This window comes from Cupressus sempervirens, chromosome 8 (genome assembly GCF_028749045.1).
Source record: "Cupressus sempervirens isolate cs-2001-9-10 chromosome 8, ASM2874904v1, whole genome shotgun sequence".
Taxonomy (NCBI): Eukaryota; Viridiplantae; Streptophyta; class Pinopsida; order Cupressales; family Cupressaceae; genus Cupressus; species Cupressus sempervirens.
The window spans coordinates 80,985,443-81,129,621 of record NC_143125.1 but is presented as its reverse complement, the minus strand read 5'-3'; the positions used below and the strand labels follow the sequence as shown (position 1 = coordinate 81,129,621).

At 35.3% G+C, this 144,179-nt stretch overlaps 1 protein-coding gene across 1 annotated transcript; it reads left to right on the top strand.

Annotated features, from left to right (window-relative positions):
• Positions 1–45,258: 45,258 nt before the first annotated feature.
• Positions 45,259–131,362, top strand: LOC149541724 (glycerol kinase). The gene is made up of 5 exons (XM_089796846.1): positions 45,259–45,550; positions 82,893–83,139; positions 107,708–108,411; positions 112,957–113,157; positions 131,056–131,362. The coding sequence occupies exons 1-5, from the start codon at positions 45,497–45,499 to the stop codon at positions 131,098–131,100; spliced, it is 1,251 nt and encodes a 416-aa protein (XP_089652972.1). The 5' UTR covers positions 45,259–45,496; the 3' UTR covers positions 131,101–131,362.
• The last annotated feature ends 12,817 nt before the right edge of the window (positions 131,363–144,179 follow it).

The window sequence follows — 144,179 nt, the reverse complement described above, 5'->3', positions numbered from 1 at the left end:
TTCATATGTATATTTGTGATCTATGAATTTTCCCAATGGACTAGGCACTGATCAGCTACAGGGTCATTACTTTCTCACTGCTGCATATTTGAGGGTTGTTGAAATCAACATCAAAAATCAAATGCTTTTCCCCTTTCATGTTGAAGAGCTATCATAGAATGCCCTCACTCAGCTTATGAGGTTCATAGATCTGCATCTAGCTATCGTAGGTCTGTGTTATTTCATGAGTTCTTAGGAGAAATAAGGGTTTTATCTGCTTTGAATAGATTCAGTGTATGCTTTGATAACTGGTACCATATTAAGAATCTGTAGGTCCACCCACCTAGGTTTTGCAGAGCCTGAAGAAGAAGAAGGGTCATGCCTTATAGTTGGCCTGGTGTCTGAATGGATGTGTTGATAATGGGAGTTAGCTGCCCGTAGATGTGTTTTGTTCTCATCAGGGTAATTGAAAATCGATAAAATTTTCAAACACCAACAAAATGGCGACTTTGCTAGGGATATAAGATGGCAATCCATTTTGTTGAAAGAACAGGAGCCTCTGATGTGAAACAGATTGGATATATCATATCAATAGCAAGATGTGTTCCTTTTCCTTGCTAAAGTTTCATGTTCCCTAGTTAAGCTTTATTCATTATCAGTAGTATGTTGAAACTAGATGAAAATTGTGTTCTATGACTATCATAGGTCTATCTTCAATCAGTCCAGATTGCAAATACTGTCGAGAAAGTTTCAGAGTCAAGAATTCGTTTATAAAGTGTAAATTCTTTTCAAGATAATAATGATCTAGATAATAATGATCTGCAAGTTCTCCTACATTGAAAGTTTGGTTCAGATTTGTCAAGTGACAAATTATGTTTTATTTCTCACAAAGAGTGAGTGGCGACTCTCAAATCTCTGTACTAGTTTGTTCCTAGTTGATTTCATTGCAAAATTTTGAAGGATTTTCAGTTGTATGGGCAGATCTGATACTGTTGATAGATCTTGGAAAAGAAGTTTTAAATTCTTGATAAGTTTTTAGGTGTTGTTTGCAATCTGTTGTTATAAGAAATTGAAATATAAAAAGTGAATCACAGCAATGGTTATTTCATTCCTCTTGCAAAGAGGTGGCGGCTCTACAAAGTTTGATCAGTGGTGTAAAGAATTTCAGTCTTGCACTTGTGCCAAATCAGCAGATCGAAGTTTGCACCAACACTTAAGGTATGTTGATTTTCATGTTTTCTTTTCATGGAAGTCAAACGTTAAAAACATGGTTGCCTCTATTTAGTGGTTTTTACCACTAGGATAAAGAGGTAGAAATTTCATTCTCAAAATGGATTCAGATTGTAGATCTGATAATACTCTGTCAAGCTATGAAGAGGTACATGAAAATTTGTTTATGTTGTATGGAAAGCTTCATAGTCAAGTCATTTCTTCTATCTGAAAGAATGTGGGAAGTGTAGATGACTTAGATGCAGTTCAGATTTACATGCAATTCAAGTTGGAAATCTTAGAGCTTCCCATTTCAGTAAGACCCAGTGAATTATCATGGGCTTTTGTGTTTTTATTAGTCTTCATGCCTGATTCAGTACATTGGATAGCGAAAGCAAGATTTGAAAACATCAAATACTTTGAGAGAGTATTTAGAGAATGTGAAGGCTATTTAGAAAAGAATGGTTATTGTATTGTCGAAATTGAAAATGTTGATAGTCATAGTGAAAGTGATGAGTCCTATGACAATATGTTTGAGAATGAAAAGGGTAATAATAGTAATCTTGAAATATCTTCCTGCAATGAAGTTGAATGTAGCGACGCATCTAATGTCCAGATGTGGTGCAAGGAAGAGGATATATATTGTGAAAGTACTACTAGTTGTTCAGATTGTATGACTAATGGTGTCACTGTTATAAGTTCTTTAGATTATCTGAGAAATAATTGCAATCAAGATGAAGAAGTTTGTGAAAAAGATCTGTTGAATACAAATGAGGTCTCAGCCTTGTTGCAACATGAGTTTGAAAGGTATACATCAATGTGTGATTCAACTTCGCCTTTATTAGTGCGTGCATCTTGTAAGGATGATGTAAGGTATGATGTATACCCCTATGTTTGTTCTCCTGCATATCAACATTGTTATTCTTTTGAAGACTTTCAGCATAAGCATGAAGATTTGTTTGAAGAAATGAAGACCAGTAGAGATGTATTTACTACTGTCATGAGTGATGTTAAATGAGATCTATGTTATAGAGATGATAACGAGAGGTTGTTGATGTCTTTTGATTCTGATTTAACATTTAATGAAGAAATTCCTATGATTGATGTTACTAATGATGATGAGAGATCAGTTGGTTTTTTATCTGATCCAGATGGAGTATGTGACAGTAATCTGCAGTTACTTGAGATGAGATTTGATGATTCATGCAATAAAGTGAATACCGACAATGGTACACATGAATCTATAGTTAAATCTTCTCTACAGGTTGGTGAGTCTTATGCTAGTGAGTTTGACGCATTCACAAGTATCTCTAGCAATTTCTTTGATAAGAATATTGATGCCAGTAGAGTTCCTGCTGATGAGAATTTTAATGAAGATTCTTTTCATATGTCTGATGAACCTTTGTTTGAAGACTATGGTGATAATTTTTCAGTAAGTTTCAGATCTAATTCGATATGTGATGACATGATACATGAAGTTGATTTAGATCCATTGTATTTTTTGGAGCCGGAGGCACAAGGTGAGTTGCAAGTTTTTGGTGTTTGCAATTTGGTGAATGATGTAGAATATCAAGCTTTTGTGTTTCTGGTGGAAGGAATCTATGACTCAATCAGTAGTGATCAGTTTCATTTTCAGTCTGATGTAAGTTATTATGATCATGCTGATTCATATTTTCATAGTGAGCAAGGTGTAGAAAGTTTGTCTGATTTTTATATGCATTATGAAGATGATGATAGCAGTTTTGTTTTGCCTAACGAAGTAATTGAAAGTGTTGATATGATGGGTGAAACAAATAAGGATGGGAGTTTCAGTTTGCCTCAGGAAAATGTAAATGAAAATAAGGTGTATGACAGAGGTAAAGAGTTCTGAAACTTTTCGGTGGCTTGGGGCCATCCCTTATACATAGTAGAGTAGTTTCCATGTTTTCAATAAAGTTGTTCGAGAGGAAGTTTTGTTGTTCAGGTGTGTGGTCTGCTTCTCCCAGAAATCTAAAATCTTGCCATGCCTGCAAGGGGCATGCATCCCCAGACAGAGCCACTGTTGGGACTAAAAATTGCATGGTCAATTTTGAGAACCATTGAAAAAATCAAGCCCTTAAATGCTTTTAAATGAGATTGTACTTGGTTGTCAATCTGAGGCCTAAGAGGTGTTTAATGTTTCTAACACCTTTCATTTAGTGCGTCTATGTGTTCTATGAAGTTAAAATGACATTTCGAACCATTCTGCGAAGTCTCATTTTGAGCTAGTGTCAAAATTTGCAATTTTGCCCAAGTGTCAAATAGCGATCAGAGGCCCAGTTTGAATTTGAATATCTTTTACCCAGGAATGTGTCATGGCTCACCACTTTGGGGATGTTTAGTATGCATATCAAAGAACCTATATTTCAATTTTTAAGTCATTTTGAATCCATTTGACTAAGTTTTTCACCCTCCAAAGTTGGTCATTTACTATTTTGTGCATTTGACTAGTTGTTCACAATTCTGGGAAGCCCTGTTCGACCAATCATATCTTTGACCCAGTTGACCCAAATGAAAAATTCTTTTTGTATTGTGTTCCAGGGGTCAGATACTTCATATGTTCCAATTTTGAGATCATGACGAATCCATTTGATCAATTTGCTAACATGATTAAAAACCCAGTTTATATTATTTTGTTACGGCTAAGGTATCCTCATTGATTCGTACCCCTGTTCGGCACATTATAACTTTGATCCTGTGATTGGTAAGCCTAAGTGAATTGTACCATTGTGTTGTGTCCTGAAAATCCTTGAACTATGCCAGTTCTTAAGTCATGATGAATCCTTCTGCATACTTTCACATGTCCGTACATTTGCTAAAAATTACTTTTTGACACATTTATCAGTTAAAATTTCCAAGTGCCTGTTTTTGAAAATTCACCAAATGTGCCCTGTGATTTGTCATAAGCCCAAAACATGGAATTATATTCTCTCCATGGTAAAGAACTTATATCCTAGTTTTTAGAACCCCAAGCGATCAATAACCTAGTTTAAAGTGTCAAACCCGAGCCCAGTTTATGTTTTTTAACACTGTTTGCCTGCAAGATATTTAAAGTATGGATGTTCGGCAATTAAAATCTTTTGATTGGGAATTCGTCATGGGCTGAAAATTTGCAGTATGGTAAAGCATGTAGGATTGAACACTCATTCCGACTTTCATGGCCTGGTTACTTGATTCAGATAATTTTTAAGGCCAGCTAGCAAGCCTCCTGACACAATTTTCACAGTGGTGTGGAAATGATTGAAATAGGTTTTCAGTGATGATTCAGCGATCAAGTTTGATTCTGGACAGTTCGTGGATGCCAATTACTGATTCAGTTACTCAGAGTCTTGACATTAATAGCCTCACCAATGCTGCCTATAGAAGTGATTGAAATAGTCTTCTACTATTTGGTTTTAAAGTTGAATTCATTTTAAAATATATTGGCATTTAGGCAAACCACTACGTTTGAGAATTATACGTTTCTTTTAAATATAAGAATCACATATTTATGATACATCCTCAAATGTTGTTTGTCTAAAGTTTTTTTTAATTTTTTTTATTTTAAAAGAAGGTAAATTTGAAGATCAAAATAGGAGCATTTTTATGCATGAGAGAGTGCCCAGGCAAAGGAAAAAACTTTATATATATCTACACACGGCAGGGGCAGTCTATGGCAGATTTGTGTTTCTTCATGGTAGAGGAGGAGAACATCCACGTTTTTGGAGAAAGGAACAACTTTATGACAAAGGAAATCTCTCATGTTTAAATGTTGGTGTCCATGTTTTGACACATGAGGAAGAATGCAAGCTACAACAAGGGGAAAGTGTGCAAGTCTACCATGGTGTGAACCTCCAGGCAAAAAGGAATAAACCACAGCTTGCAACATTTTAAGCAAAGATTCACATAGTGTAGATATTTGCAGAACAAACTCACCGTGATGGAATGAAGATGGTATTTTCAAGGTTAATAGCATTGATAACAGCCCATGTTTTTGATAATGAATGGGTTCTCTAACAGGAAGCTCACATTTTTGTGAGGAGGGGGTTACATTTTTAAATAAAGGCAGGAAGTGGCATTAAAAGAGGGAATCTACCAGTAAAGGAAAGAAGCCACTGCAAGAGTTTTTGAGGCTCACATTTTCTCCAGAGAATTCCACGTTCAAGAGCAAAAGAACCACATTGTAAAGAGCATATCATGGCATAAAAGGAACAACCTACAGTCAGTGCTAGTGAGCAGTGTTTTTAAAAGGAAAAGGTTCATGCATCCAAAGAAATCTACAGTCAGCACCAATGTCAACGCAATGGAAATAAAGAAAGAGAAATAGTAAACAAAAATCCAGCGCCCACTAAGCAAAGGGATCAACATATTGAAAGAAATTGCAGTCAAATTTTTCAAAGGAAGACGACACAGGCAGTAAGGAAGAGTCCGCATTTTTTTTTTAAGAACATACCACCAATCAGTTGAAGAGTAGGCATCACATTCAAGAGAAGCCTGTGCCCAAACAAGAAGAAAACCCACTGTGTGAGAAGGCAGGGCAGCAAAGATGTGAACCAGTCACATGCGTTAAAGAGGGATTATCATGAAAACGTTATATCCCACATGTGCCGTGGGGAAGAATTTTTAATTTTTTAAATACAACACAACACAACATTTAATATGAAGTTAAGATTGGGGCTTTTATAAGCCACTCCAGCATGTAAGATAGGCCCGTGGTCGGCTAGCTAGCGGGTACATCATAAGAAATTTTGAACGAATGCACGCAGAACAAGAGAATGACGTTAGCAAGTGGACATAGTCAGAAAACTAAAAATCTAGCACCTCACTACTTCACTAGCTGAGAAATTTCAAAAAGTTCGGCTAGCGACATGGTGAGGTTGCCAAAAAATTCCAAAAATCTGACGAGATTCAAAGTCTAACGTGGGTCTCACATACAATGCCATCAACGAATGATGAAAGGACAAGTGGCAGCAATAGAATGACTGGGCGATGATGTGGTGGGAAAACCTCAGAGTTCACCAGATGTTGACATGTGGATGATCTGACGGTTCTCACTAACTCGCCAAGCGGAAGATGCACGAGATTTAGCATAGCGAGTTAGCGAGAAGGTGACACATGGCAGGTGGTGCAAATCAGGTAGGCCAGTTAGCAAGTGACACGTGGCACCAGTCAAACCAAGGTTGACCACAGATTAAAAGGGTCAAGGAAATATTGCAGAATTAAAAAATAATAATATTTTATTATTTTTGTTAAAGTGCACATCAAGTTTTTTGAATTTTCAAAAAGGAATTTTCTTTCTAAAGTTTTGACTTTAGAAAATTTTAATTTTTTCAAAAATTAAAATTTCAAAGATGTGCAAACATGTTTTTTTATAGCAGAGGAGTCATTTTCAAAACGACTTTTAGTGGGTTTCTGAGATGCAAAATAGGCAATGTTATATATCCCCGGAATCAGGAGAAGACGAACTTTTCGATTTCGGAGTCAATTTTTGCACAGGTATCAGTTTGTTTGAGCTACAAGAGGATTTTTATCAGATACCTGAATTGCAATTATTTTTAGACCAATAAGTTTAGTTGTGATTTTTGGCAAGTTAATAGCTTGAATATGTGTAAAAGACAAGGAGTATTCAATTGGGGGCATTTCTGAGTCAGTTAGATGAAGTTTTATTAGCATTTTGATGCAAATCAGATATTTAGCAAATAAGGGATTTCATCATTCAGCTGGGGATTTTTTCAAAGCAGTTGCAATGTAATGATGAAACATAAAATCAAATCATATGGAAGAAAGAGGTTGGAGAGAGTCTTTTCTGTTGCAAGAGATGAAATTCTAAGGGGACACATGTCGATTGTAGGTTCAATCCAGGAATTCATCTTCATCCTATATTATTCTTTCTTTCTTCCATTATGGAAGTTCCAATTTTTTGTGACTGTGAGACCACTGTTGGTAGAGAATTTGCAGTCATTCTGTGAGACCATTCCTTTGGATCTAGAACTGTGATTCCACCTCCATTCTTCAGCAATTTCTCTCATGTGAACAACAGTAGAAAGATAAATACAGATAGTTCAGATCTGTTAGGTTGTTTTCATGTCTTTCATTTCATGCATATGATTGTATATTTTTAAGGAAATAATGCAAAGAGTAGCAAATGATTAAGTTTCAGTTGAATCTTGTCTCCATCCTCATTGAATTTCAATATTTTACGATCTCTGAACAAAGAATTTAGGTCATAGTTGCAATCCCCTAAGACTGTATGTTGTTTCATTGTTGCTGATAGTTTAAGGAATTGTGTAAATGCTTCATAGAAATCAACAGGGTTGCAGATTTATTGAGGAGGATATCAGGTGAGAACGAGATTTTAAACTGAACATAGATGTCTATTTACAAGTTAAATAGATACATCTATATCTGAAGATACACACATGTCTCAGATATTCATATGTATGTTTGTGATCCATGAATTTGCCCAATGGACTAGGCACTGATTAGCTACAGGGTCATTACTTTCTCACTGCTGCATATCTGAGGGTTGTTGAAATCAACATAAAAAATCAAATGCTTTTTCCCTTTCATGTTGAAGAGCTATCATAGAATGCCCTCACTCAGCTTATGAGGTTCATAGATCTGCATCTAGCTATTGTAGGTCTGTGTTATTTCATGAGTTCTTAGGAGAAATAGGGGTTTTATCTGCTTTGAATAGATTCAGTGTATGCTTTGATAACTGGTACCATATTAAGAATCTGTAGGTCCACCCGCCTAGGTTTTGCAAAGCCTGAAGAAGAAGAAGGGTCATGCCTTATAGTTGGCCTAGTGTCTGAATGGATGTGTTGATAATGGGAGTTAGCTGCCCCTAGATGTGTTCTATTTTCATCAGGGTAATTGAAAATCGATAGCATTTTCAAACACCAACAATCACAAACTATCATTAGGGGCACACTTCACCCCTACTGATCCTATTTTTTCCCTGATGATCCATTTCGCCTGTGAAGATCTAGTTTGCCCTTGACAAATTACTAAACAATTATTGGGTTTTGTTAATAGTGCAATTTTTAGTCTAGATCATGGGAATCAACCCTTTTAGAGGTTGTTTGACAACCCATTTTTAGGTTTTTATATCACAAGATATTTAATCTTCCTCTCTTTCATTTCTATGTACTTCATGATTTTATCATATCTTTGTATCTCTTCTCTATATTGCACATCTTCTTGCTTAAACACTCCATAGGTGGAGGTGAGAGGGAAATAAATCCAAGTTATTCATCCCTTTTGTATTAGGTTTTTACATTGATTCCATTTTACCCCTTCACAATGATAAATTCACATGCATTTATGCACACTTCCTAGATTTCACTATTCAATTTTCCTTAGGCACTCGATGAGCCCCGATTTTGGCATAGTTGGGCTTATAGATAGGATATTTTTCATATACTTTCAAGAACCTTTTATGTTATTAAATAAACTCTAAGTATTGATTATGGGCAATATATGGACTTTCATAATTAGTATTATATGCTAATATAAATATATCTTTTTGTTATGTCATGGTTGAATACTTATTATTTTAATGATAGTATAAATGTGTTTTGAAGTCATGTTTCTAAGTATTTTCTGTAGCCATTATTGTTATGAGTCCTACAACCACTATGATAAATATTGCTTTAACTATATTTAATGTTGAATAAATGTGTGGATGAAATAATGTGTGAGGTTTTATGTCTAGCTACTTGCGGTTGCAAGATTATTAGTTGGACCATGTAGCTACCAAAAGATGAGGAGAAGATACAGCTATCATTTAAAGATTATTGTAGGACAGTATCAAAGAAGGATTCTTAAAAAATGAATAAGAAATCAATTGATAGAATGACTGCCACTTGGTGAGATGCATTAAATCTTCTAGGAAAGACTTTTAGTTCTCCATAGATCCAATAAAAAACCTCTTTTATGGTCCATCAATCTAGGATGATGGATCATTAACTCCTCCAAATTTATCTAACTTTTTCTCCTTCTCGTATTAATCATTCCCCATTGTAAAGAGATAAAATTTTAATAAATGTCTCCATGTTCATTGGGAGTAGTTAGTTAGTTAGTTAGGATTTTATGAATAAAAAGGGTCATGTTAGTTCTTAGAATGACAAAGATGATATATTAATATGTATTATATTTATAGTTAGGTTCATGAGCAACCTAATGTATTGTTCGATTCTTTATCAGTAAAGTTGTGAATCTTTTCTCGTAATTATGCTATGTTAATCTGGACACTACCTAAGGGGGGCCACTTAGGGAGTTATCTCTTTCCATTTGTAGTAAGTAGGTTCACTGTCAATATATTCAGTTATGCTTTATGTACTATTTTCATAAGAAACTTGGTGTGGCTATTTCTACAACCGATAGAAACATAGATTTATTTGTTATTCCTACAACCACTAGGAACAACATAACATTTGTTCAGCTGAGTGTAGGTTTTATTTCTAGCAATAAAAGTTATATTAATTTCATTCCCAATATTTATATTTCAGTATGATAGACCTAGCTGGTAGGAACTATGTATGAAAGAGGAAATTAGTGCACATACCATGCTGACCCATTTCAAGTTCAACATCCATGGGTTGATGATTAAATGATGTCTTAGGTTGTAATTTGACTACCAGTTGAGATATCCAATCCTTGAGTAAAGGAATATCTATTCATAAGTCATAACCATATCTTGGGCACTATATTTTTTATGTGGTTTTCAGGGATGGTGTCAAAATAAGACCATCTCTTAGACATAATAGTTGTAATTTCTATTTCCATATTAAAAATAACATTTAGAATTCCTCTAATAATATTATGTTTACTTTTACTGCATGCATATAAGAAGGGACCACATTAGGAGATTCATTCCATAAAATAACTCCTTCAAAATAGAAGAAATTCTTAGACCTAAGATAGAAATTCCCCAAGAAGAAGAACAATCATTGGAAAATCCATTTTCTCATGCCTAAGAATAATTGCCTTCACCCCCATATGACAATATAATTTGAAGAATATCCTTGCTTTTGTACTTCCAAATTTTATGGCTTCGTTATTGAAGATCCAGATACCTTCCTCTTTGAGTTCAACTTTCTTTGTTGGAGATATGATTATATCATGGATACTCTTAAACTTAATTTGTTTCCATCAACTTTGAAGGAACTAGCTCTAAGGTGGTTCACAGTATTAGGAGCTAATACTATAGAAACTTTGGATTCTTTAAAGGACTTGTTCTTAGAAAAATATTAAGATTATTATCAAGGAAGTCATATAAAAGGGGATGACATCTTTAAGATATCTCAATGAGAAGATGAAAATCTGGAAGACTGTGTCTCACAATTTTTTTTTAGTATCCAAAATAATACGCAACATGAGCTAAATGAAGAATCACAAAAAAATCTCTTCTTCAAAGCCCTTGATGATGCCTATGTGGAAGCTCTAGATCTTATGGTAGGAGGTGACATTTCTCAAGGTAGTTGGAACAATATTAAAAAAATAAATTCTCAACTACTCAAGAGAAATAATGAAGAAAGGAAGAGGATCTAGGTCTTCTCTCAACAAAGAAAGTAGTTATGGAGTATAAAAATGGAGTTTTCCAATCTCTTATTAGACTTCAAACAAAAGAAGAAATAAGAGGACATAGAAGAAATGTTAGCTACGTATTTATCACACTACAAACAAAAGAAGAGGGATTGTTGGTGCAAGTCGGTAGCTAACATAGAGACCCAACCAATGCCCATAGAGTTCAAAGCTATGGATGAGAATGGCGAGGTGCTCTACGTTGCTACACTCAAGCCATGGGCCCACCATCAAGGTATGCCTTAGGACCCACTTCAAAATTCTGGTTCTTACAATAGTAATCAATGGAAAAACCAATATTCCTAGAATTATGGTCCCCAAGCTCAAAATTGGAAAAACCCTTGGTCTAAATAGAAGCAATGGAATAATGCTTGGCCTAACTAGTGTCAACTACCTTGGAATAACCAATGGAACTAGTAGAAACTATTGGAAGCATGAATGCCGATGATATTCCTATGGGGGAGTATTGTAGAAACATGATTAGATCATTATCATGATGATATGTTACATTCATGATTGTGTTTTTCATTGATGTCAACATAGTAGTTTTCTGTCGTATCTAATAGAAGAACAATGGTAAAAATCAAGTTGGTATGAATAGATCATTGAGTACTTTCAATAGTGAGGTTAAAGGGAGATTATACTATGTGTCTTGTATATGTAGCTAACCTCGAAAGCATAAGATATTAAGTTTGGAAGAATTTATGCAAGTTTTGGTGAAGACTATTTTGAGATAGAGTTTATAGAGGCATGTTTTGGTAAACTTGTTATATCTCTTAGTGATCTGTAAATAGATCTAGACTAATTGCAGTATTGAATGCTTAAATAAAATCAAATTAGTGGAAGTCTTAATACATTTATACATAAATGAAATTAAGCATCAAAAACTCAAAAACTTGAGGTGAAATAAACATAATTGAGAAAGAGAAGAAGATAGGAAGTGCAAACAAAGTTTGATTTTGGAGTTCAGCACAAACGTGACTACGTCTCTAGGTCAGCTCCAATAGAGTACGACCAATCCGATTAATCTGCAGAAATCAATTACAATTAAGTACCAAGACCATTTCTTCTAGCACTTTGATAGCATAGCAATTCTCTAAAGTATGAAAATAGCTCCACAAATCTCATAGAAAAATCTCCCTATTCCTTTGAAAAAAAACTTCACCAAGATTGCCCCCCTTCCAAGTCTCCTACCCCCTCTTTTATACAAAAAATTAGCCAAAATAAGGCTATAACAAAAAAGTATAAAAATGGGGCCTTTAACTGATTACATTTCGAAAATACCTTTTAGCCATTTTTAACCATGACAACTTTAGGGTAACAAATTAACAAATTAACCTTAATTTGATAAGGTTAGGCGGGTTCGGTTAAACTTTAAATATCACATCTCGCCTTTATATTTTCAGGTGTTAAAATAACGCAATGGCAATTTTTATTTTAGGTTGGCCGTCGGTCGGGGGTTCCAGACCCGCCAGTGGCCTCCTTTATGTGGACTTTTGGCATTAGTAAAGTTAAATACAATTTTGTGCACTTAAATTTTAAATGTCATTTGTGGTGCAATGGCCATCACCTTAGTTTTGGGAGTTATAGGTTAGGTCACTGGTTCAAACCTCATTACAACACTTTTTTTTATAAAAAAATTCCTTTGCCAACCAATTTCAGCTGTCACGTCAGCATGATGATGTCATGCTGATGTCATCAGGGACCCTTTTTCCTCAACAAATTCAAACTGTAGTAACTTTCACATACGAACTCCAATTTTGACAAAACGAACACTGCTAGAAAGCTCTTGACAAGATCTTTGATTTGAAATCCATCGTTGACCACTTTTGAGATGGTCTGATTTCACCTCTTATCTAGCCCTCTGGTTTGCTTGTTGACCAGAAATTTGACTGAGTGTAACTTCTAGATTCAGAATTCATTTTTATCCATTCAAGTTGTGTTGGAATCAGGATGCCAAGATCTTTCTGATGGTGCAGATTCTAGAGAGAAATGAGACACTTCAATTTTCATTGAAAATATCCACCAGATCACTTAGCAGAGATGTTATTTTGAGAAGCCAAAGTTAAAGATGTAAAGAAGGCATGTTGGTGATGATGTGGCTAAGCTCGCTCATCATAATGTTACATGTATAGAAAGTTATTCAAGTTGCAAGGTGAAAGATTAATGTTATCACTGAGTGTAACATGTTCTTAAAATGGTCCTATAATAATTAATTGAGAAGGTGTAATAGTCATCTCAGGGAATTGTTTTATGGATTCAGTATAAAGGAAGGACATTTTCCTTTATGATGTGAAGGAGAAATGCAAATGATTGTAAGCAACACAAAGAGTAGAATGTGAAGATAAGTAAAGTAGAGTGGAAGTGAAGGGAACTTCATTGCTGAGGTTTTATTGTGTGTTCCAAAGTTAGATACTTGGATCTGAGGTTTGTGATCTAGTCCACAAGGTCTAATAGTGATTGGTCTAATTGACAGGACAAAGGAAAGAAGTTAAAGTACAATACATACAATTATTGTGCGAGGAATAGTTGAGAGATTAGTTGGACAATGAGTTTAGTGGTCTTGCCTGAGAAGCTATTTGGACAGTGGGTCCTTCTATCTTCTACAACTCCTAAAAGGGTTGACACAACTTCTAACGGGGTTTGAATCTTCTAATTCTAACAAGGATTTAAAGTCTCCTAATAGGGACTCATATATACTAAATTTTGTAATAGACTCTTAACAAGGTCCATCCTATAACAAGGAATATTTATATTAGTATATTATCTTGTTGGCATCATTCCCACCAGGGTTTTCCCTCTAAACAAGGGTTTCCCTAGTTAACATATCTGGTGTAATTGTTTATGTGCATCTTGTTATGGTTGTTGTTTACTTTGGTTGAATGGATAAGATTGTTTAAGGTTGATAAATGTTTTAATTATTGGATAACTAGTTCACCCCTAACTCTCAGTTATCTTGGTGGACTATTGTTTCTAACAGCAACAAAATTCTAACTAATGGTAGACCCCACAAAAAAAGTAGTGGCAACCCCCACAAGGAAACTAACCAATGGAGTGGAAACTAGTAATGGAATAACTAGCCTTAGCAATAGTTAATTACGTTGCCTCATGTGACTAACTAGGGTAATAATCCAAAGCAAACTCAAATACCTACCCAAGCCACCCCTAATCTAAATAATCAAGCCCAATAGTAGCAAGCCTATTCTATGGATCCTACCCAACAACTAGCCTATGCTATTAAATTGAGTAACATCAACTTAAGGTCTAGAACTATACTACCTGCACCTACTACCTATAATCATAGAAATTCCAACTGAAGAGAATGATCCAATCAATAGTAGTAAGCCAAACCTAGCTCAAAAGTTTATCCAAAGTCCTCCTATAACCTCTGCTTCCAACACAAATTCATGACCTTTCTCACAAATGTTGGTAGGTGAAGTTGTGCAACAAACTGATAACCTTGCTACTGATCTTATGGATCAGCTAAAATAAATGTGTGTGAAAATACCTATGTTCAATATATAAAGGATGTCCCCATTTAGGAAAATCTATTAAGGAAGCATGTCTCAAAAAGCCAGTAAGGTAAAAGAAGGACCTACAAACAATTCACGTCCTAAGAAGCTTAGCATCTAATTTGATGCTTGAGAAGCTTACCATCCCAAAATATTCTAATCCTAGTAGTCCTATTGTAGAGATACCAATGAAAGGAGTCAAGATTAGTAATTATCTAGTAGATCTTGGTGCAACCATTAATGTCATGACCAAAGATCTCATGAATCAACAAGGTAATGTTGAGCTAAGAACTACATCTATAGTCCTATAATTGGTCAATAACTCTACTATAAAGTCTATTAGAATGGATGAAGATATTTTAGCTACCTTGGATTGATGGGAATACTCTGCTGATTTTATAATCTTATCGCCTAAAGCTACCTTGGTAGGGTATCCAATAATTCTAGGACAACCTTGGATACTTACAAAAGATGCTTACATAGGTTGCAAGTTTGTAAAAATGACAAATCTCAGATGGAAAAAATTTCAAGAAGCTGAATTTTTATGCACTAGCCCAACCTCAACTTGAATCAAGAGATATAGTATGGTCTAAATTGGGTGATTATGAAGAATAAATGGAGGTAAACTATGCTTCTAATCTGATGATGATTACAAGAGAAACATTCATTGAAAAGAAAGAGGAAGATGAAGTATTGTCTAATGTGCTTCAAAATAACTATGCTATAGACACTCCTCTATGTGGACATAATCCATTCTCTTTACATACCATTCTTCCTTCATACACATAATTCCATTATCCTATAGCCTTTGATTGCTTACATACTCTACTTCTTCATGAAGTAGAGATGCCCTTTCTATGTGAATTCTCTATGCTTGAACTCATGTTGTCAGTAGAGGTTGATAAAGGTAAAACATTGAACATCAACAATAAACTCATTATTTAGGAGCAAGAGTCTTAGTGAAAATGATTCTTGTCCATAAAACAACCTTGGCTTGGGATTACAGTGACATGAAAGGACTAGACTCAATGTTGTATGCCCATAGAATATTTTTCAATAGTGAATCCAAGCCAGCTAGGTAGCCTCAAAGGAGGGTTAATCCAGTATTAAGGGAGATAGTCAAAGAGGGGTTACATAAGCTAACTCATGCTGGTTTTATTTATCCTGTAGCAGATAACCAATGGGTTTCCCCATTGGTTATTGTACCAAAGAAAGGGGGTAAGTTGAAAGTATTTGTAGATTATAGGGAACTCGATGAAACATCTAAGAAGGATAATTTTCTTTTTCCATTTATTGATTAGGTTCCATATACTATGTCAAGCAAGAAGTATTTCTCCTTTCTTGAGGGATTTGGTGGCTATAATCAAATAAAAATAGCACCATAGAACCAGGAAAAGACCACATATACATCCCCTTTGGGTACATTTTCTTACTTAGTCTTACCCTTTGGTCTTTTCAATGCTCCAACACCTTCCAAAGATTTATTCTAAGTATTTTTGTAGATATTTCTCATGACTACATGAAGATTTATATTTATGACTTCATTGTCTATGGTTATACATTTGAAGAAGCTAAGGATAATCTAGCCAGTATTGCAAAGGCATGAGGACTATAATCTCTCTCGTAAAAGTGAAAAGTGTTTTATGATGATGTAAGAGGGCATTTTACTAGGTCATTATATCTCTATTGTAGGAAACAAGTGGATCCATCTAAAATTGAGGTGATTTCGAGTTTACCCTCTCTTGCCACACAAAAAGAACTTTGAACCTTCTTAGGTCATGCTAGTTATTACATAAGGTTCATCAAGGACTTCAATCAAGTTGCATCACCTTTTTATAGTCTGCTAAAAAAGAATGAGGCCTTTAAATGGGCACCAGCACACAATAAATCCTTCCTTGATATCAAAGTTTCCCTTGTCAATGCACTAGTGTTAAAAGGAATAGATTGGTTATTGCCCTTCACATTCACATTGATGCTTCAGATTATGTTGTTGAAGCTATTTTGGGATAGAAAAATGGTTTGACTCAACATGCTATCTACTATGTGAGTAAAAACCTTAAAGGAGCTTAATTGAATTATACTATCACAGAATAGGAGATGCTAGTAGTCATATACACGCTTAACTAGTTTAGACACTATAGTAGTAGGCATCCTATTTTTGTTCATACTGATCATGTAACCATTCATTACTTGATGAATAAAAGCTCAATCACAAGCATGTCAGCAAGATGGTTGTTTTCAATGCAAGAATTTGATATAACAATAGTGGATAAGCCCGGTAAGGCCAATGTAGTTTCAATTTTTTTTTCCATATTTAAAGACAAGGAGATCTTGTAGCCATTGAGGATGCCTTTCATGATGAACACTTGTTTTCTATAAAGGTTATACAACCATGGTATGCATATATTGCCAATCACTTGATTATAGGAAAGTTTCCTTCTCACTTCTCACCAAAAGAAAGGGGACTACTTGTGAATAAGAGTTTTTTATTTTTTAGGGATTGTAAATTTTAAGTTCTATACTAGACCAGATCAAATCACGTGGAGGTGTGTCATAGAGGAAGAAACTTATGATATCTTTCATGCATGTTACAATGAACCCTATGGTGGCCATTTTGTTGCCAAACATACAAATTTGATGATTCTAAACACTGGTTACTATTAGAAAACATTGCATAAGGATACACTAAACTATACTAGGCATTGTGATTGATTTCAAAGGATGGGGCAACCTACTAGATTTGATGAGATTCCCTTATTTACATAAGTTATTGTCACACCTTTTAATAAGTGGGGTCTAGACTTTATTAGTCCTATTGAACCAACATCAAACGATAAGTCCTACATTATAGTTTGTATTGACTATGTAACAAAATGGGTTGAAGCAAGGCCCATGAAACATGTTAGGGACAATAAAGTAGCATAATTTCTTTATGAAGAAATATTTACTAGGTTTGGTGTCCCTAGGGAAACAATCACAAATCAAGGAGCCCAATTTACTTCCACATTAATCATAGCCTTAGTCAACGAATATAACATAAGACATAGGAAGTATACACCCTACCATCCTCAAGCTAATGGTTAGGTTGAAATAACAAACAAATATATTGAGTAAATCCTTACCAAAATAGTAAATATCCAGAGGAAGGGTTGGGTATACAAGTTGGCCAAATCCATTTAGGCTCACCTAACAACCAAGAAAACAAGTGTAGGATTTACACCATTTGACATTGTGTATGATAAGAAAGCTTTCATGCCTATTGAATTTGAGCACAAGACTCTGAGGATAGCTTTACGATTGGCTATGGACTTCACTACACTGCAAAGGGAGAAAATTATGCAATTGAATGCATTGGATGAGCTAAGTGAAAGTGCATTGCAACACACTAAAATGATTTAACATAAAAGGATGAAGTGGCATGCCAAAGTATTAAAGAGAAACACTTCACAGTTGGAGATTGGGCGCTATTATATGCTGATACAAAGATAATCATGGTAAATTATAGACAAGATGGTTAGGTCCATATGAGATAGCTAAAGTGTTTGATAATGGCATTGTGTAGCTTCAAAAAATTGATGATGTGAGGTTTAACTTGTTGGTTAATTGAAATAGATTGAAACCTTACCTCAAGCCCATTAATAAAGATGAATTTCTCCACTAGTTTCAAGAATTGCAGGAAGTGGTAGTTCCTACAACCAAAGAGACTAAGCTTCCACTTAATTCTCAAGGGCCAACGTAAAATTTTGTTCATTTTTGTCATAATAAAAAAGGGTTCATTTTTAATCCTTCACTCTATTCATTCCACTTAGAAATCCATCATCATCCACCTCATTTATCGACCTCTCTAAGTAGTCAAACTCTAGCTACCATCACTACTTCACTTTCTTTTAAAATTCCACTTTTCATAATGAGTACATAAGTGAAGGACTAAAGTCACGCCAAAAACTCTGAGGGTATAGTCACATTTAAATTTTGCATTTTGATTTATTACTTCATTCATTATTATTGACATTTAGTGTTTTTATTTAGTACTTCTTGTATGTGGTTGCATTTCTTATAATTAATTTCTCACACACCAACCTTAATTTTTTTCCTTTCCAAAGGTTGCATTTCTTATCATGATTATACAACCTATCTTTTCAAATCTTTCCTTATGTCCAAAAATTTCACATATGATTTTGTAATATCCCCAATGATGTCATAATCTATTGTGCTTATACATTCACCTCCTCCAAAATATTTTTCCACACTATTTCCTACTAGAAACTTGAGCTCTGTAACTCTATTTTTCCGCCTTATTAGCTTGCTAAACTTTGTTCAACAATAACAGTTCAGGGGAGGGGTTTCAGCTTAGATATGTCTGGGGTTTTGTGTAGACAAGCCATTGTTGGCAAGAAAGTAAATTATGTATAGAAGAAAATGGATTTTTAGCAATAAATTTTTAGAAGAGGAAAGATAGGTGGTAATATAATTCGTCATGAGCCAATGGATCATCGACTAATTTTACAAGAGGTCCAACATGTGCAAAAATTCCATAGACATGGTTGGCTTGATTATTTTCTCAAGTTAACCACATTTGATGAGGACATTGCAAAAGAATTCATGAGGATATTTCATAATGGTAGAGAAAGAATAAAAGGGGTGGTTGTTGATGCATCAGTCAACCGAATTGCAGAGGTTTCTAGCTAACTGCAAGAAGGAGAATTTATTTCCTAGAACAAAAATACAAGGAGTGCCTGAGCTGAATTGTCTCAATCTGCAGGACCATGTCAAAGAAGGATTCTTCAACAATGAATAAGGAAGCAACTAATACATTGACCACCACTTGGTGAGATGCATTAAAGTGTCTAAGGAAGACTTGTAGTTTACCAAGGATCTAGTTGTAGTTCTCTTTTATGGTCCATTAATCTAGAATGATGGCTCATTAACTCCTCCAAAATGATCTGACCTCTTCTCCTTCTCATATTAATCATTTTCCATTTCAAAGAGATAAAATTGTAATAAATGTCTCTCTATTCCTTGGGAGTAGTTAGTTAGTAGTTTATATTTTATGAATAAAAAGGGTCATGTTAGTTTGTAGAATGACATAGACAATAGATTGATATGCATTGTATTTACATTTAAGCTCATGAGAAAGCTGATGTACTATTGGATTTCCTATCAATAAATTTATGAATATTTTCTCCTAAATTTTCTATGTTAATCTAAACACTACCTAAGGGGGGTATCTCTTGAAATTTGTAACTCTACAATATTGATAATCAATAGAATTACATGTCTTTATTTGTGACATCGCAACTTGATCTAAACATCATGCCAACAACTCAAACTTTACATGAAGCATGTAGACAACCTCCACATTATCCCATCAGGGTGCAAGACTCCTCATCTCTAAGAACCTTCTACCGTCATTTGTATGCACATTTTGTATTACTGGAAAAGTTGCATATCTATCAACCAAACTTCACAAAAGATATAAAAACCCTTCAATCACCACATTAGACATCCAAAAAACATAATAAGTATTAAAAATATCCCAATAAGCATGTTTACATCAATGATAACATATCCAACTTTCCAACATAAGCATTGTGCAAGACTACATTTCCCCCCTTAAAAGTGTCATAAATAAATATGTTGGGTTTTATTTGAACCTCTCTATTAGGTCTCTGATGTTGCCTCATGTTTTCCACCATGTCCACTTGGTTCCTTGATTGTCCAGAATCTACCCTCATAATTAAGTTCTCAAATTCTCTCCAAAGGGGTAATATGTGTTTATTAGCTCTAATTTCTCCCTATGTCATGGTTAAAATGAAGGGCCAAACCCCCATTTTTACTCTTATAGGGTCCTGTTACACCCTAATTTTGATCATCTTAGTCTCTTTGAGATAATTTTATTCCTCATTCCTCCATACAAACTTCTCTTTGCATATTTTCTTCACCACTGGATAGTATTTTATACTCTCCGTCCTCCTCATTGGGGCATAGTCTCTTTTGTGACTTTTTCTTGGCCTTTGTTTTTCATGCACCTTTTCAAGGGGGCATCACTAGATCCTCATTCCTTTGTCATATTTGATTGACTATCTGATTTTCTAGTTTTTTTGGGACATTGTATTACTTCATTTTATTTGCATCACCATTCTTTTTATTCTTTGCACTAACACTATTCTAGTGCCATTGCAAAGAGGGAAAAAATGTAGGCACCTAAATTTGATTAATTCCATTAATTGAATTTAGTTAGCCCCATTAATTAAATAATTATGTATTATTTAATAATAATATTTTACCTTGGCTATATTAATCTAATTAATTATTTTATACCTGATTAGTTCTTCTAGAATTTGATTGTGTCTCAAGTTTTTTGCATCAACGTTTTGGATCACACACAGTGATCCATCATCAGGATGAAGAGCAAGAGAAAAATAATAAGCCTTATTATTTTTCTCTTGCTCTTCATCCTGATGATGGATCACTGTGTGTGATCCGAAACGTTGATGCAAAAAACTTCAGACACAATCAAATTCCAGAAGAACTAATCTAATTTTACTAATGGATTGTGGAAATCAAATTGACATTTATACCTTTTATTAATCAATTAATAGTAAACCAAAATCCACTCAATTAATTAATTCCCCTCTATTCCTCTTTTCAATAAAATAGATTAAATAATGTGTCTATTTACTTCATTTTTTCATTTGATTCTTTACTTTTAAAAATGAATTAATTTAAATAGTAATTCAATTTTTTAGATGTCTCCAAACCTCAACCCTTCCCTTTAACCACACCCTCCAATCTAAGCCACTAAATAAACTTTAGTCCCAACCAACCTTATCTATTTAACCTTCATCTTACGTTCAACCCACTATTAACCCTCCAACTAACGTAAGGTTAAATTAACCTTATCTTTTTAACCTCCCATCATACCAACCTTATCCTAACCTCCCCCAAATGTCTACACATTTATATATTAACTAAGTAGGAAAATAACCTCTATTTTTGGTGCAATCTTTGCAAATTGGACACCTAGCCTCCCCTCTACCTGTCATCCCTTGGAATGCCACTCACCATTTGTGGTTGCAAGTGTTTAATTTTAGAGACCCCTCACCTTGCACCCATTTCCTACTTAAGACCTCTCATTTCCTTCATAATACATCCATCTTCATGCGTAGTAGTGTTATAATGCCATTTTTCTTTTATAATTCAAAATCTAATTTAATTGTTTAGCATCCATTTCAATTATTTTTAACATAATTCCATCACCTTTTAGAGCATCAAATCTATAGTTTCATCTTCATTTGAATCTATTATCATTATAATTTGCATAATCATGGAGCTTTATTGGGCACTCTTGAAGACCAATTAGTGAGCACAAATATCAAACTATGAAAAATCAAGGACACATCCTTAACAAAGGAGGCTTGGAATATACATTTTCCTTTTTTTCTTGCTTGTGTAATTTGTTTTCTTTTAACATCCAATATTGAGTGTTTACATTTAATTGTGTAGCTTATATTCTTAATTTAATCTTTTATTCACTCACATTTTATTGCACACACTCACACTTTACAAAAAGAATGAAAGAGAAGAATATAGTTTGAAGTGATAAGTATGGTGTAGGGAAACAATAACAAAATATATTTTAATAGTGACAAATGATATAAAGAGAAACATGGATAATAAATAATAAAATGATGAACTAATTTTATCACATAGTTAATGTCTATTCATGCTATAATCATGATAGAATATAACATGGTTAAGACAATCACTTTACAAAGGAGAAACCCACATGATAATATAGTTCAAAAAGAAGATTTTAAAACTCAAAACTAGAGTTATGTTTTTTTATCAACAACTATAGGCATGTTGATGTCAAGAAGAAGAAATTGATGTTTCAAGATGATTGTAAGAAAGACAAGTTAAGGAAGACAAGGGTAGACTTAGTTATTTAAATGATGGTACAATCTAATGATATGAAATTTTGATGAAGATCATCAATATAATACTTGGGATATAATATCCAGAAATGATATGAAAATATAATGAAGGTCATCATTATCTTGGTGCAACTAAACACATTCTTGAGATGAAAATTAGAAGAGATAGAGCGAACAAAAACTAAGGGCTAGTCCATTGTAAGTATATGAACTTAGTATTGTAGAGGTTCAACATGTATGATTGAAACCATTATGTGGTCCTTTTATAGTTGGAATGAACTTTTCTATTTTAGATTGTCTTATATCCCCATCGAAGATGGAAGACATGAACATAATATCTTACAAAATATAGTTGGAAGTTACTCTAACAAAAATCTAGATGGTACATGTTAAGATCAAAAGGTCACATGATAGGACTAGTGTGAGCATTTTCTTGTTGCTAATGTGGACATTAAATTATTTTCTAGAGGAAAGGAGTTTTAGAAAATGTATCCCAAATGGAGAAGCATATACAAGGCATGCGAACTGCTTGATAAAATATCCTTAAGAGATGTCATCTCATGGAAGGTGATGGTTGGAAGAAATATACAAATGAGACTTGTTGAATGTGCAATATTTGGTCTACCAGTGAATTTGAAAGGTTCTTATGATCCCACAAAGGGTCTCAACATTGAAATAAGGGACAAGGTCGAGATTGTGCCCTAAGAGAATTTGGTGGAATTGATACCTACAAGTCCTTAACTCTTAGCCAAAGAGGTTTAGTGAAAGCCTCGTACTCTTGTACTAGGTAGCTAAAATAATTTCATGGATGACCTCCATTAAAACAAAATCCAGTAACTTGAAATAGTTATCAACGAGGTTAAGTTTTTTTGAGGATCAAGTTAACATTGGATCTACTATGGGGTACAGAATTTGTCAATTTTATGCCTCTATGTTACATTACCCTCGAGATGTTTACTTCAAAATGAACATATTCAAGATTCTCTAGTAAAATTAAGATTTCACATTGCTTAGTTTTGTCCTACAATATATCATATGATATACACATTACTAAAATTCAAATTTGATTTTGTTTTTTAGTTTTTTAAATTAGTTTGACTTTTAAATTTTTAAATCAATTTAGTTTTTAGTTTGTTATAAGTTTAATTTTTTTAAAAAAATTAAATATTATTTATAATTATTTTACTTTGTTATTTTCATGTTAATTTTTCATAATAGATTTTTTATGTAAAGATTTTTTGAGATTATCAATGTGCATGGAAATAACTCTTTCTTGCTAAAAAATTGTCAACCCTCTTCCCGAAGAGTTTTAATTTGTGGCCAAGTTATTTTCTCATTATTTTTTTAGAAATTAGCATATGGTTTAATCTATGTTTTCTTTTTAAAAAATCCAATTTTTATTTTTTTTAATGTTTTAGTTTTTATTTTTTAGTTTATTTTGTTAGTTTTTAAAATTAGTTTAGTTTTTAACTTTTTAAATTGATTAAGTTTTTAGTTTATTATAATTTTTTAGTTTGTTTTTACAATTTAAGTATTATTTTACTGCAGTTTGTTATTTTTTTATTAATATTTCATAATAAATTTTTAATGTGGAGATTTTTTAGATGATCATTTTATTCATATATGATAAATTAAATATAAGTATATAATGTTTATTTAATATGAATTCAAACTAGTTTAAATGTGGAGATCATCAATAATCAAGACACATGATAATAACACATAAATTCATTTTAATATATTTTGTGAGATTCCTCGAATTAAAGAATAACCTTGATATTTAAATAAGGCACTTGCATACAGACCCGATGAGTAAATAGATGGTTAATGGTATAGCTTGAAGAATGAAATATTAGAAATGTTAAATTTGTTTATTCCCCTCTAACTCTCTTTAGCAAGATAAAAGTTTAAATATTGTCAATAAGGATATTTTATAGCTTTTGAGAATTAGCTAAGGGTTAATTTGCTAATATCAAGGCAAAATAATCATTTGTATCTACAGGAGACAACATATGTCAACTAGTTATTACCTTATGTTATACAAGTCCAGTAGATATAAATATTGGATAATAAATATGGAGTGTAGAAGAGCATTAAAGAGAAGTTTGATGCGAACTAAGTGATATGTAAGGTTGAGTAACAAGTTTCCAATAAAGATGAGAATAAAGGGGCCTTTTATTTCGATGATGAAAGAGATTTTTTCACCTCCTATTCCTAGTAGGTAACAAATAAAGGTTCACCAATTTGACTATTTAATGGGCCAACCCCCTTGTTTTGGTTGATGTTTAATTCAAAAACAAATAAAGCCTGTTTGCATTTTGGTCTAGGCCTTCAATAAGCTAAAATATTTGAAGTCTTAAGACAAATCAATATATAGCTTACTTGAAGCATTTTTTTGAAATAATTTCAAATGGGAATAGTTGAGAGATTGTTATAAGCATTAGAGATGCACATAATAAATCCAAGTAGTAAGAAAAGCCATTTCTCATCTCACTCACAAATGATTTGATGCAATATTAGGTGTGAGCAATCTCTGTCAACTATAAAAGAGACACTAAAGTAATATAGCATAGGCTCAAAGAGAAAATGATTAAAACAGAAGACCCACTCTAGCAACAAATCGATTTAAATAAGGCCCTATTATTAAACATTAATTTTATGTAACAAAAAAGTCAAAACATGTAACTTGTCAAGCTTTAAGATTTAAGAATTACTCTAGATAGCATTACTCTACTAAGATCTAGACTTAAGGAATAGCAGTGGGAAAACCTCCTTCAAATATGTTTGATTTCTTTGAGAATGAATTTATTAGTTTACGCCTTTGCATATTTTTAAACTTATCAATGGGATTGATTCAAAGATACATCTAAATTAAAGAACAATATAATAAGTATTGGTAAAACATAGAATGGAACTTTCAAATAATAGAATCAATACTCTCAAATAATTTGCCAAAATTGATCATTAGGAAATATATCTAGAAGTTAAGGATTAGAACAATTTTACTAACGCTAATATGTTTCAAAGAATGAAGTGGTATGTTAAAACATGACCTAATAAGAAAAAGGATAGTTGGATTTAAGTAAGGACAATATATATGTAGAGCTAAGATGAAAGCTAGAAATTGGAAAAACAGAAAATGAGGGAATGTCTTTAAAAGACCATTGGAAGAGGGGCAATGTGTCAATTATAAACTAGGCCCTTGTAATCCCCTTGGTGAGGGATTACACACACACACACACACACACACACATATAATAAAGTGAAGGTATGCCTTCCCAAGACCTCAATTTTAAGAGGCAAATGTATTATTGATATACAAGACTAAGTTCCTAGGCTATACCGGGGGTTTTCTTACCTCGTTCTTCCCCCTGGTGCCTACACTTTGAATGGGGTCAAAATATAAAATTTTTTTAAATAATAATTATTTTAAAAAATATATAAATTAATTTATAAAAAAATCAAATTTGGATTTTTTTAAAGAAAACATAGATTAACTTGATTAAATCATATGCTAATTTCTAGTGGGCTCTGCAATCTCAAAATGATTGAGATGTTCTTGCAACCAGGAAACACATGCCCTATTCTATAGGAGCCAATGCTTTTCTGAGGGGAAGACGTCCCTGAACAACTCAAAAATCATCATTGGAATTAAAAAACCAAGTCCACTCCCCCTAAGTAGAATAAATTTGAATTTTTCATTATAATCAATGTCACTTCAAATAACATTTGGGATTGTTGTAACAAGTATGGCTTGATCATTTTTGGGGAAGGTAATCAGATTTTGAAATTTGATATTTCAAACTGGATTTGAAAGCCTTCGAGGGAGATGTAAGTACCACAAACCTCCCAAATGGATTTATTTTAATTGAATGTTTAAATCATAGTTTAAAGGATAAATTTCTTAAGCGCCCTTACCTTTTTGTTAAAGGATTTGTAATTCATCTGTTCCCTTGGAAATCAAACTTTGATTTCTCTAAAATTATTCTTTTCTCCATTTATCAATGGATTGAGCTACCAAATTTTCTTATGGAGCTCTTGAATAGAAAAATAATAAGTCAAATAGGTAACCACCTAGGAGAGTTTAGGGGTTTACCTGTAAATTTCTTGACCTCAAACTCTATTAAGTTATTGGTAGATTTTCCTACCAATAAGACTCTCAAACCAATTAAAATAGTTACAAATATATAACTCAATTCATGAGATATTCCTTACCTTGTTCAAAGAAGACATTGAACTCTATATCCATTTCATAGACTTAAGGATCTCATACAAATTTTATGAATCTCTAATAGTAGTAGGGTTTCTGCAAACCAAGATATACATCTTAAATTCCTTAACAATGGAGTTTTTGGCTTTTTTAATCAAACTCCCCCTTCGAAGTTGGAGGGAGAAATTCCTATCCTTTCTCTCCCCATTAATCACTCTCCCTAACCTCCTAAACTAGCTTCTATTAAATCATTGCTTGTCCTAGACTTATGCCCTCCTCAACCCATTATCATCCTATCACTTATTCCTTCTCAAATACCATATATGATAGATTCCTCCCCCCCCCTTTCTCTCTCTCCCTCTCCTTCTCTCCTCAGAAAAACCTTAATCTTGCCTAATGAGATTAGTATTTTCCCCCTCCTTATCTTTGATCTACGCAAGCTACTTTTCTCAAGATTATTGCTCCATTGTCCCCTATTACCCCTACAGTCTTTGTACCTTATCTTTCACCTAATATTTTTAACCTCATCCAAATCCTATCTCTATTTTATCCCCTTCAATTGTGCTTCCATCCCCTCCCACTGAAGCCCCTCCTCTTGCCTCCCCTCCTCCCTAACTTCCTCTCTTTCTATTCATCATCCTTCCCCTTATGAATCTCCCTCTCCTTTAAGAAAGTCCATTAGTAAATTTTCCTATTGGTTTCTCTAATCAATTTTGTCTATTAGTGTCAACCACTTAGTCATTTACAAGGTAGAGTCAGACGGTCTTCACTATGACTGGGCTACTCTATATAGGCTGAGTCATGTACATAAGCAAGTATATACCAAGCTCTATAGGAGCTGAGTAAGTTTATGATCACCGAGTATTTTCTATATGAGTTGATCTCAATAGTGACCAAGCAAGTTTCAAGTATACAAGTGTTGAGTTACATAGTATATGCTGGGTAAATACAGACCAAGCAACAACAATGTTGAGCATCAAAAAACAGTAAAGATCGAGCAATGTAGAGTTTACATAAAAGTCAGGAATGGAATAGACTTTGAGGTAAAACATTTTTCAAGCTAACTTGGAAGGAACATTTAAAGTTTTTACAGTTTGTTACACAACATTTAATATATGTAGAGCTTGTTACAAAACATTTAAAAGACATGGATTACTTATCCCTATGTTATACGATCAACGATTCAGATGGAGAGACTATTATGGAAGAATATAGAAAAATCTTTACAAAACTCTTTAAATAGCAAAGATCTTAACCTAGATCATACATGAATGAGTAAGAGAGAAGAGGATGAGTATGTGAGAAAGAGAAGTGAAGGGTCAAGATCAAATTAGAAGTCAGTGAAAGGGTTTTGTTATCACTTAATAGAACAAGTGACCTATTCATAGTTGTAAAGTGAAGGGGGAGACAATTTTATTAGATCAGAGGAGAGGATTAGTTAGAAAGGAGAAGACTTGAAATTAGTTTACAGAGCATACTGAGAGTCAGGTACTGAATCGGTTCTAATCAACTTGAATCAGGGTAAATCTCTTAATAGAGTGGTTTTAATAGATATTTGTAAATCTCCTAACATAATCCTTACTTTTTTGTAAGTGTTAAATCCTCTAACAAGGTGAGAGCTAACAGTTTATTAAGATTTTAACAAGGTAGACCCCTCACGGGGTAGAACACATTTTATGATCAAATATTGTAACCATAATAAGTTAACTTTATTACTGCAATAGTGAAGATTTGTGGGTGTCATCCCCACCCCAGTTTTACCTTCACTTTGGAGGGTTTATGGGTAACAAATATTGTGTTATGAGTTTATTTTCATGCATGTGATAGAGAAAAGTTACATGTTACAACATATTTATATTATAAGTTTTAGATGTACAAGTTTATTGATAGATGTGAATGAATTGTTGAAAAATTTAAAGTGTTTAAGATTCTCATTCACCCCCCTCCCCACTCTTAGTATCTTGGTTATCCTGTTTATGCCTCCATAGTTCTCTAAGAGAAGCTTAATCACTTGGAGATTAGATCTTGGAGATGGAAGCTTTCAAACTAGACAAGGTTATTGACAATCAGGTGATTGACATCCTACTTATACTATAGAAACTTGAGAAAGCAAGACAAGATCTGAAGGATTCCTTAAAAAGGAGAAAGGAAATTGCCATCCAAATAAAACAATTTTCCTATGAAGAAGTTGAGACTAAAGGATTGTTTGAATCAATCAATCCAAATGACAAAGCATTTGTAGATCTACTTGAAAAGAATAAACTCATGAATGAAGAAATAAGGGGACTAAAAATAGAACATGAAATCTAATCAATAAGACTATGTGAAGTGATTGAACAAGAGAAGAAAGATGAAGAAGATAGGACTATGGCTAAAGAAAACAAAAGGGTAATGGATACTAGACTTCAAGAAAGGATATTAGATGTGCAGAAGCTCACAAACACACAACTAGACGTGATGAATCAATTAATTCTCATAAACCATGAATTAAATCAAAAGGATGTGGAAATTGCAAATCTCAAGTCACAGAAGGACATACTGAAGAATGAACTAAAAACTGAAAAATAATCTATGGAGAGATTCAACAAACCTAAAGAGGCAATGAAGTACTTTGAAGAACTTATGAAGTCATCTAGCTATTCTAATGGGTCAAGACATTCATGCACTAAGTAAGGAGAATCATCCAGGAATGGAGAGCTGAGGAATGCAAAGTCAAAGAAAAAATCAACATGCTATCACTATGGAAAACTTGGTCATACTACAAATATATGTCAAAGAAAATATGGTATGCAAATTCTAAACCTAAATTTATTGGTTACTATTTTTACTACAAGAAACAAGGACATAAAATACATGAGTGTAGGTCAATAATGAGGAATCCATTTGCTACACCTAGATTTGAAGGATGCTGCTATAACTGTCAAAAGTATGGACATGGAGCATATGAATGAAAATCACAGACAAGACCTTACTAGAAAAATCAGAGAAGAATATTGCACCTAACAATGAATGCTCCAAATGTCACAAGTTTGGACATCTAAGAAAATTCTAGGACTCAAGTACATTCAACAAATCAGAAAAAAGACAAAGGCAAAGATAAAGTAGACATTGAGAAAATTAGGAGAGAAATGAATCAAAAGTGGAAAAAGAGAGCAAAAGATGGAACTAGTGGAGTAAATGGAGCTGAGGTCACCCAATCCAATGGAGAAGGTGATCATGTCACCTCAAACTAAGCAAGAGAGGTATGTATGGAACTATATATTTAATAGATATATCATACATCAATTCCTTACATAAAATGTGCAAAAGTTCATATCTGCATATATAAAGATGTATAAGAACAAATTTATGAAAGGTTGTTGAGTGTCAAAAAAATTGCCTATGTTGACCAGGCATTGCAACATAGACTGAGCACTTTAGAAGTGGAATGGTATAGGTAGAATGAAATAGTAGAGACTAGGTGATATGGAAGAGATCGAGTTGTAAAGTAAAGATCGAGCTAAAAGGCATCAATATGGATGAGACAGCCAACTTCCACCTACCTAAGTACATAGAATTAATGGAGACCCTAAAATGATCAAAATAAGGTATATATCATATTTTGAAGACATTATCTCATACCTTGCATACAAATTTTCAAGAGCACAAAGCGATTTGGCGATTTGAGTAACGAGTGAAAGATTTCAAGAATGATTTGGATGAGAAGCTTGAATGAGTAAAGATCAAAACCTTGTCAAGTAATCTAAGGCAGGAAAGAACTTCAAACCCTAAAAATGAACATGAAAACTTCATCAACTGCTAAAATGAGCCAAGAGGTTAGTAGAATTCAACTGGTGAAGAGTGGCACTTGTCCTCCACCAAAGTTTTGTTCTATTCTAGAGATTGCGATGAAAGGAGATTTAATGGGTGTGCTATCTTCGATGACACCTAAAGTTATTGTGATCCATGATGTTAGAAACTATTACATGTATAAAATTAGAGAAGTAGGAGATTATGAAATTAGAGAAGCATATGAGAAGTTGTGCAATGAAGGTATCTTGAAGGAAAAATCCAAAGTTGTTGAAAGAAAAGGGTTAACTCGTGCCCTAGAATTCTCAAAAAATTTCAAGATCAAATGGATTAAATTTTTTCTGAGAAAAATCCATGACATGAAGTATTGGTTACATAATGGATCCATGGAGATAACAAAGAAAATGATTCATAGGGTTATAGGCTATCCAACCCTAGACAAGAAGACAACCATGCAATGCCTGAGTTGAGAGGAAATTAAGGCAAACATAGGAGCCGAGTGGAATGGATGAGGTTTTTCCATTACAAGCATTTCTGATCCACAAATTGAATTTGCAATGAGGGTTATAACTCACAAATTTTACCAATCAAGAAAATTGAATAGTGTGCCATGTATGGTTGTGGAGCAAGTGTGGAAGATAGTGATGAAAGATCATGAGTATGATCTTGCCAAGCTACAAAGACTATAACTTGTAGATGATATGTCATCTATAAGGAAAGCAAAGAATTCAATGTGTAAGTTTGGATCCCTCATTATATGTATTTTCTTTTATATGTAGAAGTATTTTCTTGGTGTTGGTGATATTGTTTGGGAACATAAAAAATCAGTGACAAGATAGAATAATGAGTACATTACTCAATAAGGAGAAAATTTTGAGAATGTTATGGATGCTTACTTTGATAAATTTAAGCAAAGGATGAAAATGAGGATGAGGATACCTAAAGAATTGGTCACAAGGTATTACAGTAACATATGTTTTCTTGTACATACAGACAACACTTTTGTGCAGGCAGTAAAGCTAGGGAAGGCTTGGTTACAAAGTTTTGACTATGAAATAGATACTGATGCAGTAAGTGCAAACATTGAAGCATTTTTGAATGAAGAGATAGATGTTGAGGTTGAACCTTTTGAGAGATATGAGGAAGAAAAGGCTAGAGTAACTATAAATATCAAGATTGCTTCAAAAGAAAAGAAAAGGAAAAGAATGATTGAAGACCTAGAAGCAAAACTAGGCACCCTAGGCAAGGGAAAGGAACCATTACAATTGACACATGGTCTTGGAGAAGATGACGAATGACAGTGGTAATGAGGAAGAGGTAGAAGGTGACAAGGGTAAAGCCCTAGTTGTTGTCACTCCACTAAGAAAGAAGGTTCAAGGAACCAAGAAGAAGCCAGTAGTGACACCCCTCTCTCATCCACCAACAAACAAGCCAAGAACTAGGGTAGCTGCTAGTGTCAAGCAGTCTGCAAAGAAAAAGGCAATAGAAACTACAGAGCCCAATGTTCTTAAAACAAAGAGAAGGAGATTGGTCAGAGGACCACCCATAAGACAAATAATGTCTATTGAAGAGGTATGTGCAAACCTAAGAAGAACTATAGGATTATCCAATTTTAGATTTGTAAAGTATGATACATTGGATAATATTGATTAAACCAAAGTTGAGGAGGCTATGGTAGAAATGATTTCTAATCAAAGACTTGCCCCTAGAAAAATTGAGAAAAAGATACCCAAAGATTTATTTGAGAGACTAGAAAGGAGATGGCAGTAGGAAGAAGTAGAAGAGAAAAAGATAAGGACTGACACATTAGTCAAAGTGATGCCTGATCTATCCCAGGATCATCAAAACACATTTTTGGAGTAGTACAGGAGTAAATTTGTTCCTAAGTACAAAATGTCTTTGATATTACAAAATAAAGAGGAAGTTGTAACATAATAGACTGAGTTGCTTTGGAAAAGCATTTTTGGTTTATCCACCAAAGGAGTAGAGAAAGAGACAGACACTGTAAACATCGAAGATGATTATAGCAGTGGAGAAAGTTCATGTGTCCTGAGTCCACAAGGCAACATGTCATCTATAAATGCTAACACCCCTGACACTCTAGAGGCTGAGTAGTCAAGGTTCACAAGTATAGAGGTAGAAGTTGAAGAGAAAGAAACAAGTGTAGATAATAAGATTGTTTCAACACCTCATATTGAGGAAAACACAGAGTCAAGTAAAGTTGAACCGAGTGCGACTATTTTTGTCTCGATAATCGATGCACAAGCACAACCGAGTGGTGAAACCCCTTCACCATTAACTCTCAAAGAAGTGTTGAGCAATATCATTCCTTCATCAAGTAAAAAGAGAGCAATAAAAGAACTTTCACTAGATATTGAAGTTAGTTTGGATGAAATTATTGAGATGTCACAATTGGATTTGGAAAATCTCACCGTAGAGCAAACCATTTTGCTACAAGAAGTTTTGGTAAAGAAGAAAAGACAAGACGAGCTAAGAAGAGAGCTTAAACAGAAGTAGGTACTAGATGATGTAAATCATATTTTTGTTGATGCTTTTGACATCCAAAATTTTGATGAAGATGCACTAATCATCAACTAGCTTGTAAATATTGTTGATCAAGTCAATGCTAGTAATATGGAGTCAAATGAGAAACTGATGGATTGGTCTATGAGAAGATTTGAAACAAGGTTGTGGACAAAGTCTCCATAACCATTGCCGAGAAGAAAGTGCAATTGCAAGAGCAAATACAAGTTATAACAGAACTAATATAAAAGGTACAACATCCTGTCAGATGTGTCAAGATTCACTAACAACATTTAGACACAAATAAATCAAATTTAGGCTGAGATGAAGAGATCCACCAATATTATTTATGAGTCAACAGGATCAAGCATTGATCATTACAATAATCTATTGAATGCTCAAGAAAATTGCCCGAGCTTCAGGAAACTGACAACCATATGAGATCAAAGTTGATTTCTATTCAAGCAATGATGATACCTCATTTGGAGGTAATGTAGAGAGACGTGACAACATCTCTAGGATCTTATCACAAAAGATCACAATCTTTCAATGGCTGATAGTCTAATTGATTTAGCTACAAGATTACAATTGCAAAATCATATTTTGGAGGCAACAAGAACCACATGGGATCATGCACTATCCATGATTACCACAATTCATAAGGAATTCATTAACAAATATGGATTACTTCCACCCATTCAACCCTAGCAATAGTGACATAAGTGTTCAAAATAAGAGGGAATAGATTTGAAAGGGGAAATTGGATTTGTTAATTGGAATAAGGGGGAAATGAATGTATTATTCATTTTTACATTGTTTATTCATTGGCATAAGTCATAAGACTTAAGGGGAGAGCTCATTATCAAATTATGTTGTAAAGATGTAAATATGACAAAGTTTTTTTTCCACTAATGTCAAAGGGGGATATTGTTGGTATCTCTAACCATTTTTGTCTATTGGTGTCAACCACTAATTCATTTACAAGGTAGAGTCAAGTGATCATCACTACGACTGAGCTACTCTATATAGGTCAAGTCATGTACATAAGCAAGTATGTATTGAGCTCTATAGGAGCTAAGTAAGTTTATGGTCACCAAGTATTTTCTATATGAGTTGAGCTCAATACCGATCGAGAAAGTTTCAAGCATACAAGTGTCGAGTTACATAGTATATGCCAAGCAAATAGAGATCGAGCAACAACAATGCCGAGCATAAAAAATAGTAAAGTTCGAGCAATGTAGAGTTTACATAAAAGTTAGGAATGGAACAAACTTTGAGGTAAAAAAAATTTCAAGATGACTTGGAAGGAACATTTAAAGTTTGTAGAGGTTGTTACAGAATATTTAATACATGTAGAGGTTGCTACAAAACATTTAAAAGATGTGGATCACATATCCCAATGTTACAAAATCAACAATACAAATGGAGAGGCTATTATGGAAGAATCTAGAAGACTCTTTAAAAACTCTTTAAATAAAAAAAATCTTAACCTAGATTAGACATGGAGTAAGAGAGAAGAGGATGAGTATGTGTGAAAGAGAAGTGAAGGATCAAGATCAGATTAGGAGTTAGTGAAAGGGTTATGTTATCACTTAACATAGCAAGTGACCTATTCATAGTAGTGAAGTGAAGGGGAAGACAAGTTTATTAGATCAGAGGAGAGGATCAATTAGCAAGGAGAAGACTCAAAATCAACTTATAGATCATACTAAGAGTTAGGTACTAAATCAATTCTAATTGACTTGAATTAGGGTAAATCTCTTAATAGAGTGGTCTTAATAGATCTTTGTAAATCTCATAACAGAGTCCTTACTTTGTTGTAAGTGTTAAATCCTCAAACAAGGTGAGACCTAGTAGTCTCTTAAGCTTTTAATAGGTTAGACCCCTCACAAGGTAGATCATATTTTATGATTAAACATTGTAATCATAACAGGTTAACTTTATTACTGCAATAGTGAAAATTTGTGGGCGTCATCCCCACCCCATTTTTACCTTCATCTTGGAGGGTTTTTGGGTAACAAATATTGTGTTATGTGTTTATTATCATGCATGTGATAGATTAGATTTACATGTTGCAATAGATTTACATTACAAGTTTTACATGCGCAAGTTTACTAATAGATGTGAATGAATTGGTGAAAAGTTTAAAGTGTTTAAGATTTTGATTCACCCCTCGCCCCCCCCCCACCAACTCTCAATATCTTGGTTATCCTATTTATACCTCCATCAGTCAACATTTCCTCCCATCCACTTCCTACTCTTTTATCCCCATCCTCCTTCCCTCAGAATATGATTCAGAATTCCAACCAGATTCCTCCTCCAAAACTTTCCAACTTCAACCTCCAATCCCCAATCACACTCTATTGCTCCTTCTATAGCCAGTCAAGTGGATTTTTTTAAAAAATTTCAATTCTCTAGATCACAACATTAAAAAATTAATAGATCCACAATTAAACTCACTAGATCCTAAAGTGATTGACAATGGACTCATGTCCAAACCATTTAATGCACAATATAGATCCTCAAACATCCTTCAAGCTGAATTCAATATCATTGTATGTAACTATTATGAGGTAGAAAAGTTAGATAAAAATTATAGAACAAATTATGAACTCATCTTTGATTTAGTGTCAAAATCTACTTTTGATGATGTGGTCTCAAATGAGTAAGATCTTTATGACGATTTTGATTCTAAATTAGAAGATGAAAATAGTGAAGTTGCAATATTGGAGAAGAGATGGCTAATAGAAAAAATCTTGGAAATGGATGATTTAGAATTAGAAGATGACTAATCCTATCCATGAAGTTTACAAACTCAATTTAACAAATATTATATGATATCCAAACTATTGGCCATTAAATATTAATGATAAAACATTATTAGACTTGAAGAATAATATAAATTATTCTCAGATAGATGTTATTTAAACAATTTTGAATGATAGCTTATAACAAAGCCATATAATTGTGATAGGGAATGTCAGAGGAATTTTGGCTTTAAAAACATAAATATCTTTATTAATAGTATAAAATAATAATTTTATACACCTATTGAGTTACTCTACTTCAGCCAAAAATATTAAATGTTTCCTTAACATATGTATTCTCATTAATACAAAATAACTTATGTGACACGATATGTCTTAACTCTCAATTAATGATAACAATAATTAATTTAAACATCAAACCAATTTATCTAATCTCCTTTATTAATTTTCCTAAAGGAGGCATGTTTTCCCTTTAAATTAAAATTATATGTATTTCAGCTAACAATGATCTTCGTCAAAATGTGTTGAGTTTTGAAGCTACAATCATCATTATTAAAGATGATGCAAGGAAATGACTCTTATTCATATTGTAGTGGTATATTTTCTATCATATGAATGGACTGGGCACAAACAATCTTTAATAATATGATTAAATTGAAATATTGAGAAATCTTTCATAAACAAGGCTATGCCCTAATAAATCTCTGTAAAAGGATGGATGCCTCCTTAAGCCTTGTATATTCTGGATTCTAGATTTCAGACTATGTCTTGAACAAGACTAAAGGTTTCCTTATACATTGCTTCTACTAGTTCCCACACTGAATGAAGACTCTGTATAATTTAATTTAAATTAGTAAAATTATCTGGCCATTTTTAGTCTATTTAAATTATGTTTTATATCTTATTTTACTTAAATTGAAATTGAATTATAATTTAACTATCCATATTAACTTATATTTAAAAATATTTTTATTATTAAACACCTATCGACTCATTGTTGCAAGCACAAAGCATGCAACTACTAGTATACACATTACTATCGACATAATTGTTATGCTTTCTTTTGATACAAGTAGTAGTCTAAGAAAGATGAAAGCATATATGTTTATACTTTATATCAATATGCAATGCTAAACTCTTATTTTATTATGTTTTTTCAAAAATGCAAATATAAGAGATGACCTTTAAAGTAGTAATAAGTTTTTATTATGCTCAATTCAATAGGATTATTAGATAATTTATTATTTATTATTTTAAATAAATATAATTATATTAATAATATTCTTAAGTGACTTAATTATCACATAATAAAAATTATTAATATAATTAATATTTATTAAATTAATAGACTATAAATTATCTAATAATCATTATTAATAATTAAATATTTATTTATTTATTTTATAATTCATCACTTAATTAATATTTCTGACATTTATAAAGTGAATGAGTCATAAATAATTTATTAATTGTTATCTAATGTGTAAAATAAGATATTTATTTTTTACCTTAAAAGTCAAAGAGATATCATTGCTAACTTATAGCAAAATGTTGAAGTCATAAAGTTGTTGAGAGCTATTGCATTTTAGAGACCTTTATAGGCTATTTTGAGGGGTGAGATCACATTGATGACGGGTCTTTATGTTGATATTATTAAAGAAAGAATTTTGGGCCACTTTTATGCCTTTCTGAAGTCCTTTCAGGGACTCAAAAATGACCTTGTAGATTGATTCTGACCCAGGAGTTATTGCTCTCCCAAATGCAGTTGGTAAAAAAAAGCATGAGTTGAAGGCTCATTTGCAAGGGGTTTTTATTTATGTAGATTTGGGTGACTTAGTGACTGTTTTCAATCCCTTTTCTCATTTTGGCATACTTCTTCTAACTCATTTTGAGAGATATGCAGATTTGTAACACCATTGGGCAGTAATACATAGTTTGTGCCTTCTTTTTTCTTTTCTTTTTGATATTGTGTCTCCTTATTGTTAATACAAGTACTTGTGATGTTTCTTTGTCCTTGAAGTTGTATTACATGTTGGCATCTTTATCTAGAAAGATACATAATTTTTTACAGATTGTGAGTTGTGATAGTCATAAGAATTATTCTTTAATTGTGAGATAAGATCTTTCTCCTCTTAAGAGTTGAGCTTATTGTAACGGGCACCCAAGAATGCCCAAAAGCTGAACCAAGGCTGAAATTATATTAATGCTAAGAATGTTGCAATCAATTACAAAGAGATGTATTCCAAAGGCCAAACCCTAAGGGAATGACGTCTAGAATGTTACAACAGAGAATGGACGTTCTCTATTGCCCAAAAAGGAGTGTGATTCACACATCCAAGCTCTTATCAAATGCAAGTCATAATCATCCAATGATCAGCAATGAGACTTTCAGCCCTATTTATCCTTTTCTTCATCCTTTTGGAAGGAACTAAAACATTAATTAATTGCAAGAGCTAGAAGCTTCCTCCTTCCCATAATTAATGCATACGCCAAAAATTCCTCCCTTGCAATAATCAATTAAATCATGAGAGGCTTTCATCCTTCCAATAATTAATACATACCCTAGAAGTTATTCCTTTAATAATTAATACAAAGTCACCTTTTAATTTTTAATTGAATGACTTTAATTTTTCTTATCCTCCACTTAGACTTTGGAGAACGTGAAGGCTAAAACATGGGAACATTACAGGTTTGCCCTCTTTGAAATTGCTTGTCCTCAAGAAATCTTAGTCCTGTTTGCTGTAGCACCTACTCACTCTCCCAAGTAGCATCTTCCTCTGGCAGATATTTTCATTTGACTAAATATTCTTTAATCAACCTACTTCACAGAGTCCTTTCCCTAGTATCTAGAATAGCCTCAAGAATTAATACAAGCTTTCCCTCCTCATCTAATGGTGGTAATTTTGCTGAAGGCACAACTCTTTGTCTGATGGCTTTCTTAAGCCTTGACACATGAAACACATTATGCACCCGACTATTCTCTCGAAGCTCTATCTCATAAGCAACCTCACCCACCTTGTGGATCACTTTGTAGGGGCCATAAAACCTAGGCTTCAACTTCTCTACTCCACTTTTCTTGAGTGATGACTATCTATATGGTTGTAGCCTCAGGTAAACCATATCCCCAACTTCAAAACTACGCTCTATTTGGTGCTGGTCAGCATACAATTTCTGCTGATTTTGGGCTTGCTGTATATTCTCCTTGAGCACCCTCAAAATATCCTGACTATCCTACAAGAAGTTTTTTGCTTTGGGCACTCTACTATCTCCCAAAACCAAATCCATGAAACTAGGTGCTTCATAACCATACAGTGCCATGAATGGAGTCATCTTAATGGACATATGATAAGTGGTTTTATAACAGTACTCTCCGACCCAAGCCCTCTGTTGTGTAGTCACATAGTTCCTCAGATATCCTTCCACCCATTTATTCACAATCTCTGTCTGCCCATATGTATGTGGATGATAACTAGTGCTAGGTGTAAGTTTAGTACCACACAACCTAAACAGCTCTTGCCAAAAAGTGCTCATGAATTTACTATCCCTATCACTAACAATGAAAGTAGGTAGCCCATGTAATTTGAATATCTCTCTAAAGAAAAGATCAACCACCTGTGTTGCTGTATAAGTGGATGGAATAGCAAAGAAGTGAGCAAACTTCATCAGTCAGTCAACTATCACATAGATGTAATCTTTCTCTTGTACTCATGGTAACTCAGTGATGAAGTCCATGGAAATACTTTCCCATTTCCTATTTGGAATGGGCAAAGGTTGTAACAACCCTGTAGGATATGTGTGCTCTCTCTTATTCTGCTGGCAAATTGTACACTCCCTGACATACTTCTAAACATCATCCTTGAGCCCTTTCCATGTGAACCGTTCACGGATCTGCCTGTAGGTCTTAAAGACCCCTGGATGTTCAGCTGTAGGTGCATCATGAAATGCCTTCATTTTTACTTCCTTAAACTGTGATGAAGGAATCAAATATATCCTGCCCTGAAACTTTATCAATCCATCCATCACCACATAACGATCATCATGTATGGTGCCTGCAATTACTCCAAAAGCTCAAGTGTCCCTCACATATTCTTCTGTGATCTTATTTCTCCAAGCTCCTGTAATCTCAACTAGAGCACAAATATGAGGCCTCCTGGATAAGACATCTACAACCACATTCTTCTTACCTTTGACAAACTCAATGTCAAATAGGCCTGCAACTTCTTGATCCACTTTTGTTGTCTATCATTCAAATCATGTTGGTTCATGAAGTATTTGATGTTGTTGTGATCAGTTTTGATGACAAACTTTCCCCCAACTAGGTAGGACCTAAACTTAGCCAATGCATGCATTATAGCCAACATCTCTCGATCATATATGGAATAGCTTCTCTCCACTCCACAGAGCTTCCTGCTCTCAAAAACAATGGGATGCTTCTCCTGCATCAAGACCGCTCTGATCCCATCTCCTGATGCATCATAATGAAGCTCAAATGGCTTTGTGAAATCTGGTAGAGCTAGTACTAGACATGATGACATCACCTTCTTGAGATGATCAAAGCTTCTCTGAGTTGCCTCTGTCCATGTGATGGCCCCTTTCCTATTAAGGTATGTCAAGGGTGTAGTGAGCTATGAAAATCTTTTAACAAATCTCCTGTAAAATCCACAAAGACCAAGGAATCCCTTAAGCTGTGTAAGATTTGTTGGAGTAGGCCAATCAACAATAGCCCTAATCTTTTCAGGATCTACCCGAACACCCTCTGCATTGATAATATGTCCAAGATATAGTAGCTCAGTCATCCCAAACTCACACTTAGATTCCTTGGCATACAATGATTCTTTTTCCAAAGTAGACAACACCATCTCAAGATGTTGTAAATGCTCCTCCCAAGTCTTACTAAAAACTAAAATTTCATCAAAGAAAATCAAAACAAATATCCTAAGCTGCTCCCTAAATACCTTATTCATGCAACTTTGGAATGTAGCAGGGGCATTGGTTAGCCCAAATGGCATAACCAAAAACTCGAAGTGGCCATAGTGACACCAAAAAGCTATCTTCTCAATGTCCTCCTCCCTCATCCTGATCTGATGATACCCTAACCATAGATCAATCTTTGTAAAAAAGCATGCACCATGTAACTCATCAATTAGCTCATCTATTCATGGGATGGGATATCTATTCTTAATGGTCTTCATGTTTAATGCCCTATAATCAATGCACATGCGCATTGTCCCATCCTTCTTCTTTATCAACACTACTGCTAAAGCAAAGGGACTCTTACTAGGCCTGATATGCCCTATTTCCAACAACTCCTTAATTGCCTTCTCTATCTCATCCTTATGCTTCTTAGGATGACGATAGGGAGTAATCATGACTAGTTTGGCTCCCTCTTCAAGCTTAATAACATGTTCTATCCCTTTGTTAGGAGGAACCCCATGCAGAATCTTGCCAAATACCTTAGTGTGCTTGTCAGGTATCTCCTAAATCTCTGGTGGATGACTCTTCACCTGAGGCTCTTGTGAAGTTGGCATAGTGAAGCATTCTTCTGCCCACTCTATGTTACTATGCCGAAAAAGTTTTTGCATTCTCCTCAGGGAAACTACTCTGCAACTCCCATCTGAAAGTCCTCTAAGTACTACAGTTCTTCCCTCATGTTGAAACTTCATCTCCAATTTTGCTAGGTTAAGTGTGAACTCTACTAGCGAGGCCATCCATACCATGCCAAGGATGATATAATAGTCTCCCATGTCTACCACATAGAACTCATCTTCCAACTCATAGCCATCTCCAAACCTGATGTGAAGATTAGATATCTTCTGAGTGCATAATAGTTTGTCACCATTAGCTACCATAACTCTAAATCCGGCAGGCTCCTCAGTCTGTAGACCTCTCTTGGCTACAAATTGTGCATCTATAAATTTATGTGTAGCCCTAGTGTCAATGAGTGAGATCACTTTCTACCCTTGGATAGTACCTCTGACCTTAAATGTGATTGCCTTAATCATGCTAATGACTTCTCATCCTTAGGAATGCTGGTCTCCTATGTAGTGCTATCCTCATTTGAATTTGAGTGTTGATCCTCTCTCTCTGACTGTGACTCTTCTGCTGAGAAATACTCCATTTGATTTGCCTTAGCCTTGAGAGGACACTTATGAGATAAATCCCAAGGCTCTCTACAATGAAAACATAACTTCTTCTTTCTTAAATCATTCAAGGTGTCATTATCCAACTTATCTCTTTTGGGTTGAGCATCCTTGTGAAAATATTTTTTGTCCTTCTCCTTGTCCTTTTTCATATAAGAATCCTTGTGTTGAAAGCTGCTCCTAAATGAAGAAGGTGCTAAGTCACGAGCCTTTTTAGTGGCCTCTTGCAACATACTTGGGTCATGTCCCTTGACCCAACCTCGCAAGGGTTCTGAGAGTCCATCCATAAACAACACTACTAAGCTCCTCTCTAAAATATCTGTGACCAAAATAGCTAACCTCTGAAACTCACTGATATACGTTTCAACTGATCCCCACTGCTTGAGTTGTGCTAGCTCCTTAAACTATAATTTAGGATCCCTAGTATCAAATCTCTCTATGAGCTTCTCAGTGAACTCCTCATAAGATGTGATCTGATTATGTCCCAAGATTACCATGCCATGGTGCCACCACTCATGTGTTGGTCCATCCAAGTGAATAACTGCATACTTTATAGCCTCCTCTTCAAGCATATGATTCAGCTGCAAGTATGTATCCATCTTCTGCACCCAAGCTTGTGCGGTCATCTTCCCTGAAGCATCATAATAAGGTAAAGAAAGTTTCCCCACTTTCTTTCTCAACTCAAAGTTTTGACTTCATCCTCATGATATGGGCATGTGTCTCATCCTCAAGTCCAAGTAATCTCCAAGAGAGAGATATCTTCCTGAAACTTCGGCCCACTAGCCTCCCAATCCCTCCTAAACTGATCCTATAACTCTACAATCTGTGGTTCATTAATCAGTTGAACTAGTTCTCTGGGTGGAAAGGTGGGTAGAAGAGGTCTTGAGCTGGTTGTTCAAGTTTGCCGTGCAACATGTCTAAAGTTATCAGCCTCATTTCCATTGTTGTCATGTCCATTATTACCATTAATGTTGTCTCGACCTCCATTATCATTACCCCTATTATTGTTGTTTCCATTGTTGGCATCACCTGGATTAATATTGATGCCCATCTATCTAGCCATTAGTTGCAACATCATATTCGTTCACCTATTTTGCTCCTATTGCATCATATTCTGCTCCTGTTGCATTCGCTACCCCTCCTCTAATGTACCTAGTAACCTGAATATTACATTTTCTTGGTCGGAATTGGTATTTCTATCATCTCGGTCACCCATGATGTTGTCTTGTTCAAAGAATGTCTCCTATGTGTCTGTATAACTAGATTGTATGTCCCTCTGCACAAATGAACTATCTCGTTCGTTAAGCGAGTCTGAACTCCTACTTTGTATTGCTTTGGTATTGCAAAAATTATAAAGCCCTTATCGCATGCTCAAACATAAATGCTTAAGATCTCCATAGGATGGTAGGACTTATAGCTCTGATACCACTGTAATAGGCACCTAGGAATGCCCAAAAGCTAAACCAAGGCTGAAATTATATTAATGTTGAGAATGCTGCAATCAATTACAAAGAGATGTATTCCAAAGGCCAAACCTTAAGGGAATGATGTCTAGAATGTTACAACAAAGAATGAATGTCTTCTATTGCCCAAAAAGGAGTGTGATTCACACATCCAAGCTCTTATCAAATGCAAGTCATAATCATCTGATGATCAGCAATGAGACTTTCAACCCTATTTATCCTTTTCTTCATCCTTCTGGAAGGAACTAAAACATTAATTAATTGCAAGAGCTAGAAGCTTCCTCCTTCCCATAATTAATGCATACTCCAGAAATTCCTCCCTGGCAATAATTAATTAAATCACGAGAGGCTTCTGTCCTTCTAATAATTAATACATGCCCTAGAAGCTATTCCTTTAATAATTAATACAAAGTCACCTTTTAATTTTTAATTGAATGACTTTAATTTTTCTTATCCTCCACTTAGACTTTGGAGAATGTGAAGGCTAAAACATGGGAACATTACACGTATTTAGCCTTCTTATTAATTGTTCATGTAAGAATTTTGTTATTGGGTTGTATGCTGGAGTTTTTGTATTACTTTCTCTATTGTGTGTTTTTGTCAAGGTTCAAAGATACAATTTGGTGCATCACCTCAGGGGATAGGTTTCATTTTTTATGTTTCCTCCTAACCCTTTCCCTTTGAAGAAGTAAAGTCCAATTTAAGGGGAAACTTTAGGAAGTCAACCTTCTTCAAAGGCTCTTTCCACTTGGGTAACCCATAGACCTAGAAAGATCCTGTGTTTCTTGACGTGATTGAGTATTGAACTTAGTAAGGGTGCAACTTTTAGAGATAACAATTCCTTTTATAGTTGGAATTAACTTTTCTATTTTAGATTGTCTTATATCCCCATCAGAGATGGAAGACATGAACACAATACCTTACAAAATGCAGTTGGAAGTTACTCTCACAAAAATCTAAATGCTATGTGTTAAGACCAAAAGGCCACATGATAGGACTAATGTGAGTTTTTTTTGTTGCTAACGTGGACATGAAACTGTTTTCTAGAGGAAAGGTGTTTTATAAAAAAAGGTATCCCAAATGGGGAAGCATATGCAAGACACGTGCGTTGCTTGACAACATGTCTTTAAGAGATGTCTTCACATGGAAGGTGATGGTTGGAGAAAACATACAAATGAGACTTGTTGAACGTGGAACTCTTGGTCTACTGATGAAGTTCAAAGGTTCTTATTGAGCTCACAAAGGATCAAGTCTTATTGAGTGTAAAGCTTCGACAATGAAATAATGGATGAGATCAGGATCGTGCCCTAAGCAGATTTGGGAGAGTGGGTACCTCTTAGTCTTTGGCTTCGAGCCAAAGAGGTTTAATCGAAGGCTCATACTCCAATATCGAGTAGCTAAAACAGTTTTGTGGATGACCTCCATTAAAAAAATAATCTAGTAAGTTGAAATAGTTTTCAACAAAGTTATGTTATTATGTGGACCAAATTAACATTGGATTTACTCAATTGCAAATTTCTTTTAAATTTAGTGTTGAGAATCTACTTGGGGGTCGTGGAATTTGGTGATTTCATACATCTATGTTACATTTAACCTCAAGATGTTCACTTCAAAAGAAACATATTCAAGATTTGCTACTGAAATTTAGATTTCACATTCTTTATTTTTCCATTACACAATCTCATCTAATATATACATGTTATTGTCTACAAAATGATTGCCTTCAAGATGTTCACTTTAAAAGGAACATATTCAAGATTTCCTTCTAAAATTTAGATTTTACACTCTTTATTTTTCTACCTTCCTTATTTGCAAGCACTAGTCTAAGAAAAATGAAAAAAAATATGTTCATACTCATATGCAACAATAAACTAAGAACAATGCTTTAGAGTAGATTTTTTTTAATAACAAAAGCTGTATTATCCTTTTCGACCATTACCCTACGTGAATAGTTTAATATATATAACAGAATCGAATAAAGCTAGGAATATTGTTTTGCACCGCCCGGAAAACCACAAAGAAATCCATCAAACACAATGGATGGCGCAACATCGACGGAGTCAATCCCACCAACGTCATTTCACGAGCCTGAAATCCACGATCCACCCGTTGTTTAGTTACCCCTTTTTCCAATATCACCTTTAAGATTTACTAGAGAAGGAGGAATACCACCTTCGGAGTACAGCTCCGAAGTTGTGGAATCTCTCCATGACTATAAGTTGTGGAATCTCTCCGTGACTATCTAAGAAATCTCACCTCGCAGTCTTGTAATCTCTCTGAAAACTCATTTAATTGAGGCATTAAGGAAAACGAAATTCAATAAAAGCGTCTCGAAATTTCTGATTTTATTGATTTGTGGTGCTTAATTGAAAGCTGTGGATATGTCTGTGGTGCTTGGCACCAAATGCCTTCCACCCACTTCATTACATCCCAAGGTTAGTATCAGGACACATCCAGAATTAGCAATTTGGGAAATAAGCTACAGATTAATTGGTTTTGAAGATTTGTTGCTGCTACCAAGATAATATTCTTAATTGGTATTGAAGAATCTGGTGTTGTTCTTTATTAATGGTTATTCATGTCAATGGAAAGCTCTTGTTTCGAAGAAGTCAAATTTTAATAAGGTTTTGAAAATTTTGTTGGTGAAATTGAAAACTTGAGTCTTACTTGGTTTGAAGATATTGTCGTTGGAATTTGATTTATGGATCTTCACTTTGATGGAAAGCTTTTGTGTTTAAGAAGTGAAATCTTAATGTGAACGGGTATTTGAGTATTACGTTCTTGGTATTGGTGTTAATTGTATGGGTTTTCATGTTGCTGCTCAGCTTTTGTGTTTAAGAAGTGAAATTTTTATCTTAATGGGTATTGAGGATTATGATGTCTGTGTCAGATTTCATGTCTGTTTATGTTGTTTTCTGAATTTTGCAAGCAGTTGAGAAGTTATGATTATATTAAGGAATTAATAAAAATTTAGTACGAAACGGAAGCTTAACAGGGAGATTCAGAGCCTGTCGTTTAGTTGAGAAATTGAATTTGGAGTAAATTTCTGTGACGTTAAGGGAAAGTATTATAGTCTGGCAGCGGATGTGTTTTTACTGACTTGGGATGATTTACTGAAAGCGTGTTTTAAACTTTTGACAGTTTCTGAAATTTTAATATTGGCTTAGATGATAGTAGACAACAGGCTATATGTGATGCTTGGTAAGCTTTGGATGATGTTATTTGCCATCTTTATTGAGGGTTGGAATATTCTTTGAGAAACTTTTTATAATTTATAAACACACGTCATGTTCAGATGCATCCCCTAGTTGTAAGGCCACAAATTCATCATGCGGCGGATAGAGTTAGGAACCACCTTATTGCGGTGCAAGTTTTGAACATGGGTCACACTCCATGGGTGTCTCACATTACTATTACACGATATCCTCTTTGTAAAATATTGAGGCAAGAAAAATTGAATGCAACCTATAATTATAACTGAGCTCAGTATACGTTGTCTTATGGTTAAAAAACACACTGTTGGAGTTTATTGCTTTAAATTAGTTGGGCCATGGTTTGTTTGTGAGTTTAACAGATTTGATTGTACACCTGGGCTCCATCGTAATGGAGTTCCGCCCTCTTCAAATGACACGAGAATAGAAGGAATTGAACTGGTGGCAGTCCTGGGCAACTTTGACAGATAAGGTGGTAGAGAAAAGGCCCACATTGCTGGAGTTATTGACTATTGTGATTTGGACTAGCACTTATAAAAGTTTACATGTCACTGGTGATTTTTCCAGAGTTTTATGTTGCCCATGGTAGATTGACTCTAGTCAGTCTGTCCAACCCAAATGCCATGTTAATGAAAGGTACCAGGCTTGCTGCAAACCATTGGTAATCTTTGGCAGAGTGGATGCTTCTTAAACTTGGCAATTAATTGGAAATGAAGCTTTAGTTATGGGTTGGGGCAATTCCAGTGGATAACTTCATTTGATTGTGGAATTTATATCAGTCAAAAGGGCTCTGGTTTAAAAGTCAGTTTGACAGAATTTCACAGTGCCCTTGATAGTTTGTTCCTAGTGTAGATGGGTCCGGCTTGAATGGCATGTGAATTAAAGGGACAAGGGTGAGTGTGAGGACTGCATTGGAGAGCTTTGGCAGAAATAGTGTTCTTTAACCTGGCATCCTTGCTGGAAGTAAACCAGTTTTGATGGTTGGAGCTAATTTCTTTCATTTGCAGAAGCTAATTCTAATGCATAATTTTACTGAATGAGGGAATGTTATAACAGATAGTAAGTCAAAATTATATCAGAAAAGCTATGTTTAAGCTTGAGAGAGTTCATATTGCCAGCAAGGGTTTTAAATCTATTCGAAAATCTGAGATCTGTTCTGTTCTAATAGCACACAAATAGAAGCAATGAGGCTGTTTGTATTACATGTCCATCTTATAAACGGCGAGATTTGGTGCCAAATTTAGGTTGTTCTGTTGTCAACTTGTCATTGATGACAAATTTGCTAAGAACTATCTTGTATAGTTGCTGATGCGACATTCTGGAGTAATAGAGTAGTAGATATACATGCATATATTGACAAAGCTGTCCGGAAACTATTAGAACAGTTTGCATGAAGCATAGTTGAGAAACTCGGTCTCGGCAATAACTTGGCTGAACCATTTTTTTTTTGAAAAAACTCAGAATCGTAAAAAAATTGGCAATAAATCAGCACTTTTATCAAACATTTGAAAATAGACAATTTCTTAAAATATTCTCAAAAGCACACACATATTCACCACATTTGTAGAATATATGCTGCTTTGAGATTTCCATCATATATTAATCAAAGTTCTGACTTAATTACATAGCAATTAGTACGTAGCAAATTAGCATAGAATTATATACCCATAAAACAAGTACAACATCTGAATAAATTTGAGTTGAATACATATCGAAGTCAAACTGCATGAAACTACAACTTTTGAATACATATTAAGTTCAAATTGCAATGAAAGCTAGAAGTAGAAATCATAAATTGCATTTACGACTAAAGCTCAAAAGAGATTGTTGCTATTGGGTGGGTGATGTTGAAGTAGTTGTAGCATCCTCAACAAAAGCCTTTGATGTATGACCAAGCTCACATTCCTCCTCACGTGTTGTCACTTCTACATCCTAGTCATCTTCCTCCAGCTTGAACTCAACTAGGTGATCATCAGTCAAGAAAGGATCCACATCCACATCTACATCATCACTATTAGGAGTAGCAACCCAATTTATGGATCAATCTCATCCAAGTCAAGTGCTTCATGTCAAGCCTACCATGCACCTTATTCTCGTGCAATCGAAGGTTGTATTGCATATAAACCAAGTCATTCAAGTACTTTTCAGTCATCCTAATGCGCTTCTTTATGTGTTTGGCCTCAAAAACACTTTAGTTTCACTCTCAACCATAAGTAGTTCAGGGCTGCGATAATATTTGGATGACAAGCTTCTAAAGCTTAGGTGTTGTGGAAACATAATCTTGCCACCACATATTTTCCAGGATTAAAATGTCATTTGTAATTTGTAAAAGATTCCAATAAACTTAATGAATGAAATAAATGGTATAATAGAATAAAACACGTGTTCATTTTTACCTGGCTGCAAGGTGTCTCTCCTATGTTTGCAATTAGGTGAAAAAAAAATGGCCTACTGACCCTCTTATAGCTCTATAACTCATCAAGTATGAGGTCTTCAAGGTTCAAATCAATAACTAATCTCTAAATACATGTCCAGGATAACTTGAACCTATGCATTTGTGGAAGTATTGGACAAGTCAGGTCCACCTCTTATCAATTATGCACCATATGGATTCATATTTGGTCTTGTTTGACCCATACAAGTGTTGAGTAGCCTGTTTGGCCCTATCTATGGCCTCTTATAGAATATCCCATGTGGTTTTTATCCCCATCTACCATTTGCAAAGCTCTCACCAACGGTTGTAATTCCTGGACATAATTTTTTTAACAAAACTCAACAAATCACAATATCTGAAAATAAAATAATAAATCATCAATCAAAGTTTGAAAACTTACATTGATGATCCAATCCATCATCTTGGCAAATCTAACATAAAAACAACCTTCTCTTCTTTAGGCTTCTTGCCATAAAGACTCTCCAACCATCTCTCACTCACAAACATCCACTTTAGGTTAGGCAATGTGACTAATATGCTCTGGAAGATGAAAAAACTAGTAGCAAGCTGTGTGACCTTTGATCACATGAGATCCTTGCCATTACTGTGTTCTCTCATATGACTTAAGACCTATGCATGATTGTAGATGTACTTTGTGATATCCCTTCCATCTTGAACCACCTTTACTCAACTTAATTTCCCTAGGCCCTCAAGGAGCAAGTCAAGACAATGGCAACACAAGGGCTCCAAAATATTGTGGGATGCCTATCCATTAGAAGTTTACTGAACAGAAGCTAGTCATTGGTTTTTTCTCCATAGTTGCTGCGTATTGTATTTCCTCTCTAGTTTTTCTCCACAGTAGCTTTGTTCTTTCCAAGTGCAACATAGCATTTTTTTCCAGTCATATGTGCTTGAAGTTGAACAAATGTGCGTGTTTTGAAAGAAAAGTCCACTTGAAACGACAAATATAAAAAACCTAAGGCGATTTTCTTAGTTTACCCTTTTTATTTTATTTTTTACTTCAAAGTTCATTTAAAGTCGCCAATTTTTTGTCCATATTCTCATGCGATTTGGTGAGTTTTTTAGGCAAAAACTATCACGCTATCGTCGCCAATTTTATTGGCGATAAAATTGCACTAAATTGTGGCTCACAATATGTTGTGAGTTCTGTGATATCTTACAAAGTTTTTCAACCATGCCACAAAGTTTTTCCAAATGCTTTATTATCTATCCAAAGGTTTTCCAGTTGTATTGAATCAATTATATATTTTTGGAGTATTACAGGCATACTGAATCAATGGCATATAGTTGAAGTATCTATTTGGAGGTTGTTGAAGATGGCTTTAGGAGACATGCTTAATTATCTTAGCTCTTCTCTAGTGTTCTGGAGTTAATGTTTAGTGTTTGTTCATTAAAATTACCGTTGTGTGACTATTTTGGTGAATAGTTAGGCTAACCAAGTGGGTGACCTTCTGAGAAGTCCCAGTGCTTCACCTTTGTGAGCATCACCTAGATCCAATGAGTGCTAAGTGTTCCATTTGTTCTCATGAGAAATGGATTCATGTGAATCACTACTCATGAAACATGAGTCAATGAGTTTGACTCAAAAACTACACAAGTGAATCTTGATCAAAGTAACGAGAATTGGAATCGGATCGGAATCGACAAGGCTGAATTGAATCGCAAATGCATGTTTGGCTCGCTAGTTCACTTTTCCCAAATTACATCTTGCTTGGCTGGCCTGATTGATGGTCGTAGTGTGTCGCAGTGAGTATATAATGATAGATATGCTCCAGAGTTCGGAATGAGGAGTGCAAAAAAAGAGATAGAGATGTTTAATGGATTGTAAAGATCCGGAGGACAGTTAGAAATAAGATTAGAAACAAACAGTTGAGTTGTGATCGACATGTTGGGAATGCACTCTTATTTAGTTCAATAATTAGTATTTCTTGCAACCTAGTGTAAAATTATTGTTTTGAAAAGAGGATAATTACTTGCTACTTGTTAGTTAACTTTCATAAGGTAGCAAGCCTCATTTTGTATTTGGTGACAGTGAGTTCCCTAGCCTATGGCCTAAAACATTGGTTATATCATATTGAGTAAGATTCTCATCATGTTTTTTCCCATTTTTGGTTTCCACATATAAATCTGGTGTTCATGTGTATGTGCTTTCATTCCTATGTCTTCTACTAATAATTGTGTGGATCAAAAATTAAATATTAAGAATTTTGATAGAATATTTAAAGTATTTGTTTATGATGACACCTTCCCCCCCGCCACATCCAGAGGTGTTCAACAATTGGTATTAGAGCAAGGTTCCAGAGAAGACACTCTCACAATTGAGTTAGATTTGGAACTTGAGCACCATGCCTAAATCTGAAAAAGATATAGATACTATGGAGGCATAGGAATAAGACATTGAAGCTACAGTAGTGTTGGGTGGATATTTTGCAACTGACAGCTTGGTTAAAATCCAATCGCAAAATAGGTAGACTAACCGTAGCTTATGAGACCAAGTCTCTCCTACATCAAAGGGAAGGTTCCCCCTTCTCATCGTTCCTTGGATCAACTCAAGTTAAGCAAGAAGTTGAGAGATTTTGTAAGGGTTGTTACCAATATTCTTTCGTCTTATCTTTTAGGTAAGAATCCACTTACACAATAAAACATGAATCAAAGACAATAGGCACAAACTACAGTCAAAGCTTCTAATTTGCTCTATCACAATTGCTTCCAGTCAAAGCTTCGAATCCAAATTTGCTTCTTTTATTCACTTTTCTCCCAAATTCGCATTACACAATCAAGGTTATCCTTGCACAAGTTTGGCAGAGCTTTCTTGCATACAACAAAAGATGATGTTTACAATTAGGGGGGCACTCCTTATATAGGCAAAGGAGTTGAGAAAAAGGAGGAAAAAGTGGGAACAACTCAACCAACTTTGACCCGGTCTGTCATGTCCCCTTCTCCGCGCTAGTGTCGGCGCCGGGTTAATCTATCTCCGCATCCGGATAGATTAACGGCATCAATCAGGATGTTTTACCAGTCACACGGAGAACTTTAATTTAAAGGCTTATCTGATATTAATTTAGACATTCAGTTATAAAGTCACTTTATGTTTATAAAGTTTTACTTTATAAAGTGACTTAAGTCACTACAGGACGAAACAGTGGTTTTTATCCCACATATCTCATGCCAACTCTTTTCCCTCACTTCGAGGTTATAAAAAGGAGAGCCTACATTGGGATTGACACCATGAAGAATGATATTTAACTATTCAGGTAATTCTGGTTGCTTAAATGTGACTGGCTAAGTCTTGGGGACGAAAATCCTCAGGTCTGAAATGTCAAGAAGGTTGGACGACACCCTAGTCTTCTTGGTATAGAATCGGTGGGCAGAATATCGGCAAAGGATGGATCTCCAGATCAGTCAGCAAGTAAGATGTTGTTAGTTTGTTTTGGTTTTGAGTAAAATACATCTGTAGCAACTAAAAGAGGCGTCACTGGGACTGGTCGATTTGTTAGAAATCTGGGAAAGGCGACAGCCAGTTTTAAAGCCCAGTCTACGTGCCCAGGGTCGGGCATTGTTGAAGAAAGAGTGATAGGCGTCTTTGTTGACACGCATGCAGAGGGAGCCGACTGGGCAGTTAGAGGTGATATTGCTTTACGTTTCTTATTGCCACGGCACTCCACACAGCAACTCACAGTTTTCTCTCAGCCGACGTGTGCACCCGGTGAGATACGGCCAGCAAAACGCAAGTATGGGCACCTTCATATGACATGTAGCAGGTTAACGTCGATACACGCAGGCAGAGTCGGAATCAAATACCAAGGAAGGAGTCGGGCGTATATATCCAGGAACCCGTACGTGCCACCAGCAGTAATAAGCGGACATCTCCAGTTGCGGGTGAGTATAACAGTGTGTGATTATTCTGGCAATATGTAGTGAGATCATAGTATCATGATTATTCAAGTGCATGCGAGGCAACATTGGCGTGTACAGAAGTGTCATCGTCGTATCTGCTAGAGGCATCTCAAGGTCTGTTTTATTATATTCCAGGTTTTGGATGTATGGTCATTTTGTGGATTTGTCACTGTGTGTTTAGTATATGTATGATAGTCGAGGTCTTACATATATTGTACCTGGGTCAACAATCTCTGTGGTTTATATCTGTATCAGACATTCATGTTGCATTCGGTTAAGACATTGGTTATATACGCTGGCTGAAGTTCATTAGGTTTGCGGGGTATCAAAATAAGTTGTCAAAGCTTTGGATTCATTTCTGGTATTTATGTATTGAGAATTTATGCTAATCACAGTCTCAATGAAATGACGTTGACCTTCATAACTGACCACGCATTGTAAGATAACTGTTTGATATATTGTGTCTCTGAATTTTTCCTTAGTTGTCTGGTCTGACAGATAGGTGAACAGTAATATGAACACAAGATTACCCAGAAGACTGTGATCTGATTGTTTATACTATTATATTTTATCACTTGAGTATTTATCAAAATTACAAGAGCTGGGCGTTACAGTGGTCTTTCCAGTAAGCTGTTATAGGAAGAAATTCTCAGGATATTACAGTGGTATCAGAGCCACAGATCCTGCCAGCCTGTGGTAAACTATTATTGCAGGTTTATGAATGAGTAAGAGGCAGTATACATTCCGACATCTTCAGCCGGAAAGGACAGAGTCTTCAGAACATTTGGTAGTGGAAGACAGTTATTCGGTGGATGAGGATATAAGCTTTGGGCCAAAAATCCAGGTTGAACAAACGACTAGAGTTGAACAGGTTCAGGAACAAGTACAGGTTTCTCCTATGGCACGTAATGAGGAAGCAATGGATAGGGAAGTAATGGAGACCATGCGAGCTATCAGGGAAGGACAAAATAATATTGCTGCAGCATTACAACAGCTCACAGGTGCCATGCAGCAGTTAGCTCCTGTTAATAGGAGAGCTCCCAGCCACCATAGTGGAGGTGGTAGCATTGCAGGAACACCCCGCACAGTAAGGACTCCTACTCGGAATACAGATAGACCCTTGATGCCTGTTTTTGTGGGAAATAACGCTGGAGAAGTAGTGGCTCATCCTGAAACTCCAGCCTTGTTAGCTGATAATGTTATAGTTACTTATGACGAGTGGGATTTACTTCCGGATCATATAAAACAAAACCTGAATTTTAATCAATATTTGAACCAAAAGAGGGAAGCTGAAAAAATCCATCACGATAGGAGGCTCGGGATGCAAAACAGGGATCTTAAACATGCTATGAACAAATTAACACTTCCCACGTTTGATGGCAGCAATAAAACTACAGCAAGGGCGTGGATTCATAAATTGGATACTTACCTAACACTCAAGCCCATGACAGAAACAGAAGCTATCCGATTCGCTACAATGCATCTTGAAGGCGCAGCCTATGATTGGTGGCACCACGGTCTAGTCACTCAAGATCACGGACTCATCACTTCATATGAAGTTTTCAGCTCAAAGCTGATCACCCGTTTTGACAGGAAAGACATCGAGGTTTACTACAGAGATTTGGCTCAGTTACGACAAAGCGGGGCTTTGGATCATTATATAGATGAGTTTCAGCGGATTTCAGTAATGGTACCTGACATGTCCGAGCAACGCAAGGTGATGTTATTCACAGAAGGATTGCAGGACAGATTTAGAGGCTTGGTCAAGGTCCTAAAACCGAACACCTTGGATGACGCCATTAAGATTGCTCACGATTTGGACACTCCTTCGTTGTCGCAGCCTCCTAAGAAATCCTATAAAGGATCCTCTTCTTACAAGGGGAACAAAAAACAGCAAAAAACAAATACCCCCAGATTGGATTTTGAGTCACGCAATGAATTGAGGAGGAAGAAGTTATGTTTTACTTGCAGGGAGCCTTGGACTCCTGATCACAGATGTTTGGGTAAGGGCAAAATCCACTATGTTGAGATCCATTCTGAAGAGGAGGAAGAGGTAGAAGAACCACGGGAAGAGGATAGCAGTAGGGACAGCGAAGATGAGAAGGAAGATGAAGAGCAGATGGGTAAAGATAAGAAAAAGGAACAAACTACTCCTGAGCAATCTCCAGTTTTAGCTACCCTATCTAGTGAACCAGCATGTCATCCTTTCAGGGTGAAAGGGGTTGTTAGAGGCCAGCGTATTATTTGCCTTTTAGATACAGGAGCCTCGCATAATTTCATTAGCACATAGATGGTATCTAGGAGGGGATTACAGACAGTGGCCATACCTGAGTTTGATGTTAAGGTAGCTGGTGGAGATGTTTTGAGGTGCACAAAGAAGGTAGCCGGGCTTCGGATTCAGTTTCAGGGTTATCTTCTAGAGTCTGATTTTTATGTGGTTGATCTAGATGGGTTGGATGCTATTTTGGGCAGACAGTGGCTGAGTACTCTTCGTAGGTATACATTTGATCATGTGACTATGCAGTTGGAGTTTTTACAGGGTGATAAATTGGTGATCCTTAAAGCTATCTCTGATAGCAGCCCCAGGGTGATTTCAGCTCACAGGATGGAGGCTATATTGAGACATGAGGATATAGAGTGGGCCACTCAGTGTTTTATCTCGTCTAAGGAGATTCAGGGTACAAGACAGCGATATCACTGCGACATCCAGACAGTTATAGACAAGCACAGGAGAGTCTTCGAGGATATTCCTCCTGGGATTCCTCCAGATAGGGGATTTGAGCATATTATTGAGCTTGAGGAGGGAGCTAAACCTGTTATTACTACGCCTTATCGTCATCCTAGACATTACAAAGAGGAAATAGAGAAGACGATTAAGGAGCTTTTGGATATGGGACACATCAGACCCAGCTCTAGTCCCTTTGCATCTTCAGTAGTATTGGTCAAAAAGAAGGATGGCACCCTTCGGATGTGCATCGATTACCGTGCCCTGAACAAGAGAACTATCAAGAACAGATATCCGATTCCCCGTATTGATGAATTGTTAGATGAGCTTCATGGGGCAGTTTATTTTTCCAAGATAGATCTTCGCTCGGGGTACCATCAGATCCGGGTCCGGAAAGAAGATGTGCACAAGACAGCGTTCAGATGCCATTACGGACATTATGAGTTCCTGGTGATGCCTTTTGGGCTCACTAACGCACCAGCCACCTTCCAGTCTTGCATGAATCATATTTTTAAGAAACAGCTAAGGAAGTGTGTTTTAGTATTCTTTGATGATATATTGGTTTACAGCAGAACTTGGGAGGAACACATACAGCATTTGGATGAGGTTCTTAGCATCTTAGAAGAGAACTTTTTATTTGCAAAGGAATCTAAGTGCGAATTTGGATTGACTGAGATTCTCTACCTGGGTCATGTGATTGGGGTTGAGGGAGTTAAGGTGCACCAGGAGAAGATCCGAGCGATATTGGATTGGCCGCCACCGAAGGATGTGTCAGAGTTACGTGGTTTTCTGGGTCTTTGTTCATATTACAGGCGGTTTGCCAAGGGTTTTTCACAGGTCGCTGCACCCCTTACTGATTTGACTCGGAAAGGGGCTTTTTCTTGGACAGAGGAGGCTATGACAGCGTTTGATAGGCTAAAGCAGGTGATGAGTTCATGCCCAGTACTAGCACTTCCGGATTTCTCTAAGCCCTTTGTTCTAGAGTGTGATGCATCGGGAAGCGGAATAGGGGCAGTGTTGATGCAGGACCGGCACCCCATCGCTTTTGAGAGCAGGAAACTTCGGGGCAGCGAGATATTGTATTCCACATATGATAAGGAGATGCTGGCCATAATGCATGCTTTGGCAAAATTTAGACAATATTTGGTGGGGAGTAAATTTACAGTCAAAACTGACCATAACAGCCTACGTTACTTCCTTGAACAGAAAGAATTGAATGAAAGAAAACAGAAATGGGTCAGCAAGATACAGGCGTATGATTTTGACATTGAATATGTCAAAGGGAAAAATAATACTGTTGTTGATGCCCTTTCTCGTAGACCACCAGCTCGGGATTGTTACATCATTTCTGAAATTTCAGCGGATTGGAGATCACAACTTCTAGTGGAGTATTCCAAAGATGTACACGCTTGTCAGATTATGGATGGCATACTTCAGGATGAGAGGTACAAGGTGCTGAACGATATCATTTACTACAAGAATAGAATCTACCTAGTGCCTGAGTCTAAATTAAAGGTGGATATTATGCGCACTTTTCATGATGCACCCACGACAGGTCACCCAGGATTTTTCAAGACCTACAGGCAAATTAGAGAGAGATTCTCTTGGAAGGGGCTCAAGGATGATATTCTTCAGTATGTTAGGGAGTGCCAGACTTGTCAGCAGAACAAGTCAGAACAGGGATTTCCTGCTGGATTACTTCAGCCTCTTCCCATTCCAGCCCAAAGATGGGAGAGCATTTCTATGGATTTCATCACCGGGTTGCCGAAGGTCCAAGGTAGGGATTGCATCTTCGTAGTGGTGGACAGATTGACCAAATATGCACATTTTTTTGCGATATCAGCAGATTGGTCAGCTTCTCAGGTGGCTGAATTGTTTTTCCGAGAGGTTTTTAGACTCCATGGGTTACCCAAAACCATTGTGAGTGACCGAGACAGTAGATTCCTCAGCACTTTTTGGCAGGAGATTTTTAGATTAACTGGTACAGAATTGACTCCAAGCACCAGTTACCATCCGCAGACTGATGGGCAGACCGAGATAGTGAACAAGTGGGTGGAAGGTTACTTGAGGAACTACATTGCAGGACAGCAGAGAGCGTGGGTCAAGTGGTTGTATTTGGGAGAACACTGTTATAATTCCACCTATCATATGTCCATTCGGATGACCCCTTTCCGCGCTCTCTATGGTTATGAGCCTCTCTCTTTCATTGATTTGGCATTATCAGACAGCAGAGCACCGTTAGCCAGAGATTGGATTGAGGAGCAGCAGGGCATTCTTCGAGCACTCAGGGATAATATCCAGCAGGCGCAGAATCAGCAAAAATTGTACGCTGACCGGCATCGCACCGAGAGAAGTTTTGAGGTTGGGGATAGAGTCTTCCTACGTCTACAGCCTTACAGACAGAGCTCCTTAAAGAAGGGTGGATCCGAGAAACTGAAACCCAGATTTTATGGACCATACTATATCACCAAGCGGGTAGGAGAAGTTGCTTATGAGCTAGAGCTGCCAGGTGACAGCCGGATTCACAATGTTTTCCATGTTTCGTGCCTCAAGAAAGCTGTGGGACAACGAATTGTGCCTTCTGAGATTTTACCCCCGCTTGATGAAGAGGGTAAGCTTAGTTTGGTGCCGGAAGAAGTAATTGAAAGCAGAGAGAGGAAGCTGCGAAACAGAACTGTCAGGGAATTTCTAATTCGGTGGAAGGACTTGCCTTATGAGGACGCCACATGGGAAGGCGAGTCTATATTGCAGCATCCAGCTTTGAGATTGCTTGAGGGCAAGCAATCCCGGGAAGGGAGGACTGTCATGTCCCCTTCTCCGCGCTAGTGTCGGCGCCGGGTTAATCTATCTCCGCATCCGGATAGATTAACGGCATCAATCAGGATGTTTTACCAGTCACACGGAGAACTTTAATTTAAAGGCTTATCTGATATTAATTTAGACATTCAGTTATAAAGTCACTTTATGTTTATAAAGTTTTACTTTATAAAGTGACTTAAGTCACTACAGGACGAAACAGTGGTTTTTATCCCACATATCTCATGCCAACTCTTTTCCCTCACTTCGAGGTTATAAAAAGGAGAGCCTACATTGGGATTGACACCATGAAGAATGATATTTAACTATTCAGGTAATTCTGGTTGCTTAAATGTGACTGGCTAAGTCTTGGGGACGAAAATCCTCAGGTCTGAAATGTCAAGAAGGTTGGACGACACCCTAGTCTTCTTGGTATAGAATCGGTGGGCAGAATATCGGCAAAGGATGGATCTCCAGATCAGTCAGCAAGTAAGATGTTGTTAGTTTGTTTTGGTTTTGAGTAAAATACATCTGTAGCAACTAAAAGAGGCGTCACTGGGACTGGTCGATTTGTTAGAAATCTGGGAAAGGCGACAGCCAGTTTTAAAGCCCAGTCTACGTGCCCAGGGTCGGGCATTGTTGAAGAAAGAGTGATAGGCGTCTTTGTTGACACGCATGCAGAGGGAGCCGACTGGGCGGTTAGAGGTGATATTGCTTTACGTTTCTTACTGCCATGGCACTCCACACAGCAACTCACAGTTTTCTCTCAGCCGACGTGTGCACCTGGTGAGATATGGCCAGCAGAACGCAAGTATGGGCACCTTCATATGACATGTAGCAGGTTAACGTCGATACACGCAGGCAGAGTCGGAATCAAATACCAAGGAAGGAGTCGGGCGTATATATCCAGGAACCCGTACGTGCCACCAGCAGTAATAAGCAGACATCTCCAGTTGCGGGTGAGTATAACAGTGTGTGATTATTCTGGCAGTATGTAGTGAGATCATAGTATCATGATTATTCAAGTGCATGCGAGGCAACATTGGCGTGTACAGAAGTGTCATCGTCGTATCTGCTAGAGGCATCTCAAGGTCTGTTTTATTATATTCCAGGTTTTGGATGTATGGTCATTTTGTGGATTTGTCACTGTGTGTTTAGTATATGTATGATAGTCGAGGTCTTACATATATTGTACCTGGGTCAGCAATCTCTGTGGTTTATATCTGTATCAGACATTCATGTTGCATTCGGTTAAGACATTGGTTATATACGCTGGCTGAAGTTCATTAGGTTTGCGGGGTATCAAAATAAGTTGTCAAAGCTTTGGATTCATTTCTGGTATTTATGTATTGAGAATTTATGCTAATCACAGTCTCAATGAAATGACGTTGACCTTCATAACTGACCACGCATTGTAAGATAACTGTTTGATATATTGTGTCTCTGAATTTTTCCTTAGTTGTCTGGTCTGACAGATAGGTGAACAGTAATATGAACACAAGATTACCCAGAAGACTGTGATCTGATTGTTTATACTATTATATTTTATCACTTGAGTATTTATCAAAATTACAAGAGCTGGGCGTTACAGTGGTCTTTCCAGTAAGCTGTTATAGGAAGAAATTCTCAGGATATTACACGGTCTCACTAACAAGAAAAATTATTGGATTACATGCCATAAGGATATGCAAATTGAATTACATGTAATTACACAATTTCATGCAATACATCCTCTCCAATCTACAGATATGAAAGAAGGAGAAGAAGAAAGTTAAAACTGTTGATTTTGAATGAATCGATGTTGTAGATTGTCGGCAAAGGCCTTGTACTTGATGATGCAATCCTAGATGATCACACAATCGAGAGTTCCTGTATTTTTGCCATTGCATTCACCTTGATAATCATGGTGTTGCGTCTTTTGATAGCCTCTAACTCTCTTTGATGAATTGTCTATTATCATTTGAAAACTTGATGTGATCAAGCTTTTTCTCGTTCAAGTTGTTGTGAATTCTCCTTTATAGATCAGTACAAACTGGAGTCTCTGACACTTTCAAAACCTTCTTGATGGTGTCTGAATGTAAACTCGAAACAACTTTCTATCAGGACCTTTAACTTCTTTTTTAAGCAAAGTGTTTGGTGCATTCTCAAACGAACTCAAGTTCCAAAGCCGTCATTGGGAAAGTGGAGACCGCATGAATAATTGCTTCTTGATAATTAAAGCACGTCTTCTTGACAGGATGTCACTGTTCTTTGAAGAAGTTTTGACATGTCTTGAAAAGTGCACCGCAACATGAAGACGAAAACATCTTCCAATGAGACTGGATCCATGAAAACTTTGGGATTTGAGTTACAATGACGAATCCATAAGGGATGAGTGTTCGAAGTATGGATTAGACACTTATGGAACAAATATGATGACTGTAAATAAACCAAAAAGCATATGTATTTGGATGAAAAAGGGCCAAAGTCAGACTTCGAAGGGTGGATTGCATGTGGGCAATGATGGGTTTTTGTGTACATGATTTGAGGAATGAATGTTAGGCACATGGGAATGCGTGCATATGATGGCTTTTGACTTTTAAAGAGCGACCTTTAGTAAAAAATAGGTTCTAGATTTACATGTAATTGTGACATGCGATTGGGTTCAAAGGATGGAAATACGTGTAAGTGGGAATGAAGAATGAGATTACATGTAAGTGCAGATGGAGGGTGAGATTACATGTAATCACATATGGAGAATGAGATGCAAAGTGCTATGGCATGTAGTGATGGATGTGGAATGAAAAGATGCACTTGCATGAAATAGTGGAAGGTGGAGTGAAATGAAACACGCTTAAGTTCTTGGGAAAGAACTTGCAACTTCTTCCAAAAGAAGAAAACGAGAAAGCAAGAAAACAAACAACAAAAACAAGCACAAAACAAACAGGTGCCTTTGTTCTTAAACTCAAACATGTCAACAAGCAAGGTGCTTTCAAGTGTAAAGTCGAATTTGGAGTTTGGGGAAAATCGAGAAAGTGTGAAAATGAGAGTTTTCATCATATTTAAAGGCAAAATGCACTTTTCATGGCATATCTATGAACAAGTGTGTAACATCAAGCTAAAATATGCAACAAAATAGCAAGATAAGCATGAATTAATAAGCAAGTTTGAAAATGTCCACTTACTTGGAGATCAAAGAGCCAAAATAGCAAGATTTATAGACTTGAAGATCAATTCTCCCTCAAATCTGGATTTACAAACAACTATTTGACTTCATCCACACTTGCAACTAGTGGATATTAATGTGCAACTAATGGATGTTTTGCATGAGAATCCCCAAAAACGTGGTCTCTTTCCTTCAATACAAAAGACCTTTTTTGCAAAAATACCAAGTTTGAAGCCGTTTTTAATCAAAAATGTGGTCTCTTGCTGCCATGAAACAAGTTTTTTTTTCTATTGAGAGGCAAAAACGTGTTCATTAATGCAAATATATGGATCAAAACCTCAAAACGACTTCTATTTGAGTCAAAATGTGATCAAAATTGCCCCAAATCTAGGCGTTTTTCACCAAAATGTGGCTCAAAAATTAAAAAATCTGGGTCATTTTTGCCTTGGATATGCAAAATCATGACCCCCAAATGCATGTGTATGCATTAAAACTCAAAAACATTCCCCTTGTGATGGATTTCATGGCTTAAAAAGAAGGAAATCTAGGCATTTTTGACAAAAATGTGCCCTCCAAATATCACAAAATGCATTGTTTCTTGCATGGATTTCAACGCCTCATGCATGGGAATGCATAAATATGCAAAAATGACCTTGATCTTGGAGTTTTCAAGACATTACATGGGCAGATCTAAGCATTTTTTTTATAAAAAACATGTTCTTGGAGAGAGAAAACATGAAGTTTTTTGCCCTTGAATTGTCTCGGGTTCTCTCTTTGCCAATGCATGAAAAGAGATGCAAAACACACTCTAGGAGTGAGTTTGCATATATTTAAAAACATGCATTTGCCCTTAAGATGCACAACGCATTCTAGGAGGAGCAATGCATATTTAAAAACATGTTATAATATGCCTTTTAGTGCAAAATGCACTCTTGGAGGGTGATTACACATTTTAAAATATGCAAAACTCACTCTAGGATGACCATTACATATTTTTAAAAGCATGTGAAATGCCTTTTTAGTGGAAATGTGGTCTCTAGGTGCAAATGTGTATGTACATGTAATTGGGTTGAAAGACATGTAATGCACAACTTAAGTGATGAATTAAGTACATGTCTAATTGATTTTTGAGGAAATACTACTTAATTGGCTCAAAATTAATATTTACACTATATAGTTTAATAAATATGTGCAAATATCATTCAAAAAGTAATAATTACTTAGATGTTTTAAATTAAAACATAAAGCAACTCAAAAATTAAATCAAACTATATAGTTAATTTAAAGTCCCATAAGTGAAAAGTTTAAAAAACAACTCAACATGAAAATATAACATAAAGTGCACTAAAGTCACTTAAGTGATAAAGTAAATTAAAAACATAACATAAAGTGAATTTATGTTATATTTTTCAAAAAGTGAATGTCAACTTTAAAACATAATATGCTATTTTAAAATATGCGATTGCATCTGGAGTGTCCACCTTTTGGGCACTAAAATGATCATATCTTTTGATTGCCAAGTCGGATTGAGCTCTAGTATAGACCAAATCGAAGGGAAAATCGAAAGCATTGATTTGAGAAAAACCAAAAAACCAGAAACTAACAAACACACACTCAAAAATGAGAAAAAAGATGTTGAAGGCTTAAAAAATCAAGCATAGGCTTAACAAATAGAAAAACTAAAAAGACCTGACGAAATCCTTCAGTAAAAGGATCCATCATAACAATGGGAGTCAATTGGTTGATCAATGTTATCCAATTAAATAAAGAACTAACTCAGCAAAATGTGAAACTAAGTTGGAAAAGTTTCATATTGTTACCTACATTTTGTCACCACAAAATGTAGGACAATAAGTAGATCTGTAAGGAAAATTGAAGTGTGCTCTTCCTGAAATATTTGACTTTCAAGAAAACTGGAAGAAAGCTGAAGACAATGTGATTCGCCTATTGAAGTAATTGAAGAAAGAAGAACTACTGACACTCTTGAAACTAAATTGTAAATCAAAACAAATGAATGCATTGATCTTGGAGAAGTTACAAGGCTAAGGAAGGAATTAGAAGATGCCAAAGAACAAAGCCAAATTGTTAATTGTTTTAAACTTGACAAATAAATTATTATGTTGAGGAAAGAACTAGAAGGTGCAAATAAACAGATTGATAAGAATCAGATTTTTTGAGAATGCAGTATCATGCTGGATGAGATACTTAGTTTTCTGAAGTCTTCAAGGGACAAGAGTGTACTTGGATTTGACAAGGACGAATGTTTCAAGACGCAGACTTAACAAAAGAAAAATTAAAGGATGAATCCAGTAGAAACAATGAAAAGAAAAAAATATTTACTCTTGTTTGAAGAAAAAATAACTTTAAAAAATCTCTGTTCAAACCAGGCAAACTGCACCTTTTAATGGCAGCTGTTTTTCATGCAATAACTTTGGTCAGAAAGCTATCGAATGAAGGAGTCAAGTTAGATCACCACCTCTAATTGGTAAATGCTATGTTTGCAATAAGTTTAGACACAAGGCCAATGAATGTAGAAGCAGGCTGATGAGGAATAAAATCATAAATACTTACAGTGATAGAAATATTCAAGTCTTCAATGGAATTTGGTAGGCTTGCAAAAAATATGGACATAAGGCTATTGGTGCAGATCTAATGGAAGAAAAAGGAATTCTTCACAATCAGGCCCCACATGCTTTAATTGCAACAAATCAGGCATGTTGCTATGCTGTGCACAAGTAAAAGAAGACCTTTGCTCCAAAAAGAAGGGAAGTAGATGTGAATAAGGACAAACAAAAGATGAAGAAAATCTGGGTAAAGAGATGTGAAGAAAAAGTTGAAGAGAGATTTGCAAAAGTATCTATAGATTCTGTACTACTTGGCAGTGTAGATGTTTCTTCCCAAAACTAAAAGAAAGCAATGTCATAGGAGGAGATCTCACATAATATCTTAAGAACTACCTAAATACTTGAGTGTTGAATGTTTTCTGGATGAGCTTTTGCAACAATTTTTGGTTGTTTTGGAGGTTTGTAGAAGATTGTGAGCTCACTAGTAACACCCGAGAAAAATAGAGTAAGGTTTTTGAAGGTCTTTAACGATCATATTTTCAAAAGGTGTAGCCATTTCTATCTATTAAAAAGGGTATAAAAGTTGATAAGTGTTTTATCTTCCTTATGCATTAGCTATGAAGCCATCACAATTGAAGAAGAAATAAAATGAGAAGAATATACTGTCAATGGTGCATGTAGAATTGCTGCTAGTGGACAATCCAAACATGTATTCAAAGAACTAAAACAAATTCTTTGTCTACACACATAAAAAGTAGAAATAGAGATGAGCTCTGCATAACAGATTTCTCCTTCAATACTTGTAATTGACATCCAAGTTGCTTTACTATGGCACACGTAATTGACAAGTTCTCGGAGAGGCGTGATCACACTTGGGGGGATTACAAGTCATTTTTTTAAAGAATTCTTTGAATGACATGTTTCTAGGGGGGTTCTTTGGATCCCCCATTCCTAATTCAGCAGGTGCAATTCTCCTATGTTGGTAGACTGCCTTTTTTCCTTGAAGGCACTAGCTTCATCCTAATTCATGCATCATGCAACGATTATTTTGGAGGCTCAAACCACTTTTCAAACATAAATTAAAAATCATTTCAGAAAAAAAGGCATAAGAGCTACAAAGACGAAACAAACCGAAAGGAGCAAGTGAAAAAAAGGGAGGGGGTCTCTTGCAGATAGGTAATGGGTGACAATGGTTGTTACATCCCCATTTTTTATAATTGTTGATATTTAAGATCATTCGAAATTGATGGTTAGATTAGTTGCTTCATATGTTTTTTCACACAAATGGGAATATTGGTTATTTGTTACATGTCTTGTGAAAAGAAAGATGTGGTTAATTGTTATGATATTTTTGATGGTTAATCAAGTTAGTTGTTAGTTATGATAACTAGATTTTCTTTGAAAGACAAATGCTTTCACCCTATCAACTCTTGTTGTAGGAACATGACGAAGGGGGAAGAGCATTGGCAGCAAGGGAATAGGGTACGAGGACACCAACCTACAACCTACTGCTATTGAACCATCAGGTATGAACCTAAACATTCATGGTCAAGGAAAAGTGGGCTAGGCAAAAAGAGTATACTAGGTGTCTACCATGAGCTAATTATGTTGAAACATAATATACTCTTAAAATAATAAATGAAGTAAACCATTTGTTACCTTTGAATCAAGTATCTGGATGAACTGGAATATATGTTCCCCAGAGTTTCCGTGACAGGGACAGTAGGGGACAACGAGACGGATTTTCGGGATGACAAAAAGTTTTGCCAATTTTGGGGATGGCAAATGGGGACAACTATATAACGATAGGGAGAATTAAAATATATAGAGAAATTTAAAATATTTATATGAAAACATGGATAATACTTATACATATAGAACCTTAAAAATATAAGAATCAACAAAATTCATATGCCAAATTTGTGTTACTTTGAAAGTCAAAGTCTAGTTTGTTCTAGAAGTCAAAGTCCAAGTCCCCTAGGTGTCCCCAAGTCTTCGAGACGTTTCTGGGACGGCGACCACTGAAAATATGTCGGGGACTCGTCCTCGGGTAACATTGAAGTTTGGAATCCTTCGTTTGTTAGACATGAATTACTCTAATAACACCATAGTATTTACGTAAGGATGCATGTGTTACATACACATGTATGTATGTATACGTGTTACGCATATTTGAAATATAACCTGTCTATGTGTGTGTATAATCCATGCAAACTTATGCAAATACTATAGTCTTATTAAAACAATGCATGGGGAATGACACTATTATCTATTATTACTTAATTTGGTGGCAATTTAAAATATCACGGGATTTATCACCACCCTTCTCTTTTATTATTTTCGACTTAGCTCAAATATGTAAATGCCGCCACCTTCTTTTCTTATTATTTTTTGACTTGATGCATAATATAACTACTGCCACCTTGCAAAGCTTTCAAGAACTGTAACTCCTCCAATCAAGTATTGAGCCATTAAGCATATTTGTTCCCAAAGCCACCCACTACCTTCTTCCTCTCTCCAAGAACCTCACGACATTCATCAGAAAATACCATCTCAACTCATCATATCTTTTTAGTTCTCTTAGCTCTCCTAGCCACGGAAGATACATACATCCCTCTGCAAGTTAGCATGGAGCCAACAACGATAATTGCTAGCCGATTGATATTGTAATACAAGAGGCTCGTGGGAAGGCTCGATCACTGTTAAAGACATCTAAGTTAATCATTCATCGTCCACCATTTACTGATAGGTCGTACTCAGTATCATCCTTCCTTGACTTCACCATTTCATACGATTTTATTATTACATAATGTCAGCCAACATTGTTAAGGCCAAAGCATTTGCATTAACAATGTATGATCTTAAGTTTTCTCAGCAAATGATGTTAAGGACTATTCATATGCCTTGTTGAAGTCTGAATTTAAGTACTTTCAGCCAATGATATTCAGATCAGATCGTTATTGATGTTTTGATCTCAAGTATATCTCAGCCCAATAGTTGTTTGGCCTGTTTTCAATCATTTCATGGCAGAATTCTTATGCATGCCATACAATAAACTTTTGACTTTAGTATTGTAGTTATAATCTCTTGATCTACTATGTCACTTCTGTCTAGAATTTAATAATGTCATAAGTTGTACTTCCCGTGTACAGAGGTATTATAGCATGTACCTTTGAGATGAGGGAAGCCTTATTTCAATGAGAAGATGTAATGCTTGAAATACATGCATATTATTTTTGCTTTCATTCAAGCCTCTGTTTGGGCAGAGAATTCCAATGATTGCAAAGACAGCTGAAACTACTCAAGAATCAAGGACAGTCACACCCAGGATCATCCAGGATGAACAAGTATGGTCGAGATGAGAGGTATAGACTGATAAACATGTAGTATTTCTGCAAGTAAAGGAGTTGAGTCAAAACATGATAAGCATTAAAAGAACTTAATAACTAAATCTATAACCAAGTCAGCTCATGGTGGGCAAAGGGTATGGTCTTGTTGTCAAGTCGAGAGGTGGGTGATCGAGCACATAGTGTCCATATAAATCCCTGGCCAGGGTAGGTTTTGTGGCATATGATGTTGTTGTGATCACTAGTGGTCAGGATAGCTTGCAGTCGGAAGGATAGGTTGGTGGAAGGAGTCCACAGCCTAGCCAGCTGCAAATTTGACACTCACTAGGATGCTCAATGGCAAGACAAGTGGCATTCCCGTATAGGGAGGACCTTTCTAAGTTGAGATTGTGTGGGGATACTTAGGGGTTGTGGTTGGAAGGTTAAGCTTTGACAATGCTTCTCCTCTCCACCTGATACCAAGACTTGCTCAACATAGAATGGATCTACATTCATGTCTCCCTCATTTATCAGGTATTTTACTTTTGTTATGTTCTTCAAGTTCAGTTGAATTATGTTATAGTTAGTTGCCGATGTAATATTCCTTTTCAGTATTTCAAGCAATTAGTCAAGTATTTAAATTAAACTTCCCTTCATTCTGTCGGCAAGGGCATTTATTTAAAATTCAATTAATTTGTTATAACATTTAACCCCTTTTCCATATGAATATGTAAATTTTCTGTTATAACTGTCTTTATATGCACGTAAATATGAAAAGTAACCATGTTCAATAATTTACTAGTTGTTAGTTAAGGCTAGGAAAAATAGTATGTTACAATGGTCACAACAATTAATATATCTTGTCAATCACTTGTGACCTTGCAATCTTGAAAAACCTCAATTTTTGAAGAAGACAATTGATGCCTCCCGATTTTCTTGTTTTTGTTGATCGTGTGAATATTGAGAAGTGATTTCAGAGGTTAAATCACAAAAGACCATAGAGAGATGTACCTTGTATATAGTTTAGGTGTATAGAAATCTTGGTTGGGAAATCTCTGATATTGGTTAGTGAAAACCTCTAGTTCTTGAAGCATGAACAAGATCACGTCCTGTGTTCAAGAAGAGACCGGGCAAATCAAGCAATGTTGACGGTGCATTCTCATAGGTTTGTAGGTTTTTGCATGGATACATATTGGCCCCTTTGTAGGAACATAATCTAAAGTTGAAAGAATTGAAGAAGAATCAGTTGGATAATCAATTGAATTTTAAACCTGAATAGTTAGCGCTGTGCAAAAAGGAACTTGATGTTTGGTGTGACTTCACATGGTTTGAAAAAGAAGAGATGATAAGAATGGTGCCTAGTAGAATTTATGGAGAACATCTATGGATGGCCAATAGCTATGGGGCAACATATATGCACCTGATCCTCATTTTTAGTCTAAATGCATTATATATGCTTTATGGGAAGGTGCATTCTCATGGTACTGTAGATGGCGCCCTTTGGAAGAACAAATCCTACTTGATTTCAAGAAGTGGTTCGAGATGTTACAACTTTATGTATTGGACATGTTTTGGTTCTGAAAGTTGTAAGAAATGATGAAATGAAATTTAGGGCAAAATTTACAATAAGTCACTCAATTTAGATGGAATAGAAGATCCTAATATCATTTATGTCACTAAGGGTATTGCATATAAAGTATACTTCATTGACAGAGAGGGCATTGTTACTATAACATGCTAAACATTTGTACTAATTTAAAGCACTGGAAATATCAATAAAATAACATTTCTTTTCAATGTAAAATGAAAGACAATTATAACTACCTATGCATCAATATCGTTTTCCTTTTCATTTACACATAACAAGGAAATGATCAACTGAATTAATTGCCTTAATCTACATAGAGACAAACTAGCCATATTACTTAATTGAAATTGCAAAACATAAATTTAAAGTACTCGGAATCAGATGTTTGCATTAAGACTTTGACCTTGATTGTTCAAGCCTTGGCTATCAGAGGAGAGGAGAAGCATTTACATTGGGCTTAACCTCCCAACTACGACCCCTTAAGTATCCCCACACAATCTCTATTGAGAAAGGCCCTCCCTACCTTGGGAATTAGGCTTGGGGCACCACTATCCAACCACTAAGCATCCTGGTGTTGAGCGTTGGCTAAACAACCAACTAAGCTTAGGATACCTTCCATACACCTATCTTCCAACTGCCATCACTCAGATATCTAGTGATCACAACAAGCATGCCACTAACCTACCTTGGCCAAGGATTTGTGAGGGCACTATGTACCCGATCACCCACCGCTCAACTGGACAAAAAGACTACACTAAGGATTATCATGAGCTGACACGAGTTCCTTTAACAATATAGTTACTTGCTTAAGTTACTAATGGTTCTCTTTTTTATCATGCAGGGATAAACCAAAGATCAATGATTGCCATTTCACACCCTTCATCTTGACCATGTTGGTCCTCCTAGATGAACCACTAGGTGATTGTATAAGCATTTGTAAACACAACCAATGTATTTGCTGATTTGGCCTTGGCGTTATAAAAGATATTGTGAATGTTTAAGCATTTCATACTTATAGCCAATGCATTTGCCAAAATGGCCTTGGCATCATAAAAGAAATCTGAATGTTTAACATATACACATGCAAGACAATAAATATCCGCCCTTCTGGCGTTGGCATAAAAGTTATCCGAATGCTAAAGCATTTACTTGTTCAGGCATTATACTTGCCTTACTGGAATTGGGATGATAAAATATAAATGATTGCATCCATTACTTGAGCGTTGGCATCATGTAAAGGTAATTGAGGTTAAAATAATATCATTTCTGATTCACAAGCTATTATTGCTTATCTCAGGATATATATATATATACATATATATGCTCCAACATCTAAGATTCTTGGTGATGAAATTGCTCTATTGAGAAAATGCCATGATTCTAATTCATTCTTGTAAGTGTGCAAAAAGCGAGAGAACTACTATTCATATCATGATCGATTCTAACTTATGATTTCATGAACGGCTTCAACATGCCTCAAAATATTATTGAAAAAGAACATAGCTAATAATGATAATGATTTCATGACCCGAATCAGTGGTCGGCACTTGCACGGCCTGAATAGTTGACGACAAAGGTTGTTAAGAAAATAGGGAAGCACGATCGACGTTTGCCGTTTGAACTAGAACTCTAAAATATTTAATTTGAACTGAACTCTTTTGCCTGAATAAGGTGTGACTAATTGCAGGAAAGGATTGCTAGGTAAGAATGAAATAATAGAAACAATTTTGCATACAATGATGGTTTCCATAAGCGGCAAGAATGATATATTGGAATGAGTTTTTATTCATACTTAGCCGTTTGAACTAGTGCTCTGAAATTTTTAACATGAACTGAACTCTTTTGCTTGAATGAAGTGCGACTAATTGCAGGAAAGGACTACCAGGTAAGATCGAAATGATAGGAACAATTTTGCATACGATGATGGTTTCCACCAGCGGCAAGAATGATATATTGGAATGAGTTTTTATTCATACTTATCCTTCTTGGCTGCATGCTCAGTTACGAGGAAGATTTGTAAAGGTGGCAAGGAGTTACAAAACATACGGCCATCGATTCAATGTGGCAGATAAAATAATATTAATGTGGCCACTTTATAAGCAAAATAATATAAGACCGATGAAATATAATAGAACTATAGCCACTCATGGTGAAAGATAAACTTATTGCCAAGGAATATTAATTCATGCTCAATACCTTAGTATAATAATGTCATTCACTACCTACCTATTCTTGTGTACGTATGTACTATGTACACATATATATCTATGCATGGTATATTAACAACATATTTAACGTATACGTCTTATATTATGTGGGTGTATACATAACGCCTAATTCACGCATACGTACATACATGTGTAAATATATATGCAAGTATATGTAGATGTTATTGTACTATTGTACTAAGGCATGAAAAAATCACATGAAGCTCTGAGATCATCACTTTCATAAGGTAACATGTTTTACTTAAATGCTTAGTGCACTTCTTTATTAATGCATGTACTGTTCGAAAGCTCATGGTAGTCCCTAGTGTACTCTTGCTTGCCTAGCCGTTTACCCCTTGGCCTTGGTGGTTAGAACTCATACCTATCGACTTATAGGTGAAGTTGTGTCCCTTGCCCAATTCCTTTCTTGGCAATGCTTCCCCCCTTCAACATGCTCCTGAAAGAAATTCTCCACGATAATATCACTCCTCAAATAATACAATTCACTATAACAAGTTATTGATTATAAAAACATCATAATGGCTAACTACTTCTCATGAATGAGTATCCATCTTTCCAATATTTATAAATAACAATATAACTACATCATAACAAATAACATGTCATCTTCATATGAATTTTCAACAATCAACTATCTTACCATTTTACATGATCATAACTAATTTTAATTGTCAATTGACTTCACATGAAGCACAATGGCTATATAAGCAATTTTAAAATCAGGCAAAAAAATGGGATGTAACAACTACTGCTACAAATATTCAAACAACACTTTAGACAGAAAAAGAAGGGAAGGATTTTGATTTATGCAATGCATTGTGACAACAACTGCTTGAGAATTTGAAAAGCATGAAGAATTCAAATCATCACTTCTAGTATGGTTCTCTTATTATCGCTCATGTTTTATTATTTAAAAGAATTGCTTGGTAAACAAAATATTGTGCAGGACAAGACTATTTTTGTTGGAATGCAAATCAAGAATCATATGCTAAGCTTGTTGGCAGTGTGCAAGCATCCCTCACAGGGTTCATGACAAGGGATTGATTGCTTCTTGTGGATTTTATAAGTCTGGTGGTTGTGTTGGCATTGAAAGGTCAATCTTTTGGTGCAACAAGAAGCACACTTGTAACAAGTGGCATCAAAGCTTGTTCATAGGTTTGGATCTCCTTCATGAGTGTTGTGGGCTTGCAACAAGTGACGTGGGGTGGGGGATGGGGGGGTGGGGGTTGTTGGCAATGTGCTAGTGTCCCTCACAGGGTTCATGACAAGGGATTAACTGCCCCTTCTGGATTTTATAAGTCTTGTGGTTGTATTGGGCATTGACAAGATGGTCTTTTGGTGCAAGAACAACTACACTTGTAACAAAGTATGCAAGTAGTGAAAAACACAATTATACCTTTTGAGGTTTCATGAAGAATTTTTAAGGAAAAATGCGCAGTAGACATAGGATTCTTAAAGAAATTGTCGAAAGTAATGAGAAAGATACCATATTCATCATTGATAAAGATAATTTTTATATAGAAACTATTCTTCCTAGAACTTCTTGGATCTAGAAGTTACCATATAAGCTCTTTGAAGTTGCTTGGAATAGATATATAGACACGCTATTACAAAAACTAATTGATCCAAATGAGGATATATCTAGGACCTATGAGGAAATCGCTAGTATAAGGTCTCAAAAAAGGAAGGGCAATCAAATAGAGAACACTGAAGTAAAGATGGAAAAGAAATTTGTTGAATCCTCTAGGCGTAGGAGATCTAGGAATATGTTTGAAGCTCCCGCTATTCCCTACTCAAAAGAAAAAGGAGTAGAAAAGACTTGTTGGAGTTCTCAAAAAAGAAGACAAAACAGGTAAATACTGGGGAAAGTGAGGAAGATGTCGACGTTCTTTTGTGAAATGGGTTGAGAAGAGTCGAGTAGAATCTAGAAAGACGAAGAAATTTTCTTGATTTTCCAAAGAAGAAGAAAATCTCTGTGAGATTATGAATGCTCTTAATTTCGTAATTCATTATGGTAACCTGAAGAAGTGTGTTAAAGAATACACAATGCTGCCCTCATATTATTAGGAAAATCTCGAAGAAGCAATAGTTATATATATGTTCAAGCTGACCTAACACTGGATGACATTGTCGGAGAACTTGCAGATCATCTTGTAGAAATTTTTAATTGAAAGGAGAATAGAAGTGGTTAAGCTTGAAGAGAAAATAAGAAAGTAGGCCATTGATGAGTATGTATTGTCTAAAGAACATACTGATATTGCAATGAGGAGATTGTCTCGGGAGTTGAAGAAAATCAGAAGATTAATATCCTAATGAACGAAACTCATGAAGGAAGAAAGAAAATGTTGAAAGAAACTGAAAAAGTGGCTACTCGGATCATATAGGATACTAAAAAAGAGCCCTATTAGTATTTTTTCCGACAAAGGCCTCACCCTAGCAAAAGGATGGTAAGGATAATACAATAGATTTGTCCAATGTTGAGGAAAGTGGTTCCTTAGAGGAAATGATTAAATAGGATATTTTTGAAGAAAAGGAGGGTTCTAGCAATCTTGATCCCATCACAGAGTTGTTGACTTCTCCATTACAATTTAAACCTATTGTGTCCTCATCATTCGATGAGAAGAATCTAGTGGATCATGCAGTAAAAATGATCTTAGAATTTTTATTGGATGCTCATATTGATACATCTTTTGGCTCTATGTAACAATTGAAATAATTAAAAATTCTTTTAAACTCTAATTTTGATTGGTTGGACAAGAAAGTGGAAGAAGTAATTGAGAAAATATTGAGACTTATATTAATTGAAGTTCCTTTTCATTATTGGCTGGTGTTATTATTTCTATTGTGGTGTTTCTTGCTACAAGATTGGACATCTCCTTTTGGGGACTTTTCCAACCTTGATGCATCAAGTGGTATCAAAGCACAATTACGATTCTTGGTTTGCAGATTCGGGTTCCTGAGCTTGCAAAGTTGTTTACTTGTTGCTTGTGGTGTGGCAGAGTTGAGGATCTAACCTACATCAATTGGTAGCTTGTGTAAGGTGGTCAAGAATAGGGTTTGTTGCTGAGTGGCATGACATAAAGAGTGACAGTAGTAAGGATAGATCAGATTGAGGTCCGAAGATTGTGAACCCTAGAAATATTGGTTGTGGGGCGGAAAAAGATAGATTTGATGTACAATTGCAGATGGAGAGCACAAGGAAGAGCCGATGAATTAGTTGAGTGGCAAGTTGGTGATTCTAGGACTAAGCAGAGCAGTTGCTTGAGGCAAATTATTGGCGTTGGCAGATTGTATGTTGGTGTAAATGCAATCAACACTTGTGATCAGATCGCCAAACTAGAGGAGATTGAGAGGTTGAGATCCCTCAAGTTTGCAAGAATTTTGCCTAGAAGGATGAATCCTGGAAGGCTAGAGCAAATGATGGAGGAACTCATAAATGAGATAAGGATTGAGATCCGAAATGCTTTGAGTGGGGTTAGGAAAAATTGTAATTTCCCCATATTAAGCAGGTTCCTGCAGTTGGCTAGGTTAGTTCACCATCGCGACCCTCATGAGTTGACAGTAGGATTTGAGGGTCTCAGTTGTGTAGTTATAGGCTTTCTAGTAGCCTATGGTGTGTTTTGGCTCCTTTTGAGGGACTTACTTCAATCTGTTGGTTTCGATGAGCTCAGTTGAGTTAGAAGAGTTGAGTGATGCTCTCAGTTTTTATTTCGGGCTTCTAGTTTGGGCTCCAAGAATCTTGGAGGGAGCGTCTATTTATAGTAAGTCACCTTGTCAGGTTCATTCATTGTCTTTCATCATCAAGATCACTTTGGTGTTGTCAAATTTTGATTTTGATGCTTCTTTAGTTGTTTTCGCAAGATGGTTGAATTATTTTTATTATTCATCTAAATATGCTAAGGCTACTAATTTTGTTGGTCACCTCAATATCATAGCTCGTTGGAACCGGGACGAAAAGTTTTAAATTGTGGGAACAAGAAACAATGGCCTTACATGTTAGAATATTAAGTTATGGTGGAAAAGGTCATTTTCGGAGTCAAAAGCAATTAATAAATTAGATTATAATGGCACTTTATTATATTTTAATGTTGTGTATGGGAAGCTTCTTAAGTGAAGTTCATTTGGGAAACTTGTACCATTTTGAAGATTATAAATATGAGGCCATTTGATGGGAAAGGCATCTGATTATTTGTTTATCTCTTTGCTTTGTTGTCTTTGTTACAATTCTAAGTCTGTGGTTTTGTGACCTTGCTGAAGTAAAAGAGTTTTGATTCTGAGTTGTGCATTGATTCCACAGCTGAAGTATTGTGGAAATAATTTTGAGAATTATTTATCTTCCTGTAGCTAGATGAAAGCAATTAGGGTTGTAGCTTCTTGGCTGTAGCGACTGTAATTAAGAAGCGGACTAGAGATTGATCAATTACTTCATTGCATGGCTAATGAGAATTGTGACTGGCTCTAATCATTCCTACCTATGATTTCATTTGGAAGATTACTGTGCATATCTATGGTTTCTCTCCACCTCCATGTGGTAGCATTTGCTATTATTTGGGCCCTATGAATTTTTCTTGGTGGCTAGCATTATTTATTGTACTCCTGTGAACTAGTGTATGAGCCTTGCAGTTCATCTCTAAGGGCTACAGCTTGATATCTAGGTTTGCAATTATGTATTTCAGACCTGCACTAATATCTATTGGGCCATCAAATATTTCCTAAGTGCTACGGTTTGAATTTTGGTGCCTGCAAATTGTTCTTACAGGGGTGGCATTGACTTTTGGACTGTAAGAGCCTACGTTCAAGCATACAAACCAGCATTTTGGGGTTAAGACAGTCATATTGGTAGTGGACACCACATTGGCATGAGAGTTTATAGTTTGCTTCAAATCAGGTTCTTCATAACCATATTTTGGATGTTTGTAGTTTCTTGTTCCCATCGGTTATGTTACCAGTCAGAATTTGCATTGAATAAACTAGAGGTCTGATTGTAATTACATTGATGTGTTGAATCAACTGTTATAAAGTGAGAATTGGTGAATTGAATTCTTGCAAATCTATTTGGCATTCTCATTTATAAGTTGTATTAATATTCCTTGCAAAAAATTGAAATGGAGAAACAAATACATCATGATCAGCATTATAAACAGAAATAACGAAGTTGTTAGACAAGTGTTTGACGAAATGTCAAACCTTAGAGTTTGAAAGAAAATTGCTGCTTGATTTAGCCATAACCAAGCTAGGGTTATTACTGGGGTTAGGAAAAATCCTAACATCGAAGATGGATTTGAGGAAGCCGCTAAAGGTGTTGAGACAACCGAAGTTGAGATCCCTATAGAAAAATAAAGATTGTTGGGAGTTATGGCTCAAATGGGTAATAGCCATAGAATTGTTGGTTCATTACATCCGAAGGAATTGATAGATTGGGTTAATGAACTAGAATATTACTTTGAACTTGAAGATGTTAGAGATCCACAAAGACTTAGGCTAGCATTGACTAAGTTGAATTGTCATGTTGCCTTACGGTGGAAAGAGTTGTAGAAGGATAGAGAATTTAATGGTGAGCCTAAGATCACTAGCTGAAGTGTTATGGTTTCTAGACTTAAGGCCAAACTCATGCTGGAGGATTATGAATTGTAATTGTTTAAGAAATTGTAGAATCTAAAGCAAAAAGATTTGACAGTTAAGGAATATATCGAGGGATTCTATAAGATGACAATTAGCTCCAGACACCGAGAGTCATCCAAAGAGAAGGTGGCTAGGTAGGTTAATGGATTGAGTCTTAAAATTCAAGATGAGTTAAGTATGCTAAGGATTAGTACAATTGATGATGCTTATCAATATGCTTTGAAGGCAAAAGATAAGTTAAAGAGAAGACAAGTTACTCTTAGTATTAGGGATAAATCAATTGTTGATAAGGGCAATGATAAACTTGTGGGTGAAGAGGAACCTGATCAAAAGATTTATGGAAGGTGTAAATGCAATAGAGAGTTTAAAGATACTTGTTTCAAATGTGGGATCCAAAGTTTGATTTGTTCTAGCAAGGGAAAGGAGAACCTAGTAGTACATGAGGAACAAGCTGAGAAAGATGAACTTGTTCAAAAGGAAGCTGCAATTGAAACGGAAGAATCTTTGATGTTCAAGAGAGTTATGTTAAAAAAGAACCAAAACCTATGCGGAGAAGGCAATTGCTTTGAACTGTTTATAAATCAGGAGGCAAATGTTGCAAGATAATAATGGATAGTGGAAGTACTCAGAACCTTGTATCAACATAAATGGTACAAAATTTGGTGTTGAGAAGACTTAAACATCCTTGTCCTCATGGGATAAGTTTATTTCCAGATGATCATATGTTGGAAGTGAAAGAGCAGTGTTTGGTTAATTTCAACATTGGACCAAACCAAGATGAGGTATTGTGTAATGTGGTTAACATGAGTGTTTGCCATGTTTTGTTGGTAGACCTTGCCAATATGATGTTGGTGTTGTTCATGATTGTTGGAGGAATGTTGTTTCTATCATGAAAGATGGTAGAAGATTTATTTAATTTCATTGAAGGAGGAAGGAAGGAAAGCTAAAAACCCGAGTGTAATGAGGACTTAGCAAATCAGACTGCTTCAAATTTGAAGGTGATGGATCTATTGTAGGTGGCTAAGAAGGTTACTAGGGTTGTACAATTGTTGAAGAATCTGGTGAATGGATATGAATTGGTGGGATTGAAGGATGATGACAAGTGGACGGTGTTACAATAGGTTACTGGAGGAGCGATATTAAATGAGTAGCAAAATCTTGTGATTGGATTAGGGGATGAGAAGTTGTTAAATGATGTCAAAGGTGGAGTCAAACAACAAAGGATAAAGTAGACATTGGTTGTTGGTTGCTAAGGTGACAAGGACTGAAGCAATTGGTATAGTGAGATTGATCAAAGCAGACTGGTATCGGATGTTGAGAAGTATGCTATTGGGATTGTGGTGAACACTTGCATCAATAGTAGTATGAGTAGTCATGTGCAGAGTTGCCACAACAATTTTCCTTTTGACCAGGAGGATATGTGGGTTAAGAGTGAACATGGGGTTTATGTTCCGAATCCTGTCAGATGTTCATAAGTTCCTCTTATGGAACATCTTATTGTTCACCTAAGGTGTTTGATGTAGGAGCATCCTTGGTTTGTATGCAATCTTGCATCAACCAAAAAGATTTCCTTATAGATTGTTTGTTTACTATTCGAGCTAGATAGTTTCTTGCTGTTTTAGGTATCGATTGTCCTAGTTGGCTCGTTATCTTATGCGATCCTTATGGCATGGTCTAGGCATCATGGAGATCCTATGTCTAGCTTCACTACCCATTTCGATGTTTTTGGATAAAGTTATCTTAAGATTGGTCCTGTCATATATTTGGTTTCCTATTCTAATGACCAAGATGGCAAGATTCGGCTTGCAAAGGAGTTTCACAACATGTGATGTTAATTGGTGCATTGTTCTATGTTGATATACATGTGGCTGATCCTCTTGTGTGCTCATGCGACATGATGTATCTGAGGGTGTTCTTATGGATTCGGGTCTTGACCTATATGTTTGTAATATGTTTCCTTTATCTTGGAGATTGTGGATTGGGTAAGCCGACTTGTGGCTGGTGATCCCATTTATAATTCGGGTAGTAGTCCTTGCTTTAGGTAGTGCTAGAAGTGCGAGGAAGATAGTTGGTAGACTAGCATTGGATCGTGTAAATAATCAAGCTTGTATGCGTAGTATGTAAGAAGGCTTATGTCCTAAATCTGTAATCTGCATTTGAAGGCCAACATGATGATAAGTAAAGTTCCTTTTACTTATTGGTTGGTGTTATTATTTCTCTGTGTTGTTATTTTTGCTATGGTGTTTCTTGTTGCAAGATTGGACATCTTCTTTTGGAGACTTCTCCAACCTTTACTACATCACTGAGTCGTTTCAAGGATAGGGGGACGTATAGGAAACGCTCCAAACCATCTTCAATTGCTAAAAAATTGCAGAAATGACAAGAAACGCCCTAGACATTTGGGGAGAGCTAGGAGACCTTGAAACTTCCCTTGGGAGTCCCTAAAATAGCTTGGTGTTTCTAATGCCTTCTGATCTTTGGCTTTAAAAAACAAAACAAAAACACTTTTGTTTTTTAAATTCTTTTTGCTAAAGCAGCAACATGGGGGACCACATGGTAAGAATTTGTGTTTGCAAACGATAAAAATCGGCATGAAAAAAAATTCGTGATTAAATATGTTAATTTTTTTAATTCAAATAAAATAAATATATAAACATAATAATAAATCTAATGTATTATTTAATTTTTTAAATATTTATCATAAGAAATATATTAAGTATCACCTATTGCTTAAAAATATGTAAAAACATTTAAATTAAACAAAAAAATATTATAATTATAGATTAAATTAAATAATTAACATCTTTAGGCAAGAGCATATAACACAATGGTAACTTGTGAGCCTCTCGTGTGGGAGGTCTTGGGTTCGAGTCTACTTGAGTTTAATACATAATAATAATTAATTACAACAAATAATAATAAACAACCTAGGCTCCAGCCCATTGCCTATTAAAAATAAATAAATAATTAACATCTTTTAAGTATTTAATTATTAGAAATTGAATAAAAATAACAATGGTTTTGATGTTTGAGACTATTGTTAAAATGTTGTGATATTACTGCTCAAGATTTATACCTCTGCTATTATTATTTATGTTGTTATGCTGCTGCTGTAATTTCCAAATCAGTGATTTATTTACATGTTTCCTTCTTATTTTAAATATCCTGCATATTTGTATATATTCATCTATTGTGGTTGGATATATTTTTTCTCTTGTGGTTGGATATATTTTTATCTATTCTCTTTGGGTTCCCCCGTCCCTCTTTTACCGTATTGTTGAACCTCAAACTTTTCTTGATTGTGGTGCACCTACCCTCTTCCTTTCCCCACCTTTTTATCCTTATTGGGTCTACAATCTTTCCATTTTTTCCTTCAGCTCTCTCATCCTGATGATGGATCATAGAGTGTGATCCGAAACGTTGATGCAAAAATTGTAACACAATCTACCCAGAAAACACAGCTAAGAATTCTAATGGATTGTGGAAAACTACTATCTACTGTTTCCTTCTTGTTATCAGTTATTTTCCTCTCTCTCTCTCTCGTTCCTTCTCTTTCCATATTATCTTATACAATGGTTTTGATGTTTGAGACTATTGTTAAAATGTTGTGATACTACTGCTCAAGATTTATACCTCTGCTATTATTATTTATGTTGTTATGCTGCTGCTGTAATTTCCGAATCGGTGATTTATTTACATGTTTCCTTCTTGTTATCAGTTATTTTCCTCTCTCTCTCTCTCTCTCTCTCTCTCTCTCTCTCTCTCGTTCCTTCTCTCTCCATATATATATATATAGATATAGATATATCTGTCTGTGTGTATATATATTTTTATACTGCAGTCCCTTGTTTTTGGCCCTTATGAAAATGTCTTGGAAACATGTCCCCTACCATCCCCCTGTCCCCGTCCTCAAAACGACATGGAACATAGCTTTAGTTTTATTGTGGATGAGTTCACTGTACAAGCTGTTCCAGGGAAGATGGAGGTTATTGCTCCATACAGAGCTTCAGATTTTTGTGTGGTCATGTCCTTGTCTTTTACGTTGCTTGGCTGATTTACCTTTTTCCTTGTGCTAGTTTCATCCCAATTTTCTGGAGGGTGAAGACACAACAGAATGGTTTCAGCGAAATTACTACAAACAGTTTGTTCTATTTGAGTGCTTACATTTCTTGACTTGGCATTGCAGGCATCCTATTTTATATCTTTCAGAATTTCAATGATGCAGTTCACTGCTACTAAGCTATGATTGATGATTATCTGTGATGGTCCATGTTGTGAACCCATAGTGTGGTATAATCTTGGTAAGTGTACCATCATAAATAGTAATATTATATACTAGGTAAAGCTACAGTCATCAATAGTATTACTATATCCTTGGTAAAGATACCATTAATAACAATGCTATATCTTACCAAGGATACCATCATCAATCATGCATTTGGATTGTAAGCATTTGCATTTTGTCAAATGAGATAACAATGGAAAGCACACATCGGAATCATCAGGTAACCTACCTCAAGCAATTTATGATGTCTTTATTTAATGATAGGTATCTTGTTACATTTTTTCAGTAGCCAGGGTCAAAATGTATCACAGATACATGTTACAATTTACAACATCAAAATTCATTTGGCAGCCTATCTACACTTGAAGATTTCTCTTTTTAGATGATAAAAAAAACAATTTGGTCTTTATCATGTGTGAGGTTTGTTTATAGAACAACTTTTCCGTTAGGAATAAAAGAAAAACTATTCTTTGGCACTGTTTTTTGGTATTACTGCGTATAGAAAAAATAAGTGAAGATGAACAAATAATACTCTTATAATAGTTGTAAAAGGCCTTACGAATCTTTGGTGTCCTTTGTGGACTTCAGCCAGTTATTTTTAATGATGAAATTCTGTGTAAGCTTGTTTTTGCTTCAAATGGTCAATGAAAATTTTTAAGGCCATGTCCTGACTCTGCTTCATTTTGGCAAGCTCTTGTCCTTTGCCCTTTTGTTTCACATTTTTTCAATCTACACAAGTAGTGTTCTGTCATGGAAAACTCATTTTTGGAGAGAAACTGTGGGAATGCTGGAGTGCAAGCATCCTCTTTTGCCGGTTATTTTGACTACATATTCCATTCCCATGTGATTCCTTGTGGAGATTAATTTTGCCATAACAAGGATAAACTAATCTTCTGCCAATCATCCTTTCCAACAATTTGATGGACTAACTTCTTTATTGCATCATGGTGTTCCTGCAGTCATGTGAAGCCAACTACTGAAATGGTAAACTTGAAGCCGAAGTTCCTTTTACTTGATGTTGACCTGCACTGTAATTGAATATGATTGACAGATTATATGAATCCATAACTAATCAAAATACCCCCAGAGATCTATTACTTGAGGTAGGGTACTTGAAGATTGGGACATGTGAAACCTTTATAATCCAACCAAGATCATAATCACTCTCCTTTTTCATCATACTGTGTGATTAACACTGCCCTTTGCTTGTGTTTTTGTGGTTAATTCAAATAAACACTCTGCAGTCATAACAATTTAGAAGTCTCTCAGAAAGCTATAGGGAGTTAAAGACTATTGCAGTTGGCTGTGTAGACAAGGGATACAAGGCTGATTGTAGATAGTCTTGGTGCACAGTTCTAGTTACCAGTCAAATGCCTGGTTTAATATATGCTTCTAAATCTCCTAGAGAGATGACCAAACATTAGAATTGATTTGCAGTGCTTTGCTGATTTAAAGTTTGTTCCTTGATGATTAAAACATCTTCTTATTCTCTTTTCAGAGCATAATTGTTAGAATGTGTCAGAAATATTTTTTATAGTTATATTCATTTGTGGAAATGCTTCTGAAAATTTATGTTAGTCCTTTTTCATAGTTATCATAAAGAGAGTATAATATGTTTGGTTTTCTTATATCATTTGACTGGCCTTTTCTGTTGCATTTATTGGAAAGTTAATTTGTTTGTAGCAACTGGCTTGTTTAATTTTATTGCCATTAGTAATTAGATCTTAGGAAACTGAAAAATGGACTATTTTAAACATCTCTTCTGTTATTAATTTTTTCATTGTTTTCAGAACTCAGCAGTTTGGAGACACTCTCTTATTGTTTAGAAGTTGAATTTTTTCAGTGCCATTGTCACTGATTATATCAAAATTTCGTAAGCTTATTGATAATAATTTTTTTTGTTATTGTGGGACTGTGTGATGTGTCCATTGCAGTCAGGAGGATGGGAATCTGTGCCTATTGAAAATGAGCATGCAAACCTCCTTGATGGAAGCTCTAGATTGACCATTCTACATCCTTTATTTTGTACAAATGATCGGTCTCATTCTATAAGGTTTCGCAATGAGTTTCATCCGCAAAGGTCTCGTACTGTATTTAGGAACCGTCCAGGCATTGTTTCAGTATTGGAGAAAGCTATTCCAGATGTTGTGCAGGAATCTAGTAATGGTCAGGCATCTTCAGGTAGGATGAATTAGTGGCTGATTATTTTTGTTTGAAACTAACAATATATTTGCTTGTAGAAGTCATCCAATGTTTGTGTTTTTTCATGATGTAATTAAGAAGTCAATTTCCCTTTCTTAGAAAGCTTAGAATCTATTACATATGGAATATTTACTTTAAGACATCTATTCTTCCTTTGTTCAGGCTTCCAAAAGGAAATACAAGTTTGTGACAATGAATGAGAAAAAAGCCGAGTCCTTGCAAGTTACAAATGCATTCACAGTTATTTGGTAATGAAAATAAATGCCCATTTCAGCATGTCTGGAAGACTATCACAATAAAGTTAGTCCTTGAGCATCTTCACTGAACCTTTGGGAATATCTTCAAAAATTGAATGGCTTAAGTTTGTTTTAGCATCTTAGCTATTCCTTTGTTGACATGTAAAAAATTACAATTTTGTTGTTTTGAAGGGATTGAATATTGTGGAAAATAGGGCGCCACACCCAGTACATAGGTGTCATTTTAAGCATAGATAACCAAAATATTGCAGTCGACCCAAAAAACTATAATTGGCTCTACAGTCAAGCAAAATAGCAGTTACTCAAAAGAAAATGTGAAAACTACAAATGCCACACAATTGGTGAGGTGCTCCAAAGCCCTTCTTTGTCATCTCCTTTGCTGGCCTTGTACCACTTGCACTAGTTGCACCTCCTCCCCACTGTCAGGAATCTGTAGGCTCTCTTTGAGGAAGTGTATTCCAGATTTTGCTTGAGTTTGCCGGTCATCTTCTCTAAATGTTGTGCCAAAGATGAGAGGCAGCACCAATGGGCTGTTGTAAGTTGTGACCTTGTAAATTCTCAACGAACACCCACCGCAAGTTCTAAAATAACCACCTTTATTGGCCATTTCCAACTAAACATTCATATTACCTGTCCATTTTGCTTTGACTGCTTTCTACATGATCAGTTTAGTCATGTCTTGCTCCTTAAATTTGAGAACCCTACCCAGTAAAACTGAGACAACATTGATGTTTGTTTGGTATCTATTATTTAGCCCCATGTATTCATCATCCCCTAAACTATTTTTATTGCGTAAAGCACCATCAGCGATTGGCAGTGAAAAATCCTTCACAACCTACCATTTGAAATTGGGCCTTGGAAGCCCATCCACCGAGCCTTAACCTTCACTACAAAAAAGTCCTTTATTGTTCTCAATTTTCCCCAACACTGCTCCAAAGTTTTTGATAGCCCCATCATGCCATTTCAATTGAAGAAAGGGATGCCTTTGGCATGTGTAGGCTACCAAATGGAGTGCTATGCCTGTTGGAGTCATGTAACTTTAGTCTCATTAATGTCATCATTAAATCGTGCTCTCTTTGGATATGAGCTGATCTAGTTTGTACCATAAATCATGCAAATTTAAATTTTCCTTTGACGATGATCTCCCCACTACCCATTTGACGTAATTATCTGCCACCAAATTTCCCTTTCTATACACATGCCAAATAATAAATGTCTCATTCTTCTAGAAGAGCGCATATTGGTGTAGATACTAGTTTAACTTCCATTTTGAGGTTCCACATTGCCTTATTGCATTCAATATGACACAATATTTCATTTTCTGGCAAGTGCTTATTTCCAGCCAAAGCAACATGGAATTCTGCCTCTTTATTTGTGTCATCCTATAGCTTCTTTGATTTGACTATCACGTGTTCGCCCAATGATCATTTCTTATGACAATCAACTTTGGAGGGTGTAGCACGATCAAAATTTATTTTAACCCATTCAGAGCATCTGATAAACCTGTGGAGCCCCATTAATTGGGTAATTTTTGTTGTTTTTGCCATCTCATCTGTTCTTGCATTTAAAAAATGGGCTCTATTGCTTCTTGTCTATTTTATCCTTTCTGTCAAGAATGTAGTGTAATCGGTGGTGTCAAAAATGTTTGTTTACATTTGTTGTCGATAGTTTCTTAGGTTGGCTTCTTGCTATTCAATCAGTCTTCTTTGTCAGTAGTGATTGAACTTGCTAATTGAACAATTATTGGTATTTCTGCAAATTATTAAGCAACTTTGTTTACAATCTCAATTACAATTTTGGGTGACAATAAAGTTCATAACATACAATAGTTTAGGGGCATAAACTATTGGAATTGAAATCATGGATACTTATAGAGCATGACTATTTATCAGTTTATTGGCTTTAAATGACTTTATAAGTGAAATGAATCAACAAATTGGAATCACCAAGGAAGAATATTTGTAGCCGGTTTATGGGAATCTATGGAAATCACTCAAATAACATATTTAGGAAGCTAATTATAATGTCCAAGAAAATTGAACCACATGCATGGGACAGATTAAAGATGAGCGGCCTTTTTTCTATTCTTGATGGATTGCACTACTCTTGAAAGATAGAATACTGGACAAATCAATTAATACCCTTAACACAAGCATAACTATTTGCTTATGTCATTAATTGTTGTCATTTTGGATCTTGAACTTGTGGACAACAATCTTGTATGAGTCACTAAGTTCCCAATCTTCAAGTCTATCAAGGTTATTGCAATGTTTTCTGGTTTCTATAGCTTCCTTTATTTTTCTTTATGAATTTATCCTTTTCCATACAGATCTTGTGCATGGTACAATGTGTGTAATCAGTAAAGTTGAGCTCTTTACGTGGTCATAATATGTGTTCACTCGGTGCTTCTTGATTCTTTGTTTAAAATATTTATTTAACTTTACAAATGACCACAAGAACAATCAAGGTGCTAAAGATCTTTATTTAAAGAGTATCTTAATTTATTTTTCATGCTCTGATTTTTTATGTGCCCTCACTATATGGTATTTATGCCTCGGTGGTCTCCCCCAACTACTTGTTTGTATGTTACTGCTATATTTTCTTTTTTCTTAAGTTATGCAGAGATTCCTGTCCATTGCCAGTTTTCAATCAACAAACCCAACTGATTAGACAATCAAGGATACAATCGTCAAGGTTTGAGCCTTCACAAGGTTCCTCTCAAATACCAAATCACCTTCACCAACTTCTAGTGCACTGCTCAACACCTTCTAAGGTCTTTTTCTTTGGTTCATGAACTCACATTTACCCATCTTGGCATCAAACCCATTTACCATGTCCAAACTAGGCCTTATTTCCTAGTAGCCCTTCCTGACTGGTTTTTCCCAGTTTTCATTCAGATTCTTCCCAAAACACTTGGCAAATGAATTGTGGTTTGAAATACCCTTTTGGAAGTTACATAACAGATCTAAAACTTGGCTATGACTCCTTTGGACCAACCACACGAAACAGGGCAATTTACTGCTGTCCAAGGCCTAATTAACCCACTTTCGAAAGCAAGTACTGACAGAACTTGGTGCCAAAAAATTAAACCCTGAAACAGTATTAAGTTATGTCCTAAAACAGAGGATTTTCAAGTTTATCTTATTAGTCACCCTCATTTTCCCTCTCACCAAGAAATCCTCCTTTTTAGGCCCTCCCAACTAGGGCTTCCTCAAAACATGCCTTTCCAACACTTCTAGAATCAAACAAAAAATGATTCACCATCTCCTTAACCTATCTTGACAACTTCAATCATAAAAAGTTGCCCTCCTGAAGGTAGATCTTCAGATCCATTACCTTGGCCTCTCTAGGCATGCACCTTCAAAATGCAAATCTTACCTTAGGGTATCAACTTTCAACTTCCCACTCTTTCCTGCATCAAGACTTGTTACGAGACATTATAATACAACATTTATGATCCATTCCACAAGCCACAGTAACCACATAAAGTGGAATGGATCAATATTCCATTTTGACTCCCAAAATTCCAAAGTTTGCGCAAATGCTGCTTTGCATCAGTTTAGTTATGAACAGAAAAATAAATATGAAAATCCCTCAGATGGTAAAAAAAACATTAAATACACCTTAGTTCATACAATCATTTTACCGGATCATAGAAAGTGGATCAACTAGTACAAGAGAAACGAGACCATGGAAGGCTTGCTAAAATGAGCAGGAAATCTGAATTTGTTTATTGCTAAAATCTGATTCAATAACTCCTCTTTCCTACTCTCAGTTCGACTTCCCTATATAGGCATGTCCCAGTCTTTACAATCTTATTGCATTGCCAAAAACCAGACTGTAATCAACCAACCATCAAAATTGTCATCTGATCCTAACTAACTGTTAGGATTCAAATTTGAATTTGCTAACTTTCAGCATTTTATTCTCCAAACTAGTTCACTGACCCCATAGGCTTTTTTTTAGCCTTATTACATCATTAGTGACTCAAAACAGTTGATTGACCCACCTAGACACCCTCATTACATTATTTTGCCAATATTAGCACGGTTGACAACATTTTGGCAAAATTGCAATTATACAAAATATTGACACCTTTGAGATATCTTGCTACCTATGACTTTTTGATACCAAATAAATTTTATCCTGATCTATTTAACTAAGTATACATCACTTATGTCATAATTACATTGTTTTGCCAATTTGACAACATTTAGCAAATTTGTATCAAAATGACCATCTGGACTCAACAATTACACAAATGACTTCAAAAGCCTTATTATCTTTCTTTGAGGTCTTGAATGACCTTTATCATATTAAAATGGCCAAACAAGCCTCCTAGGTCCATTAGGATCTCTTGGTGCTCTTGCACCACTAAGCTTTTGACAATTTTGGAGATCAGCTTTGTTTTGTAGTCATTGTTTTGAAAACCTTGCTAAGATATTCTTTTGCTCAACATATTTGTCATGTGCAATCTTAAACGTGTACACCAATTATTTATGAAGAATTATGATTTGAATTCTGCAAACCTTTTGCAGAGGATGACAGTGGTATATATTGGCTAAAAGTTTTGTAAGTCACTATGACTGCAACTTGCAAAATTGTTATTTTAGGAAACATCTCATGATATTTCTCTCTCCTCTCAGCAATAGGGGAGGCTTCCTTCTTATCGTAGGTGGTTTCAACAAGAACTTGACTGAAATTACAAAAGAGGCAGTTCTCTTAATCAATTCCTCTTTTATTAGGTTTGATTTGCAAACAACTACAACTTTCAAACTTAACAAGTGCCTATTGCTACGATAACATCAGTGGCTCAATGGTTGAGATAAGAACAACACCAAAGGCAATGATCTACTTTATGCTTGGTGGAATAGTTGCAGAAACCCAAAGTATCCTGCACTTATGCTGAATGAAGATTTTGTAGCTTGAATGAAGAGTAAGGTGCAAAGTCTCTTACTGAATGCTCACAAACTTTAATAAAAGTACTTATAATTGAAACACTCAATCTTCTAGTTCTAAGTATTTGCACCCACTACTAAATATAGCAATTCTTCTTTTTGCAGCACAAACTCTTCAAAAATTCGAATTGAACGCTCAAGAGATTTGCGTAAAACAAAACATAAACTGAATCAATGGTAGATTAATCAATGCAATGTAAGAATTTACCAATCAACCTCAAGCTTCACAACACAATGTTTGAGAACGCTTGCTTCTTTTATTCAATTCAGAAATTTTGCATCAAGAAACAGTGTCTTCAAGTTTCAAGAAATTTCAGCATAGGCTTCTTGCATAAAACCAAATGTCACTTCTTTATACAGGTGAGGAGTGGAGGAATAAAGGGAAACCCTTAACCACCTTTGAATTCAAAATCCTAATTTGGCTTATTCAACATTACAATGCCTAATGCACTTGCAACCTGATTATGTGCAACTACTGCACACATGGAAGTTCCCATGTATTTACAACTTATTTTCATCGTACATGCAACTTGTCATCAAAACTAAACCTATCTATAAAGCATGTGGAAAAGATAAGTGTTCATGACACTTAAGAATTGTCTTCAAAGAGCATTAATGAAAGCCTCAAACTTGCGAAGAGACTCATGTATAGCTGTAGGGTTTGGTGTACCCGTGTGTTGTGCAATGACAGTTGTCCTGCAAACTATACTCGCACCCTTGGAAACAACCTTGTTGTACTCGTCAATGTTTCCCTAAAGACAATTTAGTAGAACCTTGTAGCTTGTTAGCTTATCAATTGAGCTAAAAGCAATACTTGCCACAGGCTCTAGGCAAATTACTTTCGCAAACTCTGTCATAACAATGTCCTCTACAATTAGCTCACCATCCTTCGCTACCACCTAGCACATCAGCTCTTCAAAACCATTGTTGATCATGCGCTCCTGTTGTTGCACACATCCACAACCACCTACACTTTTGTAACCAACCCTTGAAGGACTTGTTCCTTGTTGATCATTAAATCCAAGTAGTTGAAGTGCATATCCAAAGAGGAAATGGCTCCATACTCGCACGACACTTATAGATCAATATTCGACATCTTCCTCCAAATGCTCAAGTCTTTGTCCAACACCTTCGATTGCTGGTTGAATGATGTATCCTATTCAATTCGGTGATAGTTGCTATGGCATGCCTTAGTATGCTAAATGCATCTCTAATGACCTGCACACCTTGTGATTCCAACCGGCTACCCCAACATCTATGGCCTTGGCCTTGTGACCAATTTGCTCATGTCTAATTGACTCCTTTGGAAGAGAAGAAGAGATGTGATCAACTCGTTGCGAAGAGTTTCTCATGTTTTCAATTGTTTCAAGCAGGCAAGCATTTTCCTCAAGCTGATTTTTTTCTCCTACAACTGATCATTCTTTTCGGAGCATAAAACCATTGCATCATATGCATCTTGTTGACAAATAAGTCGTGTTTTCTTTACAAGTCTATTTTTTGTGAACTTGTAACCGAAAGCTTGAAGTTCTTCTAGTGGTTTGTTAACTATAGGCTCAACAACCTTAGTGTACTTGACTTCATCCTGATCAACCATAACCCTTGAAACCGTTTTTTTACTTTTTGCTCGTGGGAGGCTTCACCTTGTTGAGTTGTCTGAATCAAATTTCTCTAGAGGAGGTTCTCATTTCTTCCTCTTCTAGGTAATGGGACTAATCCATGAAGGTAAGGTGAAAGAAGCACGCTAAGATAAAGAAGTAGTGGCCAAAGTAGACACGGACTTTGATTGCACAATGTTCATGACTCATGACTATGAATGGATCCTCAGTGTGTATAGCCATCAATGCTTGATTACTTTGTGAGCCCTCAACCATGAAATGCTCGAATTGTGCCACAAAGGTATTAAGGAGTGTCATCAACAGATTGGAAAAAGAAAAATATGTATTGAATACATTATCCAAGTTGTCCAAATAATACCCTAAAGCGAATGCAGGAGCAACAGAAGAAATATGCACCACAGATGTGTCCGTTGGAGGATCTACCATGGGAAAATGTATTGTGGAAAAGGAATCCACATTTGTGTAAAACGAAGACTTAAGAGCCTCATTAAATGTAATGTCCTCAATAACTAAATAATTAAATTAGTAATTATGTATTGCCCTAAAATTTAATTTTAATTGTCTCTCGGACCCATTTTTATTTTTATTTTTCTGTAGGAGTTGACTGTGTTGGCACCTTTTGTGAACCCTTGGGATTCTATCTAAAGGGCCTATTAATAGCAGATTGTAGGTTGTAGAAGATATGCCTCTTGGATTTTATTTTGTATTACGAATCCCAATTGGAGTTCTTATTTTCCATTTTGGAGGTGAAAGATGCTCCCTATTTGGTGTTTGCAGTTTTGATGGTTCATAGCCACCCTAGTTTGTCATTGGAATTATCACTATGATATTTCATTGTGTGGCAAATTTGTTGATCGCTTTCATTTGAAGACAAATGTGTAATTGCTCGACTATCCAAAGCCATTCTAATATGAAGTACTATCATTGTTTAATCTAGATTATTTCTATGTCTCTGTCATTTTGCGACAAATAATCCAGTGCTCCTTATTTGCCAATTCGTAACTTAGATTTGTATTATGCATTTTCTCATAATTCCCTCAAATAATAAATTGTTTTCCAAAATGCCAATTCAATCAAAGAGATAAAAGGCAATTGTATGGAGTAAAGACCCGACACTGAAGGAAATACTTGACTGCATGACATTGTACGACATTCCCATTGTGTGCATGCAACCACCATACAACACACCTCTCTGCAACCATTGCGACATCAATCATATACCTTGTACGATCACCCATCATTCTCTACTGCACAATTTGTACGAACAAGCTCTTCACGTACAACCCTTAACTAATTCCACCATACGGTCCCATTTTGTCTCCCACATCCTATGGTCCCCTCTTATCTCTCATCGTATGGTCCATGCTCTTGCACATGTAGGGACTCCGCATTTGCACGTGGTGTTTTTCATCAGTACATCACAAGCTTCCCTTGGGTACTCCCTCATATACTTTCCCTCGGGTGCTTTCCCTCAGGTACGTCCCTTGGTTACTTTCCCCCAAGTGTCCATCGGGTACTTCCCCTCGAGTGCTTTCCCTCAAGTACTTCCCTCATGTGCTTCCCTTGGCAGCCTTTCCTTGGGTGCTTTCCCTCAAGTGCGTCCTCGGGTGCTTTCCCTCAAGTGCATCCCTTGGGTGCTTCCCTTAGGTACAATGATACATAATGTGTGGTGGAAAACTAAGGTAATGTGCCATTGGGTACATTACATTAGATATAGGTGCAGACTCTGGTATTGTAAGTGTTACAAACATGTATATAGCACTAAGTACCTCTGGAATAGGTTTCTCCTGCTGCCAAGATTTGGATACTCTCAAGCTCTAATGCGGTGACTACCTCAGGTGCTTTAACTATGGTCTTGCCTCCTTTGATTGTGAGTTTGGAGATCATCAATATTTCTTACGCAAAGCACCATCCTTCACTTTACCCTTGATTTTTTATCTTTAGTCCATTCGCACTAGAAGGATCAAAGCCGTTACCCGACTTGATTTTGATGTGCCTTAAGCCTCTCTTCTTTAGCCATAGGTTTGTATTAGTAAGATTGGTTGGAATCTATCACAAATAGATGTAGTTTCTTTTAAAGACTAGGAAGATGGCAGAATATGTAGGTTCTTTGCATGATGCTTATGATATTCGGGATCCAAGATCATATCATCATCCTCAATGCCATCAGGAATCTATGACAAATTGAACTCTACAATATGTCTCAAAGTCAATCTGCAGTAGTCCATTTTCCAGTTATCGACCTTAGTGCACATGTTGATCCAGATATCTTCAAGACGATGGATGTGCACAAAGCTCCGCTTCATCTTGTCATTCATAACCTTTTAATCAAAGGAACTTCTTGACATGAACTTCTTGAGGTTAATCTCCTGAAGTTCTATCTCCATGCACTTGGCCTTAGGCATGGTGGTCAAGGAATAACCTCTAATATGAAGTGGGTTCTACGTAGAAATCTCCACCCCAGGCCTGTGTAGAGTAGATTAGTATGCTTGGGCAACCATGAGGTGTCTTGCAAGCTCCATGAAGATAATCCTATCATCGGGATAGCGAGAAAGTGTGTATGGCTCACCTAGAAATCAACCAACTCTCAAATAGGTGAAGTTAGGAAATTGTAGGAACAAGCAACCATACTCATTACCCTTTTCCAAGCTTCATCAGATACATGCTTCTTTGGGAGCTCTTTGTCAAATTGGAACATAAAATGCCCAAAGAAAGCATCTTGGGCCCTTCTATAATAGATCCAACTTGGCTTCAAGGTTATCTTCTCATAATAATGTCACACTGGCACCAATAACCTATCACCTTTGGTCGAGAGACCCAAAGAAGATCCCAAGGAAGCTACGATGTAGACCTGGTACGATCTCATGTAAAAGGTGAGAGTGTTAGTGACTTGTGGAAGTCATTCGCAAATTATGTCACCAATCATCTCTCCCTAGACAATCTTCTACTTAGATCTCAGAATCAAGGTTATGAACTTGTACATTCATGGTTCGGAAGTATTGGATTCCCTAATGCCTCTAATCCTACTTTAGCAAGGTGATCAAATATTGATTTCCTCCTTGAAATCAGACCCGTGAATAGCTTTGGGCCATCTCATCAAAGAAGCTCTCTTGTTCACCAACTATTTTTTGTTGATGAACTATATACAATCCAACTTCCCTTCACTCCATCTTTTCAGGGCCTTTTCCCTTGTCATGTCATTGCACACTCGAATAGGTGGAACCTCGAAAATTTTGTCAACGGTATCAGGATCCGAACTAATGATAGTGTTTCATCATCATCTCTGATAGTCCTAGACTCATAATCAAAATTTTGAACTCACACCATCAAAAACTTTGGTTGTAGGGCAGCGACTGGAAATGCAGAAACCAGGTGAATATGACTCTGAATGACAAGAGACATCTCTTCGTTGGTAGAGGTTTCCACTCTCTGTAGGAAATCATCCATGTCTAGGTGACCAAGTTTTGTATCTCTAATTCATTGACATATGAAGTCCCTTGAGAAGGTGAGATGGAATTGTGGTACATATCATACTGATACTTCATCTTTCTTTTTAGTTTCGGAGAAATTAGCTCTTCTAACATATATAAAACACCTACAGATAACGCTGCAGCATAGGAATTCCAAAATGTAAGCACATCTTCATGTGGTGCAGATGAGTCAATTAAGACATTATTTGAGGGAAAAACTGCACATATTTGGAAGCATACACATACTAATATGATTGGAGGGTCTTATAGCAATGGAAGATGAAGGAATTTGGGTGAAATCAGCTCTTTAGATGGGAGGAGAACTGAAAAAATGGAGTTTTCTGGGAGCACTACAGGTGAGTAGAAATCAAGAGTTGATTATGGAAATGAGGTGCATATGCACATATCTACAAATGGGAAGATCTTTTACTCATCAGTGGGGGTTTTATTTCCCATTGCAAGTCTGGAAAGCACGTGATGCCTATAAATGGGTTTTTGAAGTCCTTTTGCAGCTTTTTGGAAAGAGTTCAAAATGTGTTTGGAAAGCACTTGTGAGTGGGCGTTTTAGCTTCCCCTACAACTAGGAGAAAAATTTATCTTTTTTGGACAATATAAGCTCATAAACAAGGGTTTTAAATCCTGTCTGCAAGTAGGGAAAAATTCATTACTAGGAATTTCTCATTGTGGGAAGAACTTACATTTGCAATTTGGGGAAGAATTCGTATTGTTTTGAGAAATAATACATTAAAAAAAAAACAACAAATCTGAAAATGGTTTGTAGATTCAGAAACTTACATACAAAACATGAAAAAAAAACAAGAACAGTCCTAACGTTTTGCATAAAGAAGGAAGACTTCATGCAAAGAGCTCTTCAAAACAAGAACAAAAATAAAGAAAAACATACCTCCATCTTGAAAAACAAAAAGAAATGATGAAGACTCAAATCTTTGAAGAAATACTCCCAAATACTTGATGATTTCAAATCTAGGAAATCTCTCGTAAATTGCAGCTATATAGCCAAAGAATCGGATCAAATCTTCTTAGTGAAACTCAGTCCTCCATAAATTTTAGACAAATCCCATGTATGAGAAGAGATTTTCTTGAAGATGGGAAACCAAAGACTCTTTCAAACTTACAATATGTAGTTTTCGCTTGGGATTGCAAGCCAGTGCAATAGATTTCAAAAACTAAACCCTAGGACAAGAAATGTGGTTTTGGTATATGAAAACAAACTGCACTATCTATGTATTTGCATTGGATGGGTTTTCCATTTGATGTTGCATGCTTAAATGTCTCCTTTCTCCTCTAAAAATTGTGCACTATGCCTAGATGAGATTTGATCCTATTCTTTTTGCCCTAAAAACCAGTCACTTTTTGCCTTGTACGGGCTTTTTAGAAGACATTACAAGCTATGATGTTTTGTAAATGAACAATGGTGGGATTTTTAAATAGCGATTCAACTCAAAATGACTTGGTTGTGCCCTTGATGGGCTTTGCAAGGCACGATACAAGCACAATGCTATTTGGAAGTATTAACAATCACAATGGGGTTTTGGGAGCACGATTCAAGTAGAGAGATGCTTTTCTTCTTTGAAAATACCTCATTTATACCTTCAGCCAATTTTTTTCAATACTTCCGCAAAAGCTTTAATCATAAAAACGCATTTTAAATATGTAATGCATATGAAAATCTCCGCCTGTATGCAAGTTGGTCGATCATGAGATTTTAAAAGCACATTACACATTTAAAATATCATAAAAATGCCTTTTCTATTGCATATGGCTGATGATGGGCTTTAGAGGAGATATATCATTACAAGTCATCTTAAACATAAAATTCGGCTTTGTATATGTAATACACATCAAAATTGCCTTCCTTACTCTATGATGGGTTTTTCAGCTCGACAAGCACAGGAAATGTTTAAAAACACTTGTCTTTTTTCATCACTAAAGGGCTTCTCGTGTACACACAAACATTTTCAACTTCAAAGAGAAAATATGCAATCAAGTTCTAAAAACCCACCAACACATTATAAACTCATTGAAATTTACATATTCTCATGCAAATATGTAAAGATGGAGTTTTAATTCTATTTTGCAAGTAAATGATGCCCAAGATGATATGTAAAAACTGATCAAAAGCCCACCTTGACAAGATTTAAAACAAGAAATAAAGACTTGCAGTCAGATTTTAAAATCCCACTTATAGTGCACATAATTTCTCATTATCTTTTGAAATACAACTCTGATTTAGGCCTAAGATAGCTTGAAACGAGCGGAATCCAAAATGCAATCAATCTAGGAGAAAAACAAAACCAAAAACAAGAAAAACCAAATAAAGACTTGAAGGTTGCCAAAAATCATGTACTTGCAGTCAGGGAAGAAAAACCCCATCATAGCAAGAAAGATTAAGAGAAACTTGATGGAAACCATCAAAAACAGTATTCGAAAGACTTGAGACTTAGGACAACTCAAGGGATAACTGATTGTCTTCATAACACATTGTTTAGAACACCAAAACTTGGAGAAAACGCTTTTGAATTCATGAGAAAAATGCATAGGGTTGTCCAGTTTTGTGAATTCAAAATTGAGGACAATGGTATAAACATAATATTTTTGTCATACCCTTTGCATAATACCTCCTTAATCTGCCTCAAAGGAAAGGAGTCAATGAATTAGATATGCATTCATCAAGTCGAGCGGTCCATGTAAAGTGGCTATTATCCTAAATAAAAGTCAATGGACTAATACACAGTGATAATATATGGGCAGCTATTATCTTAAGAAGACAGAATGGTTAACTAATGCAGTAGCAATCAATAACTACACAAGGCAGTGATCGAAGAGGTAACATTAAGAAATTGATTCTGAAGAGGCAGCACTAAGAAGAGTTATGACCATTCTTAAATGTCATCACCATCCAGAGGTTCTCTCTTCATAGAGACATAAAGATACAAAATGTAATAGACTTCGTTGGAGGAAGCGATTTAGCATCCGAGCCTATCAAAACGGGAAGATCAAATTGTGATAATTGTTAATTTATGAGAATTGCTGCAATTGTAATAGCACCACCTGTACGGTATGTGTTTTCCAAAGGCACCCCTAGTATTTATGTTGAGAATAAGCCAAGAAGAGACATGTCCCTTCATGGGACATGTCTATTCGTAATTACATAATTAATATAATAATAAATTTTAATCAGTTATATATATATATATATATATATATATATATATATATATATATATATATCATTTCCATGAATCATTATTATATTAATTTCTTTCACATAATAATACTTAGATATATATAAATATACATGTGTGTGTGTGTGTGTGTGCTATATCTAATAGTATTGTCTCATAGATTTTTTTGACTGAAGCTACCAAACATCAACACTCCCTCTTAGCCAGGGAGGATAAACATAGGAACAAATATTACCTCAACATAATATTAGAAGTAGCAATTTTGTGGATGTCTTTGATCAAAAGATATCCACCATTTAGATATCATCTCATGATATCAAGAGCAATGGCCTCTTGAATATCAAGTCACATAACATTCACCAAGTTCTCTTTGAGTAATGACCTCTTGAATGTCAAGTTGAAAGATATTCACCAAGTACTATGAGTAATGGCCTCCTGAACATCAAGTTGCATGATATTCACCAAGTACTTTGAGTAATGGCCACCTGAACATCAATTTGCATAACATTCACCAAGTACTCAAAAATGTTCATAAGGTATGTGCACACTTATCCTCAATGATACTTACCATAGGAACATTCATGGTCTATTTAAGGAACTTAATCCTCCACACAAGATATAATCTATTATGATCTATTTCATACATCATAAAATGTCTATCATAATAGAAGGACGTGGTTTATTTAAGGAACTTAATCCACCATGCAAGTTATAATATATTATGATCTATTTTAGACATCATAAAATGTCTATCACAATAGAAGGCTATGGTCTGTTTAAGGAACTTAATCCACCATGCAAGTTATAATCTATAATGACCTATTTCAGACATCATAAAATTTCTATCACAATAGAAGATCGAGTTATTGAAATATCTTCACCTTCCAATAACTTTTACAAGTGATAATCATTTGGAAGTCGTCACTTCCTCATGATGTACATAGGAGTAGGCCCATCAAATCGTGCTTTGAAGAAGTGTTAGATTCCCTTTGAATTTGATATCAATCCCCCTTTTCCTGCAAGAACATACTCGGAGGAAAAGATTAAGGCAAATAGCTCTTATAGTACGTATTAAAATAAAAAATAAATAAGAGAGAGAGTACTCAATATAAAATCTTTCCAATAAGATGTAGATAATTATAAAATAATCTCATTCCCTCTTATCCTACTTTGAGAATGATCCTCATTATTCCAATATACTCTATCCTTTTTTTAATAATTATAAATCCCCATTATAATCTCATTAATTATTAATGTTCTTATCCTAATCAAAATATTATAATGTATTCATAAGGAACTGAACACTGTTGTAAATGTAGTCACTACCTGTATTAACATTGCTACATGTGGTCCATTATGCTTGTGTGATTATCACACATACTTATTACCTCAATGGTGGTGTGGCTCTAATGTCATTGTCGGGTGCTCTTTGCGGGCAGATTATTGTCGCCTTAACACGCAAGTTGTGCTCCAAAAAAGAGAAAAATTACAAACAAAAAAAATCGTGCAGAGACAGTAATTTCAACAGAGCATTTCAAGGGCTGTTCAAACTGGCTGGCAAACTGCAGTTCCTTTCAAGGGCAGGGTGGTAAAGGAGTCATTGTGACTTCTGATTGCACCTAATCTTCAACTGCCATCTTAACCAATCCATCCTGGCGCTTATCATGACTTAATTAATTGATAGTTAACAGTCTTCCAAAAAAACTTATCTAATGCCAGCTTACAAAATTTCATAGACCCCAATAACAACATAAAAAATATTAGTTGGAATGTTCCAAATTATTTGACCTCTGCTGTCTCAGCAAAAACGTGGCATCAAAACATCAGATTTTGTCTTTTATTCATGTACAAATAGCCACCTCCCAATAAGCATCATTTCTATCAATAATTAATCATTCTTTGACATAGGAATCACCTTTGGAATAAAACAATTTTGCTTGCATATACTAAAATGCCCAATACCAGAAATCAATAACTTAGCCCAATAAAGACAAAAGGTCTTTCAGTGACTAGTCTAATTCTTTGCAAGCCCAATAAAATCATCGTTTCCATCATACTGAACCGTTTATCTTTTAATATTGTGAACACTCTGCCATACTATCCAATATGCGTTCCAAAATTTCAGTTCTCTTATTTTTCAACAGATAATCTAATACTTCGAGTTATCACAGCACATATATAACAAAATTCCTCTTTACATTCAACCTGGATTATATATATATATATATATTGCTAACAATGTTCTCATTATTGTGATAATTGTCTGTGGAAGTGCTGGTAATCTGTGTATTCGCAGAGATTGTGAGATCTAGAGGGATCGTTTCTTATTCCTAGACATTTGCAGTCTGACTCTGATACCATGTTAATTTATGAGGATCACTACAAATGTAATAGCACCACCTGTACGGTATGTGTTTTCCAAAGGCACCCCTAGTGTTTATACTGAGAATAAGCCAAGAAGAGACAAAGGGACATGACTATTCATAATTACATAATTAATATAATAATAAATTTTAATTAGTTATAGATATATTTATAATTTCCATAAATCATTATTATATTAATTTCTCTCACATTATAATACTTAGATATATATAAATTTATGTCTCATATATAATAAATGTGTGTGTGTGTGTGTGGGTGTATCTATATCGAATAGTACTATCTCATAGGCTTATCTGACTGAAGCTACCAAACATCAACAATAACACACCAGCAATCAAACAGATATATATTGATCAGATCAGAGATTGTTATAACCTGCAGTCATTTAGAAGAGCCGTTCATTGCAGATAACAATCCTCTTTATTTGTGCTATGCAAGATAAGGTTAAGAGTGAGTATATATATAGTCTATCAAAATTTTGTGATTGTATATATAGTCTATATATACTTTATTATAATGATAATAGTTAATGTTTGTAATCATTTATTTATAGATATCTCCTATAAGTCACCATGAAAGGATAAGGGAGGACCTCAATAAAGACAACATATATGTATCGCCCCTCTAAGTAGTCCACCTGATGCTGCATGGACAAGAGCGCTGGCCACTTGAGCCAAGAGGTTGAGTGCTCTTGGGCTTAGTTGTGGTGAATAGGGCGCCTTATTGCTGTAAAGTTTCTGCAAATTCTGAATAATCAGATCTGAGATAAACCTTCTTAAGCTTGCTGTTCTGATCTTCCTTAATGTCTAAATGCTTGAAATGAGATGATAATATTAATTGTCCTTCTGAAATATATTTATCACAGCAAGTATTCGATTTGTGGCAGAGTTGCTTAAAGGAGCAGACTTGTATTTTAATGTGTGTCCTTTAACTACAACAATACCCTACTTATATACCATAACCAAAGGGCATGTCCCTTAAAGGGACGTGACCCTATCTAGGTCGGCCAACAATGTCTTCTCATAATCGGTGTCTAGAAGGATATTTATTTTAACAACAAACATAATTAACTTATTTAATGTTTAATGCTAACTTATAGTCACCTCAAAAGATCACCGATCATGCCTATTCAAGGGGCAGTGTATTAATAGCCTTTACAACGGTTTTATATGCAATAAGAGGAATGTGCAATCTACACAGTCAGACCAGTATGAGGATCGAAGTTATAGTTTTAACAATTGTGGGTCATGATTGGGGGAGCAAATACATATTCCCCCTCTTCTAAGTAGCCCATTTCATGCTGGATGAACAAGAGCTCCTGCCACTTGAGGCCGAGTGGTTGAGTTTAGATACTCTGTGCTCTTGGACTTTGTTGTGGTGAATTTAGGACGCTCTAACATGCTTCTTCTCATAGTAACGAGACTCACCGCGAGTCAGGTGAGTTGTCTAAGTCAGCGAGTCAAGTTACCTCAGCCGGGTCAAAATGACCCGTGACCTTGGCTCAGCGGGTCAACTGAGCTGACTCGGCTGGGTGACTCAACTGACTCACCTAGGTGACTCGGCTGATTTTTAATTTTTTTGCCTTTGTAGTTACGTAATTGATGCATGTTATGTATGTGATCAAATTACCTTCTATTTTATGATGTTATTGTGCCTTTAATCTTTATTCAATAATAGGTGCATGGAATTAATTTAAATCCAAAAAATCTATAAATTTCAAGGGTTCTATTACTTTTTCAAGTCACTGCCGAGTCCGAGCCGGGTCACGAATCGAGTTACCCTTGTCGAGTCTGAGCCAAGTCCGAGTCTTGTTACTTTGCTTCTTCTCCAACCCCTTTATGGCTGATTAGAGGAATGGAACTACTAATGCTTGGCTTCTTAAGTTCAAGAGCTATTACATGATTTATTTAATTAGATTGAGATGATTAGTAACATATATGCACATATTTGTTACCCTAACCATTGTAGAAATATTTGATCTTTTGAATTATAGTACATATGTTATCTAAAATGATTGCAAGACCTATTCCAAGGTTTATCTTGCTAAGGACATTGATTGCTAGTGTTATAATTCTAACTGAACACCCGTTGTTTTAATGGAAGTTGTGATTCTAGGGAAATATTTATGGCAATCTCGAAAGGGCATATTACAATTTTAGGTGAATAAATGAAGGAACCATCCTTCTTTGGAGGTTTGCTTTCATTGTAAGAGACCCACAACTTCAAAGTGATTCAATGTTTCATTAGGTTACCGAGTTAATAGCTCAGTAAAGGATGTAAGATATAGTGATTACAACACTATACACCACATTCCTAAGTGATGTTCCTACACTTGGTAGAATTAAAGAGCTTTTGAAGGAAATTTGTATGTGTTGGAAATATCATAATTGTCATTGATGTCAATAAATAATGTTATTGATATCAAAAGCACATGGGAGATTATTGGATGTTGTCATTGTGTCAAAGGTGAGTTGTTTTTATTGATGTGGATGAAATTGAATAAGGCCAAAGGACGCTACTTTTCATACAAAGTAACTTAGGTTAAGGATATGTTTAAATGACCAATAAGACAAGTTTATGAGACCTTACAAGCATGCATAAATGTAGCTAAATAGTCAAGTTATGGTTTTTCAAGATTGCTGGTTGACCTAATTCTCGGTGCCTTCCTTCTAAAACGGGAAATAAATTCAATTTAATATTTATGTTATACTTAGGCTGACCTTTGCTTCATGGAAAATAAAATAGTTTGAATTGGCCACCCCCCTTTACACCTTACCGACTTCCTTTGAAAAGATCAATGGCTTGATTTAGAGGAGATGCATATATGATTAATGGTGCACTAATTGAAAATGAATTAAAGCAATTATCTTTACTAAGTATAGAGATGCATGAAGATAAGGATTATGAGAAGCAATTGAGTGAATACAAAAAGAGGCAGCAATAAATGTAAAGCAAGGGGGGAATATATATTAAACACCCAAGTAAAGGTATAATAATTTAATAAGAACAAAAGGAACAATGATGCATAATTAAGAGACAGCAATTATTTAAGGCAGCATTTATGTTTATTAAGACAATATGAGTCTTAAAGGGCAGCATCAAGAGGTGTGTCATCATGTCATGTCCCTTCTTTAGTTCGACATGATATTTTCCGTGGATTTGCCTATTATAGACTCTCGTAGGCAGATGGTTTTGATGAAAGAGTCATTTTGGCGTTTATTTGGGGATTGGATGGCTTATTATGCTCTTGGAGATATTATTTTTATTATATTTTATCATTACTTTTTATATGTGGCCAAAATGTTATACTTTTTCAGTTGAGTTGCACTTTTATTTTTATTAAGTTACCTTTTTTCTAAAAAGTGCAAATGGACTTCATAAGAATATTTTGGATGTCTCTAGAAAGTTAAGTGGCTTCTAGAGGAAGTTTCTAAAAAAAAAAGGTGAATAAATAGACCCTATGGGTCTTTCATTTGATCATCCAAGTCTATTTTCTCTATTGTGTCTACTTGAGCATTTGTGGAGCTTGAAGGTCTGCAAGTATTCAGCTTAATCATTGGGAACGATACCTCCCATGTGTTTGCAACTTTGCATAACTGAGGGGGTGAAAGATCCTCTGAAGGGTTGCTCTTTGGAAGTGGCACTCAGCCATTTCAAGTTGTGCTAAATTAGAAGTATTTTCAGTTGTTTGCTCTCAGCCTGGAGTACTCAGAAATTCATCTTGTTGGCAAGGAGAGGGATCAAGTTTTTGCAAGCAAAGGGTTCGATTGTTATCCAGGGATATTCAGCAAATTATTGGCGTCATTTTTGGAGGAGTTTCAGCAGGGTTTTAATTTATGCCAGTCCGTACTGTACCTGTGACACAGTTTTCTTGGCAGTTTCGATCAGCATAAAAAAATATTAAAATCTCTACAAGGAATCGCAGGGATCCCTGGTTATTGGTGGATCAGTTCTGAGCTATTTCATCACTTCTCAGGCAGTGCCAAAATCGTAAGTGGGGGCTACATTCTCAGGCTTGTATGGCTCAGCATCAACATCCAGTCTCTTCAGGAAATTTTCAGTCCAACTCTGCCAGTTCGATTCCAGGTTCTTATTGTTGGTAATTTGCAAAAATCATTTGAATAGAAGAAAGGAACTTACAGTTATATTATCTTTTTGCTGAGTTGAAGGAATTGAAGGCTAAGGATTTGCATATTGATTGAAAGATAGCATTTGATGTAGCATTCAAACTTGAAGAAGAATTAATAAATAATTCCTTTCAGCATTAGAACTATTTTGCAATTCTGAGTACAATGTTCCAGCTTAATCTCTACTTTGCTAGCCAAATGTTTGTGAAATTGTCTGGGTTCAGTTAGTGCATTTTTTGCATCATTACACATCAGATAGTAGTTTGGATTTGTTGCACAACATTTTCCTATGTTCAACATTTGACTTACAGCAGTAGTATGCCACGTGTTTCACGAAATTTCTCAGTCCAGCATTAGAGGTTTTAGTAGGGGTCTTTACACATCATAAAAGATTGTTTATTCTAAGGGATGTTTTCCCTTAAGTAAAGGCATACAAATATAAATGCATAGAGAAGTTGGAGAGAAGAGTGTGGAGAATGAAGTGAGATATGTGTGTAGAATAGTAGTGAAGATTTCTATTGAAGGAAGGTTGTAGATAGTTATGACAAAAACTTGAGTAGTCATTGAGAACAGAAAAACAATGAAAAATTAAACCATTTAGAGCAGACCTAGAGCAGAAAAATAATGAAAGAGTATTTGAGATTTATGTTGAAGAAAGTTGGAGAAATTATGTTGAAGAAGGGAAAATTATGTTTGTGAAATAAGACATTGATGGTGCATCATTTAAGAGCAGGTTTGTGAGAGAAAGAATGTGCACATTTGAGGAGAAAAGTAGATGGAAGAGATTGTATCAAATTTGTGAAGTATATGTTGAAGAAGGGAATATTAAGTTTGTGAAATAAGACAGGCATTGTGCATCATTGAAGGGCAGGTTTGCGAGGGAAGGAATGTGCAGATTTGAGGAGAAAAGTAGATGAAAGAGATTGTAACAAATTTGTGAGAGAAAAGGTTATTTATAATAATTTTTTATGAAGTAATTAAAAGAGTTTTCCATCCACTGAAGAAGACAGTCTGAGAAGGAGAATACTTATTCGTTTTGAAGTTGGTGCTTCCTAAAAGAGGTTGGCACCTCATATGGAACAAGGTTGATATTTCATTATGAAGAGATTGGTGACTCTTATTGAGTCAGTGCTCAGTTGTGAGGATTGGTGCTTATAAATCATTCAAGAGGGGATTGGAGTTTCCTATGGGTTGGTGCCTACAAATTTGTAAGAATTTTATTTAAGTAATATTTTGTTATATTTTTATCCGACAAGTACAAGTCTTTTCTATCAAATTATATTAATGTTGTATCATATTTTCAGGCTTTATCTTTTCTTATTTCCTCCTTAATTGTCTCTTAGCCCTTTTGTTGCTCACCTCCCCTCTCCACCTTATCATTCTTGTTTTTACTGTCAACTTTATCTGTCTTTTTAAGGAGCTGATTCTGCAACTGTGAACCAATTTTATTCTCTTATTGATGATACATCATGGAGTGATGAAAAATGTTTATGCAAAAAAACTTTTAACAAGCTTTGTCTGGATGCTGTTTACCGCATAGGGTAAAAAGTTCAACACATGTATAACACGATTCAATTCAGAACAGGTACTTTATTCATGTATGCACTTGCAGATTACAATCCGATTACAATGACTACAATGATCCATCGATGTTTCCAAAGTCCATCTCGGACGTGTACATATACCTTTCCAAAGGGGTGACTAAAGCGTCACGCACCCGTTCAGATACTACTCTACCCATCGGATACACTATACATTTTACCGACAACAGATGCTATTGCTAATTTATTGCATGGACTATGGAAACATCATGACTTAAAAAGATACTTGTTTAGAATTTATTTGTTATATGAGGAAACCAGTTTTTTTAAGTTGAATTGCACTGCCCCTTGGGGCTTAAATGTTGACTTTTATGGCTTTAATAGGGTAAGATGCTCAATGTAATTCTGAGGCTAAGATTGTGTTGTTATCAAATTATTACATTCTTTGATGTGATTTAAGATGCGTCTCTCTCAATTTCCTCTTTTTTTTGCATACATGTATTAAAGGCTCTGTACAGCTAAAAGAACTATTTAAAGAGACAGAAAAGAGGATAGGTTGTCAAACCAAAAGAAACCAATCTGCCAGCAATTCCATCAGAAACCAAACCTTTATAACAACATACAACAAAACTCCCATACCAAGCCAAAGCAAGTAGATGGTGGTGCAGGAGCACCTAGTCAAAAATTGATGCCTCTAGAAGGCATTTTGTAATGGTTTTTGTCTGTGTTTTTTTCAGGATGGACTAAGGTTCTAAGGATCATTTTTGGTCACTTCAAATCAATTTTAAAGGTAATTGTTATCATTTAAGGCATGTAGACTATGAGGTCCTGATTGAGTCAAAGTTGGTCAAACCACTCAAAATGTGTCCAAAGTGAATGGAAATGATCTCTTTGGTCTAAGATGGCCTATTTTGACATGTATTAGGAATTGGAAACAATTTTTAAGTCGATATGTTAAGTAGGGCAAAAAGTTGTCAAAATTGCAAAAGTTGCATTGACAACTTTTTATGCAAAAAAGTGCATTTTTGAATCTCAATGGTCACACTTTCAAAAGCCAGTTGGGGGACCCTTGGGAATGGATGTAATGACATTTATAAGGCCTCTTTGGGTGGAGACCAAGGTTATATGTTCATTTTTGGAGAAGATCAATACAATTTTTGCTTTGTTTTCCTGCTCTATAACTGTTTCTCCATGTTGCAAAATATTGTATGGGTCAGTACATGGTTTCATGTTGTGTAATCTACCTTTATGGAAAGAGGGGAGAGCCTTATTTAATTTGAATCTGGTTTGAGCATTTTTCGTCAAGGTTTGATGGAGATATTGCTTTTTGTCTCTGAGTGAATCTGAAACTCTCACCACCTAGGACTTTACCATTTAAATGCATGTAAATCTACATTCCACCATTGGAAAAACCTAATTCCTGCTGGAATGTTAGTTTTGGGAGTCCTTTAGAAGATACAGCTGGTTCAGGGAAAATGGAGGAGTTGGGAGAGAGAAAATTGATGTCCTAGGTCTGGCATTACCATGTGTCAGGCTAGTGTTTTATGACTGTGAATGCAAATTGGAAGTCTGGAGTAAATTTTAGAGGTTTAGGCGCTTGAAACCTATTGAATCCTTGGTTTGGAGTGGAATTCCAAGTGTCCGTGCCATTGGGTGTGTTAGATGTTACCATTTGTGGTTGCTTTGAAAAAGTGGCCTGCATAAAAATGCATAATCAGTCAGATTTTGACCTGTCTTCCAAAGTAACCCTAGGTCAATTTGGAATACGTTGTGTAGGCCCCAAAAAGGTATCCTGATCAAGTTTAATTTTGTGCATAAGATCAGTAGTTTGGGAGTTATTAGCTAAAAACCACTTGGATAGGGCCAATAGGCCTAAGAGTGCATATTAAAGGTAGGGCTTTTGGAGATTGTTTTGGGTCTTTGAAAATTGATCGTAATTGGGTGTTTGGAGTTCCCTGATGCTTAAAACACTCCGAAGTCAATGATCCTAAGGTATGGAAGGTTATTCTCTTGTAATGCTCTTTGTAACCTTGTACGCAAGACCTCTCGTCAAATTGTCGACTTGTTCTTGAGACCCCCCCTCAAGTTCTATTATGTTGATTCAATTGTAAATGCCTGGTCTGATTTTGATTTTACCTTTGAGTTCCTCTGCATTAGATGGTCCTAGAGCATTCTCCTAATTTCGAAACACAAAACACAAAATTAGCGAGCTTCAAAGTCACTTTGCAAACCATCTTAAGACACCACTTTTTTAAAACGTTTAGGAAATGATAAGATGCCACATACAAAATGTCAAGGCATAATATGAGATCTTGACAGTGAGATCCATATTGGCATGTTTATTTTATCTAGGCCTGCAACATAGACTGCAGATGATCATTCTCCTCCTGAAGATGACCTGAACCTGCAATTTTTCTCCAATGGATTCAAGTTTTTGCACCAGAAAAATAAGGTCTTAATCTGAGATGATTATGCTAAGAATCTATTTGTTGGATGTAGAAGCTCTATCCGCAACTCCTTTGACCCGAAAGAAATTGCCTCTTGAACCCCTTCCAAGACAACCCTTTTAATTAAATCCCCTGAAACCAAATGAAATACAACACCAGAAATTGTTAAACCAAGATTACCTTTGGCAGCTCCTTCAAAATTCAGTTTCAAGCAATCTTAGGCAGGATCCAAGAGGATACAGGGCTCAAATTCTAAAAATCGATTACTCCCATCACAAAGTCTAATGTTCACCTCTTAGCTCATGGATATAGACCTATTGCAACTGGAAATAAAGATGTAATAATTATTTATCTATTTTTGGTTAGCATAGAATATCCTAAAGCCTGAGGAATCTCTGTTAGTGAGATCCTTTGTTTGTGCATGGAAGTAAAAATTGTTAATTTAATTTATGGTACACTGTATTCAGAAATTTCAGTTGTTTGTGTGCAATATGCTCATTTTATTTAATATTTACTCTGTTGTATTGTGTTTTGATGCAGTTTGGAAGGATTTTGCAAGGCATGTCTCTGGTGAATGGGATGGGTATGGAGCAGAATTCACTGCCAAAGGGAAACCCATAGAACTTCCAGAGGTGGTTGTTCCAGAAGCATTTAGAGAGTGGGAAGTTCAAGTTTATGACTGGCAAACACAATGTCCAACACTTGCAGAAGAAGATTCAGTTTCTCTTATTTATAAGTCAATAAAGTTGCTTCCCACTGTTGGATGCGAAGCTGATGCTGCATCAAGGCACAGTGTTGAGGAAAAGAAAATTGGAGGGGACGATAATCATGTTTCGTTTTTCGGTTTTCATTCAAATGGCTGTTATATAGCTGTTTGGCCTACCAGAAATCCAATGAAAGAAATTTGTATGCCTTCAATTGAGGAATCAATACAAACGAAAGAGAGATGCAATACAATTGAGATAGAACATTGCCTCACTGAAGGAATGAATTCAGAGTCACGTGTGAGGGTTATACAACAAATAGATCTTGGGCAAATCAATGAGGAACAGGAAACCAAGCCAAGGTTGCAAAAAGTTGCTGTCTATAGTGAACAGTGGTATGGACCATACAGAAATGGTGAGCAGCTCGGTGGATGTGCAATTGGTATATCTGCATTTGCTTCAACAAGTCCACTCAATGCATCACAGCTTGTAGGCACATGGAAAACTCAAAATCTTGTTGCAGAGTTCAAAAATGAATCTGTAAGCTCCATCAAGGATCAGGCTAAATGCATCAATTTCAGTTGTGTCTGATTTGAATGCTTTCATTTTGTTGACTGTACTGCTGCAGTTTTTTGGGGTGGGATAAGAAAGGACTTTCATTACTTAAGGATGAATATCCATTTAATTTAGAAATCCTTAATGCCAAGTTCAATGGATATAGCCTGTTTCATTTTAGTCTCTAGGCAGCTTCATTATTTCCTCTTAATGTTTTGCTAATTGATACTATATGCAATAAATAATAACTTTACACAGTTAGTTGCTGCTATTCAGGAGGACACATCATACCTTTGTACATACGTAATCTTGCTGATACCAAGTTCAATGGATATAGCCTGTTTCATTTTAGTCTCTAGGCAGCTTCATTATTTCCTCTTAATGTTTTGCTAATTGATACTATATGCAATAAATCATAACTTTACACAGTTAGTTGCTGCTATTCAGGAGGACACATCATACCTTTGTACATACGTAATCTTGCTGATACCAAGTTCAATGGATATAGCCTGTTTCATTTTAGTCTCTAGGCAGCTTCATTATTTCCTCTTAATGTTTTGCTAATTGATACTATATGCAATAAATTATAACTTTACACAGTTAGTTGCTGCTATTCAGGACACATCATGCCTTTGTACATACGTAATCTTGCTGATACCAAGTTCAATGGATATAGCCTGTTTCATTTTAGTCTCTAGGCAGCTTCATTATTTCCTCTTAATGTTTTGCTAATTGATACTATATGCAATAAATTATAACTTTACACAGTTAGTTGCTGCTGTTCAGGAGGACACATCATGCCTTTATACATATGTAATCTTGCTGATATTGCTGTCGTTATTGAAACGCTAACATCTAGTGATCAGTGTGTATCCATAATGCCATTTCCAGATCACATGCAAGTGTTTGTTACATGTACTTGAACAAACGTAGAGTAGTCCTTGAGCAATTTATTTTTTACAATATTTCACCTGCTGAATTATTGTCTTGGCACTCTTTGAAGTCCCCAGTGAGCAATTGCTCGTCTTTATTTGTGGTCTTCAAAGTGTTCTTGTATGTGGATGTTCCCTTACATGAAAATATGTGTGTTTATGGAAGTTTATTCTTTTTAACCATCAAGTCGTTTCGAGAAGACAAGAAAGATCATTTAGTCACTGCTACTAATTTTATTTACACTAAAGTGGTCATTTCTGAGAGATTTAAATATCAGGTTTATCTTACCTAGAGGAGCTGATAAAATCTCACAATCACAATGAATACAACATAGCAGAAATGATCTATATTCAAACATTAATACCATACCTGTTGGAGTCGTATGCCATATGTCAATTGATAGGAGACAAACTATAATGCAATAGCATGGTGATTAAGATTTGCATTAACATCATGATATTATCAGTATCATAATGACTTTATTTTACCAGTATAAATTTAGCCTAGTCTGCACTAAGGCATTAGGCATTATCTGTTATTTAATGACACTTCCCGGATCTCAATTGTTGTCGGTAAAGTTATAAAATAATTGACGGGTAGATTAGCATGTAGTCAGTAATTATTATGTAGCCGACGAGTAGAATTAATTATATCCGAATGGGCGTGACGGTTGAGTCACCCCTTCGGAATGGTATATTTACACCATCCGGAATGGACTTTGGATCATTGTTGTAATCATCATTGGAAGCACTATGTAATCCCTTTGGCATATATGTGAATAATAAAAGGAGTACTGTTGTGTTACATGTTCTTGTCTATTGTCTGTATGCATTAAACTATTTACCCCATACAGTAAACATCAATTTTTTTTCCAATGAAACAAGCAAAAATTGTTATCCCTAATTGCCCCCCATCTCATAACTCTCCACTAATTTAAGTAGCAAATTTTCTCAAAAGCAAAGGTTGATCTATGAATTATTGCATTGTCCAATATAAATGACTCTTTGCAAGGGTGGTTGTACTTGTAATGCTCCCTTACACTAGTTGCTGGAGTTGTCCCTTATAGCCTATTTAATTCCGACAGGCAAATTTTGGGCTTTATTAGGGAATAAATTAGTTAAGTAAAGTTGTCCGATAGAGTAAATTCTTGGATAACTTTATTTTCATTAATTTAACAAGTCACTTGACTAATTTAAAAGACAAATATTATAAGTCACTGTATAAAAGTGCTTTAAATGATACATTTTGAGTGGGAAATTAATAGTACCTTTGGGAAAATTCTACAGGAAACTATAAAAAGGTGATTTGAAGCCTGAAGGCTTTTTGGGATATGCTTGATTTTGTTTTCCTTGTAAGGACTCGAAGCTTTCGGTGAAAGAAAAGCCCTCAGACAAAATTCTAAAGGAATTTGTTTTGGTGGCATAGCATCTACCCTAGCCAATCTGCAGGTGGAATTATATAGATTTTGTACAGGAGCTGAAAGATTTAAGTATTGGATAATTATTTGGAGGTTACAGGCAAACAAACAAAATTTGGCCCTCTGATATTTCTCTGAAAAAAGTTATCAATTGCTAGTATTTCAGAAATTATCCAGGATATTTGTATGAGATGCCATAATGAGAATATTGAGTGATAGATGTAAGCTATGAGTGGGCGCAAGTGATAAATTTTGCTGAGTACCAAAGACGCATTGCCGGACATGGTTGCTATCCTGACAGTAATTTGTGGCACTCAATGAAGTGGATGTGAGGCTTGGTGTCTTCCATGATAATCACCTTGCACCTCCACGAGTTAGGCATATGATTGCTGCTCTCTATAGAGGGGGGTGGTCAGAATTAAAGAATCTGTTTGGAGCTCCAGTTGTTACAGTGAGTTGTACAGACAGTTTGAAACAGGTACGGGTTCCAGGACCTTAGATCATGGAAGCTTCAGGAAAAATCAATCACTAAATGTTTGTACCTACTGTTAAAGGTCAGAAAGCAAGTTATTTGTACCTCTATAGTAGTGAACAGCAAGCTGTAAAATTTCTTGTGTTATTTCAGTTATCAACTTATCTGGTATAATGCATTTAGCATTTGAAAGATTGAAGTGGGTGTGAGGTGTGAGAGATTTCTTCTTGGCCGCTAACCTGACAGTAATTTGTGGTGCTCAATGAAGTGGATGTGAGGCTTGGTGACTTCCATGATAATCACCTTGCACCTCCATGAGTTAGGCATATGATTGCTGCTCTCTTTAGAGGGGGTTGTGAGAATTACAGAAGCTGTTTGGAGCTCCAGTTTTCATATTGAGTTGTACAGACATTTTGAAATATGTACAGGTTCAAGGACTTAAGAGCATGGAAGCTTCGGGAATAATCGATCACTAAATGCTTGTATCTTCTGTTAAAGGTCAGAAAGCAAGTTATTTGCAGCTCTATGATAGTGAACAAGAAGCTGTAAAATTTCTTGTGTTATTTCAGTTATTTTCTTTATTGCATTTAGCATATGAAAGATTGAAGTGATTTGTAGTGCTAATGCGTTCAAAAAGCATTAAACATATTACCAAAACACTTACAGTCGGGAAACGTATCACAAGGCATTGTAGATAACTATATGACAAAATGGTTATACATTGAAAGGCTAGGAAATTGCAAATAAATTGGTGTAGAAACTGGGACAGGTTATCACAGTTGTTAACCTCTTAGGACAGTAAGCTTGCTCAAACCAACATCTTGCAAAAATGCGTTTCCCTTTTGATCTAATATATTCACAAATGAAAGGATAACCAACAAATTTTGTAGGATTGCCTTGCCTGTTATAGGAGCTCAACAATCTTTCTAAGCTTAATTTGGTAAGTGTCAAAAGCAAAATGGAACCCACTGAGGGACTCCTCTCCATAGAGAAATAAAGGCATTAGTTGGCTGAGAGAATGCTTCACAATTTCCAACATATTGGTTCATATATGGACTTTCTTAAAATGGTGAATAGTGTTGATCCCAACCACAGTTTTCCATAGGAGGGAGACAAGGTGAGGCAAACAAGTGAATATGGTTGTTATCACAGAAGTGTGAGGGCATCCATCTCCATGATCCATCTTAGGAGATATGCTACTGCCTTTTCTTTTAAAAGAAACCAAAGAAAACTCTTCCCATCACCTTCTTATGTAATATCCTATATTTTAATCATCTGTCGTCTTTTACCATTTATTTGATAGCCATTAGTTATGGATATCTTATATGAGAAATTTTGCTCTGAATCAATTTCTCATAGCTCTTTCTGCTTCTCAGTTTGTTCTCTGTGCTTGTAAGATATCACCTCATAAAAAAAATTCTTTCACCTGATGTCTGTCATGGAAACCCTTCTGAGTTTTCTGCAAATATTATATGCTTATCAATACAATTATTTTAAATATAAAAGGGTGAATTTCTGGTCAAATTGAACTTATTATATTTTATTTTTTCACGTTCCTATAAATAGTACTTTTCTACATTGATGGACATATATTGATTTTTTTTTCCTGAATTCAATCTTTATGTAGATTAACATATGCATCTTAATTTGAATATTTAATTGTATATCATGATTCAACTGATGCAGTTTTTGTTTTTGTATCTATAAGGACCTATTTAAAGGGCTGGCAGATGTTGGATCTGAGTACGTAAAAAGAGAAATGGAAGACCTGGTATTTCTTCCAAAGAATTTGTGGTGTGATTTTAGAATCATTGACAATGATCATTTTATCAGTGAAGCGGGATGGCTTATGGACCCTCAAAGTGCTGTGACATCAAATTGTGAATTTTCAAGAGACGGAAGGCTACAGGTAAGTCGATACACTACCATTGTGCACTAATTTTCTGTCCTTTATATAATGAGATTCGTAGCTCATGACTTTTAACTTGAGACAATTATTGTTATTCTTTGTTATTCAGTTTTTCCCCTTATGAATTCATGTTTGCTTCCTTAAATTTGAGAATCTGTATGGCCATATAATTCAGTAAGGGATTTTCAGACTTCCTTGATAAATGGAAAAGGAAGCCACAAATGGATGCAAAGGTGTAGGACTACTTATTCTAAAGAAAAAACATTTTAAAAATATAGGTCTGCAATCTTGTGTTTTTGAACTTTTTTCTTTTCTTTTCTCGGAAATGATTTTTTGAACTTATTAATAAGTTAAGTAAAATTGACTACATTAAAGACACCTAATACTAGACTTTCCTGAGGGTCTGATAAAAGATTTACATTACACACATATTCAGATCCACCCAAAAAACATAACTCGAATCCAGCACAACATTTAGTACTTGTTTCCACAAAGAACAAAAAACAAGTACAATTACCCAAAATGCCCTACATTCTTCTGCTGAAAGAAAGGACTGCAAACAGTAGCATTCACAGAGATCTTTGCTAATCTTCTTTCATCCTTGCCCTTAACCGGTACTGCATGAATTCAATCGAACCAAAAACTACCCTAGGTGCCCTTCCAAAAATTATCAAAAAGCCCAGATTTCCTTGCATCTTTCGTCATCATGGGCTAACCCTTAAACATATGAAAATTCTTTGTGCTCCCAGCCAAAAATCGTGCCATGAACTTCATTATAGGGGAAAACACATGGAGCAATGTCATCCCCTGAGTGTTTTATCTTCCTTGAAAAAACAAACCCCCACACTCCAAAGCACAAAAACAGACAACACCAAACTGATAACTACCAGACATAACAACAGAAACATAAACCCACTTAAGGGTTAGCCATGGGATTATAGCCTCACCATAAGGCTGGAGGAACAGAGCCTCCAATTCCCTCATCCAGAAAGGCATTTAGCTTCTGTTCTGGCGATGACTTGTCTTCTTAATAATTTACAATTTCTTTCATAATTTACTGGTCATCTAAACCTCTTTTTTGTACTTGGACATTAATCTATTCTCATTCAAAGAATTGGCAAGTGCAATGAGGGATGATCTTGAATAAAATTTGAATAAAAATCAAAACCATCAAACTTCTACAAATAGAATTCATTACCAACTCTTCATATAGCAACAACAATCTAAAGCTCTGATTGCTTTGAAATGACTGTATGATGCGGTATGAACTTTTATTTCCCTAGCTAGAGTAACTAATTTGATAGATGTTAAAAAGGTTAGCAAAAATATTTGTAACTAGAACATATTTAATGCACCTGTCTACTAGTTGTAATGCACTTGATTGCAAAATAGGAATATGTGAAGTTTCCCACTACAATTTAGTGAGTACTGTCAGACCGAATAAAGGTTAGCAAATATCTTTGGAACCAAGTACTGTTGTTGGAACTCAACTGTGGTATCCCAGCTGTCTTTCTTTCAGTAGAATGACTAATCTAATAGACCGAAAAGAAAGTTGGCAAAATCTTTGGAGCTAAGAGAACATTGATGAACCCATTTTGCCGATTGTAATATAACAAATCCAAAATAGGAATCTGTGAAGTCTCCCATTGCAATCTGAGACTTACTGGTGATAGAAAGAGAATAAAGTAGTTCATGTGAATGTGCCATTTAGTGAGAAGCAAACAAATCATAAATCTAATAATGAAAAGATGAATCTTGTAGAGCTCATTTCAAAAGGGCTTGCCCTTGTGGAAGAGGGCTTCTAGATAGAAACCTTGTGTGGATGCACGGCTTCTTCCAAATCTCTAACCTCTACCAACATTTGGATTCATCGTGTCCAAGCTTGCCACAAAAAGTACAAGGATTATTGATACTTTTTTGGGGCTTGGAGGAAGATTTGCTTGACTTACAAAACTTGGGAGGGAGGTGTGGACTTCTAAGTGTTTTTCTACTTCGATTTGAGGGAGGTTCACTTCTTGTAAGTAGATTTTTTAGGCTTTCACTTATTCTTATGTTTTTCCTAGGGTAATTGATACATTGATGCTTGGCTCTTGACTAGAAGTGCTGCCAATTGACTGAGCTTGGCTGTTCCCTAGTAAGATGCTCACAAAACAATTCAAAAATGGGCATCATAAAATCAATCCCTAAGGCATCCATGGTGGGGTAGAAGGTGTATGAGAAGACCTGAATAGGATCCTCTAGTTTAGATAAAGTTAAGAAATATTCTTTATCTTCTGTATCTTGGCCACAACCTTTCATCCTTGACAATAGCTACTTGAAATTTGCAAGGAAGTCTATAAGGGAAGGGAAATCGTTTGATTGGGTGACTCAAGACTTGCCTCTAATTGCAAACAAATAGCATATCAATGATGTGAAATATGTCATCAAATTTATCACATACTTAAGTGTAGTCGACTCCACAATGTGAAACTACAAATTATTCGACTTATGCAATCCTTGTACTCCCATGGTGCATTTATCTTCTTTCTGTATGCAAATTTTTTTGAACTTGGTAAATTTAGTTGTTGTTACATGGCGACATCCAACATTTGCCGAAGTCCTTGAGATTATAGCATACATCTCACTTTCAATTTCCATGTCTCAATTATTTGGAGTGAGGATTTCAACCTCCAAGAGAGAAGATAATAGGCACTTAAATTGTGCCTCACACCCCCTCAAAATGTAATAATGCTGTAATAAAGGACCCTCTAACAAAGAATGATGTGAACATAAGTGCAATTTATACAATGGACAGGCCAAAATCTAAGTTTCTAGTATGAGCATGGGTATGAAAACTAGGTATCCCAGTATAGGCTTTTTTTGCCCGTGTGTGTGTGTATACACAAAAAATTTAAAGAAATATACAACATTGTAAAACTAAATATATTTCATAGTATGATACTCCATCATTGATCACTGCCAAATGCCAAAATGGTAGTGGTAAAGATAAATATTAAATGCCTATTGATAGCTAAATATATAATATTTGTCTTTATCAATTGGTGTTTAATAGTGATAATTTTAGTTGTCTAAGTTCTTAATTCTAGTGTCCACTTCTAGAACCTCTAATTGGAATCAAATTTCTTATGACAAGAGATCCCAACAACTACTAGGGGTTTGGGAATGGGTACTTTGAGGGGCAACAATGGTAAGTTGTAGAAGGTGTTAGATAGATGTGAGAAAGATCCAATGATAGAGGGGCGTGGGTGAACATTTTGTCCTACTGTGGGTCAGAAGTGGAGGTCCTAAGGCTATACCCTCATAGTGGTTTTCATAAAGAAAATGAGGAAAGAGAGAGTGAAGAGAACAAAATAATCTCTGTATTGGGTGAAATTATGCTTTTAGGATTTTTGGAGTCAAAAATGAATCCAAATAGTCTTTTTTCAGTACTTTTTGGTGCTTAGTGCCTTTGGGTATGCCCGAATACAATCAAGACATACCATTTGCATACCCACATGTCTGGTACGTACCCTAGGTGTGTTTAACCATACCCCTGGGCAAGCTTGTTGACAAACTTACCCAATATGGGTGTGGGAGGTATTAAGGGCATACCTAGTAACCTTTCCAAAAATACTTGTCAATTTAAAATTGGAAGGTAAAACAAATTCCTCACTAATGGAAATATTTGGTACTTTTGAGTAAATTTGGAAAAATACTTGCATCAATGCGATAGATTCCAACACCTTAGGAAAAAGTTATGGCTCGTTAAAACTATTTGCAAAAACATAATACACAAAAAGTAAAGTTACCTTGCCAAAAAAATCAAGCACACATGGGCTAAGTTTGACTAAGGCCTGAAACTGTCATGGGGCAATGGGCTGGTTGGTTAGGTAGAAGAAGTGCCTTGTTGAGGTCATACCCTTTAGAGATAAGTGTCGTGTGTTGTGTAGATCTCATGCAAGGTATTGATATGATGCACGGACTCTACCCTATGGTATCACTTGCCGAAAATTGAGTGTACCTTTCTATATGACCTACCTAGAAAATAAACTATTAAAAAAATGCAAATCTTGCAATCATACTAGGGATGACATAGGCAATATGAAGCTTGATGTAGACTATTCTCAATAGATTTGGCTAGTGACAATATATTGGATTGTGTAGGAACTTTACAGGTTTTGTGGATTTATGGATCCCATAATAGTGCAAGTGTTATGAAATCCATATCGAAAAAAGGATGTCCTCAGCCAAAACTAAAATTTGTCTAAACCATATTGATTTTACTATCAATCCATACAAATTTGGGCCTTTCAAACTTAATTGTGAAGTTGGATTTGTGGTTTTATGCACCATATAAGAAAGCATGGAAAAAATCTCCTCAAAAGAAAAAGGACTTGTAATTCTAGAGCTTAATTCTAGAGCTTTGATCCAATGTTGAAGTCATGAAAAATACTCATAAGAGTGAGAACATTTCGTAACATTAAGAGCCTTGCACACAAGAGAGAAGCAATGAGAAAACTAGTGTTACAAAATACTAGACTTGGAAGGCTTTTCTTAGAATCGGGGAATCTCAAGGAGAGTACGTCAAAATGAGGCTTGGAGACTCATGACTTAGGTACTCAACAATTCTCAATGGGTCGACTTAGCTATGCTTATTCTAGGCGTAATGGCGGAGCCTTAACCCTTTGAGAGCCAATGGCACTTCCCTCGAATCTTGTGATGAGCATTTTCCTTGGGCTTGTTGTAGGCATTGCCCTCAAACCCTCACAAGAGACACTACCTCTTAACCCCATTAGGGTCATTACTCCTAATCCCTAGTCTAATAAAAAAATATAAAGAAATGAAAATCTTTTTGGGCCTTGGATGAAAGAGCAATATTTATTTAAAACATTTTTAAATTAAATTCCTAGTAATTAAATTTCATTTATATTTCTAGTTTACTAAGTCAAACCCCATCCTACTTAATGTTCCTAAGGTTGTTTCAACATACAATCATATGACTCCATATAGAGTTCATAATGTTGTGTTAAGGGTTACAAGCTTCTATTTAACATAAGTTATGGTGCTATATTGTAATTTTTGTTTTAAATGCCATGGATATTATAATCTATGAGTTTTGTACACCTCAGACACTTGACAATATTTATATATCTAAAATGTTGCTTCCTTCAACTAAAATCTATTTTTATACTCATTTGATTGATGTATACTTGTATATGTCATCGAAGTAGCTTTTATTTGATTAGTTTATTGTGTCATTAAAGTTTATTATTTGAAGGGTGCTGGAAACAAATGTTAAATCCTTGAAAATCTCTATATTTCTTGGTTTTTTCAATTGTTGTCTTTGTCAACTATTAGTGTTGAGTTCAAGTCTCAATCTAAAATCAAAATGCCAAGTCTACACCAAGTCAATATCTTTTAACTATGGGGAAAAACGCCATTTCCAATAATGGTACAAATAGTGAATAATCAAGAATGAGACATAGGATATGATTATGAACATTGAAAAGTCATAATCATATGACTTGAAACCAAAAAAGTAAATGACTTAAGTAAACTTAAATAACTAGGTGTAAAAGGAACATAAAAGGAACTGTTTAGATAATATACCCTTGTTCATATTAGAATATTCTAATGTTTCTTTAATGGTCATCTTAGTTAAGTCTTTAATTTATTAAGTAGTTTCGATTTTCGTCTTTAGTTCACGATTGTTTCTCTTAGAAACATTGTCTTTGTAAATCTATATAAGGAGCTTTCATCTCCTTTGTTTAATACTACTACAACAACATTGATTTACCATAACATTGTATCAAAGCAGGTCGATGGAATTTCATAAAATTTGGCAGATTTTTAAAGGAAAATTCAAGCCTCTTCTAATTTGGAATTTTCTCTGAAGATTTGTTTTTCGGTTTTTAGAAATAAAATCGTTGGAGGTATTTTATGAAAATTTTGTGGTTTGTCTTCGAGGATTTTTGCTGGAAATCGTTAGCTTGGTTAAGGATTTTGATCCTAAGATTTCTTGGTTGTAGCAAAATTTGGCAGATTTTTAAAGGAAAATTCAAGCCTCTTCTAATTTGGAATTTTCTTTGAAGATATGTTTTTCGATTTTTAGAAATAAAATCGTTGGAGGTATTTTATGAAAATTTTGTGGTTTGTCTTCGAGGATTTTTGCTGGTAATCGTTAGCTTGGTTAAGGATTTTGATCCTAAGATTTCTTGGTTGTAGCAAAAGTCTCTGATTTTTTTTGGGTTGCATGTACTTGCATGGTTGTTGCATGTAGGAATTTCATAAAATTTGGCAGATTTTTAAAGGAAAATTCAAGCCCCTTCTAATTTGGAATTTTCTTTGAAGATTTTTTTTTCGATTTTTAGAAATAAAATTGTTGGAGGTATTTTAAAAAAAATTTGTGGTTTGTCTTCAAGGATTTTTGCTGGAAATCATTAGCTTGGTTAAGGATTTTAGATCCTAAGATTTCTTGGTTATAGCAAAAGTCTCTGATTTTTTTTGGGTTGCATATACTTGCATGGTTGTTGCATGTATTTTTGCATGTACTTGCATGTTTGTTTCATGTACTTGCATGTGCTGGTTTACCAAGTGAAGTTTCATGGTTTGCCGCCCTTAAAAAAATTCTGATGGGTCATATGGGGCCTGGATGCACTTGAGTGCTCTCTAGATGTGCTCCAAATGTGCTCTTGTGGATGTGCATTCGGACAACATCCAGACAACCGGCTGCAGATCCACATCCGAGCACATCCACATTGGATGCAGGGGCTGTGGGTGTGAATCTAGTAATGTAGCCAAATATTTGTATCCATCTACCATTTCCAATGGTTTTCCTCTAAAGAGAAAGTTGATTTGTTTCTTTTTTCTTCACAATGAGAAGATCGCCATTTTGATTTTTCTACTGACTTGCATTAGGCCCTTTTGAGAAAAGATTACCATAGCCATCAGGGGTTTTCTCAAACTATGAGATGCTTTAGGAGTTAATACGAGATCAATTGCATATAATAGTAACTTCGTTATATACTAGTCAGCTTAACTCTCTCCCCACCAGCTTTGTTTATCAATTCTTCCAGCTTATCAATGTATACCAGAAAGAATGTTGATGAAAGCAAGCAACCTTGTTTGATGTCAATAATGCTACCACAGCACTCTGACATTCCCTCATTGGTTCTGATTTCAGCCATGACATGATCATAGAATCTGTAGACAGCCACTCTAAGCACATTTGGAACTCTTGGTTTCTTCATTTATTCCATAATTTCTCCAATGTTACCATGTCAAAGGATTTTATTAAGTTACAAAAGGCCTCATCACCTTGGATGTGCCATAGTTTTTCAATCAAAAACCTAAGGGTAACACCATGAGTATTTCAGTCTAAAACTAGCCTATCCTTTGGCTCTTTATCCAACATTTCCAGCAGAGCTACCAACTCTGCATTCAACCATGCTTCTAATTTTTTTTCCAAAGAGGCGATTAACCATAATAGTACAGTAACTTGATGGGTTATTAGTGGTCGTCACTTCTGTACAGAGGTATAACAACACTAGTTATCCAAACTCTTAGGAAAACCTCTTGAATAATTTGATTGAAGATGCTTGATACAAGGTGCAAGCAGCTCGATACCCACTTTAAATGTTCTGTTTGCAGCTCATTTATATCCTGTGTTTTGCCTCCTTCTAACCTTTTTACAACCACATTGGTATCTGTAATGGTAATAAGCTCAATGGTTGCATCAAATACATTGTTTTCTCTTTGTTTTCCCTTTTGTTGTGGCTCCTTCCAAAATCTGTTGGGGTTGAGTTTTCCTAGGGCGATCAGCTCATCCTTCTCACACATTGTTCTTTTTACACCATAAAATCTTTTCGTATTCTTTCTTATTTTCTTTGGCCATTCCACCACCACGTACTTTTCATTCTGCCATCTACCCCTCTAACACCCTTATAAAGTCTTGTGCATTAGATGGATCAGCATGTTCTTGTTTAGAGAGTGGTTATTTATGTGAGCTGGGGTATTACCATAGTTTCTAAAGATCTTTTTGAGGGCAGCTTTGAAGATTTGCTGATTTTCTTGAGTCATGAGGATACTAACTTGTGAGAGAGCTTTCTTTTGAGGGTGTTTGATTTGTTCCCCTTGGTGCTTGTTTATATGGACGCCTAGCTTAATGTGTATAAGTATTTAAGGATTTCAACTTATCAGACACTCTCCAAATATTAACTCCATTAACCTTAACATATAATTACACGAGTAAATGATGTAATCCGCACCACTCAGTCCAATGTAGGTTTTGTAGGTAATTAGCCTTGATGTGGAAAGCATTAAAAACATACATTTTTCACTGTTAATTATAACTGTGTTTGAAGATTTTGGATAAGAGTTGTGCATTGCTTTTTCAATGTTGACATTTCAAATTACAACATGTGATCAAATAAGGATGGCTATAGAAGCAAAATCAACCCCAATAAAGAATATTATCTGAAAAGTCGCCCTAATTACAGAACATGATCTTTAATGTTAGATTCTAAAAAGCAATCCATAGTTTTTTGACAAAATATTCAAACACAAAAGCATTTACGAAAGTCTACGATCTAAATCCAAGATTATCTAGTACCATATTAAAAGCATCCATAACCCTTACCAAAGATTCACTAATTTTAAAATTGTAAAATTTAATTTATAGTGTGAAAATAATCCATAAGTGGAACAATCACAAAATAGTAGAATGAGTACCATCTGTACAGTGCTTCGCTCGCAAGATCTTCTCCTCTTCAGGCGTTAATTTTGCTTTTGGATTATTCTCGTTGGGAGAAGGAATAAGAAAGGACTGTCTTTTGGCTGCCTAGACGTCTCGAACATCCCTTGGTAAACCCATCGCTAAGACGAAATGCTACTAGCTATGTCCCAAAGCTTCACGATGATTTTATCTGGTATTGATTGAAATGAATTAAACGCCTAGCAGTTTTGAGGAGATTGTAACAAATTGTTAAATTTGATTCTATTTGTATTAGTGGGTGTGGGGTTCCAGTGCTCTAAGCACTCAATGCCCCCTGAACACCGCCTCTATGGGTTTCTAAATTTTTTCCCTTCAAAAATTTCTTATGGGTTTCTATAGTTCTTCACTTAAAAAATTTTGATTCCGTAATTCGCAAAGTTGTGTGAGATTCCTTTGTGAGTTAATAATATTTTCTTCAAAAATTATCTGGTGGGTTTTATCGATTTTCCTAAAAAATGAAGCTTTGTATTATTTGGTTTTGATTGATTTTTCACCTCAAAAATCATGTTGAGTTTCTATCATTTTTCACCTCAAAAATCTTGTTTGGTTTTCTGATTTTTCTCCAAAAAATCGCACCTTTTTGCTGTCTATTTTGGGGCATCATGCTCACCTGGAAAGTTTAAAGGGTTTGACGATCTATCCGCAAAATTGTGCTAGTTGTTCTCAATGTTTGTTTCCATGTCCAGGGAAGAGCAACTCCATTATCCAACATCAGGTTGGATATTTTATGATGATTTATGGTCAGATGTTTTGCTGATTCTGGGAGGGTTTGTGGCAGACTTATCTCAATGGCAAAATCAGTGGCAGGCTCTTGTCTTGTTTTGCAAAGCATTCAAGAAGGGGGCACCCTTCTCTGATCTTTTATGACCTTCTTGGTCATTAACATTTTGCAAATCCACGGAGGGTCTTAGCAGCAGCAAAATGTTTTGTAGAATTTGTGACCAAAAGACAACAGTTAGACAATGACCATTAAGGGAGGGTATTAGAATAATTTAATGTTTCTTTAATGGTCATCTTAGTTAAGTCTTTAGTTAATTAAGTAGTTTCTATTTCCGTCTTTAGTTCACAATTGTTTCTTTTAGAAACATTGTCTTTTTAAATCTATATAAGAAACTTTCATCTCCTTTGTTTAATACAACAACATCGATTTACCATTAAAGAAACATTAGAATATTCTAATAGTTCACACCATCATCACTTTTGTAGAGCTGAAAACTGAATTGCAAAGATATTATAGAAATGAAAATATGAAATTTGTTGCTTTGCAATGGGTTTAGGAAACACACAGGTTTTGCTTGCCAGATCAATTGGCAGTATGATTTCCCTTATATGATTAGAATCCATATATAATTTATTTTTTCTCCATCCTTTATTATAATGTAGCTATATATATTTGTTTTCAAGTTTATGATCTTAGCATTCATAAAAATATCTCCAAATTTGTGGAAACCCAAAACTGCAACAAGTGTTTCTTCTCCATGGCTTTATTTATTTTTTGATAGTGTGCACTGTGGTACCACAATGCTGTTAACACATGTCAGACTGGTTTAGGCAGAAATGAACTAAATGCTGTGTACCATATCAACTTAAAGCGTCTCTGGCATATTTATCCATTGAACTTTTGCAATGAACCAGCCACATATACAGAATCTTGTCCTGTACAAGCTCTGAGATTACAGACAGCAAAGCCTGCTGAAACTAAATTAATAAAAGGAGATAGCATGTCCTTAAAACTGGATGTACATGTTATTGAATTTCACCCAATGTACCTGGGTCAAGTGGAGCGGGGTCTCCTTTACATGGTTTGAAGGAAAGAAATAAGTCAAACTCAACAAGATGTCTAGTGTAGCTTTTTTATGGAGCAGCATAATGTTCAATTTCTCTGAAAGGAATTTATTTACAGCGATGTATTTTTAGATGTTTTTAGGCATGGCCATAAGGCCTTTAATAATTCTTCTTCAGAGTGAGGAAGAATGAAATGAAAGATTGGTTAATTTGAAGTTTTCGTGGGCAAAAGCTTGTTGCACTATTGTGTCAAAGTTTGACTAATGCGGAAATTCTATTCTAGATCTTTTAGTTTATACTTATAGAGAGTAATCTCTAACATTTCAGTTTGGAAATAGGTGGAGAAATGGCCAATAGTAAGTGGCAACACAACAACTGATGCAGAAGTGGTGAAATATTGATTGAGAAGTATCGAACATTATTTCAGTTTCCATGTACCAGATAAGGAATGGTTCTTATATTCAAAGATTTGTGCCAAAAGGATAGTCAAATTATTGAAACAAAACATGGACAAAGAATTGATGTGGTCTGCATCAAGTCATTTTGGGATGATTTTCATTTTTCTTCAATCAATCATCTATCGAATGCTTGCATTGAAGTGAATCTGTTCTGAACTGGTTTTGATTACCATACACCAAGAAAGTTTGGGAGGATTGTGTCCCAAACTTGTTTTCAGGGGCTACTTTCAGGAAATAAATTAAAAAGAGGCGATTGTTAGGAGTGATGGACATAACTTACAATGGGTTTAGATGTATGAGGCTATATACCGGGATACGCAAGCTGTCACCAAATATTACGACCTGCTGGGAGTGGAGGAGATCTACTTGTTCATATGGGATTCATTTGATCAGTAATCAAACAACTAATTCCATCTCTTAATAGCTATATGTAGGGCTTTCTTTAACCCTTGATTTCCTTTGAGAGCACTGACCATGCTCACGGGGTTATCTCTGGATTTTTTACCCATTGGAGAGGATGGTGTTAGCAAGCCATATACAATGTGCCATAGAAAGTTGGGGAATTGAAATTGTTCTTTGGATTTGAATTTAAAATTTTACTACATGGTAATGCATTGTCACCTAAGTTATTTAGGTTCTTTTGTTGATGTTTACTGGAATAACTGTAGTTGGAATGTAACAATTCTCAAAAATTTGCAATATGAGTTCTTATTTAAATGTTAAATGCATTATGTTGTGAGTGCAGTTGGAGTGTATATGAAATACACAGAAATGTGTAATATGATCAGCTGAATGACATTTTATGTTTAATCATAGTTCCACAGAGTTATGGGGGATGGGTTTGGAGGACTGGGGAGGCCAAGGACAAAATTTGGGGATGGTGAGAGGACAGCGGTGGAGTGGTGGTTGAAGGTGGGGGTGCTGATACAAAAAAAGGTGAATTGACATCTTCGAGGCAAAATATGCAATATAACATCTTTTAAGTGCCCCATGAAAGGCCAACTAGTTTTCAGGAAGTTGAAGGTTGCAATCAGTTTGCAATGGCATATGCCATGTAGCTAGCGACTCAGTAACTTCGTCAGCAGAGGTGGCAGAATTGGTGGTGCTGAATGTTCCCTGAAGTCCGCAAGTCTTAGAAATGCTCCCCTGTAGGGGACGTGGGTTTTTAAAAAAAAAATTGGAGGGGGTGGGGGTGGAGGATGGGTTTTTAATCCTATTAAAAAGAAAGATATACAGGAAAAACAGAGAATGGAACAGCAGAAGTAAATATAAAGAAAAAGGACTCGCGGCTTATTATTATTCATCAACAGAGAATACAAATATAGAGATTCAAGTGATCTCAACAAGATCCTGTAAATATGTTAATAGGAATGACCACAAACAAAAATATTGCCAATGAACCAAACCTAATTGATACTCACAGCTAACTGAAACAGATTCACAAATATTATTTCATTCCTATTTGAACTCTAATTGTTGGAGCATAACTACAATGCCCCCACTCAATGCCACAACATTAAACTGGCTTACAATATAAATTAATAAGATATACATTATGCATAAAGTTTTCTTTGAAAACAACTTCTTGGACCAGTCGGACTTCTTCAAGCTGCTCCCCAATTTTAGGTATAGTCCAGAAGCTACTATTTAAGTTCCCAACAGCATTGGATGCTATTTCCACATGAAGTGTCTTATCACCCTTGGAAAGGTATAATGCTGAACTTACAGATTTTGAATCTACCCAAACTAGCGGACACTAATCCTCACATGTATGTCTTCTAACCTCAATGAGGTATAGTTTTTCCAATCCACAAGCACCTCACTATTGAGTAGCTAATTGTCTTCCACTGCATCTTTCCTTGTCTTCAAAGTGTTGAGCTCTTCAAAATAGAACAAGAAGCCATCAATATTTGGTGGTTCTTTTGTATACCTTGACCATTTTTTTCTCTTAATCAATGTTAACTCCTTTCTCTTTCATCAGTCAAACCATAACTATACTGCTGAAGCACATCGAGCCACCCTGATACAATATTGAAAACAAAGATATACAGGATAATCGAAGAATAGAACTACAAAAGTAATTACAGAGAAAATAAAAGATCAGCTTGTTATTATTCATCATTGGAGAATACAAATATGTAGACTGAACAGACCTCAACGAGATCCCACAAATATGCTAATAGAAATGACATTAAATTAAAAATATTGTTGACTAACTAAAACTGATTGACATTCAACTAAAGACTCTTTAACAGGTTAAGCTAACTAAACAGATCTACAGATCTTATTTGATTCCTATTCAAACTCCAACTGTTGGAGCAGTAAATTTCAACATAACCTTCAGTCGCTGAAGCAATTGCAAAAGTCATCTGACAAAGAATATATATACTTGAATGATATCGTCCCCACTTCTTGTTGAGCAGTTCAAGGTTATAGAAGTTGATATGGAGGCCAGTTTGGTTGTATATATTAGAAAAATAGATCAGAGACAAACAGAAGTTGTAAATAATCACAAACAAAATGACACGTGCCTCTCATTCTGTTCATTCAAACACATCACATATTAATAGGATTCCTCATGTCCTATTTTTTAGGAAACGATATTCCTAAATAAATTGAGTTGTTTAACAACTCAATATAAACAAATTTGTATCACTATTATAATAACATATTTAACAATTTTAACAAACCTATCAACTTATTAATTTATGTATCTGAATATTGCTCACCTGTGTGAACACTACTTCTTAACACCTCCCAATTGGAACATGGGGTGAAAGTACGTCACAATATTTGATTACTACACACAATAGCTCACCAATAATATGAGTAGCAAAAGTGGAACTAGCTTCAGTATGCTTATTGTACTTCCATTATTGGGACTAAAACTTCTATGCAGGGAGACCAATATCAAAGTTATGAACAGGGAGACACACATCTGCTCACAACAATCACAATTGGGGATACACACATCCAATCATAATCACCAGCTTCTGTGATTGGGCACATCCATTCACAAACAACCAACAATAGTGATTGAGGACAAAAACATCCAATCACTTACAACATCTTATGAATGCATACACCCATTCTTGAACATCTGAGAAATGTGATTGGGAATATACAGATCCAACCACAACATTAAAATATTGAACGCTAATCCCTTGTTGTTGTGTATGCAGCCACCATTTTAGATCATTGCCACTTCGATAAAAAATGATATGAGACTGTTGTCAATGCCACCTAGAAACCAATCTTGGCTTTAGTCATATTGGCCAGGTTATTTTGTCATTACAACAATTTTGCAACCATGTCGTTAGTGACTGACAAGAGGTCGTTGAATGTCCTCCATCCTCTAGTTGATTTGATTTAGAGAACATATTCCTCCTCATTTTTTTCATGTGGAGTGTCTTCAGTAGCCACTCCATGAAGGCACTCTTCATCATCATCTGCAGCCTGTTTTTCTTGCCATCAAAAAGATCCTTGGCACGCTGAGTGCATGTCATAACAATGTACCCCTTCTTGCAATGGTAGCACAAAAATCTATTTTTGAAGATATGATTTCCATTTGTAGAAGAACTCAATTTGGAGGAATGGTTAGACCTATTCTTCCAATACATTGCAGTTTCCTCTATAACTGAGTCAGTTTTCTTGGTTCATTTATCAATTAGTGTGGATATTATTTCTTCCAGGGTAACATTTACTTTGTTTAATGTGAAAACAGTGTTCCCATAACTAGGAGGCCTGCTATTTAACAAAATAGCCTTTGAATCATCATCAACTACTTTAGCATCTATCCCAATTAATTGATTCAATTGGGAATGAAACCTTTCTGATATGTTGAGCAATGTTGTCCACCTCCATCATTTTAGCCTGCTCGATGCTTTTGATCCAAACAAAGCATTAAAATGCTCCCGCACTTCCTTTGAGGTCTTCAATCGTGATGGTGGTATGAGCCTGAAAGTGCAAGACCAATAAGAGCTATTGCTCTTCGATCCTTTGCAGTCCATTTTGTGATTTCATCAGGATCAATCAACCTTGTTGTTGCTCCACTTACCACATCCCATGGATTCTTTTCTATAAGGATCAATTGCAACTTGATCTACCATGTCTGGAACTCTGAACCTTGAAACTTTTCTATCAATATACTATTTCTCTCCATTTAAAGAAACGCTATTAGACTTCCCCCACCCCTCAACTAAACAATGTTGAAGGTGTCAGGCTCCACCAACAATGCACCTTTGACTTCTATGACACAATATATCGAACTATACAAAAGAAACCAAATTACTAGATACCCAAGAAAAGCAACTAAGGACACTTAGAATTTATTTATTTTTATAGAGACTCTTAATAACATGGCAATCACTATTTATAAATGGGCCTTATTTTAAAGAAAATATTACTTCACCTAACACTTTGAGTATCAAACCGACAGTATTTTTACCAGGATTTTTTTTGATAGACACTTTTAATAACATGTCAATCAACTATTTATAAATGGACCTAATTTTAAAGAAAATATTACAAATTGACTCAACACTTTGAGTATCAAACTAACAACATTTTTACTATTTTTTTGATAGAAACACTTTTAATAACATGGCAATCTGTTAAAATACTAACTTCAGTCAGATAAATGATGCATAATAAAATCAATACAATAATTCATAGATTATATGCATGTATATATATCAATATACATTGTGTATATTGATGCATATACATACATACTAAATACTAAATCATTTTATTGATTACAATAATTATTTATCATCCACAATATTCTGATCATAATTTCCAAGTATAAATCTAAGATATTGATCTGTTCTTGATCGGTCTACATTGCCATTTATGTGAGCATCAATATATGTCAAAGTGCTTTAATTAACACATAGACCCGAGTTTGATCATATATAACAAATCACCAATTTTAATCTGCATGAGGTGCCAATTTTAATATGTGTAAGGCACTGATTCTAATTGCTATTGTTAAGGCAAACTAACGGTGATTAGTTATGGGGAGACATGTTGATGAACGGACATGTCTCCACCCACGTTGAGACATGTCTTTTCATTGGCATGACCCTTGTATCTAGAGGTATATATATCTTGTCCGATCGGTCTAGATGGTAATCACATACAACAACAGTGCAGAGCCATTTCTAGAGCCCGATCTCTATATTCATATTCAGCATTTTAAGATACAATATTCAGAATCATTATTCTTGTTTCAGACTCCTTCAATATTGTGAGACATTTACTCATTCATTCTGTTTATCGTCTGCAAAAGAAACAATAAGTCAGTGAGTTAATTGTTCAAGAAAATTAAAAGATTCTCATATTCCAATCTGCAATAAAAATAGTCATACTTAACACAATCAATTATTTATATATGGACCTTATTTTAAAGAAAATATTACAACTTGAATCACCTAATATCAAACCGATAATATATTTACTTCAATCTAAATATTATCAAGAAAATCTATGGCCATAGACTATAAAAACCTAACTAAGTTATAGAAAATTACTATTTGAAATGACTCAGTGGTAATCATCTTAGCTTTGATTTCTAATAAGTAGAAATTAAATCAACTAAAACACAAATTTCCGTTTACCATGACGCTTCCGTTTTGTGGAGTTATGCAGGTTGTCAAGAAAGCGCCAGGCTCAAATCTCCAATCCCTCTTCCCCTCGGCTTCAGGCGCTTTGTATGCCCTGTTCTCATACAATTGCTTTTGCCAGCGGAGGCAAGGGGCACAAACTCACCTAAGGGAGACAAGGCGAAGCTAAAGACAAAGTAAATGCCCTTCAAATATTACATAGTCAGCAATGTATATATGGCTATTAGAGAGCAAAGTGCTACCTCAACAAAGAGACTGCATAGAGCCTATGCAATATGACAGCCTCACAAAATATGCAAAAAAAAGACTGCCTCTGCTAATACACTCAAGCACACCACAAATGAGGACAAGTTGGCAGTGAGAAAATCACATTCCAAACAATACAACTTTGCCAATATTTGATATGACCCCCTCAATAATATTAATAAACTGTTCCACAAACAATTTAATCATGATTTGTTAATTGCAAGCGTAGCTCAACATTTAGGCACAGAAAAATTTCAATGCTCTGATATCATGTCAGAAGATTTGATCACAGACAAACAGAAGCTGTAAATAATTACAAACAAAATAATACGTGCTGCTTCTCATTATTTTCATTGGGATACATTACATGGTTATAGGATTTTTCATATCCTATTTTTAGGAAACAACATTCATAAATAGACCGAGTTGTTCTAACAACTCAATATAAACACATTCACACCACTATCATAATAACATATTTAACAGACTCAACAAACCTATCCTAATATTCCTTACCCATGTGAACACTAATTCGTGACATGATAAGCTCTCCACAAGGGACTCAATGAACACCACAGAGGCAAACATAACCAAAGGTACATGTAAGAGTTGAGTCCCAAATTGGTTCTTCTAGTAGACTCGATGATAAAGCAGGACCCTCCACTTGTAGATCTGGTAAAAGTGGTAGAAAGCATTGGTGTTCTTTGTAGCTTTCAGGATTTTGATTTGGGCTCTAGGGTCTTTAACTACTGGCAGCTGTATGGCGATGTATTTTATCCATAATGTTTTCTTTTTCACTTTGTACTGCAAAGAGAGGTATCAAGAATGCAGAATGATTTTACCTCTAACATTTCATTTTTCAGGAGAAGTTTTAGTTTTCTTATAGTCAAAAAAAAATTGCGTGTTAATTTGCTCTTCATCAGCAGACAACAATTGCACCTGGAAGAATTAAATGTTTGGAAATTCTGTCAGTTGTTGCTTACAGAAGTACTATATGCATGGATTTCATCTGATTTTTCTGTGTTTACAGAGAAGTACACTCCGATTTGAACAGAAGTGCAGCGAGAGCTTATAATGGTGTTAATCAGTGGGGATTCTCTGGTCTGTATCGCCTTTCCTTAATTGTCAGAAGTTATCTGGTTCAGTGTGTTTGCACAATGAATTTGATTGTATGATCAAAGGTTTAGGGCCACATCATTCTTTTGTAATAAGACCTAGTAAACTGAAATTCTCGCATGCAACATTTATGGTACATGTATTACGTTCCACAAAGCAGTAGCACAGTAATTGTACCAAATTTATCTATGGTAAAAGGAATTTTGAATTTTCTCTTGAAATTGCTCATCCACAGGCAGAGCCATTGATATGTTGATAAATTAGAAGTTACTCCCATGGACTATTAATGGTTGTCTAGTATAAGTTTTTGTAAATTATCCATCATAGAAATTGTATCATTCACATCCAAAGTGGCTTCTTAGTATGTCATGTCATCTACACTCAATAGTGATTAGTGGGTACTTACAGGCACACCAGTCTTCTAGGAATTATCCTTGTGTAGTTCATGTATCTGGATTATCAACTTTGAATTGTCATATGTACAATGCTTGTCAGGCTTACAACTTTAAACAACAGTGAAATTGAGTTCAAGGGTAAGAATGGATACTCAGATAGAAAGATTTCATTCCTGGAATACTTTGTTCTATGGTATGTATTTGCATTACACATTTTCGTAAGAGATTAGCATAGAAATTTGAATGTAGATGTGCAATGAAAGGGTCTAAAATCCTTTTTATAATATATGATTAGAAGATTAGGACAGATTTTCTGAAGGCTTTCCATTTGAAATCTAAGATAAATAAATATTGAAAATTGTTTTGGTAGTCACCGTTATCATATAAATAGTTCAAAAAGGTTTCTGCATGCAGTCACGTATAGGGCCTCTGGAACTACAATGATTTTGCAAAGAAGCATTGGAAAGTCAATATGATCATCAATATATGTTTCAATGTACCATCTTAAGCAAGATTCTTGGTATACTTATTTTGTTTCTCACGGGAAAAACAGTTTTCACTCGAGTACTGTTACACCTTTTAAATATAATACAGTTTTTTTGATAAAAGTGAAAATTTTCTAGGTAGGCCATTGATTGCTATACAAACTGAACATTAACTAAAATTATTCTGAAAGTTAGAGAGGCCCTGGACTAATTCAAAGGAATCCCATCATAGGGACATGGTACAGTTGTAAGCAGCGCATAATGACATATAACATCCATAAGTTAGACAGGGTTTAGAAGGCATGAGAGTGAAACTGTTGAACAAGTTTAGTACCTATTGCCATGTTTTCAGTCCCCTGTATTTTTCAAACTTTTAGGATTAGGATTGAGTCAATAAGTTTTCATCCCCTATATTTTTCAAAATTTTAGGATTAGGATTGAGTCAATACGATATCATCTCTGAGTATAGATTTCCCTTAAGGAACTTCTCTTCTCATCTATTCCTTTTTGTATAGCTAGGTGGACATTCAAAAGTGATCTAATGCATTGGTTCATATTAGGTGATTAGGAAAGGGAGGGTAAGTTTATGCATTTTTCAGATGAGAAAAAAGTTGTTTAGAAACCCTAACTCTATGATCAAGTATTTTATTGAAGACATGATACATTTGAAAGAAGATCACATTGTATTCAAAGCAAATGGCAGCAAGGAGTATGAGGACAGAGGCTAAAGAATGATATGCAGATCGTGAGAACAAGCTAGAAGAAAGATGATTTGAATTTGATGCAGAAGGAGTACTGAAAGATGTAGAAATGGTGAAAGAACCTGGTCAAAGGTGGTCTGATTCTCTTTGAAATTCAATCGATAACTTATATTTAATCCATGCGTCTATGTTGCAAAATTGACAAGTCAAATGGCTCAGAGGTTAATTTCATATCGACGAATGAAGACTAGATCGACGGGTGGTGTTTTAAGATTGGATTGAAAATATTTAATGTTACATCTCTTCAGCCATCAGATCTCAATTGATCAGCGCTTGGCATTTCTCCGCTTTTCAAAGATGCACGAGAAATAACCAATGCGGGGAAACGAGCATTCGACACATGGAAGATGGACCCACATAGCAGAGAAAAACAAAGAGTTAAAGTCTTCTAATCTGTAAAGACTCTAAGTATGCCTCCGACAAAATTGCACAATGAACAAAATTACTGTGTGACTTTGTTTTATTTAATTTTCAGTAATTATCAAAAGTACATGGAAAATGCTGAATCTAATAGTCCAGTTTCAGATTACATAAAATGTCATTGAAGTAATGAAAACAAAATCTGACAAATATCAAGAATTGAATTCCTTAGTAATTAACAACAATAGTGAACCTGATTACTGTTAAGCACAGTCCTTGCAATTGTTAGTTGAACAGTAGCCTGGAAGATATATCAAGGTCGGTCCCTTAACACAACCTCTTCCCTAATATCTCTAACGTAGCCAAGGATATTGTCAGACAATCTGATACAAATGTGAATGGACCCAATGCAGATTGTGGCTAGGAAGGAATGATGCCCAACTGCAGTGTGAACACAGGTTACATATACAAGACGTGATAATAATGCAGAATGCCCCCACTTGCGTTATTTCTCTTTGCCCATTCACAAATCTGGCAGCAAACCAATTCTCAATATGACATCTAGCTGAAACAATCCCAGATGCAACCCCCGGTATGTAAAAAAGGCAGTCACGGTACCTCCAATTCCAAATGCAGCTACAGACTTCATGCCCAATACCTAACATGGTGAGTTCTGGTCCCAAACGCAAACAACAGCAGTAATAAAGGATGTCTAATATCAATGTGGCCTCACAAGTTACCCACGTTATTGCAGAAGGTTTACTCAGCACTTTGCTAACCGTACTCAATGTTACAAACCACTTGCACTACTTATGCAATGTTCAATCTGAAACCCAATACCACACGTATTTCCAGAATGACACTTTCAGTTGTCCCTACAATCAATTTGATCTCTCCTCAATTGCCAAACAATAGTAATTAATTAACCTCTAGAATGTTCGTCTCCTTAGCCACAGTGAACATAGTAAGGAAAATATCAAATCCACTAAACTTCAGCAATGGAATGAAAAATACTTCTCAAATACAGTGATGAACAGTAGAGAAGTTAGGCAATCTTAGCTATACCTCAACAACTAAATTGCAATTGCAATTCTCAGAATTTTCAATCCTTATACCTTAGCAAGGGCATGCAGTTCAGACTCTAGGAAAGAGCCATAAAGGCACAAAAAGCAAATATGTATTCAAATGTCCTTTTCCCAATGAAATGAGCTCTCATTTATAAGCTTTTGTTAGCAAAAGTTTCCATAAAACTCCACTTCAAAAAATTTGGAAGTTTCCCAAAAGAACTCAACACTAGAAACTCTCCAACTTGCTTTTTAGAAATATCTCTAAAAGTCATTATTATAATAATATAAACATTATTATAATAATGCAACTCAATGAAAAATAAATAAATAAGAGCTCATGCAATTATTAGCCTGATCAACAGTAGGTGGCAGCCAACTGCCAAGCCACCCACTGCACTACCAAGAATAACAACTACTAAAAATAGTAAATCTATAACTAAGACCCCCAAAACATCCTATCAGCTCACAAGGGTCGCAATGATGAGCTAACTCTATCAATTGCCTATACTAGCCAAAATCGAGGACATTAAATAATCTCAGCCATCAAATCATAAAAGATCAACGCTCGTCGCACATTCACAAGTGATTCAAGGTAACCCAAGTTGACATGGCAAAGCTACGAAAAATCAATGTTCGCAAGGTTGCAGGGGGTTAACGTTAACTTGAGGTCAAGGTCTCGATGTTGTGAAGAATGAACATGACAGTTAAGATTTAAGCTTTCACATAGTTACATGCAATTAGAGTTAATCATAAGCTAGGGGTGCGAAACCGTGAAAGGTAATCTGAATAGTTAAGTCTAAAAAGAGCGCAACATCGCACACAGCCAAATGTTCAATTTCATGTTGCAAAGATGCGAGTAGCAAAAGTAGTTAATTCAGGCAATCATCACAACATCGCAGGTCTAAAATGACAAGTTACTTTTAAAGTTGTGAGGTCATGAAAACAAAGTCAAGGTCAACCTGGAAGAAGTCGTGGAAGAAGTCGTTGTATTGTCACAACATTAAGTGCCAAGTTAGTGTGAGAAGAAGCGAAAAGGGAGAAATAAAGAAGATTGTTATGTTTTAATTGTGATCGTTGACTCGAAGATTGATGGTGAGAATTCAAACCTGCAGTGACCATTGGGATATGAAATACAAGTTTTGGCACCAAGATCAAAGAGGAATATGAACCATTTTTTAGGGTTTCTAATCATTTATGCTTTCTTTCTCTGATGTATTAAATTGTAACAAATTGCTACAAATCAAAGAGGAATATGAACCATTTTTTAGGGTTTCTAATCATTTATGCTTTCTTTCTCTGATGTATTAAATTGTAACAGATGACTGTTGGATTTCTGAGCAATTCAAGTGCTCTGTTAATGTAACTAATGAATCGGTAACTAGCCAAGAACCCTAAGAGGGGGCTTATATATGTAATTTTCTAAGTTAATAGAAAGGATTGGCAATTCTATCCAACTTCCCCCCTTGCATTTCTAGATGTTGAGTGAGAATCGAAAAGTTAGATGGAATGAAGGATTTGTATGATGTTTGCAGTTAGGTAATGAGATGTTTTGATTCCATTTAGGACTAGCATGCCTAGGTTTATTTCATTGTCTCATTCAGCTGAGCTAACCTTGCATCTTAGAATAGTTTCAATGGGATTGTAGGACTAATGCATTTGAAGCTGTTAATTCCTTGTCAAATCCATTTTGGTAAAGGTTATCAGTTTAGGTGGATTCCATTTCATCTTTCATGTGCATCTCTGCTCTTTCCCTAGATTGCATTTTAGTGAGACTAATCTGCATTTAGATTAGAGTAGGAGTAGTATTAGAAGGGCTTTAAGGTAATTTATGATATTCATTCCATTGGGTGTTATAGTTTGCCCAAATCTACATTTGCTTGGGGTGTTTGTAGCTATGAGCATCCTAGTTTATCCTCTTCTACTCTTAGGTTAAGAGAATACCCCTATCCCAATAATCTATTAAAAACACAATTTATTGCATGTCTTGCATATAAGGGAGATGTACCTTATCATTCAAAGGGTAGTGATATAACACATACATTGACCCATTTGTTGTTGACATCTTTTTGTTTCCTCATATTTTGGGCATCTAGAGTCAAGGTAAAGCCAATTAGCAAGAGGGACAAACTGTTAACCAACAGTACCGAAGAAAAAAATTGCTAGTGCATCAACATGGGGACTTGCATCTCAAAGCCTTCTTTTAGTTTGACAAAGCTTTTGGTGGGTGTGATGCCTTATAACCTACTATATTCTCCCAGTTGTAATTTGTAAGTTCTTTCACAACACACACATTTCTAAGTACTTAGCCAAAGTTTGACAAACTACTTCAAAATGTAGAATTCCATTAGCACTTAGTAATCCTAGCAATAGATAATAAGAAAAAATGCATCAAAAGCCCTTAAATGATGTTTGACCAAGCATTGCATTACACTAAAGACAAAAATTGCAATCCAGTGAAAGAACTCTTGCCGAATAACAAATAAAATTTTAGATAAACATGTAACGAGGCACGTGTATAGGGGGGTGCATGGATTTCATTAGTAAAACTTTAGTATAGACATAGGTAATAGTTTTATCCAGATGTACTCTTGTGTCTTGCTTCGTGGGGGACTTTGTCTTGTATAATCTATGATTGAGGATGATATGTGTGCAATAAGCTTTGTAGATATGGATAGCTAAAGGACTTTGCAAAAAAGAAATCATAGAGATAAAAATGATAGTTCCAAGCATGTTTCCTTATAAAATACTTATCAAAAATTATGGCTAGAGTCAAACCTTAACTAATAGCTACACTAATACAATTGAAACCATCAAAAGGACAATCATTGAATTAGTTTTGTTCACCAAAGAATAATAATTGTACTTGAAAGGTTGCTACTTAATTAATTACTAGGATCCAAATCATGTCTACCAAAAGAAAAAATAGAAAATACAATATGTAGGGGAAACGACCCAGTACCTAAGCACGTTCCAATAGTTGTGACAGGAGTTGTTAACTTAATACCCACACTTGTTGGTTTAATATCCAACATTTTTGACAAGATTGTACCAATGGTTGTGACTTAAAAGTTGTTCTTACTAATGAGGACTACCCATAAAATTGAACAAAATGTGTCCCTTTTCCCAAAAAACAACCAATAGTGTGATGCCACATCAGCTACATGAGTATGGAGGTCTCTAATGCACTATGATTGGTCTCTCTTTTTTTTGGGCTGATTTAGACACCTTGGCAAAAAGCATGCTGATGTGGCATCATATTTGATGATGTGGCTATGAACCTTAGTTTTAAGAAGGGGACTTGCCAAGTAAGCTACCAGCAAAAAATGGGAGTGATTTGAAATGTCCACATAGGATTTTGAGAAGTGCGAAGTTGGTGTGCTCAACTACTAGGTATATCCCCTACCACACCATTACACACAAGAACACCAAATTCGCGTGGAAAACCTAACAAGAGAAAAACCATGGTCATAAATCTCATAATCTTTTAACTTTAGTACAATAATGTGGTAAGAAATCTCATAATTTGTTAACATTAGTACTATATTGTTTTAGGTCTACAATACAATGAAGCAATAACTCCCTAAAGAAATGTTATATGTCAAAGACTGAAGTTTGACACTTAATAAAAAAATATCTTAATGAGATTGATAACATGAACTTGAATTATTGATGCAACTATCACATATGGATGTTACAATTTACTTTTCTTGCAAATTGTTCCATCTGATTCAAAATACTGATGATTCGATTGCATACATAAAACCTTCATAACCATTCAAAATCTCAACTAGGTTGGCTCCATGATAACTTTTGTTCAAAAGCATATAAACAAATTACTTATTGGCCTCAAACACATGGATCGTGAAATATAACGAGTTGTGGATCATTTGAAGGCATAATTAGGCCCAAAAACATCTCAACACACCCTTCAAAGCAAATACAAATGATTAGAATCATTTCACGAGTGATCAAGAAAACATCAAAGCTATCAACTTCAATGCTTGGAGCAATTGAGAAGAGACAACACACACCATGTGGATCAAGATATGAGCATTGTTCTTGCAATGTGTCCCTACAATCTTCTTTTTACAGTATCTGCTTGTTATGTCCTCAGACAAATAGAGAAACAACTTGTACAAATGAAAAAAAAAAATGTTAGATTAATTGCATCATTCTTACACAAAAACATCTAAAGCTTGCATATTTTGTATTGTTGATCTTGTTGATCTTGTCCTTAAATCTACACAATCATATATATCAATTTGTCAACATGTGGAGTTACATTTTGACTTGTCTATTGAGACCCTTGTCTTGGTATGATCCGGTAAATATAAAACTCTTTAAACTTTTTCTTTCAAAGACATTTAACCTTAAAACCTAAATGTAACCTCTTGAATGATTGACACATTTTACTTTGAAATTGCAAGACAAAACCTTGCAATGTGAAGGAATGCAGACCAAAATATACACACTTCGTCTTAAGAAGCAACATTATTTATGCCTAAAATAATTTTCTCCAAAAACACAAATGAAGATTGTGATTCAAATGCTTCATTGATATTCAACAATCCTCAAGGAATACAAAAACTAACCTATATGGTTGCACTTCTTAAGACATACACAACATGAAGAAGTTCATTATAAACTTCCAAACATAAGGTAATGCAAACCAAAATATACACACTTTGTCTTAAGAAGCAACATTATTCATGCCTAAAACAATTTTTTCCAAAAACAGAAATCAAGATTGTGATCCAAATGCTTCATTGATATTCAACTAACTCCTCAAAGCATACAAAAACTAACCTATATGATTGCACTCCTTAACACATAAACGACATGAAGAAGTTCATTACAAACTTCCAATGATAAGGTACAACAATCTTTCATCACATGTCAATGAGACAATTGTATGAAAATTAGAGATGAGGCACAATTGTTACACATCGTATGAATAATGAAGATATGGTGCAATTGTTACAACACTTTCAAGAATGATTCATATCATAATTACATGTACATCTTGGACTTCTAGTGTGTCTATTCTTTCATGTCACAATCACATCTATATTGATTTGTCAAATTGCTTTATTGTTGTCATCATGTTCCATTGGGTTTATGGACTTCTTTTTTACCTCAAACATTTTGACCCCATATTTGCATCTGATCCATTTATGTATCTCTATAATGGCACTAATACATCTATATACAAATATACCACGCGTTGACATCAATTATATTATAGGCTAATATCAATGAAAACACATTGCAACACCCTTGACTTATTCTAGAGGGTTTTATTGATGGATATTTTTTATGGAAAATAAAGTGGTTATCTATTTTTGGAAATTTCATGTTGACATGAAAGGATGTGGGGCAATTCATATTATGAAGCCACTAGTAGGGTTACCCAACACTTTATTAGTTGGAGTATGTGATATTTCCTTTGCTTAACATTTATCATGTCAACGCCTTTTAATTATTTGAAATATGCCATAAGCTTCATTTGCTAACTTTTTAAAATTAAATTCTTGAACAAACTCTCATCGTAATTTGGCCATGGTGCATAGATAGCAATCACTTTATTATAAGATCACTTATATTTATTCATGCATTGCTACATTTTCCAACAAAAATTCTAACATCTAGTGAACTTCTTGATCATGCATATATGTTGTCAAAGAAGTGATGTTACATCGATTTTGGATGGATTTTTTGGTAGTCAGTTGAACTAGAGTAATAGAACATAAGCATTTGAATTAAATTATGAACATTTATCTGATTGACGTTTTGGATCGCGCTCAATGATCAATTATTAGGAAAAATTCCATATGTCATGAAATATGGAAACCTCACACCATCTGTGAGCTAGAAGCAACATCCATTCTATATGATAATTTTTTTTTTAAAAAAATACAACTCTACATTGTACTAACTCAAGAAAAAAGAGATACCTATTTTAAAACATTCAAAATATTTTTAAGAAGAACAAGAAGTACAAAAGTTTTGAAAAAGTTGGAAGACTTGAAATAGCCACAACATAAACTCATGTTTAATAGATAAGCCTTGTAAGGGTAAATGTTTTTCTCTTCTTGTCTTCATGTTTGAAGAAATATCCAACAACCTTTAAGATTGAAAAACAATAGTTGAAGGGAAAAGTATTGTTTTGGACACTTTATTTGTGAAAGAAGGGTGGTAATGAGTGACTTTTTAGTCAAAAGTAGTCAAATTCATGCACTTTAGGGCAAATTAGGTTTGTTATGTTTTATAGTCAAATATTTTTTGAACCTTTTTTTGTTGTTTTAGGGTTGGTGACTAGTGGGTTTGACTAGGTTTTTGTAGGGTTCAACTCAAACATCTTACGGGTCCACTGGTGAACCCTAGGTTGTCTTTTCTTGGAAGTAGAATTGTGATTGTATTTTACCAATATAATGACTAAAACAAAAGGATTAGGCGATATGTTTTATCACCAATAAATTCCTATGAAATTTTGTTAATTGTTTTGCTCATTTCTCACGAGCTTAGGGGGAAATGCTAGAGAAATCATTTAACAACTTGTATGTGAGTTGTGATTTCTATATTTTCGTAAACTGGCCATCTAAAGTGTTTTTATATGGTGAGGTTCTTGTAATGAAGTCTTTCATGAAAGTGGGTGCCTAGAGTAAGGATCTTTGATAATTAAACCAAACTTGATAATTAAACCAAACGTTTATTTAATCCTCTCAAATAGTATTCAAAGAGGCATTTTTTTGGAGGGAAAAGTGAGGAGCTCAAGGAACTATATATGCAAGAATTTTGACGAAAGGATGTTGTTTGTTGATTAGTTAATTCCATCAAATAGTTTGGGCATCCTATTTAATTATAATTGAAGATTGGGTGACATAAACTCCTTGATTTCCATCACTAAATCAATAAATGAAAACTCTTGTTTCAAATTTGGGTGATCTCATTTGGTGATTTCATTGAGTTTCATTTGATTGACAATTGAGGATTCATGGTGCAATAATTATTTCATTGTAAATTGAATTGAAATTATTAATATCAATGAGTTTGACTCAAAATCACACAGTTAAATCCTAATAGCAATATCACAATTTGGCTTGCTGTGGAAATTATCTCCTACTTATCAATTGATGAGCTTAAGGGGCTTTCTAATGAATGGTTCATAAGGCACAACACTTGGTGATGGTTTTGCAAATGGGGTTGCAAGCTTTGGGTTTAACCATGGAGGAAACTTCGTAGTTAAGCGCGCTCAAGCTAGAGTATTACTAGGATGGGTGACCTCTCGGGAAGTCTCGGTGCTTCACCCCTGTGAGCATCACTTAGATCCAATGAGTCCTAAGTGTTCCATTTATTCTCATGAGAGATGGATTCGTGTTGAATCACTACTCATGAAACATGGGTCAATGAGTTTGACTCAAAATCACACAGTTAAATCCTGATAGCAATATCACAATATTAATATCATGTTTGCTAGTATGGGGCTAGTTGGTGAAAGACTTGAGTCACTTACATAAGATTAAATTGTGAAACTGCATTAAAGTTGGTGACTATTGTAGTGTCATGATTGTAGATTTTGTTGGCTAGTTTAGTGTTTTCTTTGTAGGTCTCAATATTTGGTGCAAGATGGCTTCCATAACACCATATTTTAAACTTTAATATTCACCTCAACATCATTCCTTGCTAAAGAACCTTTAGAGCATGATATATAACTTGTTTATTGGTTTGTATTGTTAATTGGTTTAGATACACTTTTAATGTTCTATATAATCCTTTGAAATGAAAAACAACAATGAATAATGAGTGGGTTGTATTTATAGTTCATATTTACTTTACAAGGGTTTGTATTTAGTTATTGTAAATACATTTAACTTTTGAAATTTTAATAATCTTTATTTGTGACAGAATAAGATTAAAAAGTTCTTTTTTTGTAAGCGATCATTTTCTTATTAGATATCATTTAATATCACATGTGAGGATATCTCACCAAGTAACTAAGTCTAAAAGTTAGAACCCTGCAATATAAGGGGACAAAAAGAAATAATGTTGCATGGTGATTAGGGGAGAGAGTTTGATGTGTTTGTTGGGTCCTATAAGTGTGATATGTGTGGGATGACTAGAAGCCTACAATGGTGTTGTTAAGGAACCAAAAAATTTGTTATTTAGGAATTAATCTTATTTAACCCAATTACTTATCAGATTTTAAATACAAAACTTTTAATTGGTATTTGAATTATTTATATGTCAAACATATCAAAATATATAAAACAAAAAAAGTCAACATGAAATCATTTAGCGTTTGTTAGATTAGTGACTAAATGTATAGTGCTCATTACTAAGTTTTATGATTAACGTATACATATCCATGTACAAAAAATAAACCCAAACAAAGGATTAACATATAAAGACTTGTCACGCTATTTAAATGTTTACACATTAAAATAACATTGCTATATCAAGTCTGTACAAATCCACTAGTCCCATCATACATATCTCAATAGATCTCCTTATAGCAGTACACACTCAAAGTTGACATTGACTTGTATTGCCACCTTGTGTCCCATATATTCAAGTGAATCACACAACTTCTAGTCACTTCATTGTCTATTTACTAGTGTGCCCACTTGAATCCATCAAATTCAATTAATAAGGCCACCATTAATTTTCCTATAATAACATTTAGAATTAAAGGGAAGCATTCAAAAATCAATGAACTTTAAACTTAATGAAAAAAATAATATGGACCTACAATTTAAATGAGCATTCAAATTCAATGAAGTATGACAAGAATTAAAGAAACCACGTGGAAAAAGCATCTACCAACTTGTGTTTTTTCCAATTCAAATAGACATGAAATCCTTTCATTTTGCACTTTTTTAGACTCAATGACACAAGAGAAGATAGAATGACATAAGAAGAGGATGAAGAAGACTTAATTGTTAGATAACTAAGAGGGGGGTGAATCAATTATAAGCAGTTGTCCTACAAGCTTTATAAACAAATTTTCACCAACTTAAACACTTTAATATTTCAGACCATTAACTCAGTAACCAGATCTAACATCCAAATACAAACTAATATAAATTTTAAAATAAACTGTCAACTTAGTATACCAAGTATTAGATTCATCTTATAGCTTATACCGAGTTGCAATAGTAAACATTAAACATGAAATAAACTTGCAACATCATAAATATCCACATTAATTGACACAAGCATTTAATGTGGAAACCTTATAAAGGGAAAAGACGCCTAAGAATCGGCAACCAAAATTTTCACTCTTTTAAAATGAGCTCTATTGGAGCCAACCTTGTTAAAGTTTACATACAAATTGTTAATGTGACCTTGTTAGAGGATTTTTGCCAAAATCATCTAGACCTTTTTCATTCTTTGAAACTTCTAAAGAACAACCTACTCTAAAGAACTTACAAAATACTCAACAAAATGTTACCATATAGGATTTCAAAAGAATGTTAGCTCTATTCGGTTAAGAGATTTGTCTTCTACAATAATGAGAGAGTAATAATAACCTGATCCATTAGGTTTAGCACTACCTTTCTTGTTCATATCTCTATGTCTCTCAATCTCTTTTTGACTCCTTTTTGTTTGATTCACACACTTCACATCCTCTTAGCACTTCCTTTTCTAGATCTTAACAATGCAATTATACTCGATTCTCCTTGTTTCTTCAACTTCTTTAGCACCAATATAATCAGCTCAATCAGCAACAATAAACATTATGTCCATCCTTTAAATAGAAAACTTTTGTTGTTTTTCCACTTACTTACAATCGTTAGACCTTCATCTGGTTCATGTTCATTGAATCTAGATGCTCAGAAAATATACTTCCATCTTGAAATTTGTGCTTTATTTCTAATTGTTAAATCTCCTTCATGATCTCTAAATTTCTCTAGTCGTTCAATCTTTGTTTTCATCAAATGTCAACTCAGATTTAATCTTTTCTTAAATT

Bases quoted from the DNA above. Each gene is read 5' to 3' on its own strand.
- LOC149541724 (XM_089796846.1), top strand. From the start codon at position 45,497: ATGTCTGTGGTGCTTGGCACCAAATGCCTTCCACCCACTTCATTACAT. The intron at 83,140-107,707 runs GTAGGATGAATT...GTTTTGATGCAG, and splicing joins TAATGGTCAGGCATCTTCAG to TTTGGAAGGATTTTGCAAGG. The intron at 113,158-131,055 runs GTAAGTCGATAC...CTGTGTTTACAG, and splicing joins CAAGAGACGGAAGGCTACAG to AGAAGTACACTCCGATTTGA.